This window comes from Ischnura elegans, chromosome 3, assembly GCF_921293095.1.
Source record: "Ischnura elegans chromosome 3, ioIscEleg1.1, whole genome shotgun sequence".
Taxonomy (NCBI): domain Eukaryota; kingdom Metazoa; phylum Arthropoda; class Insecta; order Odonata; family Coenagrionidae; genus Ischnura; species Ischnura elegans.
In genome coordinates, this window is record NC_060248.1 from 66,520,501 (window position 1) to 66,664,679 (window position 144,179).

Below are 144,179 nucleotides of genomic sequence, written 5' to 3' on the forward strand. Positions count from 1 at the left end.
CGTACTCTGCTGAGAGAAAAGCCTCCGTTGTGTACCGCGGATTTGCTCTTTGACGGGAGGTCGGCGGGAAAGGCGATGCCGGTTTGTGGGCGAGTGGTACTGCGTCGATGGGGGTGTGTCAGGTAGGCCTGGTCGATAAATAAATATATCACGATATTTAAATGTACTGGGAGTCCAATTTCGAGTTTTGAACATTGGCGATAAATGATTACCCAATAAAAATCGCACTATACATCGCCCGATAAACCATCACAATAAATTTACATGTAATAATATTTCCTGGGGTTTAGGTCAACGACCTAAACTCCAGGAAATATTATAACATGTATTAAACGAGGTCAAGATAAGAATAGAAAAAAAATAATCAATTTACTATAAAATATCGCGATACATCTCCCGATAATATATCGAATCGATAAAATATCATGAAATATCATCCGATTATTAACCAGTATCGTGATATGAAGTCGTGAGGCGATTTTTATAGGGTGGTTTATCACATTACGTTGTCGTGATATTTTTATTTGGTCTGATAAGATGATAATTATCGTCCTGTTATTATTTATCATTGTCTCCATATTGAAAAAAAAATCGTTTTCAAATTTATATTTTCAATAACTGCCTGGCTAAGTGTTTGGCTTTCAAAGGCTAGATACGACTCCCCGTGAGGCAGAAAGAAAGTCTTCTGTCTACGTTCAGAAAGGTTTTCGTTGGTGGATGTCGAAAGGAAGGTGGAGTGACGAGTCGCGAGTGAGAATCACTCAATTCCGCCTGCCTGTCTGTGTGGTTCCTTTGTACCCCTCGCTTCGACTCCTAACGGTGCCTCCTCCACGCGCGATGGAGATGAAGTTAAGTCCTTCAAGGGAAAGACATTTCGAGAAAGCTACTTTGAAAGACTTGGATTACGGAATGCCTTTTTGGATGGCGAAAACGTAGGGAGAACATTTTCTGAATGAAGGATGGTGGTGTGTGATTATGTCTATTTTCATGTCGTTCTTCCCGAAGATCTGTTTTCGTGTAAAGTGATCGATGACGATCAATGATCGACGCTCGCGCATGGTAGCAGAACACGCAGCCGTATTCATGATATTTTTAGTCATAGAAATATTTTGAGATTATTCGTTTTATATATATGACCTCCGATTTTTGTATGACTAGGACTAGTATTCAAAGAAGAAAACAAAAGTATAATTGTATTTGTGGTACAGTCCTCTGTCTATGTCACATTATCGATTGCGGAAGACTTGCATATTGGAAGAGTGGAAGTGGAGTTGAAGTGAAGAGCAAGAATGTGGTGTTTTACTGTTGCGATGAAATATATGAGTTCATTCATTTCATCCTACAATTTGTACCACTCTATGCATGCTTTATTTCTAATATGACGTGCAAAAGTTTCAATCGTTATGAAAAGTAGTGCCTTTTGGAGGACACCCAGCCATATATTTATTTATGCTTGGCTGAATTTCTTGGTAAAATTCGTTCGAATGATCATAGTAGGTACCTGTATATAATTAATATCGTCGTCATTGCAGAAGATGAGAATTTCCAGAATTTAATCGCTTGTATCAATTAGTTCAACATTTGAGTGCGAAAATAAGTCGGCACTAATGTCCCTTTCGCGTAAACCTGATGCGAAGTGGGATAATCGTATTTTCAAACTAAATTATTGTGTTAGAGAACGACTTTTTTCATCTTTATATTTCGTGGTGGCGTTTTTTTTAACCCTATGCATTGTGTAATGAAGCCATTTTTCGCTAAATTATCGTTACCTATGTAAATAGCCATCCCTCACCGCTTTTTCCAAATTAAAATATCGAAATCGCCACTAGCGTGTTTCCGCGTACCTAATTTATCATCCGCCGCTCTCACGGCTGCGAAGGAGCGGAAGGCATCGATCTTTTAATGCGATGGCATCTGAAATGTTTTTTTTTCTTTCAATGGAAGGGAGATGTGCCGAGTGGGCGATTTGAAGGCATCCCATCATGATGTGAGGTGCTTCACCCTCTCCTGATATCGTTCAGTGGCGGTTTTAGAGGGGGGGAGGTGACAGAGGTCATGAACTGCCAAATTTTATCAAAATTTTTATAAGTTAAATAGTTTTTTTTTTATTCGTATGAAGGAGTGAAGAGAGTGTGTATGTAAATGCATGACAACAAATCCCAAGCGAGAGACAAGTTTGAGTTGTATTCATTGGAGAGAACGCCGCCCTCCCCTAAGGAGTATTCTATACTCTCTGGACTCAGGTCTTGACCCCTCTCCCAAATTTTATGCTGATTCCGCCCCCTAGTATGGGTCCTTTTTGTTTATTATCAGAAATATGCTTTTCTCTACTACAACTTCTTCCTGTTTGCCATTTTCTTTCCCATTGCGACTCCTAAGGGCAGGGAAGGCCTGATGCGGGGGAGATTAACAAATAAATCTTACAGAGATCGAAGGAAATCCCCTTACCAAACCTCTACCCGGTGTCTCTAGTCCTTCGACGCATCGCCGTTTTCCCTCCAGTTCTCTTTATCTTTTCAGTATTAAAGTAAATCTTGAGGCAATTAATATATCAGATGCGTTGGTGTTTGCAGTAGCTAAGCCGTATCACTTTCCGTAATGGCGTTCTTATTAATATCAGCTTGACTTTCCACTCGGTCATGAGGCATTCTGACCGGTGCAATGTTGGCGTTAACGATTATTTATTTTCCCTGGACTATTCCCTGTATTTTTCGGTCAATGGTCAATGTACGATGCAATTACTAGTCTCAATCTTTTAATTTTATGATGGCAGGACAATTTAACTGCTTATGCTGGATGTGGATGAAAATAGAGGCGATGAACTGGATACGTCACTAAAAATACCATTTGCGGTGGAGTCATGCTTGCGTATACTATGTTGATAGCCAGAGGAGATCATAGTAGGGGTTAAAAGGCTGCTATTATTTTTAGGATATAACGGCAAAGAATAGATGCAGGAAATTTTAATTAGGACATATTATTGTGAGGCTGTTATATTTTTATATTTATGCTGTATTAATTATACGGTATTAGCTTAAGTAAGATAAGAGTGTAATGGCTGTTCATAATTCGAACGATTTTCAATTATGAAGATGAAGTATTGTTTGTGTTGTTTTTAGTTGGAAACGCTATTAAATTTTAACTTTTAATTTAGGCTTGAAACAGTTTTTCGAAACTTTGATGAAATATTGGCTAAAGATTGAAGCACATCTATAGTAGTTAATTGCTTTTTGGTAATCAAGCGGTCATAGAAAGTCAGTGAATCTACTGGAAGAAATGGGGTAATTTGAAAGTTTGATAAAGTCACCAACATGGGGGTATTTCATGCGTTCTGGAAAAGAATATGCGAAAGAGGAGAAATGTGCAAGGAAAGAGGAGAAGTTCGGTCTTCGATTGCGTGTAACCATCCCTTCCACCCGAGCGTCAACTACCCACGCCCCCATGCCCAGACCGCATTTCTCACCGGAGGCTTTCTTCTTCTGTTTCTTGAGTTGGAGGCGTTGGAGGGAAGTCGCTCCCGGGATAAGGGCCTTCGCTGGTAGAGGAGGGTTTGGGGTAGGTGGACTGAATGGTGCGAAATGAAGGAACAGGGGAAAATGAGGAGGAGGGTGTGGAGTGAGTCCGTTGGCCATTTTGGAAAGGTTCGAGTGTGGAAGCTGAAGTGGGCACCTCTTCTTTTTTTTATTTTCATCTTTCGGTGCAGGAGTTTGGGGTGGAAAAATGAGTTGAGGAAGGAGATTCTCTTCTCTTCGAAAGAGGAAGGTAAGGAGGATGAGGAGGAGATGGAATTGGATGGAAGGAGCGGAATGGAGCGAAGGTTGTGTATCGCCAAGCAGAGCGGATCCGTCGAGTACCTAGCTATCTACCGCTATGTTGGTACTGCTCTTCGAGGTGTCTTTTATAGTGTTACTAGGTCGTTCCTGCACGTAAAAGGCAACCTTTTGGAAAGTACGCATGAGGCCTCGTCTTCACATTGCGATTCTTATTCAGTAGAATGCCGGTATTATCCCCGTAAAAGAAAATTTCTGTCATGCATCAATGATATTAGTATTTATATTTATTTTTCTTTACGCTAATATTGCGTGTAATCGCGAGGTAAGAACTCTTTAGAATTACTTATGTATTTTGCTGAAATGAGTAACTATTGTGCTTGGAGTAACATTTACTTTCATATTTCTGTGTTATATAATCTTTTTGTCATAACGGCGAAGTATACACGTCACGAGAACCCATTTTGGGTATGCTTTTGAAGATTGGGTATCCTTTTAATTATTACTATTAAAAGAAAACAGAAGATATTTGCTTCTACCCTCAGAGCAGCCTATAAAGTGCACGTGAGCGGAAATTAATTTTAAACCCTCGCGAATTATGCCGTCAGTTTAATGTTCTTGGAAATTAGCTTTGAAAAACGATCTATTTAATAGCATTCTATCCTATCCCATCTTCTATTAAAAATTGTTCTTCGTTTTATCTGGCCTCAGTAATGACTTGAAGTTTGAGACGGGAAACTTTGCTATCCGAGATGTTACCCAGCCACAATCATTCTAAAGTATTTGTCGCATTTTTATGAAGAATCCGCATCTGATCTCGTTTTTTTTGCGAGTTTCGGAGTAAATTAATTAGCGTTTTATGTAAAACTATCTGCCCTATTAACCTTAAAAGAGGCCATTCTCTCGAGGAAAAAATATATCTCTTTTTGACTTGTTTGGCTCTTCGGAGAGAAAACACCCCCTCGGATATGTAACTCGAGCCAAATTTCCCTCCTCATCTGGAGATAAAAGGGAGGCGGTTTCGTGTCTTCCTCGGGTTATGGCTCTGGCCGCTCCGCCACCTATACGGAAAGGACAATCCGGCGAATATTATTCCCCCTCGTGGGGCGGGTGGGTGGCAGACAAGTATGAGGAGGGGTTGGGGGTGTGAGAGAGGGGGCGCTAGGGGGACTGCGTCTGAAGAGGACGTAGGGGGATTGGAAGGGGTGGATTTGCAGAGCTTTGTGGAGGCTAGACGACTGTTCCGCAGATTGGGGATGAGAACCTCCCTGGCGTATCCATCGGTGCTCTATCCCCTCACCGTCTGTCCCCCGGCCTCCATTCCCCTCCAAACTCCCGTCAACAACGCTTTGTCCAGAGTAAGTTTTGCTTGGGGATTTCCTCGCCTTAGTCGAAACGGCATTATTTTAGTGCACTTAGGTTAAAATGTGATTGGCTCACAAGCTTAACACCTCGAAAAATACATTTCTTGGCATTATAAAACTTGTCTTGATATTTGAAATTTGAGAGAAAAACAATCTCTCTGCCTTATTCCAGTACTAACGTTCCATCTTGAAAAATATTGGACTCGAAAGGTCATTATTCTTAATTTAAACATTTATTGGCTATTTCTCATTGATTTTTAAGAAAATAAATGTGCGAGTTTCTCATCTCTATTACCTTACCTTTGCCTCCTCTCTCACACCGCGTAAAACTCATCGTTTGAATGCAATTTCACGCAGTCATTTCATTGCGCAATATTTAGTGACATCTTGAACATATTTTTTAATTCAGAACAAATACTGTAGAGCATGTATCTGAGCATGAGAATTGAAAATGTTTGAACATGTTTTTTTCAAAGAGACTATGCAGAGTTAGCAGAATGAGGAACTTGCCAAACTCAAATGTACTACCAGAATAGAAAAAAAAAGAAAAATCCAAGAATTATGCTTTGAAAACAGGATGGATAAAATAGGAGGATACCTAAGCGGAAGCGCTTGTGAAGCCTACTTTTTTAACTGGTAGATATAAATGTGCTGAACGTTGAGGTGAATTAACGGGCTATAAATCGTTTATTAGCCCTGTCATGCAATCATCCTCCTCTTTACTCTTGGATTGCGAATCCGTCCCCGCGCTAGGGAACGCTGCGCTGAAAATCCCCGTCAAAAAAAAATAAAAAAAGGAATAGTGGCGTAGACTCGCGAGGGAGACGAAGGGTGGGGTTAAGTCATAAGTAGAGGGGGAAGTCTGTGCAAAGAGGGGGTGGAGTGGCGCTGAGACGGGGAGGGAGAGAGCCTCTCGCCGCCGAGAGGTGAGTCTCCGAGGGGATGGAGATTGGCTTAGCTGCCGGGCGTTGCGTGGCGTCTCCCAGCCCCCTCCATCCCGTCCCTTCCAATTTCTTCCTTCTCTCTTTTTCCCTAGGAGAATATATCGTCTCCTTCTCTCATCCTTTCTCCCTCTCCGAGACGTGTCTCCCACCCCCTCTACCCACCCTCTCTCTTCCTCCGTCAACTCCCTCTCCCTCAAGACCTCCCTGCTGCGTTATTCGCTTCATACCCCCCTCCCCCCCCCCCGTTAGCGACGCTGATGGGTCTCTGTCGAGGACGGATTTCGTAAAAATGACGTGCGTTATAACTTTTCCTTAGATCTTGCGTTGAGCGCACCTGTGTCAAAGTGCGAATTTATCACAGAGATTCGAATCGGTTTGCCTTCTATACTTCCAGGGATATTATTTTATCTTTATTGAAATAAATACTTGCAATTTTCCACGATTATTAAATTTATTACGACCTTGGGTTCAATATTTCTGCATCATCTTCAAGGGGAATTGAAAGTATTTATTTCAAAATGGAAAAAAATCCTCTCCATCACGCTTGAATCTTCGGATTTTATTTTATCTTTTTTACTTTGCTTCGGTAAATGCTTTTAAAGAGGAGAAACTAAAAAGAAGCGGTATTAGGAGTTTGTACGAAGCAGTGCATTGATTTGTGATGCACCTAGAATGCAAGCAAAAATAGGGTATTCCGTTGGAATTTACAGCTTTCTTTGTTTAAAATCAAGAGATACATTTTTTCCACTGATATGAGAAAATTTTTCCTGGAAATGCTTTACTGACTATTTATTCTTCTCATTCTTGCGTATCTGGTGGGGACATCCTTCATCTGATTGCTTGGAATAGCCTCGCCGCTGAGAAAACCAGTCGAGACTGATGGTTTTCATTTTTACAATATTTATTCTCCTTAATGATGTTTCTCGTCTTACATTGTCCGACATCATCTCTCGCCAACCAGTCCGAAGATTTTAGATGAAGCTTTGCTCGTTAATGATATCAAAATTTTGGTTAATGGTTCGCAGCTCCACTAACAAATCAGGGATCTTAAAACAGATAAAAAACAGAAAATTTTCTGCCATTTTTCATTTTTTTCCGTGTTGGGAAAAACTGTTTGATGCGCTGGTTGCCATGCCTTTTATGATTTCACTTACCGATTTGGAATTTACGTGTGTCATGAATCCATGATAGGCATTCCTGGCCGTTGTTTGAATCTCTTTGTCTCGCAAAAGGTTGTGGGCCTTTGTTTCCGTTTTTCATATCTCGAATCGTTGCGGTTTTATGCATTATTAGCCTTTAAGATTTGTGTCGGACCGTCGGATGCGAATGCTGAGCTTGAAGACGGGGTACACTTTGAGGGGAAGCCTTTTATGGCTTTATGGCTATCATTCTTGACGTCTGCGTAGTTAACAGTTCCTGCAGGTGGCCATTGTGAGGTTGTGTTTGGCTATAAGGTTGGGATATTATCCGTGAGAAATTAGTCTCCCCCCTCCTCTAGTCTTCGTTGAGGCATGGGTTTCACTTCGTGAAATGTGTCTCGAGATATTAGATTACCTTCTTGGCCTTCTTTAAGGGTCGTCAACATAATAATATGCTCTTTCAGTCGTAAACATTTAACGTATGTGATGTTTTTATTGACGCTTTGAATCAAGAAGTTCCGGAACGCGTAGCTCCGATTCGTTTCAGGGAACATTTGAATTTTTTAAAACTTGTTTTTACTCATTTATGAAGTTTCCCTCCGCCATGTTTTTGATTTCCTCATCTGTCTTCCTTCCTGTCTTCATAGTAATTATTCATTCCGGCATCCAGCCGTATTTTTTCCGACTGACTCCAAGGGTACGCATTTTTATAGTTGTGTGGTGTTTGCGAAAGATTAAAAACGAGTTTTTCTTTTAATGGGAGGAGTGAAGTTATTTAGATGAATAGGGAATGAGCCAGAAATTTTTTGGGGGTGTTTCGAATGGTATAACCCTTCAAAAGAAATGCGACCTCCATAAGGCCCTCGAATATGAAGGCCACAAGTCTTAGATTAGCGGCACCCAGGATGTTTACGTTACCCGCCTTCTGGAACTCTATGAGGATTAGGTGGTCCATTTTACATGCTGACGAAATTCATGATTTCTGTTTCAAACGTTGTTCGTGATTTAATACTAAGGGTGAGTTAGGCCGTGGGTGGAATAGATCAATCTATTCTCAATTCCACTTTATTGGTAAGTTATCTTCTTTGTGTTTTTGCTCATGAAGTGACCACCAATATCCTTTTTTGAATTTATACGCACATTCGTACATTCCTTCCTCCGCCACCCTCTCCATCTCCCTGGTCCTCATTCCGTGGGCTTCCCTGGCGACCGTAGTTATTGATTTTATGACTGAAAAAAAGGAATGGAAACCTCGGCGTCCTCCTCCCACGGCAACGGATCCCCCCCCCTCCTGTACACTCGCGCTATGTAGATATTTCAACCTCCCTCTGCTCGATATTCCTCTCTCATTGATATCTCCATATCGTTTCCACCTCTCTTTTTCCTCATCTGTAACTTTTAGGGCATATCTATATACGTATTGTATAATATTCCTCTTTAGTCGAAGCAATAAGTCAGTATACGTAAAATTAAGTTCGAGAGGTTTCACTACGATTACCAACTCATCAAATGGCGTTTTAGTAATAAAAAGGTGTCTAAGACCATTTAATGACCAAAAATATGGCTAATCTCTTTGTATAGCTTATGCATTTTGATTATGAAGTTTTCACATTTTTATTTTGAGCCTATATTTGTCTTTGTTTGAAAATATTTTATGATATGTTTTGGTCTTTATTCATAATGGCTGTACCTCTTTGAACGTACATAATTTCAAGCTTATGACCTAAGATCATTTTTTTATAACCTCTAATTATTTCTTACCTCTCTCATTGGCTCTCTTTCCGCACGCCGATTTCTTTACCTTTATTTCATGTAATGGATTCGGCGCCCTCTTATCGGTGAAATCGCTCTCCCTTCTTAGTAAATTTTGCTTGCCTTTTAACTTAATGAATGATTTTCAAGATGACACCGAGGATTCGTCCATTTTTTTAATTGATTTATGTTGTTAGGTTAACAGAGCTGTGTCATAATTTGATAAAATACCAGCCTTGCCCTTTCGCAGCTATTATTTTTAATGATTCCATTTTTATTTTTTCTGGGTACAATGCTGTGTTCTACCTCGGAGCTAGCGCGTGTCTACGCGTTTCGAATTCGTCAGTATGCGTTATGTTACGCGTGCGCTTTTCATAATTCATATTTATCCAGCTTCTCTAGCATGCGGATTCACCATGCACGTTGATAAATGTTGCCGGCCTCGGTGGCGGCGGGGTAAAGTCCTCACCTGCCAAATCGAAGGTCGCGGGTTCGAGTCCCTCCTGGGTAAGTTACCCTTATCCAGGGTATGGATGTTTGTGATTGTTAAATGTCATCAACCCCGATGTAAAGGCCGAGCAGTGCTGTTTTCGGTGGTGTGTGAAATAAATATGCAAATGGGAAAGTTATGTAGTAACCGCGAAACTTTCAAACTTTTGTCTCTTACCTGAATCCAATGATGGATAACCTATGGAGTATATCCAGTGAAAATATCAGCTTTTTTTTTAGCGACTGTTTCCAAATTTTCTTTTACTGTGTGTATGCTTCACCCTTCGGGGTTAAGGAGTTTCCGATTTATTTCACGACATTTTCCTTTCCAGCTTTCGCTTTCTCCAAAGTTTTTCCCCGCAGCCGTTGTACCCATTTCTCCTGGCTGCGTCCTGACGTCCCTAATTCAGCTGATGTCTTTATCCTTTACTATGTCCCTTGGCAGTAGCGCCACCCCTTCCTCAAGTCTTCCTGGCTCTTTGTTTTCGTTGTCCTCGTAGAGCAAAGATTCTCATCTTCTCTTCCATATATCACCTGAAGCCATTCTTTCTGTCCTTCCTTTCTCTTCTCATCGGTCGATATCAGCTCCTTTTCTCCGCCTTGCAATGCCTTTCTCCTTTATAGTATGGTATGTCTTCTCCCTCTTACTCCAGTGTTCTGTCTTGCCTTTCCCCTCTCGAGTACTCTCGGGCGCGGCTGATTTCTTTAGCCCTCAACAATTATTCGACTTCTTAAAAAAACCGAAGCCATCGTGATTGTCTGAATTTTGGTCGTTTCGTTTACTTTCTTCCGAGTTTTTTTCCGATGGTATTTCCCGCTCTCTTTTTGTTCGCGATTCTTAAAGCCTTAGGGAATCAAAGTGTTTCACCTCATATCTCATCTTGAGAGATGTAGCGGCAAGAGCTTTTCTCTTCTTCTCTCCATGCTCCTCGTCTTTCGATAATGGACTCCTTCCAAGATCGAAGAGGGCCTTACGGGAATTGTTTTCATCTTCCGTAATTAAAGAGTGAAGAGCAATGCTCTCTTATCATTTCGAGTGAATGCATAAAGTATCTGATTGAGGCCATCTTTAAAGAGAAGAGTAAGCTAATAATTTTGAATACTGGACATTGAAAGTTTTAAAGGTGTAGTAAATAATGAATCGAAGTATTTGACCTAGATAGAGATATAAATGGGTAGAAGTCAACTCCTGAATTTGAATAATGGCATATGATCCGAAGTACCTCTTGTGACCATTTTTCTCCACCTGTGGCTCTAAACTAATTGCGTATATATTTATCATTAGATTTCTTTTTTATGATTTGTGCTATTTTTTTGTTTCGTGGTATTTATTGTTCATAAATGCGTTTTTTTATGGAAGTGACTACTATGGAAGCCTTCCATATTAGAATTAAATGGAGTTTTAGTGGCAGTAAGCCAAATTCGTATCATACATTTCAATTTTTTCGTACTATTGTGGGCTCATCTATATTCACTCTCAGATCTGTAGTTTAATTCATATAATAGTCCTTGCGTAGTTTAATTTTATTGTTTTAAATTTTTACTGTTGTTAATACTTATACGGTCAAAATACTCTCACGATTGCAATGTAATGGTGGCGTTTTCCTGATAGCTCATTACCTAGCTTCGGTCGGTCTATTATCGACAAAATATGATCATTTACTCGCTGACGTTCGCGGCTATTACGATGAATGACTTAATAGCATTTTAAGAAATATAGTTGGCTCTCTTAGTTCCATCATCATTCGTATTGACATTAAAGACAATTTTCTTATTGTCATGTCGTTAATAATTATATCGGTAATGCCAAAACTTTTTATAGATATAGCGTTTCTCCTCCGTGTGGACCAGATTAAATCGTTGGGTTCGAATGAATGAAATGAGTATCAGTTGTAAGTACCGCTCCACCAAATATCGCCCGAGAATTTTTTCTCGACCCATGCATGTGTTTGGCCGTCTCCGGCGTGTATTGGCAATTAAGTGTAGCTGACTTTAATTAGTGGACTATCTCCGTTGGAAATTTCCATCTCCAAGTCCAGCATTGAATTCCGGCCCAGGGAATTATCTTGATGCACTGTTGTTTATTGTTTCTAAAAAAAGGTTTTCCAATATTATTCTTTATGTAAAACTAACCATCTCTTTGATATCAGCAACATGGTTGATTGGTACATGAATGAATTGGTAATTGGAGTTATGATGTCGTCATGGAATTTCTCCTTTTGCTTGGCTAGTAGTCACATCAATTTACTTTTTACCGTGAGCTAAGAGTGAGGTACCGTAAGCTTTGAGTCCTCTTTTTAGCGTTCTTTAAAGGTAATATTTTACTGAAAGTTTCGTTTCCTTCGCATTTTAAAAATGTTTTAATGCTTTCGATCGATGATATGTGTCACGGTAATTTTATAGTGCATATTTTTTCTCTGGATCGAGTGTTTGAATTGATAATTATGTTTCTTGTCATCTTATCACTGGGAAAAAGTCGGTTCTCAAAGTTGGCTGAGAGGAAGATTTTTATTTTCTGAAACCGTGCTGATAAAATGAAAAAATGCTTCTTGTTGAGTTTTCTTTACCAGAGCTTGTTGGGGGATGTGACGAGTAGTCAATTCCCTGAGTCACTTGATTCATGCGTCTTACCTTCATAATAAAAGTTGACAGATTGTATGATGATGAAGGAGCTTTTTTGATGGAGATGCTTTTATAATGAAGAGGCTGATTATGATGATGCCCTTTTCTCGCATGCGTAAATCATGGTTTTGCTGCTTCGTTTTGAATGTGAAAGAATCGTATCTCGTTTTTCCTTACTAAGCTTTCTTATCTGCTTTCTCAGCCAAGAGCCGAGTTGGCTTACGTGTTTGCCTAGGCTCGAGTAGGGTGTTAGTTTTGTTGGGAAAAAGGGACATGGTGTTTCCTCTCGTTCATAGCCTACCTGTTATTGCTCTCCTGTAACCGTGGACAGGTTTTTCCTTCTTAAACCAAAACCAACATTTATGTTACTCCTTTGAAACTTGTTTATTTTAAGTTCTAGGATGCACTTGAAAAAAATTACGTCGTACGATAGTCAAGTTCAGTCTAAATGTGAAATGTAGATGTTTCTCGTGATTTAGTAGACTACCCTGTGAAAATTAAAAGGTTTTCTACACATGTCGGAAGCTACTATTGCTCATGTTTCTTTCCGTTCGGTCTACGCAGTATCCATAGTAAAAATCTCGATGTTTTCTCTATCATTATTTTTCACCAATCTGTGAAATTCATTTGTCTAAGAATCGAGTTTTATCTGCATTTTTCCTCGTCGAAAATTCCTTATCGAAATTATATGATGATGTGTTATTTTGTGCGGAAAAAATAGTATACTTCTTTGTCACGAGCACACCACGAGTGTGGTTGGCGTTTCATATTTTTAGACCCAAGGTACAGCGAGCATAACTGATGCTGCGCCTGTGCAAAAAATAATCCCTTCGTCGTGCATCGTGGCCACACTTATCTGTTGTCCCTAACTAGGTCGTGTCATAATGAGGCAATGGGAACCGGACGCTGTGCTCGTAAAAGAATTTCTGGTCATTTCATGCATAGGTGTTTTAAAATTAATTTTCTCCGCTTTGTGTCGAGAATATTTGAGGAGCTTGTAGAGTATTTATGACGGATGGCGTGATGGTCTAGTGGATCGATATTACGGACCCAGAACCCTCTCTGGGAGCAAGTCGTGGAGAATTAAGCTATAGCAGTCTCTGCTGAATGCTGACTGATCGAGCTGTGGGCTATAGTTTTTTTAAGGATTTCCCCACAGATCCTATTTAGGTATGAATTTCACTCTCTCTTACGCTCAAAATGTGAATACATATTCCATTCCTCTCAGGATAAAACATACAATTTTTAAAAAGCTTTATTTATTTAAGAATGTACCAATTTGATTATTCGGCTTACGAGGAAATACAAATTAGACTTATTTCAATTAATAGTGATATAAACATATGTAAATCGTTTATTATTCCACCCCTGGCAGTTCATAAGTTTCTTTATTATAAAGTCGTGAGTTAAGTTTGCGATGATCTTGATGGTTAATCGGATAATAATTTTTCAGAGCCTCGGTATTGTGCGGTAGATACTCCGCTTTACGTAAAAATTATGCTTTTATCATAAGTAAATAGATTCTTTCGTGCTATTTAGGACATATTATCCGATTAGGTATCAGTTTACTGATAATTTGGTTTATCCATTGTTGGTAACTATCATAATATTATATTTTCCGCTTAGGAAGCCGAAGTTTTTACCTCTCGTTTCGAGGGTCATGGTTTAAATGGCGTTATTGGTGATTTTTTCGGAGGGATAAAGACCCTTAAGTGTTTACTGAGAAAGTAATCTTCGGATTGAACATGGAGCTACGGTGCCCTTGTCGCATAAGAGCTGGCTAACGCTGACTCAGATTTCTCTCTGCCATTCCCTGCCTTCCACAAGGACATAAACGGCCCTGTAATCCATCATCCCTAAATGTCATATCTTCCCAATCATTATGCTATGTTTTATATTAGTTGTGCCATGTACCGCACCATTCTTCCCTCTGTCTCTACCTCATTGAGATCGGTTGGGGGTCAACTTGATTGCACGGCATTCCAAAATACCTACGCGGTCTAAGTTATGGCAATGTCAGTATCTACTTAAATGTGAACCTTTCTATTATATAACATACGTGGAAACTTCTGAAATGGTGGATTTTTTGTAACATAATCCTGCTATCTTTCTTCAGCGGGAATGAATTAATCGTGCTCTTTTTTCGCTTATCGATTGAGTTTTGTTCTCTTGCGGTGCGGCGGTCCAAGGGAATCACAGAACCGGATCGAATGAGGATTTCTCTTTTTTTGCCAACGACATTTTCATTGGGGATTAGCGCCGCCTGGTTATACGCGTGATCTCCCTCCAAAGGGTCGTCTCCTCTCGTGAATGCTTTCGTTTCCATGGCAACAGTGCGCAGATTTCCCGAGGATCTGCGACGGCATCCCTCATATCGTCATCTACCCCTCTTCTCCTCTCTCTTTTCCTTCTCCCTTACCCCCTGGTCTCCTTTATAAGTATCTTCAAAAGCCTCAACTCCACCCCCGCGTGTACGTACCTCTTATCTCTCTCCCGCCGTGCGGACGGGGGTGTCTTCCACGGACCGAACTCCGCCAATCGCTCTTATCCCAACTTTCCTCGCTCTTACCCTGTGCTCCCTCGACTGGGACCACACTCTGCTTTTTTCTCTTTGCTTTCATCCCTCTTCCGATTGCCTGTCACAAATCGCGCCATATTTTTCAGCTTTCGCATCTGCCCTATCAATGTGTATGTAAGCCATACAACGGCCCCTCCCAAATCAACTAATTAATCGATGTGGTGGCTATGGAGGCCTATCTATATACATAGCGCCACCCTTAATTTTAAAAACATGCCTATTTATTTGTGTCCGCGGTCATTGAATTGCATCCATTCTTTCTCATTTTCTTATACTCAATGATCTGGTGGATGTGATCAATATGATTAGTCTCTCTATTTAATTAGAAGCTACCATGTGCAAAGGTTTACAGCGGAGTGCACTTTTTATTTCTAGTTATTCTTCTCTCTTCCCTCTTTTTGTGTGGATTTTACATTTCAGAGGTGCAAAATTTCGTCGAATGAGGATTTCATTTCGATTCCATTAAGTACGTACCTTTCGTTTTACAGCGAGCGTCGGCATATCTCCACAATTCATTTCTTGCTAAAATATGTAATTCGAATATTATGAGTGGCCGCAGTTATCACCCAGATTCTTTTGTTCAATCACTCTGATTTTCTCGCCCTTTACTTGTCTGCACGATGGGAATTAACCTTTATCTCCGGCTCACATTCGCTTTTCGAAGGATCGGAGGCCTCAATTATTTATTTATTTTTTTCGAGATCGTTGAAACGTCACCAATTCCGTGCCCCAATTATCTCTCTGGAGAATGTAGATACTTCTCTAGATAACCGGTTGGCAGGTGTCAATTTTATTTGACAGGCTGGCCCTGGCGGAATAGCTACAATTTTAATGGGCGCTTGAAGCGCGCACAAAAAATAAAACGGCTCTGGACGATTTATTTTATGTCTTAGCGCTCATTAGAATGCATTGTTTTCTCAATCACCTTTCTTTTTCAGACAATTATATTCTCTTCGTTCACTCATAGTATAGCATGCTTTTGCGTTACGAATATTGAATGAAATGCTTCTTCAAAAATTTAAAATTCTCCGAGAAAATGAATGACTTACAGGATGCCTGCTGGCTGTAAAAGAGGTATGGCATATTTTATTATTTGCATTTCATTCTAAAATAAACCTTTATTTCCGACTGTATACAATATCCGTATTATATGCCAGTATTGGTATCAATTCATTTGAAATTTAGCAGTTCAATCAAGTTATTTCTAAGTAAACTCTTCAAACGGTTTGGAAATGCATACTTCAATATTTACTTCATGTACGCTCAAATTTAGTCTGAAAAATTGGTTCAAAAATATTCACGAAGAATTGGACTCTTAAATTGGGAAGGATTTCATGAATATAAAGTGAATATTAATTATCCAATTATGTACTAATATACGCTCATTCGCAGTGTTTGTGCGTCAAAAAAATGAATTTGATATGTATAAAGCAGCCTCATCTCCCAATGTTCTTGCAAGGTCTTTTTTGTGCTGATCTCGTTTCCAGATGTCTTTCACTTGAATCACTAACGTGGCACATGACATGTCCCCATGCGCAGAGGGAGTTTTCTTGTGAACTTTGGCGTGATATAGGTGAGAGAATTAGGGTGGTGGTAATCGCGGGCACTTCGAAACCTGGAGTGCGCAAGGAGTTATTCTCGACTTCGACTGTGCTCTCGAAGTTTAGGCATTAATTGTCATTCGCTGAGGCGAGTGATTCTCTCCAGGGGATTGCTACAGGGAAGAAGATGAAATGCCCCTTCAGCGAAGGACAATTGGTCTTGTTAACGACTTGGAAGTTGTGACGGTGGAACGTTGAGTAGAAGTCAAGAGTTTTCCCGAGGAAGACTGAAAGTTGAAAGTTGCCCCTGCTCCCAAGTGATCATAATGACCCTTGTGGCTTCAGGAATCTTTCTTGTAATACTGTTACAGTGACTAGATGGGAAGGAATAGGACGTGTGCTTTTTCTTTGAAAGGTTTTTTTCGCTGCTTCTATTGATCGTGGGAGTTTTACAGCTCCTTTTCAATATCTTTCCTTCCATTTTCTCCAAGGATTCTATATTATTTTTCTTAAAAAGCAATTAAGTCCCATTTATATTAATTTAAATGTATGCATTAATTTCTGACGGTGGGATATAGTTGAATATTTATGCGCATTTACAAAACTTAATCGAAATTTGTGGGGTATCTCCAGAAACGATTTTAGACCATCTCGTTATTGGGCTATTGATTTATTTGGTTGTTGCATGTTGAGTCATGCAGCCGAAATTTGAGAGGTTTCCCTATTTTCAATGTTATTTTTATGTAGTTAGAGTTTCCATTATCACTTCTAATTATCGGGAAGAGTAGATATCCCGGAGTGGTCAGTGTAAACTGCTGTGATAATCGGAATTTTATTACCTACTGCGGCTCAATGGGTGGTACTCAAGAAGGATATATATCACTAGGGCGCTTTTTACCAACTACGTGGTTTATGATAATGGCTCCTGTTCAATTTTGTTCGAGGATAGGAAGTTTATAATTGCTCAAATCGAAATAAAAAAGACCTCGTACGTTACTAATGAGTCTCCCTGCTAAATGATGAATGATTCGGGAATTTGAACGACATAAAAAATTATTCCAGTTCTTTTATTTGAATTATCTTTTCTGATGCCATCCATTGAATTTAAAAACGCATCTCTATGCTTAATGAGGAAAAAGGAAAAGGAAGATTTTTTTAAAAATATTGTATTATTCCCTTCTATCAATCTTCATAGCAAATTGACGAAGTTCTTTATTTTCACGTCATTATTCCAATTTCTTTACTCATTCTCTATACTGTTGCCTTTTTTCACTTCTATTGGTATTTCATGGTTAAGAGAACGCATCACACCCGCTTATCCGGCATTTTTTATATTTTTGTGTCGAATTGCTTCTTTAAAACATAATTTATAAAGCTTTAATGTTCATAATATATAGAGAATAAATTGTTCAGTATTTTCTTACTCATCAATAATTTAAATTTTACGGCGAGAAAATATTGAGGTAAGCTTTCATATTGATATTATACAATGTTTGAGATAATATGAAATGTTGTCCTTAATCTGCTCTGAAAAGTTTATAATAGCTTAAGTTTTAATCGCCGTGTAAAAAAGGCGATCTAGCGAGAATGATGAGTCTTCTTAAGTGTTTTCTCGTCAATAGCCATCGCTCCGTCTTTTTGAGGTTTATCATGTTGCGTCGGTTGTATCATGGTGCGTCGGCCCTGCCACGCGCGGATAAAACGAGAATATTAACCCTTTCAATGCCAGCGGGCCCATATCTCGGGCATCTTACGATGAAAGAAAACTGCAACATTTTTACATTTTTGCTGTGGCAATAATTAAATATTTAATTTTCCTGCATAAAAATAATTTTCATGCCCGATAATTCAATTTCGTATATTTTGCAAAGTCATGAAAATAACCGTGACTGTCTTCGCTAATTTCATTCAACAAGGGCTGGTGTCTAAAGGATTAAACAACTAATTTAAAGGTTTTCCTGAGCATATGTTTCTTGTTTTTTATTTTCATATTTTATTAGAAGGAGAAGAGGTGCTAGCGAGGATTTAGAATTCGTGGTTTCTTATCCTACGCTACTTTTCACTCCAGTCTTTCATAATTAATTAACCCATAGCGCGTGCGTTGTGGTGTTCGGCATTTCACCCTTCCCCCAAGCCAATAGAGGGTAATACGCGGATGTGGACGTTACGTTGACCTCTTGTCTTGTCAACTTTGTTGGGAAATTTTTTTCGGGCAGTATCGTGAATGCAGATGGGTGGAGGTTAAACGGGTGGTTATGAGGGGGATGGGTATTAAGGGGAGAGAAGGGTAGAAGAGTGGTGCGTATCCGATTTGTCGTCACCTCCCATCCTCTTCCTCAACCACCCCCGGGCACTCCCCCCTCCCGTGGCGCATGTCGGCTTTTTATCAGCTCCCGTCTGCTCGCCCTCCCTTCGAAATCATTGTTCTCGCCTCATCAGACATTCCGCCATTTGCATCCCATAGCGAGCAACTCAAAAGCCTTGTATGCGATAGCGGATTCTATTCATCTCACTTTGCCCTCTCCTCCCACATCTGTTCTTTCCGTCTCACTCCTCGCTAAAGATCCCCTCCATCCTCTCCTTCCCAAGTAATTACGTATACATACATATTACATTTTCCATCTTTCTACCGCAGGGTCGTCTGGCTGTTTCGTCTCTCCCCATTGTCATCCTTTTCTTCTTACCCCTGGCTTCGGGTCATTCTTCTGGAAAAAATCTTTCCGAGTTTGCCCTCGGGTACATGGCTTATTCTTTTCTCATCACATTCGTTGTAACTTTAATAAATTTTTTTTCCGTAAGTGTAGCTTAAGATTTTTGTTTTGCCTCGGGTTTGGTTTTTGAAATAAAAAAATGAATATATTTATATTATGTTTTTCGTTCTTACTCTGTCCTACTATAATGATATAAAAAGCTCGATTTTACCTTGCAGTCTGATATATTTCCAGGATTCTTGTGAGTTATGATGCACTGTATTATTAATGAATATTTTCCCTCATTGTTGGTTCCCACATCTGAGGAGCAAATGCATTTTTAGCTAAAAAAAAGAATTTTAGGATTTCATTAATTCGTTATGTGCTGTGTATTTAGAGTTGGAGCTATAGATCTATCCGAGTGGATGACTGACTCCCCAAAGGGCGGCTTCTACGATGGCAACATGTCCATTACGGCGTCGCGGCGCGCCAGCATTAGCCAACTGAAAGAGGGAAATGGTTTTGCTGGTCGAAGCTTGTCTTCAGCTTCATTTCTCACCGATTTGAGTTCTCGGTTTCTTTTGATTGCTTTGTAATTGCAAGTTAGCCACGATCAATCCCAGCCACCGACCTTGGGATATCGAGCCCGGGCCCCCCCGCGTGGAAAGGCAGGACTGTAGACACAGCGTCGTCAATCAGGCCCTCCCTCAACCCCAGCCTCCTCCCCAAACAGAATTCTCTCTCGGCTAGGGCACTCTTTTCCCCCTCCCCTCGCTCTGTGGTCCTCCTGCCCCAATCATTCCATCCCGTGGACTGCCTGTAGATTCCCTTCTTCCGCCTCATCTTCTTCACACGCCCCTTCCTACCCGCCGCACTGGCAGACTGGCGGTGGTGGTTTGGGGGGAGGTTGTTTGTTTGGGAGGGAAGAGAGCTGCCAATGCTGCCAACTCTTGGGCGTTCGGTCCTTCTCTCCCTCCCCGGCTGGCCATCCATGAACTAATCCTGAGCCATGCGGAGGGGAGGAAAAAATAGAAAACCTCTCCACCCTCCCCTACACTAGAGAGAGGGATCCACATGCCCCTGGCAGACGACCGCCCTTTCTAGGGTTTTCTGGGGGGGTTGGTCTTTCGTTCTACCCCGCGGCGGCACCTTCCTCTCATGTCCTTCCACATATTCCTCCTGCTAAGGGTAACCCCTCCCCCTATTTCCCCACTCGAAGCCCTGGCCGTACAGGGCCCTCAGTCACCGTAGTGGGCCATAGCCTAAGTCCGCTGAGCCGCATGTTCTCCTCGACAGCTTTGTCGATTCCGGCTCCGGTGGTGAAAAGTTGTGCTCAGCGGAAGGCGTTGAAGTCGGTTTGTTATTGACTTCGAGCGAATCTACTTCGCAAGGGGCTTCGGTGCATGTTATCCGCGATTGCACTTCTTCGATCTAAACAGATATGCGTGCACTTTGTCATTGACTTGGTTATAACGTCTGCTTTTTTACGGCGAACAGTGGGCGTGCGATGTTCGTGGTCCAGAGCAAGCTCTTCATGATTCCTCTTAAATAATTTTTGAATTTGGGACCATTATTTTTCCCTAACAACGCCTCTACTGTGAGTATGATTGAAGGATTGCAATAATAGCATGTGTTGCGGCAGCCGCTAACATGAGATTGCAAAAAGAAAATGCTCAGATTGTCCCACTGCCTCTGTCATGATTTGACATAATTTTTACATTCAGGCATAGGTGTTTGCTTCTCAGACTCAAGCGGTTGCAATAAATATCTGTTTTTTTGTCGGCCTTAATTATAGTTTCCTATTGGAGGATCCCGAATTGGGATCTCGTTGGCGGTAAATTTATTTGTAGTCACCGGACAGATATGCTCTCGGTCGTGTTAACGTTCGTATTCTGCAAAAGAATTGCACCGGCTAGTGGACTTCCGAGAGACTTCTCACGTATGATGAAGCTCTGGACTGAATTTATATGCTAAAAATCAGCGCTTTTGCAACTGTAGTAGGCAGAGACAAGTCAAGTGCTTCGCTCTTATCGTAGAGTGGACGAGGTTGACGAAAGACAGACAGTCGCGACGGTTTGGAGAAGCGTCGCTCGACGTGTCGCCTACTTCTCCTCTTCAAGCGTCCTGAGAGGTTCGTGGAAGGAAATGAGTTGGGTTGAGGCGGGCATCATTATTGCCCGATGCAAGGCGGGAAGAGCCAATGGCTCTTTCCTGAGTGTGTAGCCGAGCGAGAAGAGCTGATTCCCACTCGTGCTTTCTCTCGTGAAATGACTCATCGGCAGGATGTGCTCTCCGATCATTCTTCACATTAATGCTAATATTTTTGTCATTTTTTTTTAGATTTCATTACCTATTTGCGGTCATATATTAGCATTCAGTATATATTATGGTTGTGACTAGTAGGTAATACATTTTAAGTCATCAAAGATGGGTAACGTCATATCCAACGAGAAAGGTGAAGGTGTTTCCCAGCCTAATGGGCAATGGGCTGATCCGGGACTCGGGCTGAGTGTGAGATTCCCTCGATAATTTTTGAAATTCACTGGGCAACTTATTCCTATATCCTGTTTCTGCGTCCACGGCGTGTCGCTGAATATATGCCCTGAATTACCATTTTTGCTCTACGTTTTCGTTGATTATTGGTGACGTTAGTTTAAATAATTTTAGCTACTGTTAATTACATTTAGATTTGCCTGCTGAAAGTCTCTTGTACACTACATCACGTGATTAAACAGGGGTTGGTAGCGATGTGGCTGGACCACGGAGTTAGGCTGGATGCATTGGGCTACTCAATCCGCAAGTTATCCAGGTAAACGATGGTTTGATTTCTGGTCGAATTACAATGCATTGGAGGCTGTTGACGATTTCTAAACCAGTGGTGAGGATACCTCTGTAAAACTTTTGACGGCTCGCCTAGTACTTCAGAAAACAAATCCGTAATATCTCCATTTCCTTTGATTTATTGAGTGTTTCCAAAGTATACCTTTATGCGACTGTGCATTCTTCATTTAATTGCTGCTATATACGTATGTATTCAATTACTTAAAATCTTCAAATTAGCGTTAAATTTCCAATTCATGAGGTATCTTTTTTCAACAAAACTTTTTCTTTGAAAAAGAATTCGCCTTTTTTTTGACTTAATATATATTTAGGTATTTATGTCTATCCCCTGCTTTGTTCCCTGTTGTTATTATCATTTTTCAGTTGTGTTCTATGTTTACTTATTCATCCATTGATGTTTCGTCCTCGTTGGGTGGCGACAAAACATATTTATTTTTGCACTCTCAGCAACAATACCTTCTTATGTGATGTTCTTTCATGAAATTTTAATAGATCTGAGTTGAAGTCTTATTATTAATTTACGCTATAATCAGTGCCTTTCAGCGGAAATATAAGTTCACGTTTAGAAACTGAAAGCTATGGACTTATTGTTTTATCTGCGATGGAAATGCGTTAGAATTTTATGAGAGACCGAAAACTGAGAAAGTTGAATGACAAAAAGCGAACAGAATCTTCTTGCGGACATCCCTTTCTCGGTGGAGAGGATGAATCAAAATCGCATTAGCATATTTGATGAAGTGCTTCAATCAATTTAATTTCGTACCCAATTTCATTCCATTTCTGTGGTTGAGTGAAACTTAGCTCGTTTGAGGATAATAACTCCATTTCCTTTCTCGCTATGATTAAAAAAACTTTATTCGTGTTGCCCAAACTTTGCCGTAATTGGAACGTTTCTGGTTTGTGCTCCTAAATGCAGTAAGTGCACAACATTACTCCTCAATTGCGTTTATTCTATATTATTATATATTTTTCACATTATAAATGAGTTATTTTTTGTTCATCAGCTGTTATGCGCTCTGAGACTGATGCTAGTTCTGAAAGTAACGATGCAAATGCATCGTTCATAGGCGCTTGATTCTTGATCCTAGACGCTTATGTTCCGCTTATCTGTAGTCCGCTTAGTCCAAGGTTCCGCTACAGCCGAAAAGATGTAATGCTTATTTCTTATCTCTCTTTCGTTACTAATTATACTCTCATTGGTCAATTTTTTCTCAACATTTTTGCGGGATACCTTGCCGTAAGTGTAAGGATTAAGCGCGTCAAGATAATTTTTTCCACCCGTTACCATTACGACGCCACTACCGTGTTGCAGCATGCGTTCTCGCCAGTCTGCAGCGTGCCCTATCGCGTGTAGTGTTGTAGCTGCTGCTTCGGTTGACAGTTTATCCGTCGCTTTTTTAGTTTCGTTGGATCTACTCTCCGTTCATTTTCGCGAGCACGCTATTTCCGGAATCACTTTCCATCCGTTCGTGAAAATTAGATTCTTATCAGGACGTTTTTCATGCATTCCGTGGCATGGCGTGAGCGACAGTGGGCGATTTTTAAAATTTGTCTTCTTCTCGAATAAGATTAAAGTAAGCTGGCTCAGTTAATTTTGTAATTTACGCCGGAATGTATTTTTGGAATATCAATTCTTTTTACTTCCAAAAGCACTGTTCATATATATGCTGTGTCTTGCTGTTTCTGTGCCTCCTTTGAAAAGTTTTAATTTGAATCTACATCCCAGGCTTTTATAATTAATATTAAGTAACTGGCCATATCTCGAGTGATTTTGCGTTTGAATTTGATTAGTTTACTGAAAAGTATTTTAATTAGCATATGAAGCATGTACCTAATTAGTTCAGTTGTGGTATTTATTCTCAGATTAACTTCGGTACGTCATTGCAAAAATAAATCATTGGTAAGCCTTAATGCATACATCCTATACTAACTCCTCCTATTTACACAGATTTGGATAAGTTAAGACTTTCTAATCTTTTTATTGAGCGTTGGTAGGAAATAATCGGTAACTTTTGCATTTGACATGGAATGAGCACGCTTATTTGTATCCGTGTTTAAAGAATCAAAATCCATGTATCATCCATCCTCTATGAATTTTTATGCTATTTCATTAGAGTAAAACCATTAGTATAGGTCATACCTTGGTCATGATTGACAGGAAATAAAATGTACTGCGTCATTTTTATGGCGAAATTGGGGTTATCTCTTTAATGGCTGGATTTCATTTCAATTTTTTTATTTCGAAATTAATCTCTTATATTAGTTTTGTGGTCACTACTCCGTTTTCATTCTCTATAAAAACGTGACGTTGCTAGTTACATGTGGAAGTCGACTCCAAAAGAATGGTTATGAGAAACAATAAAGAGAGTATTAAGAGAAGTAACCAAAGAAATTGTCCTCATGGCTATAGTTCGTCCTGTGTTAGAGTATGCAACTCCGGTAAGGGATCGTCATAGTGAAGTTGATATTTCAATGCTTTAAAAAGTTAAAAGAAAGGCAGCCAGTCATACTCTAGGGGAGTATAAAAAGGAGATAGTGTCACAGCTATGCAAGGGTGTTTGGTATGGGAAACCATTGAAATTAAGGATAACGATAAATAGGTTTCTTAAAATAAGAAATCTTTAAAAAGTTTATGAAATATCGGGATTGGAAGGAAATATGTCAAAATCTGGACTCCACTTTCTTCATCGGAAGGAAAGATAACAGGTACAAGTTATTTTCTTCATCGGAAGGAAATATCACAAATACAAGTTATTTGGTTCCATTTTCATTAGTTTAAAGTGTGGTATTCGCATTAGTGTATTTTTTGTATCTTATGAGGGTATTGTCTGTTCCTTTACTTTGCTGTTGAGTAAATAGCCTTTTCATTCATTTATTTTATTTTCATGTTACCACCAGGTGAAAGCCAACTTGCAGAAATATGTACCTAATGATTAATTAATCCGACGTAAAATTTTAATGAATAAAATATTTTATTTTTGAATTCAAGTGAAATTTTGTAATATTATCCCAATCATGCCTGGTATTTGTGTGCAGCGGTTATATTACCTAATACAATTATGGAAATAAAACGGTCCGTAGTACTGATACCATATTCGATGACGTTAATGTCTTTTTGAAAAGATTTTTTTACCTGTGGCACAGATGGACGAGCTATATCATGAGAAAAAACCCATTAATGGCAATTTTTAAACTGCCTGTCGTTCAGCAAATTAAAGTGTTTGTGACTGTGTACTTCCTCCATTTAATTGAAATCATGTCATGGTGAATATTTTACTCTGCGTTGAGTTTTTTTACTTGCGATTGCTGTCAAGTGCCATATTAAGTGACATGCTCGTCATTCTGCTTACATAAGTCTTAGCGAAGAATTAAATATAATTATATCGATAATGAGTAATTATTTATACGACTTTGCAAATACGCTTGCATGTAAACCTCTCTGATTTTATTTTGTTACCGCCTCAGGTTATTTTGAATATTTAAATAATGTGATGATTCATGCATCAATTTCTTGTGAAAACTGTAAAATTAAGGAATTAGATTAATGTTGTGTCTACAGATCGTATTCCTGTCCTTCAGGGGCGTGGGTAATTGTAGTCAAATAATGTTGATGATTCACTGCTCATTGGAGGAAATTCAAATGTTATTCCGGCTGTCCAGCGATGTTATGCATCCGTTTATCCTTTCCGATGCCTACAATACGAAAAAGGACCTTTCATCCATGGGATAGCGTCACGAGTGATCGATGACGGACACAATTTAAGAATAGCAGCGTCTGATATCCTTACATCCTCGAGAATCTTTATGGAAGTTGGAGATTGAGCTCCCTTAACTATTTTCACGACTGATTTTCAGTTTATAGTTTTTTCTTTCCTTGTTTGCTATTTTTTTCAAATACCTGTTAAGTCATGAAAAATTTACCTATAAAATTAAAAATGGCCAATTTATAAATCATTAATATAAGCCTACAGCATTATTATTTTTATAAATACCCACGAAGGTGACCTCAAACTTCCTGCATGGATTTGAATGGAATGACCCAATGATTTTTTTTCAGTTGCACATTGCTATTTAAAATTGTATAATATTTTAGATTTAATATATTTCTATTAGAGATTTGTAATATTATATCTACCAGTCATGGTATTTGTGTGCATCGTTTATATAACCGAATTTAATGGGGGCAATAAATCGGTCCTTAGTACTGATAATGTTCATATTCGGTGACATAAATGACTTTTTAAAAGAATTTTTTACCAGTGGCGCGGATAGATGACCTATATCATACTAAAAATGGCTATTAATGGCAATTTTTAAACTGCCTGTCAATCAGGAAATTTGCGAAAGCATTCGATCAACATTCAGAATAGGAAATGAAAGATTTAGCCGCACCTATTAGGCTGCGCAATCGACTCCGTCGCTATGCATGGCGACGAGGGGGTGTTTCCTCTTTTTCGTTGAGATGTGTCACCTCTTAGACGATCGTGACTACCCCTTCCCTCCCTCCCTTATATCAAGCCTACGTCTCCCCCCCATACCCCTCCCCACTCATCCCCTGCCAGACTTCGTGCTGTGCCTCGTTACGTATGGATGGTGGTCCGTCTTGTGTCTCGGCGCACGCTCCCCGCACGGAGACCACCCAAGTCAGCGGAGGGGACGCGCGTGCCGAATGAATTACGTGAGCGCGTGCCTGATGGATGTGATTATGCGTCCGTTTCGCCTCGTCCGTTTTGACACTTTTCCGTCTTTCGCCCGGTGGTGTCTTTTTTTTTTCATTTTTGGTCGACCGCGAGACTTGCTTCCGCGACGTACTTGCGGAAACCCTCGTCTCAGTCGACGCAGTAGGCTCTGTACGGTGTGCTCATTGAAATGCAACGGGAGGCGCCTTGTCTCCATCCGACATGTCGGTGATGCGTGGGTGATCCTCACTTGCACCTATGTTCTATCCGTGGTCGACCTCAGTTTAGGGGTGACGTGTTTCCTTCCCCATTTCAAGGGTCATAGGAAGTGAAGAAATTGAACTGTGAATGATTGATAATTTTTTTGGTGCGAATACAGTTTGAAATGACTTTTGTTTGGTTCTAATACCATGCCTTTCTGCTTTAATAACTTATATTGATTCAGGTGATACTTCGGGTGAGATTCGGGTGATTGAGTCAGGTGATACTTCGTAAAAAGTTGACGTCCTCGAAGCTAGTCAAATTATATTTTTTCGCGTAGTATATTTCAATTATAATTCTCTGTAGTTGAGAAACTTTCCTCTCATCATAAGAGTACCTACCGTGATAATGACAAAATGGTGTCAAAACTCGAAGGTTTTATTATTTAAGTTTTTCGCTCTCGTATGCTTGATTGTTCTCCATGATGTTTTCCGAGATCAAAACGAGGTCGTGATTCGTAAATCACGTTATGTTTTCTCCAAAAATGCAAATATTCATTACCTCTACTGAAATATTACACGATCTTACCAGTTGAATTTTCATTTTTTAACGTTGTGCGTGTATAATTTCAGTTTTTCCTATCTTCTTTCTTTACTATTCCGATTCACGTGCCATTGTAAGCGAAATTATATCTTTCCATTTCTCGATTGTTCTAGTAACAAGGATACCACTACTATGGATTTTGTGCTCCTGATGTAAGGCATGTAAATAAAGCCATCGCATCAGCTCCACCTTTCTTAATGGAGGGAGTCTAATAATTCTTTCCCATGTCCAGTATATTTTCTGTCCTGATTCTAATCCCTCTATCCTTTAGAATTTTTACAAAGCCATCATTCTTGTTGATATCCTTTGGTTTCCTATTTATGTTGCACTGCACAATGTTACAGTTTGGTTTCCCTAAGTTCCACCTGTTTTTTCTTATCTCTTCGTTTTTCTCGCCTGTGAAGTATAAATTTTGCTCTCTCATAGCCCACGCGGAAGAGGAGTATACGAATAAACCCTTTTGTTTCTCTCTCTTCAAAGACAACTTCCTCCTTCCCATTCATCAACATGCCATGTCAACACAATCGCCCTGGTACCCCGTTTTCCCGTCAGGGCGGCACTGCCATTGTCGCCCGCCGGTCGTCCATGCTTCCTACCTCGCCTGCATGTGCATTTGCAATGCCCACCCGCCAGCCTCCCGCTCACCCATACTTCACGCTTTCTCTGCGCGTGAAACAAATATCGGTAAGAATGTTTTTTTTTTAATTCTTTTTATTTCCCATCACGTCAGTTCTCGTTTCATTGTTTTCGTCATCCCCTATTCTTTCGCTCTCCACCGTAGCACGATCGGTGAACCTTTTGGAAAAGGGACCGCCACACTATCATGGTATTTCTTTGTATTACCATCCGCGTTCTCTTCGCGTGTTCGTTTGCGTCTCTCTCCTCACAGTTTCCAACCGAAGAGAATCCGTAAAACCCATCCGGTTGTCCTCAATCGGATGTGGTTCGTAATCACTTTCGTCCTGCCTCTTCCCCCCCCAGAGGCGAGTTATAACTCCACACAGTCTCTTGTCGCTGAAAATGTTCCGGTTCTCTTTATTTTTATGAAGCGAAAGGGAAGGATCCTTTTTAGTAATTTTAATTTTTTTTCGTTATTTTCGGCGGCTTGGAAGTGCGGGAAGTGTATCGGTTTTAGCGTCTAGGCATGTTTATTTTTTTTTTGAGTTGGGAACGTTGGGGAGTTAAAAAATAGCAGAATGGGGGTGAGATTGTAAGGAATGGGATGTCTTCATCGATTTAAGTGATCTTTTTTTTTAATCTGTGTGCTCTCAATTCAGGGGCGGAATTCTAATGTAGGGGAAATTTTTGCTGTTTTTTCTTTCAGCATTTTTTTTCACTCACTTCACTATAACCATCCCCGGTGGTAATGTGGGTATCGTGTGTACCTAATTTGCTAAAGGAATTAGCAGGAGCTATGTAATACACTGATGGAAACAGTTAAGGATTACATGAATATGCATGCGAATGTGGAAGAATCACGTTTTTATACCCGTGCGTGTGAATCAAGCTTCTAAAACTCAGAGCTCTCGAAAAAAAAGCCGTCTGCGGTCGTATTTATGCGTTTGGCGATCCGTTATTGATTTGCCTCACCACCGTCCCTTCGCTTAACAATCTGCGTCACACCTTATCTAGACAATTTTTTTTTCGTAGCTCGCATCGTTATTCATTTGCCTTGTCTGGTCAGCAACCATTGCCGCGAGGCATCTGAATCACTTTTTAGGACGCTAGATACCTTCTATAGTAATTATAGGCTTCTATTTCTTTCCATTGGGCAATAAAAATTCATTTCGGTGTTTCGAAGTGTTCGATTATTATAATTTATGCGTCGCCTTCGTAGAATGCTAGCGAGCCCTATCGTTCATCTGAAATGACCTTATCCAATCCTTCTTCCCCCCGAGACTCGCTCCTCCACCGTTCCCAGCGCTGCGAGAGGTGAAGATGGATCGTCATAAAACAGCTGGACTCCCGACAATTATAAATTTGGTTTTGACAGTACTCGTTGGCTACCCATTAAATGCTTGTTCCCTTCGATATTAACCCTAGTTAACCGATGGGCAGGACAAATGCGGGGGCCTTCAGGGAGCAATTTATTGGCATTAAAGAGGTGGGTCAATTGGTATTTTTTATTTTTTTTTCTCACTCGGCAGCTGAAAAAATTGGCGTTTGAAGTTTCAATGTTTTTATTCCCGCAGCCCTCTGAAAGACATGCTAAGAATGAGATAATCGTCTCGAATGTGTTTTTTTTAACCCATGAAATTGAATACCCTGTCGAGGCAAATCTTTTTCTTGTTTCATCTTGTTTTCACTGACTCATCCCTCTTTATCAGTTCTTGAAACAATTGGATAACTATATTGAATGTTAGGATCTGTTTAAACTGACCCATAATGAACATCTTTGATACCTATCAATTAGTTACAATACGAAAAAATCCCTATCTCGTATAATTCGTGGCTCGGTGTGGTGGATGTATCAATATTAGTGACGTAATAAATTGAAATGAATTCTGTGGAAACATTGTAATTTCACATTTAGTTACTAATTAGTTTATTAGTTTCCCCATTCATGTCTTCAACATTGTCAGCACCATATTATTTTCCTTAAATTTCGTATTTTCATTCTGTTCTTATTTTAAAATCCAATTTTGTCTCACATTCATTTGCTGAATTGTTTTTCTTCCCGATTTTTAATTTTACCCATTAATCGTCAATAACAATTCAGATGAAAAAGGTTATCATCCGGCCCCTTACTCCCTACTTCCTTTCCATTATCTTTCCAGCGATCCAGGAAGTAAATGTCGTTCATTGGCCTATTTTCGTGTCATTGTCGAACACCCGCTAGCCCAAGACTTCTATGAGCTTCCGCTTCTATGGTAACTGCCTTCCACATGAATGTACCTTCACAAAAGGTTTCGCAACCTCGCTATTTCGGAGTGACATTATTGAGCGCGCCTAAACGTCCTATGATAGAAACCTTTAATCGAATTAATATAATTAATAGTAGCGGGCGTAACTTGGTGGAAATCCATAATCGCAGGAATAGAAGGATCAACAACTTTGCTATTTCCACATAGTAATTTATTGACACCGACCATGGTTTCGTTACAGAGTAACGTTATCACGAAACCATGGTCGGTGTCAATAAATTACTATGTGGAAATAGCAAAGTTGTTGATCCTTCTATTCCTGCCTTTAATCGAACATCGATGAATAAATAATCGAGATATATCGAACTTAGGCTGAATAATTCCATCCCAAGGTTTTCCTGGCAGGGACAACTGCTGTCATCAAAAAACCTCTTCTTACTATAATTGCTGGATTAGAATAACAAAGAAAGCACTGAGTTGTGTGATTCATACGTAGGTTATGTAGTGAAATTCAATTTAGATAATGTATCTTCGAAAAGGCTTATAAAAACTATAATTTTCGGTAATATAATGCGCTATTTAATAACGACTATCTTTTAGAAAGATAAAATTTTAGTGAGGCGAAAAGTTTTAATACGCATTCTTTAAGTAATAAACTGAGAAATGGCAGTAATTTGGCTGATTATTAATGATAAATTTCTGCTGTTTGTTTCAGACATTGTAATTTATCTCTGAATCTTTTGTTTTAAAAATTCATTAATGTCGATTTGCAGCAATTACAATCGCCTCCCTTGAGAGAAATTGATTTGAAGTCTTATTGTTTTTGTTTGATTTGTGATGTTGAAGTTGCTCTTAAATACTAACATACAATTTTTCCGCTAAAGGCGATCAGTGTCGGCAGTAATTCTTGCGCCTTGAGCTTGAGTTACATCCTACGATGTACAAGTTATGGAATTCCTTAGTGATTTGTTTTACGGAACAAAATGTATCATTTTCTAACAAGATAAGCTCTTTCATGAACGCCTTCTATTTTTTGTTCAATATAAGCTAGCCACTTGGTGCCAGCTGTCACTAGTCTCCTCTTTTCCATGAATGGATTAGGAGTGATGTGAAGGGACAGCATGTGGAAGAGGATTAAGAAAACAAGCGTCAAGTATTTTTGCCTCGATGTGGTTGGCTTTCCGATCAGTTGGAGTAAGAATTCAATGGCAATTTTCATATTCCTACCACGCTTGAATTTTAGCTAACGACTGGACCTCACTTTGACGCCGTTGCTTTCGAATATTCTTTCGTTTAAATTATAAAGATGTTTATTTATTTTCTCGCATACGGAATTAATGCTATTTTACAGTGAAACAGTAAACAATTGAAAAATATGAAAAAAGTTTACATAACTAGAATGCACAGTAAATACATCATAACACTCAAGTAATATGTACAAAGATGGGGAATAACAAGTGAAACTCTGATGAAAATGAAGATGTTCTTAATTGTTGACCTTGCTGCTATAAAATGGCAGTATTGCTACATGCGTTATAAAGGTTCAGAGATAGAGAATCCATTACCTTTCCCGTTCCTTTTCATGATTAGGTGTAGAGCGTCGATGTTTCGTCGCCGGTTACTCAAAAATGGAAACACTTGGTCTATAAATTTTTTCCAAATCTATCTGCATGGGCAATAAAAATTTAGGCCAACGATTCCATGGCTGCTTGCAAATTCATAGGAATTCATTCGGACGATCGCTTTTCTTATTTTGACCTCATCAATCCCTGACCCTATATGTCCTGCATTCGTCGTGGTAGAATAATGCTAAGAAACCGAATGTGTGCCGATGTTTGTGTGAGAGAAGAATTTAACGGTGAAACTTGAAAGAAAATAAAATAGAACCGACGACAGCCTAAATCAGGAATGAGAAAACAGGACGCCTCATTAGTGGGGTATAAAAGTGTGGGAGGATGGGTGGTTGTCCCCTCCGGACGAGAGCGGGGACGCAGCCATCTCATTTCCATTGTTGCCACCGAGGCAACGTCGACGAGCTTAACAATGGACCGTTTCTGACCGTGGATCTTGTCCCTCGTTTGCAAAATCATTTCGCGACCGTCCCGCGCTCACTGGACCCTCGCCCAAATTCGGCTCCGGCTTTGGGGGGGCTGGTTAAAATCGGGGGGTGAGGGGGGGGGGGAGGGAAGAGAGGCGGAGGATTGAGAAATCCGGTGGAGAGTGGGGAGAAATAAATATTTTTAAGCATTGGGAGTATGAGGATTGGTTTCCTCGGGCGCTTCTTGCCACGGGATCCATTTCGTGTCCTAATTACCGTCCTTTCATTTTTTTTCTGAATTTCCAGCTTTGACGGCTGAGACTTCTCGGAAGGTCAGCTTGTTCGCATTGTCCGAGAAGAAACGTGTTTCCCTCCATCCATTCCATTCCTCTTACACTCGGAATTCTTGCCTTCGTTCCGACCCTGCCCGCTACGGCTCATTGGTTTTGGAACGCAATTTATCTATATTTCGCTTTTAATCGCCCGCGAATAAAGAGGTCCTTCTTCTTGGGTACGGTCGCCGCATGCCAATTATGTGTGTCGAACTGTAATGGGGTTGGACGTTATTGGGTCGTTCCGTGGGCGCAGGAACGAGACTTGCGGCGCGGCGACTAATTAATGAAGACGTTTCGGCAGCTGGTATTTTATGGACTCGGTTTGCCGTGTTTGGGAGCGCTCGGAAATGGTTGTTCGCGATAATTTATTTTCGGCCGGATTACTGCTTTTTTCATTTCTCGGCTGGGGAAGATATCTTTTATGCTGGAGGATTTTTTATGCTGATGATACTATAGTTGTGGGCAAGGAGACTGCATAGAGGAGGACCCTGACCGTCTCATAGGAGCTTCATTTTTGTTGCCTCTTGTTGCGCATGGTAATGTTACCTAAAATGTCCGCAGCGCGGAGTTGAGTGCATAGTGATTTTTTTTATTTGAGCGTATACATAAGCGTGGGTAATACGTTTAACCCTTTATAACCCAATGTTGCTTCTAAGCAACATCAAAAATGTTTAAACGTTAAGCTCTACTTTGGAGTTATCTAAACTACCTATTATTTTGTAGTGCAAATTTTAGTGACGAAATATTTAGCTGCCGGGATAATAATCATTGGGTGTAAAATTTGCAATTTTTCAAAATGAAAAATCTTGAAATTTGATTTCTTCCAGAATCAGCTCTGGGATGGAAAGGATTAAATTCATGAATTTGTTAGACCACATCTTCAAAATTATAAATTTCGATTTACAATCCTAATTGTACATAATGTTTGCGTGAAATTTGGAGCGCTTTGCCTGCTACCAATGCGAGTGGCGACTTTAGCAAAGCCATTTACGCGGTTGGGGAGGCCGACTGGAGAATTCTATATTATATGTGTGGTTGTCGATTCGTTATTTTGGTTCTAACGGACAAGGAATTAAAAATAATTCTTTTAAACTTTTTTTCGTATTCAAGCCGGTAAGAGTGATCATCAATAAAAGATCACTTTTCGTTCACGCTGCATTCATAAGATTTAAGCTTTCTGAAGCCCGTTCCGTGCCTGCGTGTACGAGTAATTTCTCTCCATATCTTATACACCATACAATAATATTCGCTCCTCTCGTAACCTTCAAGTAGATATGTAACGCCTTTGTCATTTTTATTGTCTTATAACTTTTATAAACCCTTTCCGATGCGTTACAAAAATTATTACCATGACAGTGTAGTCGATACCTCTTCCTGGGAGCTTTACGTGGGTGGTTCAATTTTTCGGTAAGTTTCCGTCGGTGGCGATGTTACCGTGGTAGTTAAAGAAGCCATAGAGGGATCCCCGACGGTCATACATCAAGTCTCCAGAAACCTTGGGTCTAGAGATCAAGTTCACCATGTCCGAGCACCCATAAGGGTGCATGTGCCAGCCAATATTTTTTTATTCTTTCTCTTCAGACCTCTTACCCCTATCGCGTGACTTCTCTTCCTGTTCCACTCCAAAAAAATCATACCCCTCCTTCTCCTCCTAATGGTAAATGCACAAATTGAAGACCGGAAGGGGCTTAATCGGTTGGGAAGTTCATATCGTGTTCGAAAGGGTTCGATTCTCCCTGCGCTTTCCTACCAGAGGGCGTTGAGTTCGAGGCCCACCACCAACGGTGCAGGGTGAATGTGTTTTTTTGCCACCCTCTCGAGAGCCTCTTTTCAAGTGGGGTTAAGGCATTGAAAGAGGTTCTTGGGCCCTCAAAATGCACTCCCCTTTCTTCATCTCTCAATCACATACTTCAAACGAGAAGCCACTCCTGTTTGTCTGGGCATCCCGACCGCTTTTAGCGGTCTTTCAGTCGTGCAGTATGACGTTAAGTGTCCCGGAATCCGTACAACACACCGAATCCCTTTGTGCTTCCCGTGTACTCGTAAACCTTCGCCTATTTCCCTTCTTACGTCCACCCAATTCCCAACTCTTCACTCTGACGTTTTCTAAAAGCCTCTCCCGAAAATTTCGTTTCTATGGTTCTGAACCCATGGTGCCTCCTGTAGTTTGAAAGCTCCTTGATTGAATTGCGTCTGAAATGGGTCGGTACTTAACGAGCATCCTATGTTTATATGCCGTTATTTTTACTTTCTGCCATCAAAAAACGGCGGTTGATTGTGTTTGCGGTTGAAGGAAAAAGATTGTTTTCATTGCATAATTAAGTTAGATATAACTTCACGACTACGGCTTCATGCAGTTGTGGTGTAAAAGTTAAAATAGAACTTAAGTAAGTCTTTTTTATACGTTTAGAAGTTGGTATGTATTTCGTGTCTGTGCCATGCTGCATCATGTATAGAATCATGTTTTGTGGAATACAATTTGGTATCAGGAATGGTGTAAGGAACCGTGAGCGCTGATGTCGAAGGAATGTTTGATTTTCTATTCAATTAGAGAGTTAAGCGCAATTTTAAGTGTAGAGTCGATCATTCAAAAGTAGACCAGATTATTGTTGATGAGTTCACTTTGTGGAAATTCATTGTAATAAGATAGAAACAGTTGCTGGAATTTTCCGCACTATTTTAGGCTGTTTGTATCTTCTTCAGAAGTAAGCTTGTATCAATTCACCCCTAAGCAACGAGCAGGGAATTACGGCAATTAAGTACTGCAAGTCAAAAGTAAATGGAGTGGACTTGGGAGAGTATGATTTGCAATTCAATAAGAACACTTGGCTTCATGAAATGGGTAGGATCGGGAAGTCAAAGAAAGACTCACATTTTCCACCTATCATGCTCTGTATTTTCAAGATTTAAGGAAAAAAAAACTTTCCAGTCCTCACGAAAATATTCCAATTCCTCCAAATTTTCCACTTCGAACCTTCCCTCTCGAGAATTTCTACGAGGGATGTGAATGAAGACGCTTGGAGCCGGGAGGCGCGCCATCGGTAGCCCGATTCTTCTTCGCTCCCGTCTTGAGGTTTTCGCTCGTAAAATTTGCGTGCCGACGAGACGCACCGCTCGCACGTGATCCCCGTCTCCAGCGCAGGCTCGCTCTTTCATCATCCTCTCTCTCTCCCCACGAATTCCACTTTCCCCCCTTCTCATCCTTCACTTCCCTTAATCATCTGCTTTTCTTCCCCCTCTCCCTTTGCGCCTGCCTCCTGCCCGTCTTTCCAGCCGATAGTCTCCCCTCACATGAGCTATAGTGTGGGCCCGAAGAATGCTTCTCCTCGCTCACTCCCATCTCCTCTTGTGTCGTGTGTACGAAAAAGGTTGACCCAGTCCTCATCTTCCACCTCGTCGCATTCTTCCTATTATGTCTATCCCACAGGCTTTTTATTCCTCGCCCCTTTCATCATCAACTCTTCACCCTTTCCAAGTATTTTCATTGCAATGATAAAAAAAATTCCTTTTCGTGTTTGCTTATTTTCCTTCCTTCCCCTCGTTCTTCCTCGCCTATTTGTATGCATGCGTCATCCTTAGGCATTTCCCTTCACTAGCCAGTAATTGTCATCTCGTTCACCGATTTTTTATTGAAACTCTGATGGATTTAAGAGAATGAACCTCCTGTTTTTTTCGTTCTTAGCCTATTTTTCCTTTTTAAGGTTGCGGAAAATCGAAATTATTTGAAGTTCCTTGGATTGTGGGCGGTTATTAATTGATTTTCCACGCTGTTGTAGCCCAATCTCCCCTACGCTGTACAGCATTCATGCTTCTGCAATGCTTGCATTTACTATTCCTTTCGGGGATGAATTTGGAGATGATATTTTCGACTGACGTACGTCGTTCCACTGGATCGAATAATAACCTAAGAAGTAATTATGTAATACTCTCTTGGCCGAGCATTTTTTGGTTTTTGATAGCACTTATCGCGGTTCCTCTATTTCTTTTCCCTGAACAGAGTTTACAGATGCAGATCAAAAATCAGTTTTTATAGGAGGTTTTAGCAACATAGCGCCATTAAGAATCATTTTTACAATAATTCAGCAGCCTCTAGTCTCTGAAGCGGCTTAAGGAATATTGCAAAGTCACGGGGGGTATCTTTTGGAAAACAGCTTTATGCGGAGAATGGTTTCCTGCTGAAATTGAGTTCTCAGAATCCAGTTACTTGCGAATTTCACACTCTCCGCCTTAGATTGTTTTCTAATCCTCCATCCAGGGTTGCATTTTCTTCATTTTTATTCGAGTACGAATGCATAATGCAATTTTCATCGCTCCGTTTTGTTAGGTCGCTTTTTCCCCCACTGCACCTTGCCTTCCATCCTAATCGCCTGCTCATATAGAGCTCTCCCAGCTCATGTCCTCCTCCCTTCCTTTTCCATTTCGACCGCCACTCACTTCACCTCGTTGATTTAACTTCCAACTCCCATTGCTTTAATCCTCGTCCAAAAGTTGCCGTCCCCCGCAGCATTTGCATTTCAAGGGCTGGCTCGAATGGAGTGGGACTTGGTATATTTTTTGTCGCGGGTGGAGTCATGGGAGGGTGGCCGGCAACCGGGGGGACAAGAACCCACGGCCCAATTGAGCGAGTGGGAAGAGGCTGAAGGAATTCCCACCTCCGTAATAGCGGCGGCGTGCATTAAAATTCACCGTGTGTCCGTCTGCCGCAGTGGCGAGGACCCTCCAGGGGACCTGCTGAGAATTGCGTGAAGATTTCCTGCGGGGAGTCGTCGCGTGTTTGGTAACACTCCCTCGATAACCACCCATGTTGTTTCTTTTTTTTTCTTCTTTTGCAACTGTTTGGCTGTTTAAGGCATTAAAGCGTCTCTCTTCGACCGTGACATTGGGTACGAATACGAGTCACTTACTCTACTCTCTTCTCAGCCGTAAGATTTCCGTTCATTTGGTATGATATGGCTTCTTGGCTTCTTTAGCGTTTCAGAATAATATTAGGTCTATTCAGTCACATAATTGTGCGCGATGGTATCTTTTCTTTTTCTAGCGTGTAAGAATTTATGAATCTTTGAAAGTAAAATGAAATGAAATTTTCCCGCTATGTTCGTATCAGATTGCATTTTTGCAGCGTCATTGGGAATTTTATTATTTTTACATGTAAGGATGAACCTTTCAGAAATAGTTGTAAAGTTTGCGCGAAATTTCATCTTAATATCATAAATATGTTAATTAAGTGAACAAAATCAAATACTGAAGGAATATTAAAGTACAAAACGGAATTTCCATGCTCTATAGCTGGAGAAAGATTTTAAAAGCGGATAAAATGGATAATTTACCGAGGGATTGAATAATGGTTTTGTATGTTCACTAAGGATTTGTGATATATTGAAAATGCGGGCAAAGGAAATATTTATTATAACAGAAAACCTTCTAAAATATATTCTATAGATGTATTTTATCCCTGTCTAATTACGACAGAAAAATGTCTAACGTTTCGAACCAGAAATCAAAATTCTTCTGAGATATCATCTCTTTTGGATAGAGATACTAGTCAAGATCTCATTAAAAGCCGTGGGGAAGGTAAATTGGCTGGAAAAATGATCGTATACCGTATTTAAGTGCGTATCATTTTACCCTTTGCTGGAGGAAGACTGGATTCTTTGACTCGGTCCATTCATCCCCCTCAGTGGCGAATTTCTTTTTTTACCAACCTTGAAGGACATTGTTATCGGAATGTGGAGCACGGGAATAGCTGAGTTCCATCCATTCCCTTTCAAAGAGAAGCTCTCGATTATTCCGTTTCTAACGATCCCTTTTTGCGGTCTCGAATGCGCCGAATCTTGAATCGAACGTGATGAGAATCTATGGACCTTGATGAGCCCGCTCCCGTATACGGGAAAAATATTCGAGAAATTCTCATTTCGATTTTTTTCGCGTAGGGTTGCTTCCACGAATCAAGGCACAGTAAGAGTTAAAAATAAATAAAATAAATAAGTGATTCGATGGCAGTTTGGGATCCAATGGTCCTACGGGAAGTCTAGCAGCGCTCAAGTTTGTATATAGCGCTGTTCTTACACACCGCCTTTTCGTCCAAGGTTACTTGATTGCAAAGAATTTATCTAGCTAAACATCATATTATTTGCTAATATCTTTATTTTTTAGTGTTTAGGAGGACATTCGAAATAAAGATATTCTTAAAGATTGCTAATAATATGACAGCAGTCGTTTCAATGGGAATTTTGTTTACAACATGTCATAATTTTTCTCAAAATACAAATTTATTCATATAACCGGAGTAAAGAAAGAGGACTTGAACGTAGTAGATTTCTTATTTCGTATTATTTTTTCAATTTTTTGATTTATTTATTTCACCATCGAAAGGGCACAAAGGCTTTATTTGGCGTTTGAAATAAATGAAGAACAGCTTAAAGATAACACGATAAATAAAAAGCAAACGCTGAAGCGGAGAGTTATTACGTAAGGATCGAGGAGTAATATGAAAACGGAAAAGAGGAAGAATTTCGTTGGTTTGGAGAGAACCTCTGAAGATTCTAATTAAGTATTTACTTCATTGAGTATTGTAGTATTATAGCCTTGCGCTGTAAACCCATGCCATGGCATGATTTCCATGATCATCGACGTTTGCATTGCCATTACGGTTCACACTTACGTGGGTATATCATTCCAATTCTTATGGTTATAATGATTATTTTTTAGTGTTTTTATTGCCCATATCTCCTTATTACTTATGAATTGAAGAGGGAAGTCAAGGAAGGGAGGGGGGACTGCCTGAATGCTTCGATAGAAATCGGTAGAAAAGTTAAATAATAATTGTATCATTCAATAGCTTGCTGGAATGCGGAGGCAGTCTTGTCTTGCAGTAAATGACGAAGTACCCCAAACAATCCAAAGTTAAGGCTTCATTCTCGAAGTTTCACCGCGGTGAAGAGGAAGACGCGAAGCCTTGCGATTACCGTGTTCGTGCGAATGCGCCTTTAAGACATGTTTACGAAGTTGGAGGAAGGTTACTGGATTAAAATTGAGGCGGTACGAAGCCGTAATAGCTATTGAAGTCGCCTGTGCATGTTAACGTGAATTGAGCGACTCGCAATTAGTGACTAAGAGATGTTGGAACAATTGATTTTAAACCACCAAAATGTCTTATAGCATACCCTAGACGCGCGTGTATTTTCTTCACAGTTGATTCGATTTGTGCTCGAAGTTTACGTTGAACTCTGATAATATTAAAATCAAGCGCTTGGGTGCCGTTTTTTATTTAATTTTTCCGAGACGATACAATGTTATACCGTTTTCCGAAATGAATTTGCCTCTCATAAAACCCTGTTATGAACTAGGCTGACAGTATTTTTTATATTTATACTTGAACTATGGGTATCATGGAAATATTGGCGAAACATATTTGAACTTCTCTTTGAATATCTAAACGTGCCTTCACAGCGTTTTAGTAATTGTTGTGGGGGTAGCCTTTTTAGCATGAATATTTTAAAAGTTACCAGGGACGAGCTAGTAATAGGAGAATGGTTCTTAAAAGGGAATCACACAAAGTATTTGATAATGTCTGTGGAAATATTATCGTGGTCTTTTCTCTCAATTATTCTTCTAATTTTGCAACACTTTGAGAAACACCTTTAAGGAATTTAATAGCGATGAAATCAAAGATTATGTTTGTATCATTAAAGATTCAAATGGCAAAAAATTCGGACACCAAATGACAGTAGTTAATACAAATGATTCTCTTGACTGTTCTTGTTCGCCAATATCGTATTATTAAAGGCCTAATTCCAATTTTTTTTCATTTATATCAACTTAATTCAATTGGTGAATATAGAAACGTCATCATAAACGTCAGCGTCATATGTTTCTATTTCGTAATATTTTAATAGGAGGTTAATATTTTAATGTAGTTTAGTCTAAAAATTGTCCTTATTAAATATGAATCTAATTTTCGATTGCGTTGTATATATTTCTTTCCCTACTCCACGTACTTTCTTATGAAAGGAAGAAATATGAATTTATGCTATATTTGGAATGAACCTTTATTTATCTTTGGTGAAAACATTCTTTCAACGCTGATACTTGCTTTCTACACCCTTATGTGCGTTAATTCTCTGTTTTGCTTTTTTCTTTCTTAAAAAATCCACGTTTTGTGATGAAATGTGAATTTCCTTAGCGGCACGAGGAGAAAGTTTTCTTTTCTTTTAAAAAGAACCTTCACAACGTTACTTCTCGGAGTGTATGTCGCGTAATGCAATCTTGCTTCTCTTACGGACCCAAATTTTGATAAAACGAGGCGTCTGTGGGTTCCCATATGGAGCGTGCACTCTCTTCCTTTTTCCGCGTAAACATGCTTCCTACTACTTGTTACGTAGTTAGCCTTCCTCATGAAAGGAGAAAGGAATCGAGCGAGTGGAAAAGAAGAGAGATAAAAGAAAACCGACTTTTAGATTTCCACACGCCGCCACCGAGCCTCCTCGCGACTCTCGCGTCGCCGTTTTCCTTCAAGAATCCCTATCCACGATGGGAACCTTCCTCATTCCTCCCGTTTCCTTCCCCCTCGAGTGAAAAAAATGTGAGGGACTTGGAGTCAGCAGCGAGAGGAGGAGAATTTTTTTGGCAATCGTCCAAGATCCGAAGTAGTAGAAGAAGACCTGGTTTTTGTCCCCCAAAGTTTTCTTCTTTTACCCCGCCAAGAAAGTTGAGGAGGAAAGACTTCTCGGGCACTTCTGAAGTGTTGAACATCTTAATGGCATTACTTCATTTCATATTCCTTTGTTGTGTGGGCTCTCTTCTGTTTTATTTTCTCGTTATGGAGTTCTTTGAAATGGATGCCGGTGTGTTGTTACCTTGTATTCGGCCCTCCTCTCATAAAAAATTGATTCGATTCCCCCTCGATTGAATGATTTGGTGTACAAACTATGGAATGAGGTCTGGGTATTATTATTTCCGTATGAATATTTTCCATTTTATTTTCTCCCTAAAAATTAGCTGTCTATTTCCAGCCTCTTGTGTGATGGTCCCGTAATCATGGGCGTTGGCTACAAATTAATATTTAATACCTAGAGATCTATGAAAGTGTTGATTGCATTGCGTTTTATGTCAAATGATGCCATTACTTGATGCATGAAGGGAATATACTATCATGTCAAATCATGAGGTTCATTTTTTTTGTTACTATGAAGCCACCAGTGGATTTGTATACATGGTTTGCATTTCAAGGAAACTGTTATTTATTTTCCTTTGTTATTTAATTTATGTATCACATTTTCTAATTAATATTATGCATTTATTTGTTTCTCTATGAAAATATCATAGGAAAACTCTCTGCCCTATCGTAATAATAATAGCTTGTATTTGTTAGTGATTGATTCATTAGGCATTGGACATTTGAATTTATACCTAATTTTCGTGACAGTTTTTCATCGGGTATGTTTATTTCAAGTTTATTTTTCATGTATGAATATAATGCATACACTGCTATTTTCGGTTGTGTGAACGCATGCTTCTGCATCCTTATTATGGAAAATAGAGCACCATGGTGTTCGAAATTGAATTCCTCAGTTTTTTTCGTAGTCTGTCGGTTCCGATTACGGATGAGCCTATACCTACTAGTCTACTCTAGTGACCTACGTTTCAATGGAAGTCGGAAACGTTTTTTCCACCGACTCTCCGAATGAAGACCTCCTCTCCATTCCCTCTATGCGTGCTCTATTATATTTTTACCGTTCGGAATGCACGCCAATACCTATCTGCCTCACTCGAGGACCCTGGAAATGTGATTCTCTGGCATCGCGTTCTGTGGGAAAAAATAACGACCTTGGAGCAGAACGGTAATGGACCCTGTTTCGCTCCGTGTGGAGATTTGAAATAAAAAAGGGGGAAAGACAGAATGGTCATGAATCAGCTCTCGTCATCCGAATGGGAGCTACTCCTTCCTTTTGCAAGTGGGTGCTCCAGTTTTCAATCAAGAACATCGCGGTCCACTCCAACCGCTCCGCCGGTACTCATCATTTCGGTCACTTTTCGCCCGCATGGGATAGCCCTGCGATCTTTTTTTTCAATTCATCCTCTTGCCTATCGCCGTGCAATATGACTGTATAGTTCGATTGAAAGGGGATATTTTTCATAACGACTCCCCCAGAGTGGATGCTTCGGATGCTATAAGGGCATGAGCGGAAAATCGATAATTATGATGGGCGATAGGGAGACATGAGCGAAATAACGATAACGCAGTTCGGTCATCACCGAGATATGGCGTAATGAATGATATTCGATAGCGATTGAGATTGACGCTGGATTATGGACTCGATTGTCGATAGTTTTGGCATCGTCAGTGTGTTGTAGATACAACTTTTTAATCAGCGATTGGCACTGCACAAACATGAACGCCAAGAGCAATAAATTTTCTCGGAAATGGATGTTACCGCGGAAACAGGCCAAATTTTGACTTTTTTCATGGTGTTAATTTTGAATGCGCTATGGTTTTGATAGCTGCCGCTGTCCGAAGTTTAATTACGATATTTTCAACTGCAATGCTTTTCATGAGAAAGAAGGGAATACGTTGATAACGGCTGGGAATATAATTACTTTGTGACATCCAACTGTGGTTATGGCTGTAATTTATTATAAACACTGTAATTTCTGATGAAGTGATTATACTCAATTGGTCAATTCGTTTTGACCCATTCAATTTTTTTGTAACGCGAATGGCCAGCATCGCAAATTTAACAATCCCATTCCATAAAGATTTCCATCTAGTCTTTCTATCCATTATATCCATTTCACATTATCCCCGTCGACGATCAATTCGAACGCGAAGTATATCTCATTTCCCCTTAGCGTCCATTCCTTGTCGCACTTCAGTGGAGACAGCCAATCGCTCTGATATTTCGAGATTGGTAGAGTGAAAAAAAATGAATTCACGGGCGGAAAGTCGAAATTGGGACCCGGGTCGTCTGTAAATACGCAGATTCACGACAGTGCTCGCGCGCGGGCATGCCGTCGGTTGGAAATTGCTAGCGTAATTCCGGATATGTACCCGCAATTCTAACCACTGCCCACTAGCCTATAATTCGCAGCGTATATCTTTTATTCGCCATACCATCTCGTCAAATAAATCTCACGATCGGCGATTCTCATTTTGGAGTGGACTTCAGTCGATTTGGTCAGAGAAGGAGGGATAGTGAGTGAGAGACATCCTGGAATATAAAAACTGAAGAGAATGTTTTCGGAGGAATCCAGATCGAAAAAAATATGGAAGGAAACGTATTCGGGTCTGTGCTCCTTGAGGGAAAAAAAGGCTTGATGACACTTGTAAATGTCAAATATATGAATCTAGCACGTGCCATTTTCATGTGGCGTCCTTACTAGATTACGGTAAATGGATTTTATTTGCTTGGAGAGTACCTATCGACATCGAAGTGCCCTGAATATAGCGTTGGCTGAAAAGCACGGCCGCAGAAATCTGTGGTACCATGAATTTTCCTCTGAAGTTTGGTTCATAGTTCAGTACGCTTAGCTGACTGGCGCTATGGAGGTAGTGCGCAATTGGGGAATCCCAAGGCATAATTTGGCAAATGAATAATAATTGACTGCCAAAAGTAACTTTCATTTACATGTGCCATGTTTGATATTAGTTATTCAATTTATTTTGAATGCATAAGTTCTTTTATTGCCGTGCCTTGAATTTAGAATTTAGCTGTATCGATGGAGATTGTATTCATGGAGAAATTGGATGGATGGATTGTATTCATGAAAATTTGAAATAAATGAAATTTTACGCTATAGGAATTTTTTTTGAACGCTTGTGTAATCGTCTGGCACACTGTGAGTAACTTAATAGTAAACGGTAAAGTAAAGCTTACTCTTTTACCGAGAACATCGTCATTTTCCCTCTAATTCCTCATTTTTCTTATTTTTTTTGCTGAACTGGGCTTTTTTACTCGCTGGAGTAGGTCGCTGGCAATTATTTCTCTCCCGAGTCTTCTTTTTTTGTTCAACCTGTCGATTGCTTTTAAGCAACTCGCCATCCTTCACGTTATGCTGCCTCAATCTTGATTTATTCATAGGTTCAGTATACTTCTTTCTTCACTATCCATCTCAGATATATCAGAGGGAGCCTTATTCCCCTCGTCATCAGATTTTCTTTTTGCTACGAATTTCTGGAGTCCTTCGTGCCTTTCAGCACGTGAGTGTCCTTCAACTTCTTGTCCTTAGACCAGGGTTTTCTCAATGGGCGAAATAGATATTATAATTAAGGTATTCTACCGATCTGTGGAGCATTCATGAATCACTCTGACTGTCCCTCCTCCCTTCAAGGACTTCCATATTCTATTAATGATAACACCTACTTCCTTTCGATCTATCTAAAAATCCTGTTCTCTTCCTTTCTCCCCCTCGATTATGCAACATTCCTCCCTCTAACAATGTTTAACATCCTCTCCCTGCTCAATACTAGCTCCATCCATACCTTCTGTATCCTCCTTATATCATCTATAAGCTGCCTCTCTTGACCCACTATGTCCAACACATCGTCGTTCGAAATAGATATAGAATGGCTGAAATATTTATCTCCTCTTTTATCTACCCGATGCTCTAATCCTCGGATATTTCATTTTCCGCGTTTTGTTTTTCTCTCCGATTAACTTGCGCAACACTTTTCTGAAAGTGAGTTGCTAGTGAAAAATTCGGAGGAATGCCTTACGTTGCCGGACCGATTCCGGCCGGCCGGGAGAATGAATTCCACGAATGTTTTTCTCCGGACCTCCCTTGCGCGAGAGCACTCTGGTCCATTCTTGATTCTCGCCTCTTCGCCGTGCTTTTAACTTGCGCGATGCTCACTTCCTTTCCTCCCTCCCTCCTCCTACGCTGCCCCTCCTCCTACTCCCGTTCAAATATAGTATCGCTGGTTCCCCCCACTCGCTCTCCCAAACCAAACATATACTACTACTCACGCCTCTCACCCCTGCTTTAATCTCTCCCCTGGCACGACCTCCCATTTCTTCCTCACGTCGAGTTTAGTGACCGTGGCGGAAATGCTGCTGCTGCTCTTTTACCCTCAGCACCCAAGCGACGGCGGCCGCGGACTGCTGGCCTAGTAGAGGTTTCCCCCTTTCACTTCCGTGCCCTTTTGGTACGAGTGCACTAGAGTGGTGTGGTAGTAATGTGTCGTATACTCGTTGGCATCATCTTCCCTTACGTATTCAAAACTATTATATGTCTTCAATTACGAGGTGTGTTCAGAAAATAACGGGAATTTTTCAATTTTGCGGGTTTCGAGAGTCTGACTGTCAACATTTTTTAATGTCGCATGCCCCTGGAGTATATTATAAATATTTCAGTGGTATTTATTGTTTGCTTTGTCGGTAGCAGCAGGTAAGATTAGACGTGTTAAACTACGAGCTCGGCAATTTTTGTTTGCCAAAAGAAATGAATAAAAGAATAATTGCAAACCAAAGAATGATCAGGAAATAGAGTGTGTGAAATTTAATAAAAGGCCTATGGTGAGTCTGCCATGAGTAAATTATTTTCACACTCCTCGTATTGCTGTCGGTAATAAATCGGGTAAGTGGGCGCAGTTCCCCCACCCATTCGACTGGCCTTGAATCTCGATTCCTTTTCTTGATGGCTGGATGGGTAGGTCTACATGGATGATGATACGTCCATTTTAATATTCGCCTGATCTTGCACCACGCTTACTGCTTTTGCGAGTAATCTACTGGTTTTCATGGTAAATTACTCTCCAATTTTGCATTGCATTTGTTTATGTCCGAAATTTGTGTTTTTCTCTTCGTTCTATCCACGAACCATGTTCTCCTCCGTTCATCACGTCTTCTCTTTCTCTTTCATCACTTCCCCAGCATCCTTCCGCCATGGTTTACAGAATCCCTTCGCTGCTCTGAGCATGCTGCTTCCTCGTCTTCTAGCGTATTCTGCTTGATTTTTCGTGGAATTTGGTTCACTCAGTGGATCTTTTGACTGCGCTATTTACTTTTTATGTCAGATGTATTCTTTCTCCTTTAAAAATATATTGGGCTGGTAGTGTGATTGTCCTGTGTATAATATAATTTGGAGGATTTCTTAGATTTGAGGGTGGGTGGATGTAAAACTTTTGTCGCTGTAATCGTTCAGGTTCTTCGGTTATTTTTATCTATGAAGCGGATGGTGGTTGAAGCCTTTCCGGTTTATGAACGCCGCAGAGTCATGGAGCTAATTTTTCGTAATGTTTTATTTAATATTTCGTTAATCTTTAAAACATTGTTTTTCATGCAACATTATGCACAGTATTGCGATTTTATTTCTGAAGGTGATCCCACCAGCAGGCAATAGAATTTGGGGTCACCTATAGCTCCAAAATTTGTTTTGTATCGATGATATTAAAATTTTAAATTGCTTAAGGAGCAATAAATATGTATTATATTATATGTTTTATTTAAATTTTCGTTAACTTTCTGCTCTACTCTTTCGGTCACCACGCTCTTATAGTGAAACGGTTAGTTGGGAATAATTGGGATTATCTCAAGCTATGGAGGGATAACGAGGGCGAGGAGAAATTGGAGACTGAAGTAAACACACATCGGTGTCTTTGACGGCTGCCTATGAAACCATCATTCATCTCATTTCTGATTTATATTCCCTTTTTCAATCGTTTGGCATATCTTCAGCAGTTTGTCCAACTCGCCAGTCCATCCCCCGCTACTTCTTGGAACGCGTCCGAGGAAATGGCGTCTCTTTTCCCCCTCCTCGTGATACCTCCTTTTGCCACCCCCTCCCTCGACTAGTAGCGTGGCTTCTTCCTCCTCCCATTCTCATTCCTCCCCTTCCAATTCCAGCCCTTCTTAACCCCTTTCAACCCCTGTCCGAATACTCCTTCCCCCTCGCAGCGCCCGATTCCGCTCCATGGTCATGACTTCGGCATCCGGTCGTGTCCGGAAAAAGTCTTATGGGGGACGCTACCTCGGCGGAAGGCGCCGCTGCAGAATATCACGGTTTTCCCTTTTCGTAGGCTAACGATGGGCCTGAAACATTCTTTGTTTGCTATGTTTTTTTTAGGAAAAGTGGGTCTGTTAATTCTTTACGAGATGTCGTTCATTTGTGCTGATGCGACTTCCAACTAACCCTTTTTTTCATCATAATTTTCGACGTTCTCGCATGCAGTATGTGACACAAAAAAGGTGGATATCAAGCAATTCCAGCCAATATTGTATTTTATTTTCGCATAAAAACAGTATGAAAACTGGTATTCATCGTGAACATTTGTAGATAAATATTCAATATGGGAATGCTTGTTTCGAGTTCAAAGATTCATTTGCCATCAGAGTTTAGGTAAAGAATTGAAACATCTTCCTCAGTATTCTAGAAATTTGAATCAAAAACATACTTGAGTTTTGATTTATATGTGGAATTTATTGGATTCGACAATTATCTCCCGTTACCCTAAAAAATTATGCCTCGTATGTCAGTTCGAATTCCGTCTCTTGCTGGAGCGTTTTGATGCATGTAACCTTGTTTTCTGGCTTTACCACAATCGTTAACATGGAGCGATATTAAGATATCTAATGTATCAGTACTTGTGATCGTGATCTATGCACACAATTGGGGCTCTTGATTTTCCCTGTGTTGACTATGGAGCAGAATAAAAATACCATATAAATGGTCTCTTTTTTATGCTGAAAATTTCTGAAAACTCCCGGAATCCACTCAAAATACCTCTTTCCACTTGTCAGGTTTAATTTACTTCTTTCAATTTTATATTCATGCCGAATTCTTTTGTTTAGCGAATAAAGATGAACTGAATGTGTGACATTTGTGGAAATTTGGTGAGAATGATTCACTGAACCTTTTCTTCCTAACATTCTATTCGCATCCTTATTTATCCCTGATCCGGAAGTATTTTTGATTCTCACAATACGCTTCTGGGGATTGAATTTTTTGTGGGCTGTTCGTGGTCGGACATTTTCGAGTCCAAAATGGATTAACGACGAAACCCAATTTTCCGCACGCAAGCTTCCCGTCGATTGTCACTCTTATTTCCAGCACGTGATGAATTTGCCATTTTGTCCGAGAAAAATCACGACGTCAATGTTCCTTCTCTCCGTAAAAAAATCTTCGCTGGTGCATACGAGGTGCATTCAAGTTCTGAGGCCTCCGTTTTTTTTATTGGCTACTTATCCGAAAACTATGAAACTAGTGTTACTTCTCGACGTATTCTCGATGCAGACGTTCACATTTATCAGTGTCGACGCCTCGGCCGCGGTGAAGGCTTTAGGAGTCTGTTTTGACCACTGGAAAATCGCCTAAATAGTTTAGGTTTGTTGTCACTCGACTTTCTGCCTTCAATAAACTGTCGCACCCATGGGCGCACTCTAGACACAAACATAACTCCATCACCACATGTCTACTTCAACTGCTGATGAATTTCAAATGGTTTCACACCATGAAAATGCCAAAAACGAATGATTGCACTCTGCACGTGTAAAGAAAACGTCGTCATTTCAAGTATCCAAAACAGTTCTAATTCTAGACGCTGCCGAAAGAGTTCTATCTGTCCTACAGTTTAGCCATCTCTGTCACGTATCGATATAGAGTGCGCGCTCATATTGAAACGATACACGTATTTCTATTTGTTTCCTGTATGGAGAAAAGCAATGGAGGCCTTAGAACTTGAATGCACCTTGTATTGTGGCCGTAGCGAATCCCGAACGTATGACCCTCTTCCTTCCTGCCTGGGGAGACCATCTCTTTACTTTTCATCCCTCCCTCGCTTTTTCCTTTTTTGATCTTAAGATATTGGTGACTCCACTCATCTTCAAGCTGCTTTAAATTCCGTGCGCAGCCATGGTCTAAATTCTGTCCACTGGCATGCATATGAGCGCGAAGCCTAGGGCGTAACAACGTGAGCAGCATGATCTCCGTGATAAGCACAAATTCCTCGAGTATTACGTGGAACTGGGTAGAATCCCATGCAGACTTTTGAAGTATTTTCGAATTATAAGTTTATAGAACGTGTAATTCCTCGGGTAATGTTTTTTTGCGATTAAAGTCGCCACACAAGAAATGAAATACTCTGGCGGCTGGTTTCTCCTTATGGATGACGGTTGTTGCGGATCTTACTTGTTTTGCTATAATTTACCATGTTTAGAAGTCACTAAATTTGATGGTAGATAAGCATTTTGGGTATGTTTTTGGAAGGTTTGGATAATATATGTAAAAGGAAAGAGTTAAAAGTTTTTTATGTGAAGAAGTAGGGATAAATAACAGCTGTGGAAACGAATTTCTTAGGAATTTGACGTCTGTGAGTGCTTTTTATTGTTGGAAATTTGGCATTTGTTTTCTTGCTTACAATAAGTGCTTTTTTCACCTCACCATTCGTGTGTTTATTGTTACTTGTGCTGATTATGACAAAATTGACACCAGATAATATCTTTCCTTCGATAAATGCATGTATCAGTTTTAAAACTTTACTTCAGCTGCGATATCATGAGCATCCTTCACGTTTGTTAAAAGAGACGCAAAAGTAATCATGGTTGGGGGATATAATAACTATATGCACAACCAGATATAGGTAATTAAATTCACGGTTAATATATTTTAGTCTTCTATTTTTCTCTGATAAATAAATTTTTATACTTCTTTATTCTGTAATTTGTGTAAAATGCATTAAAAACATGAATCTTCATTCGCAGAATAGAAGTCAAACTTGAAATATGTGTTTCATCTTCCCTCACTTCTGCATGATTCCCTTGAATTGAAGGACTTCCTTTCGAAATATTACGGTTGGAAACTGCATTATTTTAAGCTCAACGTTCTTACCGACTCTTCTCTTAATGTTCGTAGTCATCAGTCTTCTATCATAACCTTTCCATTCTTCTACGTTCTCTTGTTTCCTTGGCGACAGCGCACGAGTTGATCGCCTCTGACGGCAGCAGAGCTTTATTTCGTGTACCAAAAAAATCTCATTTTCACCTGCTCACTTTTGTGGCAACTAATGACATTGACTGACGAGGCGAAATTTGAGCGATGTATTTTCAAATATGAGATTCTCTTTCCTTCGTGTAACCTTTCCATCACTCTCACTCGCCCTCCTTCCGCCGCTTGCGGAGTATATATCCACATTAGGCCATTTTTTTATCCGAGATATTTCGTCTTCCTTCCATTCTGGCATCAATTACACCATTATACCTCTTTTTTCTTTTACACGGAATTTTTTTTGCATTGTAACAATTTTCTGAAAAATGCTAGTGAATGGTAGGGCTTGAAAAAAGATTTTAGGCAGCTTTGATTATAAAGAAAAATACGATTTACTGCTTCACGAAGTCACGAGGTTTATGGTTTTAGCACAAAGGATATGGTATACTTCTCCGTAAGCCACGAGTCTTGTTACTTTATTATGTATATAGATCAGAACTTACAACAAGTTTTGGCTTAACTATTCCAACTTGTGTACATACTCTCTTTTTTAATTTCATAATTGATTCGACTCGATTGTTTCATTATTGTTCATAATTGACTGTTTTGGATTTAAGAAATGTGTTTTTGAAGTTAGCATTTCTTGGTAACTGGTAAACTATGTTTAGTTTCTTTATTATTTTACAGCGGAAGATGGTACGATAGAGAGAATAGGCAAGCCTGTATCGATGCCTAGATTGAAATACTGTTGGTATGGATGAGCCTGTTGACTAGGTTTCAGGCACAGAAATTGGTTGTGACGTCCACAATTTAGTTTTTGCTGTGCTGTGAGGACTATAACTTCATTCACCTTCCGAAATTCTAGGAGAAACGTTCATCTCAAAAATGTTGTCATCATAAAATGGCATTTTAGGTGGGCCCATTACCTGTCTGTTTTGCATTCTATATCTGAGGAAATTCTGGTTATGGTAGTTTCTGGGAATAAGTCTATCGGTTCGGAGTGACGTCTCGCCTAATGTAGAAATGTTGTGTATCCCACGTCGAAAAATATTATTTAAATGCTAATAAGGGAGTGAATGTCTCTGTTTTCCCGTAATAGAGTCCTTAATATTCTGTCGGCATCTATTTAATGCCGCTTTTCCCTTCTCATTTTTCTTTCCTATTTCCCGGTGTCAAGGGAAGAGCTAGGGGTGGCCCATGGTAACTCCAGGGACGAAGAGAGTAGGTACAAAGAGCCGCTGTCGGTCAGGTCAAGAAGCTTTCGAAATTCCTCCCGTGGAACTTGTGGAATTTTTGGCCGATTTTATCATTAAGATTCATCAAACGTAAATACTTGATATGTCCAGCTGAAAAGGGCAGCATTTTTCCGTTCTTCTAGTTCCTGTTTAAGTTTTTATCTTATTGCTTCAAACTGTCTTCGCTTCTTACAATTTATACTACTATTTTTGATAATTTTCAATTTTTGTGGTATGATATTTGTTGAGCCGAACGTAATTATTTATTTTGGAAAGTTCTTCTACTAAAAACTCTCCCTTGGGTCGGATAATCACGTGGGATTTCTGGCAGTCTGATAAATTTTCTTTTGCCTTTCCATTGCCTCGCACCTAGTCCTGAATTCATGTTGCCGATTATTACCTCATGTTTGGATATTACACTTTAGATATTAGTGTAATAGGCAATATTTTTGGTCACCCTTTTGCATCACTCTTTGGTGACATAAGCAAACAGTCATCTAATCAGTCAAACTCCTTTCTGTAACTTCTCATCTAAAATTTATCCGCAATCCAAAAGCCAATTTTTGTTATAGTGCTCCATAGCAATATTTCTTTATGAGCCCAATTGCTTGTGTGTCATATTAGTATGAAATTTGAGCGGGTATGGTCCAATTGTAGCTTCCGGGATAGCTCAGTTCGTCATTCGTTCGTCTTACATAATTAGCGCTCTTAGTAATTCACGTCTCACAAAATAATATTCCTACCTAACCACAATCTCGGTGCTTTAAAAGGTCTACCCGATGTCCTTCCATAAGGTTTGTAGTTCTTTCCTCACTATTTTTTACCCTTTTCCTCTCATCGTTTGTGATGTCGTCATTGGCTGTCGATATATTCCATCATTCCCTTCAACAGGGAAGGATTTTGGATTATAATGTGAAATAGAGGTTCTATTTCGCACTAGTCAGTTAACAAATTGAATACACAGCAAACACATGAGATCCAGTGCAGAAAGGCTTAAACTGTGAACTTAATGAAATTCAAAGAAAAGCTTTGCCATTAGTCAAAAAGTGATACGAAAAAACAGAAAGCGTTGTATAGCTTTTAAATGAATAAAGATATCCTTCATTGACTCGCAGGTTAGGTACGTTCAGGGCTAAGGTTACTTGAGAATTTGAGAATATATATCTCTCAGAGAGACACGTAAAATATCATTTTAGAACCTCATTATATTTCTTAGTCCGATGGAAAGGATAAATTAAGAGAGATATTTTGCCAGATGGACAGGTTATAGGAAACCTTGTATATCTGACACTTGCTTGAGAAATTGAACCATTTCAATTTATTGGTATATTTGTATAATTCATCGTTGATGAATGCTTTTATGTTTGATACCCTTCATGGATAAGCTGATTTCTTTTGAAAGGCTGTTTGATGTTTTCCTATCGATTACTTGCATAAATTTTGCGTAGGAGAATATTTCTAATAACTCGAAATCCTTGAATGTTTGTGCAATGCGTAATTACCTCAATTCGTTGTCTCCTGATTCCCACAGATACCGTAACGATTGGTATGGAGTTTTTCGCAAAATCGGTGGTTTGCTCGGCGCAAGTGTTGATCATCGCGTTTTGTTCATCGACGCTGAGACGAAACACACCGGTGCCTATCACGTTTGATTTAGTTCACTTCACACCGCTCTTACCGGTGTGCAATAGCTTGCATGCATTCGTAATAAAATATAACGATAAAAGATTGTGATAAATGCTAGGTTGAACTCTATACGTGAATTTAATTTTCTTTTGTTGTTAACGCCTGGTGTCCTAACACTCCCGCCACCACCTAATGAGGACTTGACTTTTATTTTATTTTACCTGGCTCGGGTGAGGCCACAATCCGGCCCCCTCTTCCCCGAGCCATGGCTCTTTTACATAGGTATTTTAGTTCATTCTTACAGTACCGAATATGATATCGGCCTATATTATTTTCTTCTTTTATTACATTTGGTTCAGCTTCGTGGAAATTCAAGGGTCATTGGATGTCGGGCTGGTCAAGTCTTTTCTTTGCTTCATTCGAGTTCATCTCAGGAAATCCAGCGTATATCATATGTATATAAAAAAATAAAATAATTAATTGAAGCAATATAAAAAACAAATACCTTGAATATACATAAAAGTATAGGCTGCATTCTCACCAATCAGTGAAGGACATGAACAGAAATCAGATGCTTAAAAGTTGGAATAAACGTTCAAACATTATAACATTCTGGTTATCAGAATGAAAATTTAAAAGAAGTAAAAAAAGGACATTTGAAAATAAATTGATTCTAACATTATCAAGTTTTGTTATAAAAATAACATAATTAAAGATATGTTGTCATAACAAGGAGGAGGCTTGCGGGGTAGTAGTTGATGTAGATAGAGATGAACTTCCGATTTTGTTCGTTCTCGTCTGGTTCCACAGTCCACCTCCGCATTGTGACCGTCGCTTCCCTTTTCTCTCCTGGTCGCAATGAGTCGTTCTGTTTTCAGCTCCTCTTCCAGATTCTGTGAGCTCTTCATCCCGGCCATTTGTACTCCCTGCGAAGGGGAGATGTAGGCAGACTCTGTTGGCGGGACGTTATACACGGTGACCGGGAAGTGAGCCAGACGCGTAGAGTTAATAAAAACTCCTCTCATTTTGCGGTTTCTTCGACGGGCCTAGGGTCCCAGAGTGTGTGGGAGGGCGTCGCTTGGCAGGACGAGTCGGGACGCGGCTCATTCTCTTCTAGTAGTATAATATGGAGCACTGCATGGATCGATCTGCTTATTTGAAGGATATTGGGTGTGGTGAAGAGGCATGCTGACATGCTAGGGTGGATTGAGCTGGCGCCGTTGATCTAGCGAAAGCTACCCGTTGGAACTCTGCAGTGAGTGAAAGAGATACATGAAATTACTTCAATTCTTTTCATTCCTCCGGACTCAAAATGTTCCTTTTTCTAATCAATTTGAATCAAATTAAGAATATGATAGTCCATTTTATTTTACCGTTACACGTAGTGAAAAACATAAAGCCATGCATTCAATTGATATTCAGGAAATGATTTAAGTGGTTAATACCTCCAATATGCTGAAGTTGTTATCAACAGAATAAACAAACGCCTCTATTTGAAAATGTGCATTTATTTCATACACCTACCCATGCCTGCGATACACATTCAAGGCATATATATACATGGGATGAACTCTTGGGAATTATCGCAAAAGCCATTCAACATATTAGAAGCTATTTGCTATTTTACATTAATAAGCTCAAACCGCTAGCCTAGAATGTTTGAATCAATTATCCTTGGAAACTTTTTAATCCCGGAAAATGTTTTTATTAAGTCTTCTTTCAGTATTATGTGTGTAGTTTTATATCGTTGGAGGGACTAGCCTCATATTTTTTTCACTCGGAGTATCCTGAGCATTAGTTGCTCAGTAGCTCTTAAAAATAAAACAAAACTTTTAATCCTCCTCAGTGGGATGGTTCTCGATATGATAACTTGAATAATTTAGTAAAATCGTACCACAAGGAATGCATTTTCATCACAATGCTTAACTTTGTTGATTAAGCAATGGTGGTAGTCCTATTGGCTATTGTGTTTTGGGTTATTCGGAGAGATTAAAATGTAATATTCAGGCAGATGAATATCGGCAAAACTGCGTCAACTGCTAATCCTGGTCTATAATTCAGTTTTCAGGCTTCATTGCCGCTAAAGCGTTTCGAATGCGATCATTGTTTGCAACTATCATTTTTTAAATCCAAGCGTATATTATTTTTCCTTCTTTGATAAAAAAATCCTAATTACTTGCTACCTGTACGGATAAATTTTATTTGTATTTACCCTCCATCGCAGTAGTATTTCGTGTTAATCCAATTACTTCCTGATGGCTTATTCTTCGCTTGTTTTATATTAGTTTCATTTCCTTTAACTTATTCGAGTATTTTTTCCGGGACGTTCAGCATTTTGTGGCGAGTTAAAATGGAATAGGAAATCCGATCATTCTTTGTAATGATGAAGTTAATTTTCTCAATTAGCATGAAGTAATAAACCCATTCCAATCATATTTCTCGCTCAAGTAAATATTGAAGGCAGTGAGTTACGATTGAGAAGTATTGCTCGTAGTAAACATTATTCTTAAAAATCTTTGAATAATGATGACGATGTTTCCACTTATTAATTTGATTTTTATAGATACGTCTTGGCGTGAATTTTAATAAAATTATATCAATCAACCATTTATCCTCTAATTATGCTGAGAGACGTAATTAGGCGCCATTTTAGCGATCTGTAGGCAGAGCGACAATGGGAAAAAATGTTTAATCTCTTACGCCTTTTATCCCTGTTACAGAGGCTTTAATGTGCATTAATTTCCTTCATAGCTTTATAACTGTTAGCGCTGATGCACATCATTATCGCTGTGGCATCAATTAATTTGTTCATTAGCATCAACGATCAACAATTTAAATGCGATTATTAATTCAACACCTCTTTACCTTGAATTGAATGATTGCGGAATATAATGAACCTTATGCCTCTTGTGTACTCCTCATAAGCCAATTCCCTAATTCTCATCCACATAATATTACGGGTAAAATAACGGCATGGCGATGAACTGGGTGGGGTTTCTTTCAGTTTTAGATGCTACTTTTCCTTTCTTAAATTTGCTGTTCCCCGCAAAATACCCCGGTAATGGCTTAATGAATTTACAATGACCACACGCCCAGTTACGTGCACCGTCTGCTTCACCTATGAGCCTAAATGCGGTTTCGTTTCAGTTACCGGTTTCCCGGTAGCGCCGTCATCTTTTTACCGCTAGCTTGACCAGCCCCCGTACCTATTTCCTCCCCTGTAAGTCATTCACACCTTTTACCTACCGACAGAGAGGTCCCTCATCGACCGCAAACGATGGTCCTGGGGATACCCTGGGGAAAGAGGATTTGCGCCACAAACTGTTTGCACCACGGTTTCGGTCTACGGCATTTTTGCCATAAGTGCCGTCCGTGGTCCAAGCCGTTTGTCAAGGGCTGCTGCTCTGCTACCGCTCCTCCTCCTCTCACCGCGCTATCCCCTCCACTCCCTCATTCACTTCCCCTCTCGTGCTGGAATGCCAAGGGTGCGCGGCGCGTGCGCACTGTTTCACTATGTGGGTGGCGTTGCTCGGGGTCACCTCACTCACCCCATTCACGGCTCATCCTCCCCCCCCTTCACTAGCGTAGATTCGTCTCCAATTCATCGGATTGAAAATTTGCCAGTATATACTGTCTCGGTGTCACCATTCCCTCTGTTATCTTTGAGTTTCAGGGATTTTCCTTGTGTCTTGAGAGCTAGGGATTTTTAGTCGTTCGTAAATTAATCCTTAGCGGCTGGCTTCATAATTAAAATATATAATTGGAGTTGGAACCCTTAAAATCATCGACTTTGCCTCTTAATTTTAAAATTATTTTACAATTGATTGTTTTTTGCCAGAGAACTGGGATTTAAAAAAATACCTTGCATATTGAGTGCCATGGATTTTATAATGCTCGTAGAAAAATCCTGTGTGACTGGCTTCATAATTACATAATTATGATTGGAGTGGGGAACCTCTAAACCCGCCGATTTTGCCTCTTAATTTTAAAATCATTTCACAAATGAATATTTTTTTGCCAGAGAAATTGAAAAACGCATCAGCTGTGCAGCCTCTGAATTGAAGTGAAAGATGAATGCTTTTACGCCGTAATAATTTGTGGATGGGGAGATGATTCATTTCTTTCCCCTTCCCAAATTATTGCTGCCATAGGAGCTTTTATCGGTCACTGCATTTCTGGAAAAATAAACTTTGGTGTGAAAGTCAAACTGCCATCTTTCCTCATTCTCATTTGCATGGGTATATCTGCCGCATTAAATAATAGCACAGTAAAGCCGTTTCGATTCCTCAATTGGAACGCGCTATGAATGAGTTTATATGAAGCTAGATCGATCTCAAGTTTCCGTCAAAATCAAATTTGCGTTAATTCCTTCTGATATGTGCTTGATATCAAAATTGACGGACATTTTTTCATTTTAATACCGTTCAGATGATGCTCCATAGCTTTTCATCTTTATTTGCAATAGTTATTTTATTCTGGTATTAATATTCAGTACGAGTCAATAATATTTTCCAGAGCTGTAAGTACAACAGTTTTCCATATAGTTCATATTATGAACCACCATGAAAACATTTCAAAGTAATATCTTAGAACTAGGAAATTTAAATATGATATTTATGTCGCCACTCTGATTCACCAATACCAGCAACAGTGCTGGAAAGTTGGGAATGCACAATGAAGGAAATGAAATCCGGTATGATTTTGATAAAAAAAAATTGAACTTTCCTTTGCGCGATTGACATTATCTATTCAGAGGAGGGGACAAAGTGTGAGGTATTTCTTGTTATAGATGCAGCAGAACTGCTAAGAAAAGAAATTACGGTGGAAAAGGATTCGATCAAACCGCTATGGAGTTTGCTAAATATAATAACGATTCGCCTGTTGGGGTCAGTGGTTCAGCATCCCACTCGGCATAATAGTTTGATGTAAGTTTTGTGCTGTCAGTTGCAAAATATGGCTCGAAGATCTATGTTGAATTCTTTATCACATCAATATCAAACAATATGTGGAAGGTTTGAACACGCTCAAGTAAAAAAATACCCAAATTCATGGAATTATGTGGTAGTGATGGCTCAAGAAATGTTTGGTTGCATAAATTTCCTGGATATAGACAGTTACTTATACCACTTATTTTTTTAAAACGCGACCCGGGTTTCAATGAGTAATCATCATCATCAGGCGCTAATTATAATTTGTTTATGCTTTTACGCCGTAATAATTTGTGGATGGGGAGATGATTCATTTCTTTCCCCTTCCCAAATTATTGCTGCCATAGGAGCTTTTATCGGTCACTGCATTTCTGGAAAAATAAACTTTGGTGTGAAAGTCAAATTGCCATCTTTCCTCATTCTCATTTGCATGTGTATATCTGCCGCATTAAATAATAGCACAGTAAAGCCGTTTCGATTCCTCAATTGGATAAACAAATTATAATTAGCACCTGATGATGATGATTACTCATTGAAACCCGGGTCGCGTTTAAAAAAAATAAGTGGTATAAGTAACTGTCTATATCCAGGAAATAATGGAATACCACAAAGTTAACCAAGAATTAGTGAATTTTGGTTGCATAAATTCTTTCATGTAGGCTTATAAATATTCGAATTTCAAGCATTGGACGCTTATGGGTTATTTTTGGGATTGCTAAGATTAGAAATGAAAATGTGAATTTTTTAAATGTGAGTGTGAAATTTTATAATAGATGTATATTTCTTTGTGATTTTTCCCTAATGTTTTATAAGAATTATGTAGGTGAGAAAATATTAGATTATAGGAGAACATACAATAAATGGAGATCTGCGTCAAATCAATCTTACTATTGAAGGTGATGATGCCCTTAAGTTTTCAATATATATCCTACAAATAATCAACTAATTTGCTGTGGAGGATTTATTTTTAACCTTAAGTAGAGGTATCCATTAGTAAACATATTATCTCAAATACATATCGACTTATTCCACCTATCTGGGATGATTGCAATTCCACTGTTGTAGGCTTTTAACTTTAGTGTATCAGCCAATACTAAAGTCTTTTGCTCCCCAGTATTGGCATCAATATCGGGCCACGCTACTGGTAGCCCGTTACTCCCAAATACCCAGCCCCCAATTCGCACCCTCTTTCTTTCCCATCCCACGACAGTTATCTCTTAGTACGAGCCCATCCCCCTCGACGCTGCACACTTTTCTCACCCCAACCCCTGCAGCCTGCCGGCAGCCGTAGCGCGGACAGGGGATGAGGAACTCGGTTGCGCACCTCCCCGCAACCCTGCTTTTGTCCCACCCCTTCTCCCCTCCCACTCCAACTTCTCCCCATCCCTCGTCCCATCCGCCACACCTGCCCGCCTTTGCGTTGCGTCCCCCTGGGGCCGACAGTCGCCAAACCACTCCTTCCCCTCCCTCTCTCTCCCCTAGCCGTAGCTCCCGGACCGCCCCCAAAGGTCTTTCTTTACCCGCCCATCCCCCAAGCCACTCTTTGTGACTTCCCAGAATGTTGTAAAAAAAAATTTACGGGAAAAAAGTCCCTTCGCCGACGGCCCTCGAGATTCCGCGTGAAATGTGTCGGCGGTGAATTTTTGGGAGGTGTTTAGGAAAATAAAGTGAGGGCTTCTCCCTCGATTTTGACGGTATTTTTAACGCGTTCGTTGTCACAAGAGGACCTGACGAGTCTTCCCTATCGTTTATGGCCGTCTGAAGTGTCTTTATTGAGGATTAAACGTTTTGATTGAAAAGAGCGCTCCGATTTCATGTGCGAATATTCAGTGCCATTATCATTTTAGAACAATAGCATCTGTTGAATACACCCCGTGTATTGTTGTATTTATGCAGAAGCATCTTTGCTTCAAATATTCGTTTTGAAATCTTGAATGCATTTTGAATTGTATGAATGATCTAATATAGTGTACACATTTTTATTATTATTTTCAATGCATAAAATTACTATGAAGTGGCTGCTTTTTAGTACAAGACTTGTATTTTTTCAATCGATGAAGTCAAAATATTCAGGATAATGCATTTTATATTCTGCTGTTTAGGAACTCTTATTTCCGGCGTGTAATCAGTGGTTGTTGCATACGTGAAACTAACTTTAATTTGGAAATTCATAATTAAATTTAATTAATCAATTATAAGTTACATTTTAAGTGGCGTAATCAGTATTTAAAATAGTCTAACCTGAAATGATATCGTGAATTATTGGCTCTTTCAAATTTTGATGCTTTAAATCAAGCATAAAGTCTGTTTTATTGACGGATCATGTAGCATGATTTGGCTGTCCAAATCTCATCCTGACTGTACAAGGGGAGTAAGGAATACTTGGCTTATAAGAATATTGGATTTAATGTAGTTTTTCTCTCAAAATATTTCGTCTGTTACCAGAGTGAAACGAAAAACGAAAGTTTTAAAGTGCAAAGTTTACACTAGGGCATTACCATGGTATACTTCTCTTACCAAAATATCTTCCTGCGTCTTTTTAATTTATTGTTTTCGCTCATTTCGCAATTTTTCTTTCTCGGATATCGTGCAATGGTACCGGATGTACGTGTCAACAAATTTTATTTAAAAAATAAAGCGCGTTGAATCAGTATTGATCACAAAAATTTGTACATAATCTACAAGAAAACTCGCTTTCGAGGTTCTACTTTTGCTTATTTACCACGTTTCGCTTACCGTCTATTTTCGTCGTTCATTTCGCAATGTTTGGAGCTTCAGCTGTGGTGTGGCGTGGCGTCGGAAATAAGTATTGTTGATGCCCCTAACCCTCCGTCCGTGTTGTCGTTTGATGCCAGCATCGATTCTGCCGGCGCGCACGGTTCGGACGTACTACTCCCCGTACACCCCCTCTCCTGCTATATCCCCATCTGCCCCTCCCCTCTACCTCTCGCTCCCCCCTCCTATTCCCTTCACGACCCTCATCAATCTAACTCTCTCGTAAGTTCCTTCCCACCCCTCGCCGACCCTCAACCCCCTCGTGAATTCACGCGCGGTTTCGTCCCCATCCCTTCCTCCTCCTCTCCCGTCCCTTCCCAGCTCCTCCTTCACTTCCCCTCCATCTTCCTCTTCCTTCCTTCCTCACTCTCCCTCGGGATTTCCCTTCTTCTCCCGGATTTTCCATCTTCCTGTCCGACCGTTTTCTTCCCCTGCCTCAAAACATTTTCCTTAGCCCCTTCCACGGTCTTGATTTCTCCCTAAGTCCTGACAATGGTATTTCCATTTTAGAATAATAAGTAATTTAAAAAAAACAATTATTTCACGTGTCGTATGCATCGAATAATGGTGGAAAAGTGCAACCTCCTTATATTTCAATGAGTCAAACTTTCACTATACCGCACCTGAATCGACCGAACTATTTCCGTTACTTGCCCTTTGATTTCCTATTTCGAGGCATGTTCTGGACACTTCATGGCTCTTATGTTTATTTTGCTCTTTAGTATGTAATTTTGAGCGACATATTAGAGCCTGATATGAAGGTTGGCATTTGCTATAGTATCCCCAGGAGCAAATATAAATCTTGCAATTAGCGTTTTATTAATAGTCCATTCAGGACATGCCTTAAAAACTATGGAGCCGCATGATGGGGAATAGCATGCCTCAAAAACATTTCCTTAGTCCCTTCCACGGTCATATTTTCTCCCCTTAAGTCCTGATCATGCTATTGCCATTGCTTATCATAAGATTTCCTATTTCGAGATACTTTCTGGACTCTTCGAGATGTTGTTCACGGCCCTTTTGTCAATTTTGCTTTTTCGTACATAATTTTGAGCGACATATTTGAGCCTGCTATGGCATTTTAAACAGTTTCCCCGGGAGAAAATTTTGATTCTGCAATAAGCGTTTCATTTATAATTCATTCATAAAATGCCTTATGAATTATGGAGCTTAATGATTGGCAAGTCACAGAATATATTATTTATTTTAATTACTGTACTCCCTCTTGAACAGGTCAGGGACTCACATTGTTGAACTATTTGAGGGACAATATACATTAGCAGGCCAGCATAGAGCTATATAATCAGATAAATCAAAAATAATCGATTTTTGAAAGTAAGGAACAACACATCCAATATTATGAAAATGTTCCATTTCTTTGAGAGAGACCAGAGACTGCCGTTCATAACAGTTTTTTTAGTGTGATTATGAGTGAGAAGTGCGTGTTGTCTTACTTCCCGCGCTTGGTGAAGTGTATTGAGGAAAAATGGGTAAAACGGGTGCTAGGCGAAAGAGTGAATACATATTCAGAGAAAGGAGTAGTAAGGGGAGTATGATAAAGCGAAGGAGAAGGATAAACAAAGGAAGCAGCAGAAAAGACCAATGGTAAATTCCACACATCGACAAAAGGAGAATAGTAAGCGCACCCGCGAAATGGCCGGAAATGGTAATGTCATTGTATGCCGAAACCTGGGTCGTAAGAAATTAATAAGTTTGTAAAGTGCTTTCTTTATGTTAAATATCTCGTAATGCTTAGCTTAATGTCTGTCAGATGGTTTTATTTGACCTGCACAAGTCTTCCTCCGTCTTTAAGCATCTTTTGTCACCAGTCCGGTCAATATATTTTGGGCTTTATTTATTCATGGAAAGGTAATAGATGAATTTATGCCATTGTTTTGTGTGAGGGATGATTTGTACCTTGGTAAATGCGTCAGTCATGATAAACCCTTTGTATTAAAGAGCCCTATGAATGGGAAATCGCGTTTTAATTACTTGAATTTTGTATAGTGAAGTTTAATTTGTAATTTGTATTTTGCGTTTACTTTCCTAACTAAAGCGGAGGAATTGGGATAAAAATAGCTAATTTTAATGATGTGCCAAGCTTAAAGAAAGTGTATAAGTTCTGTATGTCATAATTGGCATGTTGCAGCAAAATGTCAGGTGTTCTTGGTTTCAGTTACTTTTATATCACCGCTTCTCAATGGATTTCATTACTGCCATAATTGAATCTGACTTTCTCAGTTACATTGTCTTGTTGTGCACGTGTTTATGCATCCAAGATTTGTTCTATACGCAGCCTTCGTCATTATTATGTAAATCACTTTGTAGAGCCAGGATGGGAGTACGTTTGGTCAAAAGTAAAATGAAACTCCGGCTAGGGTTCGCTTCAGGTGACCGAGTTCCAACTCTGCTGTTTGCGCTGCGAATACGTTTGCTTATTCTTCTTTTAAGAAAGGAACGGGAGCATTGTTACGTGCTAAAAATATAATATTCACTGTGTCGTTTTTACATTATTTCTGAAATACGGTTTCTATTCTGTAATTAAGTTCGCCTCTGCATAAAGCATTTGTTGGTTAAGGTCCTTCTTGGCATGAAAGTCATTTTGGCTAATATAAACGAATTTTGTGACCTACTTTAATTTATAGTGACATTTAGTGACATTTGGTAGTATCTTTTTTGTGCTAAGTTCTATGTTTTGCTTCAGATTTACTAAGCAGACAGCTATTTTAACAATTGTATCTTCATAGTTTTCATTTTGCTGTCAGAAAATATTATGGCTCTTTGTCTAGACGTAGATCTTCCTCAGTGTTTTTTTTGTAATTCTATGAGTTTTTTCAGCATTGTTTTTAGTGTTTACGTATTCATTTAATATATCACTCATATTCTTTTAATTACAACTTTGATCCATTATTAGGAAACAATGTTTATCGGCTACTTACTTGAGAAAATTAACCATTGTAATGTAGAGGTATACATGTATCATTAATTGTTAACGAATGCTTATCTTTTTGATACATCTAATAATGAAACGGAATTCTGTTGAAGCGTTGTTTGGTGTTCTCCTATCGATTACTTACATAAATTTTGCTTGGGAGCATATTTCTGATAACTCGAAATCCCTGAATGTCTTTGCATAGCAAAACTGCCTCAATTCGTAGTATTCTGATAATCACAGATGTTGTATCGATTAGTATGGAGTTTTTCGTAAAAGCGGTGGTATGCTCGGTGCAAGTGTTGATCATCGCGTTCTGATCGTCGATGCTGAGACGAAATAACTGGTGCCTATCACATTTGATTTAGTTCACTTCGCACCGCTCTTATCGGTATGCAATAGCATACATGCATTCGTAATTTGGGAGTTTGATTGAATAAAGGCATTGTTTGGAGAGGTATTGAATAAAGGTTCTCTCCCTTGTTCCTTTATAGCGGAAGACTTAATCAAATACAGGAAAACAAAGGAAGGAACAAGAGTGAATTACCAATTGATTTAATCGGAAGCCTCCATCGACAGCTTTTTTTAAAGTTGGCTCGGCAGTTTTTTTGGGAGTTTAAAAAAATTTGGCTTTTTTCCGTCATGCCTCCTGGAAATTTCTACGCCGGTCACGTATTCAATTGTTCTTGTTTGCGTGCGCATTGGTATATTGCTCCAGTTGTAGTTGAAAAAAGGCTGTGTCAAAAGGTAGTCGAGCGATCTTGTTTACTTTCCTTTTTGTATCGCTCAGGGACAATACCTTCATTTGTAATATTTTTTCTCTCTGAATCACCAGTGGTACAGATTTTTTTGGCGGCCAGTTCTGTGCGTCTGTGGGCTTCTCAGCTAAATGTAATTTACTGTCTAAATTTTAATGGAGCGGTACTGCGCACAGATTCATATTACCCTGAATGCTTTCCCGAGGGAATGCGGCGGGCATTGTTGTCTGTGTTTCCACGGTATCAGAAAAAATGGGAAAATTGTGATGGGTTTTTATCTTGAAACATCTTTTCATTGATGGCTTTCGGGAGGAGAAATTTCTATCGCTTCCCATTTGACTCTATGTTTCTTTTTTAAAGATTTTTTCATTACCAGGTCTGCATGGGAAACAAGTTTGAAATCCGATATTGTTATCAAGTCATGGAAGTTGAAAATCGTAAAATGCCGGTGTACTAAATATTTGTGCTCACTCTTTAAATGTTTGTTGTTATGACTATACATGATTTATTGGTGTGAATTATGCATTCAAAAACAAAAGAGGGAAATTTTTATTCAGCGTAAAATACATCGATCTTTAGTCGTGCGAATGAATCATTTTAAAACGCTCGGCCATCAACCGTACTTCTCTCTCAAGAGTGGGATTTAGATAGGATAGGTTATAGCCAAATTAATAATGGATAGTATTTTAGATGTTTTGTGATTTTTCATAGATATTCTGAGATTTGGCTTTTGATGAGTTGTATTTTATAATTTAGCTAAGAATGGAAAATATCAATGTGATCTTTCAGCACTGCGCCAGGAACAATTGAAATATATCGATACGTTCTGAAATTTATATTGGTTTATTTTACTTCATAGTTACGACTTGAGTCCCAACCGTTGGACTCAAGTATTGGCAGTATTTCCTCAAGAAAAATGTAATTTTGTCATTTAGTTAATAGCTTTCCAGCTGTAAGGCTAGCTGATTTTCATCATCATTAACTTCTTGTCAATGTGCCACTTATTATTTTGTTCGTGATACCACTATTATACTAGAATAAAACAGCTAATCGTGCCTGTTATTAATTAGAAATTAATGTGATTTTTTAAGTAATTTTAATGAGGTTTAAGACACACGGCGATATGGGTTGCTATGAGCCATTGTTTTTTAGCGCAATTACTTCATGGCATCCATTAACCATTGAAATATGATTTAATGCTTTCCCGGCGAATAATGTGGGTAAACTTTTCTCGGGATTCCCACCGGGTTAATGTTTTAATATCGGCCAACGTTTCAAGTACCGTCTCGGCACTCATCTTCAGGGCTGAATATTGACTTGATCAAGAATTCATTGATTCCTCCAAACTTGAAACGTTGGCCGATATTAAAACATTAACCCGGTGGGAATCCCGAGAAAAGTTTACCCACATCCATTAACCGTTATTTTAAAAATGATCCTTTCTCTACGTTTTCCTCCTGTTCGTCGAAATAAAAATTAATAATACCGAAATCGTGAAGTAATGTTACTTCTTTTATTATCTCAGTTCACTCTGCCTGCACAAAAATAGCAAAGGCATAAAGAGTAAAAAATAATCATTTTTCTCTTGACTAAATGGTGGCTTTTGCCCTACTTTTTCTGCCAAAGAGAGTTCAGATAATGACAAACATTCTTAAAATAATACGACCCTTGAAGAAGCGATTTATATAGCCATCCGTGGGATCGGGAAGAACATTAAAACTTTTTTGACAAGCACGAGTCTTCCCCATTATAATTTTACGGCTTTTTCCGGTTAATCGCTTCTGTCACTGCCAGGCTCAGATGAAAACGTTAAAAAAAATCACGCCTTCAAGCGTAACTTGATCAAGAATTCATTGATTCCTCCAAACTTGAGAATTTTTTTCTCGACTTAATATCAAACGACTGAGTTGAGTAGGATATAATGCTCATTGAGCCGTGGATGATTCATAAAATTTATTTGAGACAATGTGTACTTCATTTGGAATGATCGCACACCCCCTTATTTTTAGTTGATATCAACGGTTCGAATGGCTGCGGGTAATTTCAATCATCATACAGCTTCATATTGGGGTAGCGTCGCCGAACTCGTGTTGCTAGGTTCGTGACCTCAATTGTGGCCATATTTCATTTAGCTGGGCGTTTTACTTTTTGGGCGGTTACCGGGTTTTGAAAGTCACTACATTTTTTACCACCCGGATCGTGGTTCATGTTGGCTTCTCGGAGGCACATATCCAATAGCGATTTTTTAATACTACTACGCATGGAAGCAAATGGCAAAATCCGAGATCAAGTGATGTGTCTGATTGGATGACGACGACGATAGATTTTGTTTTACGCTGTTTATTATTAGATATTGGCAGTTTTAATTCCATTAAATTTAATTCTTACAAATAAGGTGTATCAGATTTTTCATTTTACCTGTTTGTTATGTTTTTTTCATTTGATAACTATTTCAATTTCCCTTAATAATACTTATGTTGGTGTTTCAATGTTGCACTCAGTTTTGTTTCACCGCACGGCCACGTCGAGCGTTCTTGTAAATATTTGCTCCGAGTTTGGCTTCCGTGACTGCAAGTGCTTTTTTATAAAGTTATTTTATCGGTCATGGTAGGTATAAATTATCAATCAAATATCTATCGAATGAGGTAGGACTGGAATATTTTGCGAATCTCCCACGCCAGTTTTCCTTCCCAAATTTGACTTACCATTTTCAATTTAAAATATTTGGCGTATTCCCTTTCAATCCATCTATTGATGCCATTTCCCTCGTCTCCCTTTCCTGCTTACCTAACATACTTCCCCCTAATACGGTTTTTAGTATCCCCTTAACTCTAGTGGGGGTGAGGAATCGTCATCTCGTATATTCAATCTCTATGATCAGGACCCAAGGGAATACATAGTGGCTCTTATCCGTTCCGTAAAAGCTATATTCATATTGCCTTTTAGGGGTCATTTTAATCGCTCAAAAATTTCTGCAGCGGGGCGGGTTGAGTCCATAGCGATCTATTTATTCTCAATGCTGCAATAGATTTTTGCGCGGGCGAAATATAGCCTTGGAAAATTATGAATTTGATATGTCATGTATTCATCGTCATCATTAGTCAACAATCCTAGGATTGGTTTGACGCAGTTCTCATATCCGCTATCCTTTTCTTTGCGACGTATTTCTTCCCTTTTACATCCTTCATAACATAACATATGTAACTTATTCGGGATCGTCCCTTGCTCCTCTTCCCTTTCACTTGTCCTTCTGCGATTGTTTTCATCAGGTCTAATAAAGAATCTTAATTTCTGTTTGCAGCCCTAATTACAGCTTGTTTCTCCGTGAAATTCAGATCTCTCTGCCGCCAGCGACGTTAGTTGGTGACATTTATTAACCTATTTTAATGCACGGTGGGTGGCAATATATTTATTAACGGACTGCATGACCCCTATTGTAATATTTATGATCAGGACAGTCTTACCTGGTCGCCTGGTTTAATTTCGCCATCATTCATACACGGTCGCGACTCGTTGGGGTTGGTCCCACCTCTTCCTCGTCTGATGAGGGGCCGGAATAATCCTCCCTCATGTCTGCGTCCTTCCTCCTCTCTAACCCCGCTCCCCTTCCTACAACCCCCTCCGCCTTCCGCCACCACGCTCCTCCCCTCCCTTTGTTTTAACGGCTGCCGCTGTCGACGTCACGCTCTTCCAAGTATCTCACATTACCCGACATCCCACGGAGCACGGGGCCATTTCCTGCCCTCTTCCCACAGCCTTGACTCCGGAGAGGAAAGGAGTCATCCAACCTTTTTCCCTCCTTCTTCTGCTATTTCCCGCGCCAAGCCACGTAACATCGGTTCACGTTGAACTCAAAAGATGTTACTTACGTTTTTGACGTATCTTAATCTCAGGCTGCCGTCGTTAAGGGTTGTTTTATACCTGTAGCTGTTTTTTTTGCGGCTAAGATTGAAAATCACCGAAGCCAACCCATTTTCGAATCTACTTCGTGAAGTGAACGATTTTCTTCTGGGGCTGCATTGATTTATTTGTAACTAAATGATGTAATGACCACAATTTTCCGTGGAGATCGGACTTCAGCATTGGATTGCTATATCAACAACGCCTCTAGTTTTTACCATTATCGCGTCCGCTGTCTATAATATTTTTGGACTGGTATTCCATGGCTCAAATACCCAAACGTCATGTTGCCATGCGCGAAAATTCGTTTTCGGATGGTGAGATGTCATTTATTACTATGGCGCTTGTCTTGTGTTCTTTCGAATTTTCTCCTAGCCTGCGTTACAAATTTCGACCCACCATTTGAAGCATAAACCCACCACCACCCAGAGTCGTTTTTCAGCTCAGCAAGTCTATAATTTTTTCTTTCGTTTCCCTTGCTGCTGGTTTTGAAACTGGAATTGAGTACAAAAAATTGTTACAGCTGCGGTCGCGAACACCTGTGATTGTGATAATGCGAATCCCTTTCCCTATCTGCGTTAGCCGCCTAATTCGAACCCATCTTGGCCTCATCATTTCCCCCATAATTTTCTCTCATTAGTCCAACCTCATCCTTTTCTCTCAATCCTTCTAGAGTCATTTTCGTTTCTCCGTTAATTTTCGGTCTGGTTGAGGGAATTTTGTCTTCAGAAGGTCTTCTTCCTGAGAGCATCCTTTTGCGCTCTCGCGCTGAAAAAGTCCAATCACGGAAGAAAATGAATGTTAAGGTAAACCTTGGGCGCATTTAAAGAAACAATCTAGGAAGTCTCTCTCTCTCCCTAGCTATGTATTCTTTATGAGTCCTTGGCGGTTCGCTTTCAAGTCTCCTACACTTGTTTCAATTCTCCCTGAGAGTTTTACTTCTTGCATTATGTTCAGAAGCATCTAAAGCCATTTAGGAAGCCTAGGGTAGACGAATGGGATGAAATCCACTTTGATGAATAAGCTTTCCTGGGAAGAGGAGGTACAGAAGCCGAGAGAAGAAAATAGATGATGTTGTTAAACTTAAAATTGCATTGGCCATCGACTATAATGTTGTAAATTTTCCTTCATTTTACTGGTTTTGGGAATCATATTAATGCGTAATATATGCACGTATAGTGGTGAAGTCCGCGACGCGTCGTCAGTATATTGAACAAGGGGTCTATCACTGTTGGTCGCAATAGATTTGATCCTCGAGCAACGATTAAAATTATTTTACGCCGATGTGTATTGTGTTGTCAAAACTTTTCACAAAGCCATGGTCATCTAGGGAACTGATTTAAGATGAAAGAACTGATTTACAGCTGAATTCATCTTCTTTGGTGACAAGCCAATAAGTTGGCTACGGAAGGGTAATAGAGGAATTTTGAAAGGTGGAATAGAAGCATGCCATCGACGAGATGAGCTTAGGGATATGCTCACCACAATAGGACACAAGAGGTCGAAGAAAGAATCGTGTTCCACAGTCCGTCATTTGCATTCACCCCATCACTAACGGACCAAATCATGTTCGAATGCGTTCGAATTCACGATGCAGTCCGCTCATGCATATCCCACTGCAAATCGTGCGGATTTTATATTTGTTTTTCCGCATCCTGGATCCCACTGGCACGTCCCTTGTCGGCATTGGTATGGTAAAATGCTGTTTGCTTCATTACGGTCGAATCGAAATCATCGGTAATTTTCGCTCTTGCAGTTGATGAGCTCGCTGAGTCCGTTGTAAAGAACTCATCTCATTTTCGGTTTCGCTTCCGATGATTTATCTCGCTGTTCAGCGGTCGTGACGTGAGAGAAGGTGGGAATCAGATGTATTAATAAAACTGTTTTTCATTCTGTGGAGGCACTATAAGTTGCAATAATAGACGCTGGGCATGTATAGCACATAGCATGTTACTTCAACTGCTACCTCTAAAGAATTATAGTGACCATTATGTTGGAAAAAGTCGGAATTTTTAATCCAAAACATTATTTCGGGGAAAAATTAAGTGCCCGTCTTTTGTGACCAATGTTTTAACTGGAATGGAACTCACAGTTTCTTTCACTTTTCCAAAGCATCGTTTTGCTCGTGGTTAATTTTTTTTCTAGCCATAAATAATCTCGTTCGCTTTGCATAACCTCGTCGTTCTCTCCTCCATAAGTTATTCTCCGCCATTTCACCGGCAGGTTTTATTGCGGCCATAATTCTCGCGGCCTGAATTAGCAATTGATGGTTTATTATTCTCTATCCATTGCCCTACAAAGATATACTTCTCCTCATTCGCGAAATTAGTGTTTCTTTTTGCTCTGCAGGCGGAAACACTGTGCTTCCGTTGTTTTATTGCTTTTGGAAAACAAATGCCTTCCCGCATTAATTATACGTAGTATAGCTGTACGACTTAATTTTTCAGTGTCCATATTTTAACTCGTGTATTTATCTTTTCTTTTCAGGTAAGTCAGGTGGATGTTCGTATCTGGCCCTGCCTGATGCCCGTTTGGCGTCACTATGGGGGTATTTGCCATGGTAATTAGCTATGCATATAATCGATTGAAATGTACTGTTTCATTAGAATAAGTATTTCATTAGAGTAAGAATAATAGAGCAATTAATTATCCGAGGATTGGCCTCATTGCTCATTTTTCTGCTTAAACTCTGGTTTTGTCAAATTAGAAACCTTATCAATATGGAAACTAAGAATTTGAATTTCAATTCACCGGACCAGAAATTTTAATAAACGGTTCATTACGACCTCTTTACCTCAAATAGTTTCAGTTCTTGTCTTGAAATCATCCATGAAAAAAATAGAGTAATTCACTGGCTGGTTGAGAGAATCACTGTCATCCTGTTATTTTAAGATTATCTTTAGCTTAAGTTTAAGCATTTGAGGTGGTCTTTTCTGTTTCTTCCACTGTCTCTCGAAATATATTTATGTTTGACGTGGTAGTAATTATATTAACTACAACGAAATAAGCATATATTTTCTTTATCTTTATCCTACGATAGCTTTTTATTGCTTATAACATTATTTTTCATGTTAAAAATAATGTTGGGGTGTAACTGAAAGTGTGAGGTAACGCTAATGAAATGCGTCTCCTATTACCTTGTACCAAGGTCTCTACACCTACATAATACCCTGTAAACTACCTCTAGAGCGTTTGGCAGGGGGTGATCAATCACCAGCGTGCAGCATACAATAGGATTTCCACATACTACTATAAGCCAATAATTTATAATATTTTACTTCCAAATTAATGCAAAGGCAAAACCTGCCAGCTACTCGGGAAGGAAATCTACCAATAAAGCTAGAACACACAGAACATGCTGTTAGAAATACCAATAAAATTAATAAATAAAACTAATAAAAAAGTACTATGAAAGTAAGGTCGTTATGAGAGCGGGGAAGGAGTGAAGAGTTTCGCACTCCCCTCGGAATGTTCAGAAGAGATGGTCTCCAAATGAGCATCCCCAAATTAGCACCACAAATGAACACCTCAAAAATGTACGGCCTTCCCCGTCACTAGAGGATTTTTTTTCTAGCTACGGCCTGCCCATTACTCTGCTTATGGACTTGCCAAGTGCTATACAATCGTAGGAAAACTATATCGTGACAAACGGTGTGTATGTATCTGCTTGAGACCAAATTTCCTTGCATTTCCTTGGCATTTATGGCATGTTTCATTTTTTTGATTTATTTGTCGTACCAATTTAATAAGAATTCATGCGGTATTAGTACGATAGAAGTCACCGAGGAACCTGGTTATCTATGATCCAAATTATGCGAGTTTCTATGTAGCTGTTGAAATTTTCTATGAGAAGAAGTTGACATCATATTATGCTCTTTTATTCAAAATTCATTTACGTCCATTTTTAATGCGTGGTTAGGGGCTGAATAGGATTGGCTGCCTTGCATATCATGTTGCTCGGAGGAAGTGGATATGCTAAGATATGATTTAGTCAAAAATGTTGAGCGGTTCTCCGGTAGCATTCAGAAAGAGGCACTGCATCGGTAAAAGGTAGCGGTATCCCACCTCCTCGTATACCCTTCCGCGAGTTTTCACTCGAACGAGATGCGTATCTTTTGAAAACGTTTCCGGGTCGCGCCCGAGATGTTAGCGCATAAACCATGGGGAGGAAGTTTTATAATGACTGGAAAAATATTGGAAAGATCTCATTCAACCGTAAAATATTATGAAAATGTAAGATAGGCTTTCAAAATTTACTATTTATAGTTATTTTTCATCCATGTCGAATGATTTGGTTGTTGTAATGTTGTACATACTTCCACTAACAAGCCCTATGATGATATTCGCGAACTTGCATAGGTCGTATCTCTTATTTTTTTTACCCATATTCAATGCTAATAGAAATCGGTTCTTGTAACGAGTGACTTAATTCATTGCGTAAAGTATCAAATAATAATATAGCCAGGTGTAGGATTTGAGCGATGGATGAAATTTATCTGTTTCACGTTGTCGTGTCTTCTCTTCGGACTCGACGCGCCCGGCTCTTTTTTCGACAAAAAAATTGATGGTGGGTGTCGACAGAGGAATATTTCCGTTTTTCCCTAATCTGTGACGCATGAAATTGTAGCACTTTTTTCGTGTCGTCTTTTTTATGATCTGCTGAAACCAGGTACGGCAATCTCGCTACGCGCTCTCTGTTGTGTATTAACTTTATCGGCCTCGATTTATGCCTGAAAATAAACGTTGCTGGCGCTGTTATCAAGGGTATTCGTGTATGCTTATTCGGAATGCGAAGTGAATATGATTTTTCGAAATTCGTTGCCGACAGGCATCGTTGTGAGGTCTATTGAAAATACATTTAGCCTGTTCTTCACTTTTGGATTCTTTCCATTACTTCGATATCATACATTTTGCTTGATAAACTAGCTTACATTCCGATGATAATCCACCTTAGCAGTCATGATGATAAAACAGATCCCCTTAATTAATAGATTGCGGCTTAAGCCCCGTCTGAAGCGTATAAGTTTTTCCGCGAATTTAAGCATGTAGCTCGCTATAGAGCGAAAGTTCCCCAGCGGTTGGGATGCTTCAAAAAACCGAGTATACCGCCATCTAATCAATTATCTTTCTTCTGACTTTTCGTGAGGTAGAAAAACAAGCAGAAAGCCCAGGAGGTGCCTAGCGGAATAGGAATCGTGAGATGGTGAGATACCTCGTTTCTTCCCTCTGTGCTCTTAAGGGCGAGTAATTAGACCGGTGTTGGGATGTCCGTGCCGCAGTCGAGGCATGCGTTCTAGCTGAACCAGTTTCATTCCTAATCTGCTGCACGCTTCGCCCTTCGTTGCGATATAGATCTAGAGGTATGCTAATGCCATCTAAAGAGAGCGCAGTCGCCTCATCTCATCTCCGAGAAAAAAATCCATTGTTGCATCGCCATTTTTTTTATTGGTCCTCCAGCATCATTCCACCTTCCCCCTCCAACCCGGAATCTCGCCCGCTTTCATGAATAATTCTCCGTGCTCACGATCCGAACGCCGACCCTTGACCTCCTTTGTTCCACCACCGGCCCGTGCACTTCTCCATCCATTTCGCCTCGTTTCCTTAATTTCATCCCAGCCTTCTTGCTCCGCGATCATCCGGTAGATTGCACCTACACCCAATTTCTCATTCAGAGCGGCCTGGCTAAAGCGTTGAAAGGGTAGATTTGATATAGATCGAAGGTAATTCAGTTCCTGTACATTTTTAAGTGTAAGGGTTAGGATACATCAATATTTTAATTTTGAATATACCATAATATCTTCCCATTGAGTTTCGGTGAGACTATTTTTTTGAGAGAGAGAGAGTTTTACTCGATGAAGTGGGGTCAATTATACAGAAATGCTGCAAGCATATAGTTTCGTTAAATTGTATGAATAACTTTGTCTTGAATTGAATTTTCGTTTGTTATAATATTTCACATTTTTTGTGAATTATAATTAAATTTTCATTGAAACTTCAATGAGACCCCCTGAAGTTTTTCAATATGTTATTCTATTTTAGTAAAATGATTTTGATATCTTCTTTCTATCAACATCGCGTGAGTTGTTCATCTTACACTGAGAATATAACGATTCTTTAATCTTATCCCAGCTTGGAAAATGAAAACCTTTGTGGATTTTAAAAGTAATTCTTCCACGTAGCATCTTTTAACCCATCCTCCTGTATCAACCTGTGGGCAGTTACATTCTTTTTTCATTGTAACATTATACATTTCTCTGTTGGCGTTCAGATGCATCAAACGTCGAATATTATCTCGGCTACCTTCTCACGCTTGTCCTCAAAGATGAGTCCTCGGCAGGTTCCATTATGTCAAGCTGTGTACATACTTACATTCCCTTTTATATTAGTCGTCTTTAACATCCACGAACGCCGCCTCCTCGGGTCCTTTAGTTCGTCGAGGGCGCCATAGGCCATCTCAGCGGACCCTATGAATCGTCATTACGATTAAAAAGGCGCGCCCGAGGAGACGCGAAAGGAATGAGATTGCCGTTGAGCCGGAGGCACTTCTTTCGTTTTTCATTCGGGTCCCTCGGAGCGAGAGTTGGGTATGCGATGCGAGGAGAGGCGGAGAGGTCCGGGCAAAGATCTTTCTCTTCCATTGCGCTCCGCTCCGACTCGCGGCCTTTCTTCCTCCTCGGAAGTACTCTTTCCCCCCTTCCACTCTCATCTTCCTTTTCCCTCGCCTCTCCATTCCGTCTTTTGATCGTGTTTTTCGCGGACTTCTCCTCGCATGAGTCAGGCTCTATTTTCTATTTATCTCGCTTTACGTCGCTTGAGAATCTCCGGTAAACAATGGCATCGTCGTTGTCTAAGGCTTTTATTTTTCGTCACCTCTGGGCTTTGCGTCACACTTTTTAGAGCGCATTCTGTTTGAAAGCGGCAAAACATTTAGCTCCCCAAAGGAAAAGTCGCGCTTCCTTATGATAAAAATTTTGATAAAACTTTTCTGTGTTGACATCGTGTCTTGAGTATGTTTAGCCATTACTGGGCACCAGAGTATATTGTGGGGGTCGGAATAGTGTATTGACTGGAGTACTTTCATGACTCGGGCTCCAATCCGATTTGGTGAAAGTATTTTTTTTCCATATACTACCGGTCTCGGGGAGATGATTAAGGATAGCGCTAGAGTTCCATTCATAAAGCCGTCAATGAAATGGAACATTAAACAGACGGCAAGGGTACTTCTCCATATCTTTATGTCGGAAATATCTAGTTAATATCATGGGGTAGCATCAATCGCTATCCCGGCCTTCCGCATATCCTTATACCTCTTCTCCCGCTGTATGGCGCCGATACATGTAGGGGTGACTTGGAAACGCATTTTCAGATTAATTCATGAAAATATGAGATAGTTCCATTAATGGATTGCCTAGTCTGAGAGGTAATTTTAAGAGTTTTTCGGTTAGATTTAGAAGTTTACCTACGTTGAGAAAGAAAGCTTCATTATGGTGCAGTGGAAAAGATGGAGAAAATATCGGATGCCCACATTAACCTATTTTGAATGGAAGCTACCTCCATGTCTACTGGTCCTCGTGCCATTTAAAACTGTGGTCGTAGCACTTCCTGACCTCTCTCGTTAATGAATCATCATATAACCGAGACTTATTTTGGTTTAGTTTTCTTCGTTTAGTTTACACTTAGTTTTATTTTCCAAAAATCGCCAAAATCGTCCCAAGTAATTAATGGAGGCCCCCTAATTTTTCTACTAGTCTTCTATCTTGCCGTAACTCTCAAGTTTCGATGTTAATTCACGAGCGTCCAATGCGGCTCGCGCTCTCTTCTGAATGTTATTTTCTTTCTCCCAATTTCTTTTTCCCTCTTTCTCTCTTTTCTCCAACCTCTCGACTTCCTTCTCGTGTCATCGATTTGCCGTCATACTCTCCCGCCACTTCATCCCGTTCCCACGTCATCTCCGCTCTCAACAGCTTTGACGTCATCGTTGATATATGTTTCCTTCCTCCCCTTTTCTCCTCAATCTCTCTCTCCTTTCGTGAGCGGCGTGTCGAACTCCTTTTCGACCATTTTTCAGGGAGTAATGGCTTGTCAAAAATAGGCAGTCAGGTGTCAGTAATCAAACCGATCGATCTGTTTTGCCTAAGCCAATGAAGTGATTGATTCTTTTGGTGATTTTAATTTCTAATGGAATGATAGGGTAATCCTAGACAGGGTTGTGAAAGCTGCTCGTAGTGTCTTGAAGTCATAAAATTATTGATTGAAAACTTCCTATGACGCCTAAGTTGTGGGCTGCTCCTTTCTCTAATCGCTGATACATCCTGCAATCATGATATAAATTATCCTTTGCGGTGACAAGTTTCAATTTTTTGTGTTCAACCTATTGCGCGTAAAAAGCTTGAACATTTTTATTTTTATTCCGCCGCGACCCGGGCAATAAGTTTTGTTGACAAAAGGAGAGGAATACGCGTTCATTAATAGATATTTTATAAATATTATAAATCTAATAGTATTAAGAGGGTCCTTAATATGTTATTTAAAATTCACCGTACATTTTCAAGATGTCTAGAGTCGTAATGTATCCTCTTATCTGGAATGTTTCATTTTTCATAACTCGAGATAACTGTTAGGAGTGTTAGGTTTCGGAGAATTAATCCCAGGAAGAAAGCAAACCGGACGAGACACAGTCACGATCCATCCATTGGGAAGTGTCGAAATGCTAATTAAGATGACCTCACGGGGTCCCCATCTCTATTCCATGTCGCACGCGAGAGCATTCCCTAGCACCAGCTCTCCTCCTCCCCCTCCACGACATCTTCCCCGCAGGAAGTTTTCAATCACGTTACCTGGGCCTTGAAATCTCAAGGGGGAACCCTCTTTCCCGAAATTTCTATCGGCATCCATCCCTCAGAACTTTCTCCTTCCCGTCACGGTTTCCGCCTTTTACTTAGCTAACTGCTTCCTCTATAAGGTGAACGTGCAGGTGGGCTCATTGGTTAAATAATAATTTTGGTTTTCATCATAGGTGAACCGTAAACTCTCACCATGTAAACTATTACTATTCCTCCATCTGTGCAAATGGGCGGTGTTGTTAATATTACCTATTCATCTAACTAATCATCTTCTAAATACGAAAAAAAAACGAAATAATATTTCGTATTTGTGACTGCGAATATCGAATTTAACTATTTATATTTATTATGAGGTGGTATACGCTCGTATGAACGATTATATAATTAAGTTTCCATTGCTAGTTCATCTTGTTTCTTTATATTAACCTTACATGTAATAAAGTGGATAATATACTAGATTTGTAAGTGGTATCTGTTTGATATTTCAAATTGGAATTTACATCTCATTTTAATAGAAATCATTTTACTGAGACTGCAGAAGTGGTTGAATTATTCACTTAGAGATAAAACGGTCGTGTATGTATTCATACCATGTTTCACCTTGGATCCATTTTTGAAAGTTGCAATTTTCGAGGAAAGTTGTTCTTAAATGGTTCGTACGTATCGAAGAATTATTTAAGTCATTGGAAGCTCTCCTGAGACTGTGACGCTAACATACTAAGAGAATTCAATGCATACCAGCGCGGTATCTTTTGCACAGAATGACAATATAGAGTCCCTATGTATGCGCGGCTGTGCCAGTGACGGGCACGAGAAAAGCGGGGTCTCCTCCAAATTATATCTCAACTGCATTCGGCCACGATCTCATTTTGAAGTCCAACATACTTTCGCCGATTGATCTCGTAATTTCATGTGCGAATTTGGGGAACGTGGGAAGCTGCGTGTTGGCACGTAAGACCACTGAATCCACGAATATTACAGCCTTTAGCTAGAATGCAAGGGCTTATTTGTATTTTCCCCACGCTGGCGCGACCACAAAAGAATCTCTCATTCCTTTTTACGACCCGTCGTGATCGCGCGATAATCTGTTTGCTCGAGCTTTTCAGAGTTTTCCCTCCGGCCCGACGGCGGCGTCGTTGCTCGCTGAAGGAGATTCGTCCCCCGACACGAGAGGCGATTTCTTTCAAAATTATATTTATTTAGGCACGCAATATTCTCATGCCTTCTTGTCGTCTTCTTTGGCTCACAAGGTCAGCTTGAACAAACTTCTCCGAGTTCCGTTTCTCTAGACCCTCTTTAGCCGTGCTACGGTATTCTCCTGCGGCTAGACCGCTAACAATCGAAGCAGGGAATGGTCTTTATTCCGGTAGGCATAGAGGATATCTTTTACGGCGTGATTGCAAGTGCCGTCAGCTTTTCATCACGTTCGTAATCGCCTGTTCTCCTTGCTCAGTTTTTCACCACACTTAACTTTTTATTATGTCTGGCCATGTATATATTTATGCTAAAAATTATGTTCGCCAATTTTTTTCCGTCGAATCTTACCGAATACGAATTTTGAAGATTCAAGGCCCATTTATGGAAGTGTATTCGGCGATGCATATTTTTTGAAGCTCTGGGATAGGTAGTATTATTACCGGTACAGCTTATGTAGCCTATTTGTTTCTCCGACCTAAGATTTGGTACACCTAGATTTTTGGCTATTGTACTGATAACAGTTTCGATAATCAAGGTTATAAAATTGACACTATGTTCGAAAACTTTGCCAGAAAAATAACGTGTGAAATTCGACGGTCTAATTTCTCAGTGATAATGTTTCCAAATTCCAGGACTCGTTTTCATCATTCTCCATTCCTTTCGCCTTGGATTCAGTTGAACTTTGAGGCTAATATTTCAATTATTGAACCTTAGTCTCAGTAGTTATATTTTCGTTGTCTCCATTTTGAAATCATTCGACCACCTGCATTAAGCACCCGAATATTCCGCTCAAATTCGTACAACAGATAGCCAATACGTGAAAAAGCCGGTAGCATAGTGTGCATACTCGCACACAAAAACGTTTCAGCCATTATTAGGGTATTTTAAATTTAATATAATTTATTACCCAAGTATCTTAGAGTATTTTGCTCTGAACATGATCGTTTTATTTTTCAAAATACTAGACAGGAAAACGTGTTTTTGCTTTAATGATTGGAGAGAATTGGCGGTCTCATAGATCAAAGACTGAACTAACAACTATGAAAGGGTCATACGGCCTTCGTGCCTGTGCGTTCACCTTTACCCCTCTCAGCTAACTCATCAACTTATCCGCCTCTTTGTTTTCGTGCGTCGGTAGCCCTTTTTCGCAGTTTCGGAGGATGAGGTGAGTGGTTGTGGAAATTGTATGGGCAAAATAGCTGTCCGGGGAAGTCTTATTGGGATTCTTTTATTTATTTTTTTTCTAACTCTCCCGTTTTCTTGTCGGCGCGGTTATATTTTCCCATTCGATCGAGGAAGCACTTCGGGGAGGCTATCTAGCGGCCGGTCGGCCACTAGTATCCGCACGTCAGCGGGTAAGCTTTTCTTTTTTTACGGGGCTGCGAGAACAGCGAGAACGGGGAAAGGTCAAGATGAACAAATTGACCGATTTGCATGGAGAGCTTCTTAATACAAGGTTCGCGTTTCGGACGGTCGGTTGGAGTTCATGGTTTTAAATCAGTCTTGTTTTCTCGTCCCAAACCGGAAAGTGGGCCACATTTGTTTTCTTTTCGTCAGAGAAGCAGTTTGGCCGCGAAGTTTTCCAGAAATCTTTTCGGCAGGAAACTTACGATTTCCTTCCTTCCTGCCGATTATTGGGTGATACGAGCATTTATAGCCAAACCCGTTATTTGAAATCGGGAGATTTATGCCGAAAGTCTTGACTGAGTTCGGTTGTGTTCCGGTAGACCATCTTTTGAAAAACTTTTCGCAGTTGGGCCCTCAATTTCTATCGCCGATCGATTTAAATGGACGGAGAGTCGTGTGCATATGTGGAAAATTAATTCAGGTAGCGACTTCTTTGGTTTTCGGGCATGATCTAAATATTTTCCCGGGTACTTGATCGCAAATATTTTCGTAAATTTGCGCGGTGTATATGGTATGAATAATTTGAAATTGATGATGGTACTTTATTAGTTGATAAAACGACTTTTGTCCGCTTGCCAAATTACGACGTTATCAACGAATTTCTGAGTCACGGCCTTTTATTTTGCTCTTTAATTAAGTCATGACCCATTTTCGGGCATTGAGGCTTAATTACATGTCTAGTTGAACCAGATTATAGCGCCAAAATTTGTGTGATGCATAATTACCGTATCACTCTGTGGTGTATTGGGAAGCAAATAGTCAAAAACGTATTAGGTTTGATTATAATCGTGTTTGAAAGTTGAACTATCTACCGGTATTAAAATAGAAAGCGTCTATTACAATGTTCTAGTTTAGTATGATAATACTGAGTTTGAACTGATCGGATATTTTTATCGCTAAATCCCCCTTTATTATAGCGGATTTTTGTTGGCTTAATTTTGAGAACTAATGATCCATTATGCTCATTTCGTTTCGTGCGGCATTTGCATGCGGTATACATTTCCACATTCTGGTAATGCATTTTAGAATGTACTATATAGCATTCATATTCTCCTTTAGTTAAAAATAAATCGAACTATTTCGTTGTCTGAAAAATTTTATTTTCTCACCGGTCCTTATAAAGCGTAAAGGCTTCTCTCTATATGTTTTACGTAGATGGACTAAGTTGTCCGAAGATGTCACTGTGGGAATTCTTTGCTATTCTGGAATTACAACGAAATGGAAATAGAAAAATCGAGCGAATGCCTCCTCCTCCCATGAGTTATGGTCGCAAAAATTGTACAACATCGGTATTTTGAATTCCCTTCCTGCCCTGTGCGTGCACCTACGGTGTGTATGTCCATACCTTTTAAGTATTGGCATCGATATTGTTCTGTCTCAGTATGGCATTTTTTGTCATGTGTCCTATGTTATTCATTACTCACGCATGTAAAATAGAGGGATAAAAATGGTCTCTTATTGCATAATTTTGCTCAAGTTAGATTTCATCAAGTCTCTTTGTATACCAGCTTGTTCTTAATATTACCAAACACTTATTTTTCATTGCCAAAATTCAAGCAATATTTCTACCTTAGTAGTTTCCTGAGATTGGACTTTTTTTCAAGCGACGCCAATTTCAAATGGAAGGTTCGTATTTCATCGCACGTGATATAATTTGCTTTTTCTCGAGTCTATTAGCGAAGAAGGGGCCACGGAGCGGTTAACCGTGCATGTGTCGAGGTCACATCCTGATTTTTAGTGGCGCCTTCCTCGCCGTACACGGGCTCGTTATGTGGTATAATGATTGCCCGTCGCAAATTGTTGATAGTTGAAGCTTCGTGAAGATTTCGAAGATTCCCTCTGATAGTCGGTAATAAGCCTCCATGATAATACGAAGCCATGGTATTTTTATTGCACCCAGTGAATCTGTCCTCGGATCAACTGGGCATGATTCGATGCAATAAATAAGCCATCGGGTGAACTCATAAGTGAATAACTGGAAAGGTTTATCGTGGATTGAAGTGCTATGAAGAGTGTAAATATATAACTTGAGCCAGTCTGTGAGCATGTATGTATGAGTTAATTTAAGAGGCCTATCGTAGATAGCCGTTCAACCTTAAGTTTCATTCTTAATGAAATTGCATTTTTTTGCGCTGTATTGAGTTTGTCGTAAGATTATTTCTGTATTAAGTAATGCAGCATAACTCTTTTAATTAATTTTATGCCCTTATATTAAAATTGATCCCATTTTAGGTTTTATATTTTACAGCACTGAATCCCATTTTTATCACTTTCCAAAACTTAAACATTCCGTAAAATACATATGATGATTGAAAAATTGTGGAAGCAGTCGGAAAATTTCAGGTAATTCCTGCTTGATGAGGGAGTGGCCACCGTCTTCTCGTTAGTATATTTGCGATCAACACTTGGTGACCTCCTGACCTTCATCGGGATTGTCTATTCTCGTATCTCTGCCTTTATCCTTCTCCCTCAGTACTTAGGCATGCTTCCCGTGGGATCTCCCGCTCGAATAGCGGGGAAAGAGTGATTCACCCGTTACGTGGAAACGCTGGTTTGCTCCCTGAATGCACGTGGGGAGGGAGGTACGAAGTGAATGGCACGGGAGAGGCGGAACCCGTGAAGTGTCATTCCGCCCCTGAACGCTCCTCCCCGCGGGAGATTCCCTCTGCGACCCCGGCAATGATCCGTGAGGAAGACTTCCTCACGGTGCCTTGGGAGAATAATTTTGGGCAGGCACGGAGGCAGCGTGAGACCCTCCCGGTAATTATAACGGAGTCAGGGAATTAGATGAAGACAATGATTCCCGCGGGCGCGTCAGTGCAAGCGGAATGAATCTTCGGAATGGGGTAGAGGGTTGGGAGCAAACTTGAGGGGCTGTTACACACATCACCATCATCATCCACTGCTCTACAGCCCCGTGTATGCCTTGCCTTGGTCTACAATGTGCCTCCATTCAGTAATCGCTTTCTGCCTCCATCTTCTTCCTCTGCATTTTGTAGCCATCTTTTTCGCGCTCTACCTCTCTTCCCGAATCTTCCGGGCAAAAGTTGATGTAGCAGTGTTGAAACATTGGTCGTAACAATTTTTATAATTGTGGAAAAATGCAAGTATTTAATGCAATAATTAAGAATTAATTTTGATATTCTTTTGATTCCAATTCTTTCTGCATGATCAAACCGCGGTGCGCAAACTAGCTACCACTATCGGTCTCTTGTAGAATGTTATTTATCTCCATATTCATTCTATTCCTTTACCTCTTCCCTTCTTTGATTGCACCATATTTCCTTATCTATTTTGTTATTATTATTTTATATTACTATTATTTTATCTTAATTTCCAATTACCAAAGGTTTGTTCGTCGTATTTTGATGAAGTCGGCTGTTACTCACGGTTTAGGTACATATTCACCTTTTCCGAGGTAGTCAAATGTTTGCCATTTATAGGATTTCCATGCGAAAGAGGGTCTCGGGCTTTCATAATTAAGTCTGATATCGTTATTATTCATCCTCCAGGTCAAAACTAAATCCTGAACAACAGAATTAATTACTTGAGTATTGTGATGTTTTAAGTAAACTGTGTACTAATGCCGGAAAGTACGACGAATGGTGCAAATGGTTGAAATTTATAGTCCTTTTCATACAGAAAATTAGTTTTTAAGTTTCCATTCATTTATGAGTTTAGCGTAGGCATAATCATGCTTTTTCTTTATCAGTGAATGTGGGAGAATACAAAATTGTTTTTGCAATAAAAGCGCATGCAGTTTGTGATGAGTGGAAACAGCATATACATTCATATTAGCCCCTACTTAATATCGTTGATTTCAGTGATAAGTTCTTTCTTTTGGAACCGATGTTTTCGAAGACTGAAGGAAGGTGTGAAAAATCGCTCCCCACTGAGCAACCACTCGGGTGAGGCCCCTCTTTGAAGGGTTAGATGTGCTTGATAGACGGTGTTTAAAAACTTTTAAAGTGGTGCTTAGGGTTGAGAAAGAGGAGGGAGGATGTCCTAAGTGTGGATATGCATCTGATAGGGTGGTGTTTGGAAATAGGAAAGACTTAAGAATGTGGGAATTGGTAATACTGACTGTCGTGCTGGGTAGAGCGGGTGGAATGGTCGGAAAGATGCATAACTTCTCTGCGTGCGCGCACGCTTCTTTCATTCCTTTTACTCAAAGCTTTAAAAACTCTCATCACGCTCACCCGCCTCTGCCGAAAAAGGTTTACCATGTGCCCCCTCTTAATAACATCCATAATTCTTTCGGCACCCCGACCCTCGCCTCTTTCTCAGAAAAACACCGACCTCACCCCTTTCATTTCATCCCCATGTGTGAGTTCAGTTCCTTCCCGCCTTCTCTCCGCCGTCAGAACGAGTCGGCATTCTCGCCGGAAGATTCTTCCGGTAAATCCCTCCAACGATTCGAAGCTTCACTCTGGTTCTTCTTCTCCCCGTTTCGTGAGCGTCTCGAGCCAGCAGCTCCAGGCGTTCCGGCGCAGTTCCTCCTCCTCCCTCCTCAGGCGGCACACTCCACCTGTCGTGTTTGTTAAGCCCGTGTTCCAAAATCTGGTTATTTTTGCGTCCCCTCCTCTCACCATCGGCGGCCAGCTTTACAAGCTGGCTCCTCATTTTCTCCCATTTGAATTTTTAGCCCTTTATATTTTTGTCGTTTCGATTTCTGGGCTGGATACCGCAATTATGGGCCGAGGGCAGGAAATTTTATAGATGTAAAAAAAACGACGTTTTCTAATAAATTTCCCTCTCTTGGGTTTCACATTATGCTAATTAAATCAGCCATTTGGCCCTCTTTCGGCTTAATTTAGCGCCGTTTAGTTAATTTGTTCGCCGTTTCGATTTTTAGGTCGAATTTCATGAGGTCGGGAAGCTTATGGCGCATAAAATATTTTGAACGCGCTATCGCTGTTTTAATATTCAGTTGATGACACATCTCATTGGATTTCTGTCGACTCTATTCTCATCAGAGAAGTAGTTCTTGCTGCGCTAGCATAATTTACCGTGAATTGACAAGAGCGGTTATATTACGGCAAGCACAGCTTATTTGCTATGGCCACTAAGCAAATTTTTTTTTCGAACATCCGTGATATTTATCTCTATCTCTTAAACGTAGGGATGCTGGTTTCTTTTTTGTTCCCGATATTACGTATTATTTTCCCCTTCTATTTTATTTTTGTGCCTCTAATGCTTTGAATCAGTCGATTGTACGATTGCCAGTTTTTTTCTTAGCACAACTCTGAACCCAACTTGCATTTTTGCCTATCCACAAATTCTGTCTTATATTTTGCTAACCATGCGTCATACACAGACAATTATATTTAACAGAACTAAATAGCTTATAATTTGAGATAATGGTTATTTTTTGCTGATTATAAATTAGTCATGAATCCGGAATTGCTCATTCATATCATTATCCTTCAATAATCTCTAAGTTTGCTCGTCCTGAGCCTTTAAAATTCGGTGTGAACGGAGATATTTTTGTATTTTACCGAAGCTACTGACGCGGCGTTTACGTACTGCGCCCTCGAGCGCATGGTTTTTAGATTATACCTCAATCTCGACGTGCATTACAGTGAAGGGAGTTTTAAAACTCACTCGTTCTTAACCACCTCTTCTTTACAGTCTCGCATCTGGACGTTAATTTCAGCTTCTTCCTTTCATTTTTATCTCTTTTCTGCTGGAGGCTGCGAGAGATCCCTTCCCGTCAAGGCACTGAACCCTGCGCTACAAATTCCATTTCCTACTACGACGTGAAGCGTCAGTGATGAACCCAGGCGTTATGTTGTTGATTCCAACCTTCCCAAAATAGGCTGCGGTAACGTACGAATGATCATTTAGCCCAGGGAATTTTATAGGAAGCATTTTTTCAATTATTACTTTGAATTTTTCATATTACCTTTTCCAATATTTTGGTAATATCACGAATGAATAGTCCTTGGTGCTACAAGGAAGGTATTTTAAAGTTAAAGTCTACAACAATATGCTGTCGGTTTTACGTGTGTGTTTTCACATAAATTCAAGCTTAGTCTGAAGTTCTTTTACTCAATATGTCATGAAGTGACATATTGAGTAAAAGAACATAGACTTAAAAATAAGCACAGTCAAAATGCTGCTACAATACTCGGATTTTGCTTCTGCAAATTGAACAAAATAATTTTCCTCTGTTATTTGTCATTGGTCAAACCATAGCGATATTGTTTAAATTTACCAGGAGTTACAAGCAGTTAAGGAAGAAGAATTCGAGAAAATTTTAAAAGTTGTATTAGCGAAAACTCATCATATTACCATCACATTGTTTACCTTTACTACTCTGTGTAAGCAGGAACTTCCTCGATGGGGAAGTCGGATCCCTTCGCCACACACATTCCATGCGTTGGCGTTCCCATTGTAGTTGGGTATTTATATTTCTGTGGGTGAGGGGGCGTCGGTATGCCCTGGTGTGTTCGTGCCTGCACATGTGTCTGCATGGCGTGTTGCTGAGCACGGGGTGCTTGAGCGACTCCTCTGATTCGTGACTGAGCTGTGGTCCTCGCTCTCCCCACTGCCAAAGTCACCTGCTGTGCGTTTCCGCCGCCTTCACTGCAGCCAGCCAAAGCATCTCAACCTCCCCCCCACCTCTCGTCTCTCACCCTTACCTCATACATCCCTCCCCTCTTTCTTTCTCCTTTCTCGCCACATTTACACTTACTCTCTTTCTCTCATCTCATTCCACCAGCACTCAAACAAAATTTTCTACATCTTTGAAGCACCGTGCAAGCCACCTCCAGGGTGTGAGGCACAGGGTGATTCCATACCAGTCATGCAGCAGTCATCCTAGCCTCAATATAAAACGCGCTCGCTTTCCGAACACAGGCCAAAAACATAAGACTACGACCCACGATCAAACCAGAAACTAGGAGTGTGCTATGGACAAGGACATGCTGCGATGCAAATAAAACCACTAGTTAGTGATGGACAAATGAAAAGTTAGTGCTATTTTCAGGGAAGAGGGAACGACTCACACTCACAAAAATATTTATTTAGCCTAGCAAAAATTGGCCGCAAAATTCTCTAAAAAATAGATATCCCTACATATTTTAGCTTTAGCCCCTAGCAGTGATTCGCAAAGTAGTCTGCAGGGGTAAGTGTTACCTTAGAAATGTCAAAAATCCCACTGCCTCTGCTTTGCTTTTCTCCCCAAATTCCATGTTTCATTATCCTTTCCATCGCTTTTCATCGCAGTAACCTCTTCTCTTACTTTTCACGCCCTTGATGACTTGCTATCCGTATTCATTCTCTCTTGTTTCACCTGTTATTTTCTTTAGTAATTCCTCTAATGGACTTAATTTTTCTTTCTCATTTTTCACGGAGTTTTTCACTTTCAATTCTCTCTTATCTCATTACTAATCAATGCTTGCACCAGTATTGAAGCGGGTAATATCTGCGACCTAATGTAACGTTGAAGGTCATGTAATATAATTCATTCTTTTTTGGTGAATTTTAGGCTTTTTTGGTGCAGAATTTTAATGTATTCTTTTCGATACCGTCAATTTAGATGCGTTGGGTGCGCTCTCAAAAAGCTATTACTATTTACGCCTGGACACATCAGCATACTAATGCCGGATTGAGTGAGTAGCCCTTTCAGACTTGGAGCCGTTTTATGAGCTGGACTAATCCAATGGAACTCATCCAAATCACCATCTCGTACCATCCACGAATCTTTTTTATTTCCCCAGCCCTTATTAGTGGTGATGTTCTTGCTTCCAATGCTATATGCCCTAATAACAAGGTGTTTGTGAGAGGTAGCTGCGACTACTATAGCTGTGCTGAATCATATAGCTTTTTTATATTGTTAGGTGATAGCTGAGTAAGACAAAGGAATCCGACAGACGAACTTAGTATTTTAATGTTTATGTATTACTCGTACTCATTCAAAGGTAATGGTGTACAAAATATAAATGTTTTTTGGTGACCGATGGAAGATTTCTCCATTGCTATTTTATGCATTTCTTCATCTAGGTATGATTATGAGTTACAAAGTGTTAGCGTAAATTTTTTATCGATCAAGGGTTGTTCTGTTATTATTTCAAGTATTTCAGTTAAATTTACTTTAACTATTTTGTTATCATGTAAGTAAGTGCTAATGTGTTTGAATACATAAAATTATACTTTTAGAGGTAGATAAACTAGGCTATGAAATCTTATTGCTTCGATATTGAACAGTTCATTCACTTTCTTCGCGCATGTACCTTTATTTTCTGCGTGGTTTACTAATGATTCCGTCTCACCTCTCTCCTCCTCGCGTCGGGTTACTCCTTTTTCTGCGATACCTTCTCCGAGTGCATCCTATCGGAAGAGAATGGGTCCTTGTACTCCTCCCACGACCATTCGAATGCTTATTCTTCTCGTTACGTCTGTCGGTGTGTTCTGCCTTCCTTATGACGCCTCCTGCTCCCTCCTCCCGTGACTCTACCCTCCCGCCCCCATCCAGGTTTATCCGTCTAGACTGATTGCGGCATTCCATAACCGTTTGCCAACGCTGGATGCCGTCGGGATTGCGTACGTGAGGACTCAGGGATTAAGCTGGAGGGAGGGACAGTCGGGAGGAAGCCCCGAGGAAAGTTGTTCAGATGCCTCTCTCCCCACCCGCCTTTTCCGCTGCAGGTATCATTTCGTTCCCGACCGTCTGGGATTACAGCGGGCGGGAAATCTCTAATTGTTCCGATGACTGTCTGTTGCCATATCCTCCAACTCCTCCGAAAAAAGTGTCGCGTGAGATTTATTTTATAGGATTTCTGCTCGTTATCATCATCAATCGTCAGCGATCTTCGGATTGGTTTGTTTGCAGCTCTCCATTCTGCTCCATCATTAGCTAACCTTTTATATTTTTACCCATGTCTACTCCTTTACATCCTTCATCGTTTGTTCAGTGTAAGTAATTCGTGACCTTCCTTTGCCATACTTCGTTTCTACTTGTCCTGTGACGATTGTTTTCATCTGACCATCATGTCAATAAATTTGGGTGATTAGCTTGTCAGAATTATTCATTAGCCATGTTTTACATTCTAAATGACAAAATGTTCCTGGTATTCATGCTTTAAGACCTCCGTAAGCATTTGATGTTTGAAAGATTTAACCTTATGGGGGGGAACATAAAAAAATCATATAGATATTACTTCTTACGTAGCCCAAGTAAAGTATCTCTATTTTTTTATTATGCAGTCGGGTAAAATGAATACTTCTCTAAATTGTTTCAATATAAATTCTATTTTTATTAAAGCTTTCAATTCATACTGAAGGTAGTAACTAAAAGCTTTTTTTGAAGTTAATGAAACTTTGATCCAAATCCTAGAGTTAATGAAAATAACTCCTTGTGAAGGTCATGAAATAGAGAGATGTTAAATAGTATAAACATACTATTCAGTTTCCATTTCTCGTTTGAGTGCAATTGAATCTAAGCAAATACTATTGATAGATCTCTAATCGAACTTGCATGGATACGTGTGGTGGTAAGTTGGAGTTGAAGAATTTTCCCGCCATGCTTTTCACGTCAGAGGAATGTCATTCTCATTGCTCAGGGTGGAAAACCTTAAAATCGTATTTCTTATAATCGGCGTGAGGACTAGATGGCATCGTCACAGCAGATACGTCCATTTATGCTCAGAAAAGCTATTTAAACGTAATGCATCGTGAGTGAAGGCTAGTCTTTTCATTAGCTGCTGACGGCTGCCTCGTCAGTCGCTTTCACTTTGCTCTTGGATGATTGCGTTTTATCATTCACGCAAGTCTACTGGCCGAGAAATCTTACCACCAACTTTGGGATGATTGTGTAAAGATCTTTCTGCGTTGCTTCAGTTTCTGGTTTGATTTTATAAGGATTTCATCTCTCTTTCACATGTTAAATTATGGTGATGACTAAACTCTGAATGATTTCTATAGAACGTTTTCGCCTCAGAAATTTTCAGTGCCACTCCCTTTGTATAGTTGAAGTTTGCTTTAATATAACTACATGGGATAATATGACTACATGGGACTACGGGGTAATATGACTACATGGGATACTCGCCCCATTAGAATTAATGGCCCACTGAACCCATGAAGTTCAGTCTAAGTGCTACATATTTATCGGGTGACTTCAAACCTCACTTATTTTGACCGAACCACGGGTAAATAACCACAAACCGATTATTTCTTAAATACCATCCTATGACCTAGCGAGCCATCCAGTTTTTCTTACGTCTTGGCTCATGGATTTCTTTGAAGGGTACCAGCTTTCCCTATTCTATTTTCGGAGAGTATTCCTTGTCATCTTTGTTTCAAGGACTTGTGGAGTCAAGCGATGATTTTGATGCTGGATTTAATAATTTTTTCGGGTAAATTCGAGATTCATATCCTTTCTGTGAAAATTCGTGTAATATGATTGTAGTCATGTCAAAGCGGTTACATAGGATCCCTATCGTTGAAGATGGTCAAAGGAAGAGGGTAAGAATAGGTTTTCTATTCTTTGATACGATCCATGTTTTTATTCCGTTGGAGTAAAAAAAGGTTACCAGCTCCACATGTTCGAGACAGTTCCAAGCGCGGGTTAAGCGGTCACTGTGGTTCCGCGCCGTATCATCTTGACGTTCCACCTACGATTCCCATGCTCGCAACCATCACGTGGGAAAGTTGTGGTGAGCTAGAAAAGAAGTGCCGTAGATAAATATATTCGGTTGGCGGGCTCTAGGTTGTGTGCTGCAGCATTATATTTTTTTGACGAACGCGTAGGGTAATTTATATAAATGATTATTCCGGGCGGACATGTCGTCCTGATTTGGGCCTCGATGCCAGCCGCTCTCTATCCTACTTCCTCTTTCCTCATCGTTCGTTCGTTAAGAGTTTTCTTTCCTGACGCTTGAGGCGCGCATTGGACCACCTTATTTATTTATTTTTTGTCCTCCTCTCCTCCCTCATAACTCCCCCCGCTCTCGCCATCAACGCACCGATAAATCATCTTCACCCGCGGAGCCGGAAAATAAAAGAAACGCGAATAAGAACAAACATAAGAGATTCCAGCTAGCATGGCGGAGTGGATCTGCCGGGGCGTCGCATTTTTCGCTTCGTTCTCGTTTCACGGCCACGCTTTTTACTCAGTGCGCTGTTCCGGGGGATTCCATGGAGGAAGTGAAGGACTGGAATGCTGGGAGAGTATGGCACTCCTTCGTGAGACCAATCTCTTGTACAACACGCAGGTAGCGTTCCGAGGAGAAGAGAAACAGTTTCTACCGCCACGGAGACGGGGAATCGCTATCTGATTGCCGGTGGTGTATCTACATACACAAGGCTCTTCAAGGTTGACCGAGACTTTCAGTTTGTACCTTAGTAGAAACCGAGCAGAATGCACTTGAACTGCTGGAGATCGTGCCATAAAATTGTGACGCTTTTTCGGAGGAGTAAGTGATGCCTGCAGTGGTTTTGGTTGAGGATTTGGAGTAATTTGGCGGGCAGAACACTTTGTCCTGAAAATGTTTCATTTAATTTGAATTCACAATGTGATCGTCTACCACGGTTAGTTTTCCCGACGCGTTTTGCCGAATTGCGGTGTCACCTGGCATTTACGTGACATGTTTAAAGATTAATACGTACTTAATAAAATTCTATGAACTGAAACGTGAAACTTTTACATAGTTATATTTAACATTTTTAGTTTTTAATAAATCGACTGACATGGTATAAAGAACTAAGTAGTTATCATTATACAGTTTAAAAGTGAGTGTCGATTATGTAAATTTTATATTCCTTCTGACTCCTATCATGAATCGCCAATTTATGTAACGGCAGCGTTGTTTGAGAGCTATGAGGCAGATGAAATTTAATTAATTTGAGCCGCTTAAGTATTAAACTTTTTTCGAGGGTTTGTGATTAATTACATTTGTCTAGAGGTCATGTTATATAAAAAGGGATGAATGGATGAATAATGTGCTTAAGGATTTTTAATATGATTGTAGGTTTTGAAATTCTGGGAAATTTCTCCCGCTAGCCAAGTTTGAAGTCGAGGCTCTGTCGACTCCACTATTTATCCCGCTCTCGAAGGCTATTATTCATTCACATGCTTACTCATTCCATGGTGTCACGAAATCTTCAACCATTCAACGAACCTGTTCTTATCTTGAATGAATTCAATTTTTTTTCCTACCATACTTTTCGGGAAATTATGAATTAATATTTTGCCAATTACATATTCTAATATTAAATTATGATTTTATCACGCTGTAGGTATTTTACGATAAGTTTTTTTAAAATACCCTCCATGAAATGTAGTCGGAAATAAAAATCGGATAAATCTGCCTGCCATTACGAGCAAACCATGCGCTGCTCTAAAAATGCACCAAGAGACTTCCGGTTATCGAGCTGAATATTTCAAAGTCGGAGAGGGACGGAGAATTTCCGTAACGGAATGACCGTATCTGTAGAATATTGATTGAGTTGAGACTCTCAAATCATGAGCCGCGAGCATTTGGGCCGACTCTTCCGTCTCCTTGCTTCAGAGTGTAGAGAATTTTACGGCGAGTGATATACGCGCAGGTGCATCAAATATTCATGCGAGGGAAATAACTGTGCCATACTCGTCCATCGCTGCCCTCGACACGGCCAATCTTTCGTCGCATCCCCGCGCCACTGCCACGAAAAAACGTAAAATGGCTTCCTTCCACTCCTCTCCACCCTCTCTCCCCTATTCTCCTTGCAATCTCGGCCAGTGCACCCACCCCGCGTATGAATATGCATGGCTTCTCTCTTTTGAAGTCGGTTTACGTCTCAATGGGCCCGGGGAGAGCCGTCTTGCGTGCGGCGCCCGTATCCACTCAAATGGTCCCGGCCTCCCGAGCGTCCTTACTGCAATTGCTCATTTTTTTCTGCTTCGTGAAGTCTCAGTCGACGAAGGTTACCGGGAGCACTTTGCCGTCATCATCAAAAGAGTCTCATAAAATCGAGAGGTAGGCCCCCTCACTGCTGCTGCTCCACTTCTGAAAAAAATCTGTCGGTATTTTATTTTTTGCATTTCGTGACAGCTAGTCTGACAGCAAGTGACTTCTGGAAATTGAGGGGTATTCCATTACTTCGCACTCACGACGAATGAGGCTATATTTTCCATTTTATGGACAGTTTTATAGTTAATTGAGAAGTGATAGATGTAGATCAGAGATAGAGATATTTTGCGTCCCTTTATTCTGAACGGAGGAGCTATTAGGGACTACAAGTATACGTTTCATTGTATGGACGTGGTTTCTAAGAAAATTCTTCATTTATCGCGATTTTGTTTTATACCAGTGAATAATCTCTATAGTTAGGATGAGCCAAACGCTATTTGTATGGATAGGAATCCTTTTTTCGTGGCACAGCAATACAATTCCTATCTTGGGTAACTTATTGCGATATAATTAATTCCCTGGTCGAATTCCGAAGGTTTAAGAATTGATTCGATATCTTTTTAGCTTTCAATGGACAGGGTTTTATTATGAATCCCAACGTTACCTGGTTTCATACCTATGGTATTTCTAATTTTTATCAAGATTTTACATGAATTACCTTGAGAAAAAAACATATCGAACGGCATTGATCAATAATCTTTGGTTGTGTTAATATCCCGGTGAAAATTTTCTCATAAAGAGCGTTTTTGTTTCCAACTTCCTTTTCAGTGACAGAATCAAATTAAAACATCAAGTAGGCTCGGCAGCGTATCTTATTTGCATTCGGCCATACTTTAGGTAGGCCACTGCTGGGGAGCCAGATATCCCTAAGATCTTCTCTCGATGACGAGGTGCGTGCTGTGGGTTTTTACCGAGTCACGAATCGCAAAATATTCGGTTTAATTCCCATGCTTCGTGAGAGTGATTTAAGAGCAGATCCCCCCACACCCCCAACTGTATGTGAAAGGGGTATCCCAGTTGATACGCGTTGGGTTTAATGGTCTTGCGGGAAGTGTTGGGCCTCTGCGATCCGACACCCGAGCGGCCACTACCGGCGCGGCGAAGGGCGTGTGGGCGGGTCGCGAACACGCGATTCCGAGGCACGCAAAACTCAATCGTCATGCCATCTGCTCACCTGCTACTACTATACCACTCGCCCGCCTCACCTTCGTGCATAAACGTATTCGTAGTGAACTAAGCAGCTTCACATGCATGATAAATGATTCATGAGAGGAGATGGGGACTAATTACCCGTTTTTGTCCACATCATCGATTTGTCCAGCTAATGGGTACATTTTATTGCACAGAAAATTGTGTTGGTCTTAGTCGTTAAGTCCCGCACTACCGCAGAAACAAAGGATACTTTATGCAAAAATGCAATTTTTGTGCAAGGGAATCAATCTATACTATGTGCATCCCGGGTCACCTTTAAGTATATACGTATGCGTGGTGAACTAAACAGCTCCACATGCATGATTAATGGTTCATAAGAGGAGTAGGACTAATTACACGTCTTTATCATCGATTTTTCCAGCAAACGGGTATATTTTATTGCACAGAAAATGTGGTTCTTAATCGTAAAGTACCGCACCACCACACAAGCAAAGATTAATTTACACAACGGTGCAAGTTTTGTGTAAATGAATGAATCACTATACTATTAAAACCCACTTCCAACCACCGAGTGATTCTTATAAATATTTGGGGTATTCGCGACCAAATACGACAACGATAGGAGAAATTGTCGAAACTCTAAATGTTTCAATTTTTATCTATTTCAGTTTTTTCATTTGGGGGTCAAAAATTCGACGGTAATGAGGAATTTGAGCATCGCGGAGAAGCTTGTTAATGACACCTGAGTCATTGCGGCAGCCATTAGTCCACAACTTGTAACAGTCAGATAGCCTAAAAGCTAAGAACTGTTTGGTATCCGTAGGATTCAATTTAAGTAGGCTAAATATCACCGAAATAAAAAACGATCCTAGAGGAACAAACGGAAGGCAAACATTATTTACACAGGTACCACTTTCCTCATGCATGCGTTTACGCAATAAATTTTGCAAACATATTGTCGAGAAATTCCGAAATCCTCGAGACAAAGTTCCTGTTTAATTACTGGCCAGAACAATACTTACGTCCCGTATTCTCCGCCATAATCACGGCCTTAGTTTATGTAAGCGTAAGTTTTATGTCCATCATGTAACAAATTCAATTCAATGGAGTGTAAAGCAAAGCTAAATGAACATATATTTCTTCTTGAGAACGATCAAAACTCGAATATGAATATTAGACCTTGAAATTCTCTGAAATTAATGAAGCATCATAATTATTAGGGATGGTCGGATCAGGTATCTCGGATCCAAAAATCCGCGGATATTGCCCTTCATCGGATTCATCGGATCCAAAGTCGCGGAAGACATCGGATTTGGATCCGAAATTTTAAATTATAGCTTCAGTAAGGGTGGAAAGAGTTCCGATTCTATCTTCGAATGCGCCGTCGCATGCGATTCTTGTCCTACTCATGAACCGTTTCGTTTAATAGCTCTCGCAGAGGTTACGTAGGAGAATTTCAGGCGTGGAAAATAAAAAAGGCAAAATACGACTGGCGCATAGTGTGACTCTTCCCAAGAGATTGAACAATCATCGGGGGAATCTCAGCGTTAGGAATTTGAAAATGCATTTGGATCCGAAAATATCCGATCCGAAAGATCCGGCTCCAAAAATCAAGGATCCGATCCGAATCCAGATCCGAATAATATCCTGGATCCGTCCATCCCTAATAATTGTATAATTACATTATGCGAGAGAAATACGTTTTATGTGGCTCCTGAATTGGAAAATACCTAAAATAAGGCATTATTCTAATTATAATGCCCTCCTTTTTTCAGAGAGATCGTATTCTGGGATTTATTACTTGTTAGCAAGCCACAACACCGATAGTCGCATTGTTGAAACTCGCCCGGCGCTAGTTTTTTCCTGTCGTATAATTTAATTTACAGCATTTCATTTAAGTGCTCGCACGTGACCCAACTATTAAGAAAAACCAACAACTTGGGCGTTGGGAGATTAATCCTCCTCCTTTTATCTAGGTAAGGTTTTGGTCGGTGGCGCGGGTGCTATTCCCTCCTCCCGTAAACGGGCGCTAATTATGTGCGTGGAATGTTTCCGGTTCGGAAGTGTGCGGGAGAAGAATTTGTAATGGGCCGCCGAAGTGGTAGTGTCTGCGGGAAAGAAGGTGTTCGATGGGATGAGGCAGTGGCGGCGCGAAGTGCTTGATCCTCGCTTATTTTGTCACCTCCCCTCTCCTCCCCCTGACGCGCAGCCTTCCCTTGTCACCCCTCCCCCCCTAAAACGTGGACTGGTTTTTAAAATAGCCCCCCACCCCCTGTTCGATTTTTTTTCCTTTTCTCCAGAATAGAACGTCCTCGCGCGCGTGCTGTCGGATTCATGGCCACTTGCGCGGACGTGAAAAGTGTGGAATCGACAGTTGAGAGAGAGACAGAGACTTGCTTAGGTCGTGGGTTCATGGCTGAAATCCCAGCACGATATCTGATGGATTCGTGAATCTTTTCCTGATCGATCGCTACCTATCGCTTTCATCGTTATGCTCGGTTTTATTTTATTTTAGTGTCCATACCACCTTATTTATAATATCATGACTAACCTTCCTGAACTAAGTGGTTGTTGTATGGAAGACAATGATGATGATTCTCTTCCCAGTTTAACTTGTAGGTCGATAATGGTTAAAATGAGCTAAGCTTATGTTTCTATTTCAAGCATTTCCTTAAATGATACTTAATAACATTTTCATGGTTTCAATTAGCGGGGTATAAATACTGATAAAAATATTTAACTTTATTTTCCGAGTTAGACTTTTGCTTACATTTCATTCAATAATTGTTCAATCAGAATTTCTGATGAATGCTTATATCGAATAATTGGGTTTGTTAACACATTCCTCTTTTATATTCGTATCTCATTTCATTGATGACCAAGTAAACTTAGCTCATTTGTTGTGATTTTTCTTAGCTATCCTTCTGCTTTTTCCCTTTTGTGGAAAAATCTCAAAGTCATTATCATTTTATTCACGCCTCCTTGGTTCTCAGACACCTTGTGGAATTCATTCTCTCAAGGGTTTTTTTTCATTCAGTTTTTTTCCACCAAATCGCTAGTTCCTAATGTACTTCCTGCAACATTTAATTACGACTCTCTTGAGCTACCGGTCCATTAATTCAACGGACATAATTTAAATCTTTATTTCGTTTTTTTTTTAATTTACGACCATTTACGATGTAAGATGAATTAAACGGGGAAACCTTTGTAGCTTCCTCCGTGTCTTAGAATTGTGTTGTCCTTTGAAATGTGTTTGCCTTCAACATCTTGTACAGTAAAACCAATCCTGAAGTTTGCTCTGAGTAGATGGCTTGGTAGTGTAATACCCGGCTAAGCCAAATATTTTTTCATGGTGAACTTCATCTTTGATTTATATAGGTAATAGCTTTTTGCGAATTAATTCTTAACTCATCTTATAAATATCATATATGTAAGTCATGAGTTATTGATTGGTCATTTTTGTGTCAATAAGTCGATTTTTTATGCCATGAACTCTATAGAACAACATTTATAGACACCAAAACCCATCCCGACTTAATGAATGATCGATCAGCGTTTTTTGCTCCTTTTCAGATTTTACGACCTTGAATAAAAAAAGTCTCGAGCATTTAGTACTGCACGGGGCCTAGTTGGAAAAGTGTCCAATTGAATTCGCCTCGCGTGATTTTCTATCGCTCGCGTGCTTAAATGGCGGCAAACGCAGTCTTTCTCACGTTCCGTTTTCCCTTCTTTTTGTTTTCTTTTTCATTAGTTATGGCCACTCCCTCCGATAGCAACGAAATGCTTGTGACTGCGCGCGTGACTTTTTTTTAATCCGTATGGTCTGACAAGGCGTCATCCAACTTCTTTACTCCGCCCACTTCTGCCCTCCGCTATCATTGAGCCCACGAGCATTCTGCATTCCCACGCTGTATAGATTTTTTTGTTTTAATCCACTCTTTCACTCGCCTGGATGCCTATCATTTAATTAATTACAGTCAGATTACCCTCAGAGACCGTTGGGAGAATATCTATGTCGCCTGCTTTGTTTTTCCAATCTTTCTTGTCCTTTATTTTAGGTGCCTCTCAATCGCTTATTATTTGTTCTGATCCTATCAAATGAGTCATTTTTTCTAGTAGTATAGAGGCAGTCGATTCGATGAAGATAATGAATTAAATTCAGTATTTCCACTTATTAGAGAGAGTCATACTGTGGTGTATATTGCAAAATTTGCTATTGATGGGATCTTCTTGCCATAATCTTATATTTTCGTTATCAATAGCAATTATGAGCTTTCTTTCATGTCTTCACGAAGCTTGACAAATGCTGACGGACGCTGAAAATTGTTTTGGTGCCTGCATAATTGTATGTGTAATAGATATTGCTGTCGTATATTTCTTTGATTTATTAGAGTTAATGATGTGTGAAATTCTATGCTTAACATTTAATTTCTCTTCCTTATTGTCCCGCGAGGTTAATTGCATCCATTGGATGTGATGGAAGGCTTTGTTTACGCTCTTCTGCGGTCTTATCCCATGATCTACGCGAGAACTTTCGGACTAGGATCAGTAATTTCGTTTTTCTTCCCTCTTTTACTTCAAAACTTCCGCTGCCAACTCCCTGCACGAGTTTACGAGTATTATATTGCAAAGTTTTTGTGCCTGGTCGTAGCCAATAGGTTATATGCATATGTATTTGTGTGATCTAGTGCTGCCCTTCGTGGTAAAATCTGAACGGCATGCCGCGGCAGCACTTTTTCCTCGTTCATTCTTATAGGTTGGTTACCGCAGAGGTTTTTTTTCCGAGTCTTCGACGCGTGCAATTGGTTTGCCTATCACCATGAATCGTCCCCTGAGTCGACAGAAAATATTCGATGGCGGTGGCGCGGCGTCTTTGTATTATTTGCGGAGTGTGCCGCGATGTATCGTCCACGCCGATATTCTCGTCGGCGCGGATCAATCACTAAAGGTTAAAAATCGAGTCCCAAGAATTAATAAGCGCAATACTGGGATTAAATATTGTGCGTGAAACCTGGTACTGACAATAAGAGTTTGCCTATTTGGAGCTTAACGACATTAGTTTCGGAAGACTCAGCGTCGACGCTGCGGCGTGGAGTAGTTTTCGGTGTGGGTGGCGCTCAGGTTTATCAGTCAGCATTTATGATAAATGCATGTATAGGATAATTAGGTTTGTTAATACATCCCCTCTTTAATTTTCTTATCTCATTTCATCGATGCCTTCTTATCCTTTCATTTGAATGGTGATCATCCCCTTATAGTGAGTCTTAGGTGCAACAGGAAAGGCCTGGTTTATCTGCCGGGGGGCATTTATTACCCCTCTATGCGTAAATTGTGTACTCCATCCTTCCTGGAACTCGTACTTCGGTTTTCTCGTTAAGGCTGGAAACTCTATCCGTATTAGTGCCTCCATTCACGCGCCAACCTCCGCAGATCCCCCGCGGTCATGAAGGATGAAGGCCAGAAGACGAGACGATAGAAGTGATAGGGGGGAGGCGGTGGAAGAGGAGGAGGATAGGTTTGTGCGAATGTTTATTGGCGGAGTTAGAGAGGCTGGAGGGATGAGGGGTGCGGCGCTTAGGAGGGAGGAGGAGGAACGAGGGGTTGGGAAGGTGTGGGAGGTTAGGTGTGGGCGTGGCGGATGCTAGAGACGCCTCTGCTGGAAGTCGGCCCAGATTTTTGTTTATTTTACCGAGCGTTGCATAGCGATAGCGCTGTCAGCTTGCTTTTGCTAGGAGTGGTGTGTTCTAGCGGGGCCGCCGCATTCAGTGTGCACGCGCTGAGGAGTGGTGAGAGCGGCATGGGGCATGTGTGTGTTGCTCTAGGAAGGATCGCTACTGCTGGTTCATTAAAAGTTTTAGCTTTCCGAACAACATCCGATTCTTGTTTATCGTTGTTCACCTTAACGTTTTAGCTATCGTGTTACGCGGAAATCCTAAGGTCGCGGTTTTTGTATCCGAGTCGTGTTTTGACGTAGAATCCTCCCGAAATGATGGTTTGCCTATCTTTGAATTGACCATGCAATTTGGGGGGTACATAATAAAATCAAGCCTTTTAATATTTTCATGATAACTTATGTTGAATTCCGCGTATTTTTATCTCTGGGGTTCGCTTTAAAATCAGTTATAAATAAAAACATTGTGATGGCACTTTTCTTTACTTTCGTTGAGATTACAATGTATTGTTGGAAAGTTTTAATTTTTTAGCCATCGCACTCGTTTTTCTTGTGTTATACAGTACAATGTTTTATAGTTATTAATGAATTGGTTATAATTAATAATAAACACCAGTATATTTATAATATAATTTCAGTTCCCATTAAGTATCTTACAAACTGCGATTCTCTGCATTGGTTGTAAAAATATACGAAAGGAAAATTGAGAATTTTGTGGAAGCTATGAATATGTCCGCCGCTTTTTTTGCTATTCTGAAGTACGCGATTGAATCCTAACTCAGGGAACTTTTCTCACCCAATACAAAAGACACGCGTTGATCTTGTTCGTGGCGAGGAAATAAACTTGAGTGTGCAATTCTTAGATCGGTGGGCGGAGTACTTTGTGCGGAACTTATGTTTACGCCTCGTCGGAGGGCAAAATCATTGTTGGACGGATTTGAGGGATGATTGCTCTCATTCTTAGTGGGTGTACAAAGACTGTGAATGGGAGCGCGCGTAATAGTTTTGTGATGGGTCGGAGAGGAGGAAAACGCTCCTTAAGGGAAACAATGGTCAAATTAAGTCTCTGCGTAATAGTTATGTCAGCTATCTCGCCTGTGTGGGAGCTACCGAAATAGTCCATTTTGAGTTTCGCATCGCATACGCTAGGAGGCAATTAGAGTAATGAAACGGTTTTATTTGATGCACCTAGTCTTTAAGCCATTTGAATTTTAAATCAATTTCCACTGTAGGAAATTTTCTAATTGCCTAAAAAAAGTTTGACAATATGCGGTGGCACGATTAAATTTGGGCGTATTTATTTGAGATAGCATCATTAAAAAGTAATATTAACTTGTAAAAAACTATAAAAGAGGCTTAATTCCGCCTTCAGGTGATTAACATTTTTGCCTTTCTTGAAATTGGAAGCAGTTGGCGATTTAAAAATGATGCCTTTGTATGTTTTAATTCTCGGATCATTATAGTATTAGTGAATTCATTGTGGTCCACTTTTTAGGGTATCTATGAATAAAATGTAGTGAATATTATAATTTTGTTCATATCTATGTTGAATATCGCGTTTATTGCGGTGGTGCTTCGATTTAAACGAAATTTAGTTGAATTTTTCTACTCAAGTGTAGGCAATTATGATAATAAAATTGTGTGGTTGTCGTTTTAACTTTCCGTAGAGGGATGAAAAGCTATATTTACTTTGGGATTCTTGGTCAACCGACCAGCCAATGAAAAAAGGCAATTCTTCGTAGCTGTCTCCTAGTACAGCTAAATATTACGTAATTTTGTGGGAGTGGCGGACCAATATACCAAATTACCAATACTCAAATATTTACCTTTCTTCCGTGCTCTTTCTCTTGATGCATTTTAGTGATTGATTTCACGTTTTAATCGCCTTACGGTACTGACTCTTATCTATGACTGCGTATCTCATCTTTTTGCTGCAACTTTTGATGATTAAATATGTGAATTAATTCAGTGCTAATATTTTTTTCGGAAGACGTACTAGCACTGACTTTAATTCAACTAAGCTGTGAAGTATGAACTCTTTGTTCTTTTTTTCCATTATACCCTATCTTATTCAACGTCTGTCTTACGCTATTTTCCTGTGCGTCTTCTGGATATCAGTGTATTCTGGATATTAGTAAACATGTATACCTACGACTAACAATCTACGGCTTAATCTTCTACCCTTTACTCCCACAGTGTTACATCCAATTTATTTCTCTCATCATATGACTGTAAACCAGACTCTCTGTATGGCCAATTCAGCTAAGTGCACTATGGACACGCACGTGCATTACTGGAGCATGTCGTTTGATATTCTTTCATGACCCACTTATTTTATGCTTCGCTCGTTGTAAAATAATTGGAAACTTCCTAGGTAACCCAGTTCCTCTGCTTTTAGGCTGCGTTCATTTGCCGTGCAGTACCGAAATTTGTTAAAAAAATTACAAGTCTTTTGTTTTTTTCTGTGGACGTTTTTCAGCAATAGTCTCAAGGTTATATCGTACCCAAGTTTCGCAGCAAATTCAGTGGGACGGCGCACAATCACGTACACATTACTACCTTTGCGTCCTCAGATTACAAGAAACTAATAACATATGTACGATTTCTTTTTCGTGGTTGACTGGAAATATCAATATTTACTTTCCGTAATCGTAACCGGAATCCTATTCAGATGCATTAGCGGCTAGTTAATTATTGAAAACGGTAGCTGTTAAAATTTATTTCACTCGATACCCTTAGTTATTTGCGGAAAAGTTGAATTGCAATGTATCAGTACTGAATGAATTCAGATCAGCTGGCATCATGCTGACAATTTAATACTAGTTCTCCCAAATAAAGCATTCATTGTGCGGTTATCTCCCCAATTTCACCTTCCGTTCTAATCCAACCGAGGATTGGATGTTGATATTGAATTAGGATGAGAAGCGAGGAGGATACGAGTGTCGGAGTGTGCAAGGAGGAGAAGAATGGAGGAGGAAGTCGGCGGAAAGGAAGCAAGCGGGGGAGAGAGAAAGAGAGTGAGATTGCTTCACGGTTCCCCAGACAGTATACTCACGCGTGCGGAACCGACTTTCACGGTGTCGGGAACCCTCTAAACCTCTCCTCATCCCCTGACCTCGCTCCTATAAGGCGAATCCTAACAATGGCAGTGTGAGAGGAGAGGAAGGGGGAATAAAAAGGCCACCAGCGTGTGAGACATGGGCGACGTTGGTTTTCCCGGCGTGGATGATGGGTGTGCGGGAGGCTGTTTAACGGTATGGGAGGAGAGACAAGGCAAGAAGAGATCATCGGGTGTGGGTGTCGCCTCCAAACCCCCCCTCTCTCTCTCCCTTCTACGGGTGGTGACCTCCCCCCCGTTTCAGATAGAGGGGGCCTGGGGGGAAGAGATGGGAATGCGTTTAAAGCCATGAATATTCACCGCTGGAGGCAGCGCGTGCAGCGAGCGTGTTTTGTTTCGTCGTGGGTCGTGGCCTTTTCTCCTATCTCCCCTCCCCTTTCTTCCCTCCCACGCGCCATCAGAAATTATACCCGTGATCGCTTGTGATTTATCTTTTGATTGATTCGCGGAGTCGCAAAAAAATGTTGGTTTCGGGTCCCGCGGTTGCACCGAGGAGGGGTGTCGTGTCTGTGTAAGCTGTACGTGGAGCCGTCGCATGGATGGATTCTTTTGTTGATATGATTTATTTAACTGATTTCAAGAGAATCAATACTATGTAAGTACGTTGGATTGAAAATAATTGCGAATGAAATATGATCAGTACTGCTTTGGCAACCGTGGACAGTATTGCTTTATACCAATACCAACGTAACATCCCAATTCGCTTCATCTCATACCGCAACAAAATCGTACCTTACATAGTATTTATTCGATTGAAATCAGTGGAATAAATCATTGCTAACAGAAAATATTTGCAACTTCGCGTGAATCGTGGCTAGAAGCAATATCATACGAATTGGATCTCGTTGGAGAATACACCAAGGGATGAGGGGTCTTTGATAGAATGCGTTGACCCTATATCCGTATCCGTCCACTGTGAGTGAATATGGATTTATCTGTGACGAATAGTTACGTCAAGAAAGAAATGAATTCCACAAGGCCACACCTTACTGGGCGAAAAAGGGTAACAGGAAGGGGAAGGATAAGTGGGTTTTGGAAGTTAGAAAGGATGCCAATGGGGTGAAATACAACTTAGCTTTACACAATCTCGCTTGATATTGATTTCTTTAATAGTCATATTTCCTTATCTTTTCCCTTCCTGTTCTCTCAGTTTTTCGTCCAGGGAAGAGTACGGCCTTGGGGAATTTCTTTCTTTGTACTGTTAAACGGCCGTAGTTCATTTCTTTAGAGTTACGTCATGTTTTGTTCAACATAATGGCGAATTTCTGGCATTTGGCATGCTTTTTATAATTCGACGACAATTTTTTCGCATAGTTATAAAATTTTAATGAACTAAATCTAATGTAATATTAAATTTTATTATTTTTCCGCCTTAATCGTGATGCGATTTCATTGCAGTTTGAGATGAAGCGGATGGGGATGATCCGTTATTATTGGTGCAATGCAATGCTGTAACAAGATAGTACTAATCATATTTCATTCGGAATTATTTTAAATACAACGTAGGTACCTTACATATCATTTATTCACTTTCAATCAGTTGAGTAAATTATAGCTACCAGAATATTTTTGGATTTTTGGAGTTGTCTCATACTAATTGGAGTTCATATGCATTTTAATCATCCATATATTCCGTGTCATCACTTAATTGTGTTTCCCTCTGTTATTATATGGAACTTTAGAAATTAATAGGAAAAAGTTTTAGAAATCTGTATATTATTTTACATTTCTTCTCTCTGTTAGGTCAACTATCGTATACATCAAACGAAAAATGGATTCAAAAGTAGAAATACGAATTTTAATATGATTACATTGAAAATGATATACTATACATAAAATATTAGTGCATTTGGTTAAGTATTACCCGCGGTGAATGAAAGGTTAACGCGCTCACTTTGGCTCACCCCCTCATTCCCCCCGTTAGCTCCGGCGCGGCGTTATTCATTGTCCGAGTTTTGCACTTGTTCATCGTCGAAAAATGGAACTATGGAATTTTGAGAGGTGATTTTTTTCCATTGTATTTTTCGCATACTTTCTGCTTGGCGTTGGTTTTTTTGTCAAGGTCGTGGTAGGAGGAGAGGAGTAGTTAGTAATGGTTCGAGCAAGAGAGAGAATTAACTTTCCTGGAAAAAAACATGCAGGGTAGACGTGAGTACGCGGTTGTGCCCTCTTTTGTCATATGCTCTGACTCGTAAACTTTTTTATCCAGCGCTCTTGAAAATTATTACGAATGCGTTTGTGTACATTTGTACACTTCATTCTTCCAGGGTTATTTGCCATCCATTCTTTAAGAAACTTGAATTTTTTTGATGACGAATGCTGTTACAGAATCCATTTTTTTATCAAAACTCTATAATTAAAACTACATTTTTATGATTTTCTCTTGTTTCCTACATTAAAGTTTGGGTCAGAGGGTTGAGAATACTATGAACGCTTTTTGAAAATTTAAGAGAATTTTTTTTTTCATATTACGGGTCACGGGGGGATATTTTCGCAGAGCTTATAACGCTACACGAATTTGGGTTAAAAGAGATGAATGAAGCCAATGCCTTTTCCGTCTTGTTGATGTAATTTGAGACACATATATTATTGCTTTGCACATAGTGGACCCTACAAATTTAGCTTGTGTACTTTATTTAGTTTTAAGTGTGATATACTTTCAAAAAACCTTTAGAGGTATAATTATTATGTTCACTACCATTTTGGGTGTAATTCTGTAGACAATATACTTGGCATGAGTCAACCTGCAAGTTGTGGGAGGGGCAGTGATACACGGAATCCTGTGGCATTTTATCTGAGGTTATCTTACCCCCCAAAGGAATTAAGGTCGTCGAACTATGAGGTGGCCCTGGAAATAAACTGGTACCCTTTATGAGTTAAATACTAGTGGGTTGGTATGTGGCGAGCTCTAACCTTAACTTCCCCAACCAACCTTAGGGTTGAGTCCCTGAGAGAATAAGTTTTTTATACAAGAATACAAATAGCTTGAAATATTTGGGGGTACGTATTATGTCGTCTCGTAGATCTACTTCCATTTCAATTCGGATACGTCGCAGTGGAGGCAGGCACTCTTACTTCGTCCCCAATCGCCAAATCTCTGCAAGTTATCGACAGTTTCTGAATTTTATGTCCTTGATGTAAGGCTGGCGAGTGCATTTCCTCAGATACGTATAATGGTGTGCCGCAATTCCATTTAGGAGAGAGCGTATGCGCTATTGTCGAGTGGGAGGAACTTTATAGAACGTATGTCGAACCAGGAGCGAAATCCGAATTCTGTAACGTTTTGGCAGTGGAACGGGAGTCACGTGACTCCTAGGCAGTCCCCAGGGAATGTACTTACGTTATCGCTTTTGGGGAGGAGGAACTGTCGTGAGTGTCTCAGTGAATCATATCTCGGTCCTACTTTATTTTTTTTCCCAAACTCGCGGCGTTGGTAATCCTGGAATGACGAATACTGCTTGAAATGTAATGCTTAATATGGTGTTACCCTGAAGACATTTGCGCACAAATCACTAGTCAACCTGCACATTCCAAGTGTTACGATTCCTTAACCGATTAAATTCGTGTCACCTTATTTACTTACATTGTATGGCACGGTTTTTTGCATTGTGATTTCTCAATTACTCGTGGCAATGGCGAATATGTATTGGTGCATAGAGTTAACATGTATTTTGTAAGGAGGGTGGCATAGAAAAGATCTTTATTAATTACTATATAATGTCTCCCCGGGTTTTAGATATCACTACTGCAAACCATCAGTTGAAAAGTATTTAAAAAATATGATTTTTAGAAGTTATTGATTTAAATAAAAATTAAAAATCAAAGTTTAAATATTTTCTCAATATTGTTCGAAGTTTTATGCTTACCCATGGGTATGAGAAGTCAACGGTAATAATTTTATTTTTTATAAATATTATTGTTGAGATATCTTGCATTTTTAGGCAAAATCGCTTTTTAAAAGAAATCGTTAATATTCGTTGTGGCTTTCACAAATTCTTTTTCTTTATTGAATTTTCTTCTTGAAACTATACAAAATTTCTTTTAAAGATGACAATTTTAATTTTTCCCTCTAAAATTTGAAATATCTTTATGTTTGTTGGGTTTGTTCGTTTTTCGCATCTACCGCTTGGTAGCACGGCTTACCTATTTGCCTAGATATATCTAATGGACATGCTCACTAAGTCATGTGCTGTTAATAAAAAAATATTTTCTTTATCCAAAGGGGGAGTCAAATTGAATGTAAATATTTATGACGCCAAAGTCTGATCTCGCCATAAATGACGTCTCAATCGGGGAAACTGGTTTTTGTACAATTAATGCCTATCTTTCTGAGGAGAAAACATTTCCCAGACGCCTTTTACACGTATTTGAATCCTTCATTCCACTTAAGAAAACCTCCAACATATGTCAATTGTGAAGCGAACAAGTTAATTTGGTTTCACTTCTTCCGTGTGCTCCAAGAATTGTGATGGCGGCTGTGTTGTTACATTCATATCTTTCACGTAATTGCCTTCAGAACTACGGATGTCAAATAATTCCTTGCCTTCGAGATGCTTGGCTGTCGACAGTTTTATTTTTATCTTTCCCAAGCCTAATTTTCTCGGAAAGAAGTAGTTTCATCGCTGTTTCTATGACGACGTTATTAATCGCTTGGGAGCTTTTGGATATTAGGACGAAGCGAATCCTTCATTACCACGTTACACACAGATCATCATGTCGCGTGGAGGAAAAGCCTTTTCTTACCTTTATGATGATGCGGGACTACTTTACGGCTCGGAAAGAATTTTTGGATGTCCCCGGAGGCTTAGTGAAGGGCCACGCCCCGTGGATATATCACCTCTTCACGCATAAAAGTGAACTGGGACTTACTACCGTGAATTAGTACTCACCTCGCGTCCTACTAGAATATTGGTTTAAGACTACGGAGACCGTGGAAGATTACCAACCATTCACGTTAGTTCCACGAGAGGAGGGAGAAGATATGGAAGGACGTTATAAATTTTAATTATTTTTTTTCGGTAGGTGCCATAAAATGGGTTTTTATGTGGAGTCTGGAGGAATTTTTTTTCTCTCCAGGGTTTTTCTTTAGAGCCATCATCTTTTTTTTACTTTAACGGGCGACACATAGCAGCCGTTGAGCAGGAGGAGGATGTGATGGAGATATTCTGTGTGCGGAGACGACGGGTGAAACGGTGAACGTTACGGGGATGCCTATTAGGGGTGAGGTTGAAAAAATAAAGATTGGGAAAGAAGCAGCATCAGCGTGCAGAGGGCGGCAAGGCGGTTCACATCCCCCGACTCAAAAGAGGTGGCTGGCTTGCCTTAAAGTCTTCGGAGGAGGAGAGGGGTCTGCCGCGGATATATATTGGCGGAGATTTCGGCGAGAATGAGGAACATCCCTCGGGGGGAGGCAGAGGGGATGGTATTTTTTTTGGGAGTACAAACTTCTCCAACGTGGCGCGATAAAAATGATAAATGATCAGGCCTCGCGGATTTTCATGGAAAAATATATACCCCAAAGCCATTTGAGAAATACTCGGCGATGATAGTTTTGGAAATGAGTTTTTCATATAACGAATCGGATTATTTATGGTCGCGTAACGTTATGCGGTTTTATTTTTTCGCTAGTGGGTAAACTTTGGTGATAATTTTGAAGGGGTCGTCTTCAGTGTCACTGCCGGAGGGCATCCCTTCTTAGGAAGTTAGGTAGTGTATTTTTGGTGAGACTGTGAGCCCGTTGCCAGACAGAAATTTAAACGTAGCTGACGGCTGTAAAGATTTTTTTCTTGCTCGTGCATAAATGCTGATCATCTTTAGCACACACACAATCCAAACATATTTGAAGCTTAGAATTTGCATTTCTGGGACTTCTTTTTTTCATGGAAGAATATATGGTATTTACTTATTCATATATCTTATTAACTGTCCGAGTCGTTATTTTGCCTTCGCGCGTCCCGGAACGAAGTTTCGAAGGTTTTTGGCTAATGTTTTAGTTTGAGAGAGATACCATGTGTACAGAGAAAATAGATGATAAATTTTAGATTTTCTTCAAATATATGCACACATTTTAGTCGTCACGAGTCATTGCCTGTAAGTATATTTAATAGTTAGGTTTTCTAAGCTTATCGTATCTATCACGCACCTTGTAATGTCTAATTTGATATTTATGAGGTGCATTTTAATGCTTCTCAAAAATTAATAGCGTAGTTCCCTTTTATGTCCTGTAATGACTTTCTTTAAAATTAGGCCTTTGATGGTCAGATTAGCCACATATTCAGAGTTAAATGGTCTTTCTGGTGAACAGTATGCACAATGATTTTTATTGTACAACAATCAGTAAATTCTGGATTTGTTTTTCAACATCTTCAGTTATATAATTTTGAAGTAGTTTTCCATCCTGCTACTCAATGTAGGTTCCCGTCACTTTCCGGTTGAAGGCTTCCATTTCAAATCCCTTAGAATTCTAACTATTGATTCCCCTTGCTGAGTAAACCGGTAGATGCGAAGGAATGAAAGTTGTACGAATGTTTCATGTCCTTATTCTGGTAACACACATGTGGTGTCATTTCCTATGCTTTCTTGAGCTTGATTTTTTGACCTTTCACGGGTGTTAAAGGAACGGGTGTTGTTGATTGCTTCCAAGCATTTAGTTAGTTTCATTGGACGATTGGAACATATTACTTGTGAGTGGTCCTGCGTTTCTAGATATGTGGATGTAAACATTGTAAGGAGTGGTCGATGGAGGCTACAACAGATGGAAAGGAAATGGACCATGCAAGAGATGGAGAGAGTATAAGGGCGAACTGGTGGGATGGGGACTAGGGTGGTTCTGGGTAGCGCTAAAGGAGGGAATGGTCCAGAGGCTCGCTTGAATACGGAAATATTTTTGGGTATACGTGCGCTTGCATATATGTGCATATTGACTGTTTATATAGGTTTTCGAAGATGTGGGGGAATTTATAAGGGACTTGAGTCGAATAGGGTATATGTGGGTGAGAGTAGGGAAGATTCGTCGAGAATAAACGGCGACTTTGCAAAGGAGTGGAAAAAAACGAAAAGATGAAGTTTCAACAGCCTTTAGATAAAGTAGATCCCAATTAACCCATTGCTCCCCGGATTGTATGCAGGGCTTTTAACTTCGGTTGTTTCGCATTTTCCTATTTATTTTGGCCTAAATAAGATGCATTTTTGGAATAACAATGTTTACATCATATTATATGATTTTCATAATGCTGCGTATACGCAACGCTGGGAAAACTCCGGTAAATAAATACAAAAAAGTAATTTCTAAAACATATGTTGCATCTTTAATTTTTAATCTTGATTTGCACACTCGACATCTTCGCCGGGAGTTATCAGTATTCCTTCGGAGGAAATTCCCCATTCTGCCTTTTAACGGACATGCTGGGTCATGTCATTTTTCCTAGGGTGTCTCGTATGTGCGCATCGATGTTTATGCCAAACGCTTTCAGTCATAAACATACAAATACATAAATGAAAATGTTGGTGGAAATGACAAAAATTAGAACTAGAAATATTTTAAAAAGTCAGTAAATCGAATAAAAATGATTCTGAGGTAGACACTTGTTCTGAGAATTAGGATTCAATAATGTTGCGTTAACGCAACGCTGGGGATTAATGGGTTAATGTTCTTTCTCTTTATTTTTTATTTACTCTTTTTTAAAGCAATAAAGTCAATTTTTGTTTTGCGTAAAAAGTGAAAGAAACGACTCGACCCTGTATGTAGGACGTTTACGGACGTACGGTTTATTAAGTGCTTCGAAAGCCTTAAAACTTCCTTGATGACATCCATTTCCGGCGAATTCTAAAACTGAACTATTTCCGGATGTTTTCAATCGATTTATTCGTGTGCAGAGTAATGCCTCAGTAGTTGTAGTGTAAGAAATTCATCTCCAGTTGCAGTGAAAGTCATAGTAAATAATCATTGAGATAGAGTTTAACTTAGGATAGTATTTGCAGCGTTTTTTTCTCCCTTGAGACAAAATGTTGGTTACTGAAATCCATTTGTACTGTAGGACTTACCTCTCTACGTTCTGAAATTTAATATTCATTTCCTTGCATTAATGCTTATGAAAAAACTTCATGTTTGAACTAATGCTGAACAACGGAAGGGTGATGCTTCTAGACCTTATGTTGTAGTGTTATGATTCTAGCAGAAGTGCTCAAAGATTCCAGGAGAATGAATGCCAAAGCTCTGAATTTACCGTAGACCGCACAGAATTGTTTGAATCTCTGGAGAAGTAAGTTAAAATAGCCTCTCTATTCATTTTTAGTCAGTGCTCTCAGGAAAAACCCATTATTATAAAAATTGTCAGCTCGTAAGGTGGTAATCATTTCGTTCAAATTCTGAAAACCGCTCGGTAATTGAGCTGGAGGAATTGGAAATGGTTGTGATTAGGAGAATTTCATTCACCTTTCATACGCGATGAACGAATGAACGCGAAAAGAGCTGCGGAGTCCAACTGGGTATCTGTCCAGAATCCCGAGCGCTAGACGTCGGGGCTGGATAACGAACGCTGGAGTGGAATCAAGTCGCTTCAGTTGCGAGATGAAATATGGTGCTGTTGGAAGTCTTCAGGAATTAAGGGGTTGAAAGAGGCTGGGAGGGGAAGGGCGGAGAGCCGTGCACTTAGCTGGAGTTGGGAGGAAGGGGGTTCGAGGTAAGACGGGAATACGAAAGTGGGCGAAGGGGGAAAAATGTAAGGATCAAGTCCTTTGGGGTCGGAGGGAAGACGCTGCCCAGGGTATCAGGGTATGGGATTGAGCGGGGAAGCACGTGGGTGGGCGAACAGGGAGAGGAATGGAGGAGGGTGGTCGGGGATCATCATCCAGCCATCACTCACACCCTCTGAGTTCTTTTTTTAGTGCGCGTTTTTTTGTTTTTAATTTTTTTTTGAGAGGGTGTATTTTACACAGAGGGATGGGCAGCTGCTCTCATAGTGCAGGCACGCTACCTGGCGGAAAGCGTGTATCTTGAAGAGTAATGGCGGCCATTGGTTCTCTGCATGAAAACCCTATTGCGATACTATATTTATTATTTATGCCCTCACAGTAATTTATATACCATTGAGTATTACCATACGTGTGGTTTTTTACTACCTCCGCAGATTGTGGAAACGGTTGTTGGAAAACTTGTAGCTTGCATTCGAATATACCAGAATGCAGGTTTAGTACATTAAATTAAGTAATATATACTGTTTTAATAGGAAGGCCAAGGACCAATATTTGATGCTATTGTGCGGTATTTTTCTTAATGAAGAAAAAATCTAATCGAATGCCTGATGAAAAAAAAGTAAATAATTGTTAGTTTTAAGCCTGTTTTCCCTCAACATCAACTCTGAAATGAATTATGTCTCATAGTGACTACGAAGATACATTCTTTAAAAAAAATATTATGTCGAAAAATTTAATCACACCAGCACTAAAGTCGAGCTAAGAAAAAGGGAACAGCATTGGTTTGTGGTGACGTTTCCACCGAGGTAGTGAGCACCTCTGGAGGGATGAGCTCCTCGTTCTACGGAGTCGAAGGGAAGAAAAAAATGTTTGGGATTGTGATTTGGAGGGGGTTGCAGCGCGAACTCTTCATGCGTCCTCATTGGTATGTGACGTGCAGCTCCGAGAGGGGGAGGAGTGTAGTCCTTACGTCCCGGGGGGGGGGGGGGGAGGGTAAAGTGGGAGGGTGTACGAGGAGGATGGATCGGGGTGTCAGTCGAGGATACGGGAAAGTAAATACGATACAGTTCTGTCATAACGAGCACCGAGGGGGATGGAAACCCCCAAGGGGATGGTCCCACCTCCCTCCCTTCGCGCAATCGAAGAAATGTGTACTGGGCTGTACTTGAATCCTCAAGAGGTCCTACGTTCTACAAGGAATGATAATTCTTAAACGAACTTTCCAGTAGTGCTGCAGTTACTCGCTCGGGTGTGGATACTTTGAAGTACGCATGTTTTCTCGTCGTTATGTTAAATGTTAACTTGGGAAGTGAATTGTTGTCGTTAGCATTTCTCACCGCACAATTATGTTAGCCATTAGGAGTCCGTGAATTTACGAATAGGTATGGAGTTTAATTTGATGGTATTGTGATTACTATTCTCCCTTTTAGGCCTATCTTTTCATTTGCATTCCGTAAATCAAGCAATATACTTGTGTGCATACTGTAGAATTACATAATTACGTTTTATATAATTTGACTCATTAAATTCTATCCGCGAATTGATTACTTAACTATGGATTTCTTTAGTTGGCTAACTTTCATGCGAACGAATGAAGGGAAAAATAAAGTTTCTTTCAGTTCAGTTACACGAATTTATCTGCGCTCAAACCTGTACTTTTACAGTAATAATTCAAACAACTGAAGTAGCTTTGTATTTTCATGTACATATTATAATTTCGATGACTTTTAAAAGTGATTTCGTATGATCCATTTTTTCCGTCGCCTTTTTATATTAACTGAGGACTGAATTGTGATAACATTTATGCAATAAGTGTGTGGCCAATGCATATTTTGATTACCTCTTGCTTTGTTCTTATATGCATTAGATAGCAACTTAAAGTATCTTATGGTCGTCTTCAAATAAGGTGTCTTCGAAATCTTCAAGTGTCATCAGGGAAACGTTCAATGAAGTCGTAGAATCAGTAACAAAAAAAGCTATTGGGATTTCTTTCATAAGCAGCGGTTTACGGAAGAGATTATATCCTAATTACGTGTACAAAATTCCAGCATTTGATCAATTTTGGACACATAGACTGAAATGTAGGTGGCTGTCATTTTTATTTATTCAAAAGTTCTGATTCTCAATAGAATTGTTATCGATCTGCCGGAGTGGCAAATGTCTCGTTTGAATCCTGCGTGCTTGCAGTTGCAAGTTTTCCCCATTCGTCCTCGCTAAGGATGAAGGGTGTATGACTTTACGCTACGGAACGGGAAATCCATGGCGATGCATAGTTGAACGACCTGCGCTGTTTCAAATCACGAAACGAAACCGAACAAAAGGGAAGACGTATATGTTTGTTAAGGCTTCATTCACGCTTTGGGTACCCCTAGGGGAGTTATACGGGAAACAATAGGAGACTCGTGACAATAAAAATTATGGAGCGTTACCCTGTATTCCGCATTCTTGCAATTTCGCCACCACTAACGCGTGTGTCGTCACTCATCTTTCTGGTGTTGTCTTCGACGTTCCGTGGCAAGGCGTCTGCCTGTTTACGTATAAATTACTTGTTTTTCTCAGGCTCTGACGTGGTTTCACTCCTTATTTCAATGTGAATATTAAGATTCAGTTCTTGTTACGGTACCATTATGGCTCTAATTGTTATCTCGTTCGTATCTTAGGTGCCTGTGTAACCAGAGTATAAACCTTTTATGGGCAAGAAAATATACTGATCTTACAATATTTATTTATTCGAGCGATTAAGTGGGATATCTCTTAAGTTGCTCGTACCTTTTTTCGTACGGAGAAGTTTTTAATCTACCGTGGACACTTATAAATAAATTAATAGTTTTGTGCATAATGCATTCGTAATTATTAATAGCTTTTCTCCTCATACCTTTATGGAGCTCGTTTCAATTTGTCTGCATGTCATGTTAGTAAAATTTCAGGCATTTTCTTGTATGGAATATCATGCAAATTTTGGGCCATTAGCCTTGTCAGGTGCGAGGGAACAACGGGGAACGGTTTACTCATCTACAAATCGATAATTCATTCTCGCTCGTGATTGTATTGAGGAATTATATCCTTCTCTGGTCACATTTTTGTTAACTTTGCTTGCCTGCTGGAGACAAATTTATGTCGCTAAATAGATAATGCCAATAAAATATCCTTTTAAATGGAAGGTTCCCGTTTTTAGCCTTATTCGGCTGAATTGTTGTCGACATTTTTTTTCAAATCGAAGCCGTCTCCAAGGCATTCGAGAGGCGTTTGGGACGAGGGTATTTTTACGACCAGAATCGGGCGTGACAGAACGATAGAAAACAAAATAATGATAAGAATCTTCCCGAGGAGGAATCGTGCGCTAGGGAAATGAGGAAAAGGCAGGAGGAGAAGGAAAGGACAAAAGAGAAATGGATGGACAAGGGGAAAGGGAGGCGAGAAGATGAAGATAAGACAAATATATGTACCTGAGGAAGGACGGCGAACTGAGAGTAAGAAGGGGAAAGTGACGGGAAAGGTGAGAAAAAGAATGTCTGACAAGAGGGGGATTGGAATAAAGTGACGTGGGGGAGGAGTTTCTGAGCTCCCAATTTTGTTTTAATTCCTTTGAATTTTACGCCTCGGACGTTGGAGGAATTTGAATTTAGTAGACAGCATGTAGGCGTGGTGGAAAACTCGGGGACCATCATAAGGACGCCAGGCCCCGGCAGGAGAGGCTGCGGGAATAAAATTCAATTCAATGTTTAACACGCAACGACTCGAGTTTTTGGACTCTCTTGAGCATGTCGTTGATTTTAATTTCTTTGTATTCCCAATTTATTCACTGCCGTGTTTTTTTTATCAGCCCGTGCTTGCGTCTGTGTGGCCATCCGGCTGGGGCTTTACTAAACGTTCGATCTTACTTCAATTCGGGAAACCTTGGTATGATAATGTTATGCAATGGAGTGAGTGTGGTGTAGTAGGCCTTGTAAATGTAAAAGCCTGTATGTTTTACTCATGATCAGGAATGAAATGTGTGTCTTTAAATAATATGCGAGTTTAAGTATAAGTTGCACGAAGTGAAGACTGAATCCATTATCTGCGAGTGGAAGTGTATTTAAAAATAACTGAGGAAGAGGGCATGAAAATGTTTTTCCGTCTGCACTTTGTTCTTCCATTCAATTGCGACGGAGGGTTCATTGTACAGATGAGGAGAGTAAAACAGATATGTATCTTCTCTCATTCGACGGCAATGCATAGGATAGAGTTTTTGTCCGAGAGAACCAAGTGTAAATTTTCCATTGTGGCTCTTCGATGTCTGTACTACCGTTTCAATATTCATTTCTTGTGTGCGATATTCTTTCGTCATTTCGTATTTCCTGACTAAGAGGTGTCAAAACTCAAAATTTCCATGTGTCGATTTACTTTTCTGTCTCCTATCTATGTTTCGCGTTACATCTACATTTTGTGTACTAATGGGGGTTTTTCCCACCTCGTGAAATATCCATGGAATTGTGAAATTCAGCATTAAAAACGAGACGTGAGTTTTTTCTCAGTCCCACTGCCCCCATCCATATCGCATATCCCATCCCTATCGATCCGAGGAAGTCATCGATTTCTCCAGCACGCGCTGCCCTTTACCAAACGTCATACCCTTATCCCGGCCGAATGAGAGGCATAACTATTGCCACGGAACCTAACTGAATCCCTGGTTATTAATAGAATGAAGAAAAATTGTTTTACGGATCTGTATTACTCCGTGGTATTACTTAGGGAAGGAGTATACTGGAGTATTTACGTAATACCGTAAGTGCGACAGTGTAAGTAATTATATTATCCAGTGATATCTTTGTACTACGTTGCATTAATTCTTTTCATCCGGCGTGGTACACGATCTCTGCATTTTCTTCGAGTTTTCACCGCGTCCCTTGGCTTTTGGTGACAACAGTTTCGCTGACACTGCAGTCAGCGTCTTCAGGTCGAAAGTCGATACTGTTGTCGCCAAAAGCCAACGGACGCGGTGAAAACTCGAAGAGAATTCAGAGAAAATCTTCGAACCTATATCAGGCGTAATATACCATTGGAAAGTTTCAGCAAGATTCCTTTTGGTACTCGGGGCAGGCACTATAATTAAGATGTATGATTTTATTTGCTTTGAGAACGGGTGACGAGTCGGAACCCGAAACGTCAATCGATTTGAAATCGCCAGCCGCATGGAGAGCCCAAGATTCATTCATATCAGTAGGAAAAGAAATTTCATCTAAATTAAATAGATTATGTATTACATTCAGAATCACATTCCAATGAGCTTTGATCTCAGCTATTCAGTGTATGCATGTGGCTCGCAAAGAAATATCGAAACTCTTTTTTCGTAAATCCTTCGTGTGAGTGTATGCTTCGCGCCCTGGCCTCTCCTGCATGCGGGACGGATGACCGTGGAATTGTCAAGTGTGGGAAGCTCATATGAGCACCGTGGTATGAGCGAGTGGTCAGTGTGCGTCGGGAGGCAGCTTATAGGAGGAGCGGACGGTCGGCAGATCTAAGGAGTGGAGAGAGGTGGGGTAATTGTTGCGGCGACCGTGAGGAGTTGAGTCGAAAGTGTGTGGCATGTAGAGGGAGAGAATATCAAGGGTGGGGGAAGTTTGGAGAAACGGCTGGCCGATGGAGTGAGGGACATGGGATCGCGGTCGAGGCGTGGGCTATGGGTGTGACGGGACTCGGAGGAGAAGTGGAGGGAATGATAAATGTGGCACTTCTTGGCGGAATGAGATGTAGGGTGCCCTGGCAGTCTTGGCGGGAGGTCCTTCCTCCTCCTCACTTCCCTTTCATCCAGAGAGGAAGAGCACAAAAGGTTTGGAGGAGAGTGAGCGACTGGATTGGATTCGCAAGGTGGTCGGCAATTACGGTTGGTTTGCGAACGGTCAAGAGCGAAAGATATTGGGGAATACTGTTCGAATCCTGGCGTAGAGTAAATGTGCCTTTTATCTCACTTTTTAACGCCGGCTCCCATTCAGTAGTTTGCTGAAGTGTAGCCTCTTATCAATTTAAAGATATTGCTTTTATGCAGTCAGGTCTTTACAATAATTCATGTATAACAAATATAACCTATTATTTTATTCTAATTTTACTTTTAACTTTGCTATCCATGATAATGCATTAAATGTGATCAGTACAAATTATTTTCAGGAATAAAAATTCAAATTCAATGTCAACTCTTTTGATCATATCACCTTATTACTTTCTTAATCGGTCAATTATTATTTACGTCATTATGAAGACCTTATTCGCTAAATGTAGTGTAATTGCAAATTGGACGAATTCTTGGCTGTTAATTTAGTCTCCACGTGGCAGCCTATGCATCGAAGTAGTAAATCAATGCATATTGGCTCTGTGTCACCTTCGTCTTTCACCCGCTCTTCCGTACAGCTCACTATTTCCAACATCCCTCATCTTTTTGTCCAGTTCTTTGGTGAAAACTGCTCCAGGCGTAGGAAATAATAATGCACATTTGTCAACAAGTCGTGTGTTATCGTGTAGTAGCGCAGGATTTTTTTGGGCAGCGGCATCGGTTTTTGTTCTGTTTTGCAATTTGCTAATACCGCTCCAGCTCGAGTCGCAGATTCATGCGGGAATGATTCGAAACACATGCAAATTGAAGAGGGAATGATGGAATGGAGATGGTCTGCATGTTATCCACATGAGGCATAGATGATGGTTCTTGCCGCACAGTAGCGCTGGGATATCACTGTACCTTGTGTGCAAAGGCGTTTAATTACAAAGCGGCCTTGATGCGCCGGAGGATACGGCAGTTCGCGGAAAAAGGTCGAGCGATGCAGTGATGGTCGCATTTAGAGCTGATTGCGCTACCGCGTGCGGCCATCATTTGACGTTCCAATTTAGCAAATTGATTCGGAGAAGGGGACGACGGATTTAAAAGAAACTCGCGTAAGTCAAAAAAGAAATAGCAAAGTTTCTACCGCGTAATTTTAATTGGAGAGCTAAATATAGTAAGCGAATGTAGTGGAGGTTCAGTGAATTAATTTTCGGATGAATGATCGCGTGGTAACGTCGATAACTGTGGTGAGAATTGTTTTTGTAAGCGTGGATAACTGTTTTTGAATGAAAGACTGCATAATTTTGATCATTATGTATTTCATTTCGTTATTGAATTTTGAAATTCTGCAGTATTCCAGAATTTTGGGTTTGTTTATGTGTCTATGTCACTGACAATTATTTCTCTGCGTGTATGTTCGTTTTAAGTGGTGTATTGAATTATCTTTTCACGTTGACCGTTATAACGCGTTTTTTATCAAGCAAGTAAAAAATATTTATTAGAAAATGAAAAATATATTATAGGAGCGGGAAATATCGAAGGAAACGGATTGGTGCGGCTTTAGTGCTTAAACCTTTTGGTGTGAATTCCAGAAGCTGGTAAATTCCGGATCTCAAAGTATCAAAGATCAAAGTAAGAAGTGGTAATATTGCAACTATGTTACATTGAAAGGTTGATTTTGTAGTGAGGTGAAGACGATTTATGAGTAAACCTAAATCACGTTCATTGTGATAACGGGCAATGAAAAGTTGTTATTGTGGCCATAATAGGAGAAAAGATTATTATGATTAAGATGAAAATTATTTTCCTCTTTTAAAATAATTTGTAAATATTTTAAATTGTTATGTATGCCATATTATTTTTTATTAAATTTCAAGGTCCAACTTCTTTCAATAAGTTAAAAAACAGGGATTGATTTCGTTAAAAAAATGTTATGGGAACATTATCAACCTTTCCCTCGACCTTTAACCTTTGGATTATCCTTTGTCATCGTAGAAGGCCATAAGGGACTAGGTAGGGATCGTTTTAATGTTTATTCTGCTTACATTTCCATTTGCTACTCTACCGGTCATATCTCGATTACCTCTGGACTTAATTAGAGCAGCGTTCTGTGGGTTCGTATGAGGTTACTGAACTCCCTTGAAGCCACATGGTGGAGTTGTGTTATCGCTTCTGGATGCGGGAAATAAGGATTTTCAGGGGTTAACTAATGGCTGCCTCCTAGCGTAAGTATTATTAGTCGCAGTTATTACTCTTGTGGAGTTGGATTCGCTTATAAATAACATGGATGATGCTCGAGGAAATTATCAGGTCCTCTTTTCGGAGTCGAGAAATGAATTCCTTTCATCTAGATGCCTTAATATTTTTTATTATCTGAATCACTTGAATGAAAGGTATTGTTGAAAAATTCGCTGACATGGTGTGTTAAATAGTTGTGCATGCTTAAATCTGATTAATGTCTTCGAGTTTCTTTTTTAATCAGATATTCATAAGTACCAACTATCGTACTTAGTACGGTTTGTGTTTAGCCGTTTTTTTATTGGTGCTAACAAACGTGTGAAGAATCGTCCTTACTACGCCACGATTTAATTTTAAAGTAAACGAGTAGTTACATTTGACGTATTTCACCTCATGAATATCTTTTGTACATCAAAAAGCATCGCTGCACTATCAGATGTATGATTGCTCTCATAAGTGTAAATATGCTAAATTGAAGGTCAGAGGCATTGAAGGTGGCACATCTGTGAAAATGAGGACTTCTTTATGTTCCCTTTTTTGTGAAACTTGACATTTAATTATTCCCTGATCCTGAAAAAAACTATGGTCGTGTTTATTATTATTAAAACGAGAAAAAAATCGATTTGACGCTTCGCAATGTATTCGTTTTTACTTAATTAGCGTCATTAAAATGCCTGTTGTCTATTGAAAATCATCGCTATATAATCAGAGTTATGAATTGTTGTCATTTGTGTTTAATTTCTGAAATGAAATTCGTAACTGAAAAGAGCATGTTCTTTCTTCATATTTATACTTGCCTAGTTTGTCGCTGTGAGTGAAATTTTTAATCTGCTTCAAATGTCGGTAACTTCTATCTCTTTGGGTTGCAATAATATGTTAAACAGTACCGAGTAAATTCATTCGGATTTTTGCTTTACTGGTAGCTCTCATACTACACCTGTGTTTCTCACTGTTCGTCTCCGTGAATATGATCTGCTATTTCTTGTTGCGCAAATGTATCGTTGCGAAATATATCCTGCCAAGGCTGTGGCTTGTCCTCCTATTGCGAGAATGGCCTTTATGATGCGTGGGGGATTAGCATCAGGATCGGAACATTTTTGCGATCACAAAGGCTCTTTTTTATGAGAGCATCTTATGGGTTATTTGTTTATGTGCTGATATTCTAATGTCAGTAAGTATGATAATGGCATTTTTATGCTGCACGATTTTTGTATATTTAAAGTTGCAATATTACATTTTCCTCTCATTTCTTGTAATTTTACATCATTAGTCTTAGTTCCTGCCGTTTTCAAAAAGTACATCAGCTGCGAAACATAGCCGAGAATATAATATTTTGCATCGGTTTATAATATTTTCCATTAGTGCGTGTTAGTTGCACGATCGAGAAGAGAAGGGTAGGAGCGTAGCCTATCTGGAATGCGAGGAATGTCTCATAACATGCGAATGGGAAAACAGATGAGATATTCCGAGAGGAGATTCTGGTATAGAAGGTTCATAAACAGTCCCGTCTGAGTTTCTTCTCGTTTATTTATATTTTTTCGGCAATGATCGCGGTGTAATAGCGTTCTTAGTGACAAAAAACACGGGTGATTTCTTAAAAAGCAAATGAAATTCTCTTCGTCTGAATATCCTTAATGATTTGAAGGTAGATATTAAAATACGCCTGATTCCTCGTTTAATTGACTGGTGGTTGTGAATGACACCTTTTTTCAAGAAATATGTAGTTAATCAAGCAGCGTGTAGATGAATATAATATGTGTTCGTTTCATGGTACAATGGAACCGAATGAAATTTCTCCGTTAATGTTGGTTCTAAAAATTGTGGGGAGTTGACAACTTAAGCATGATGAGTGCCTCTCGAGTGTAGGTGATTGTGTATTTATGCATTTGGTATTTTTTTTCGTCTTCTTTTCAATCATAGACGACCTCTGTGTCGCATCCTTATACCTGCCTCGTCTTCTTTTACCACCACATTTACATTGCATACACCTTCCGCCCTCCGCTTCGATTCCGCCCTATGACCTTTCAGTTATACCCCCTGTTATGCGGGACCTTGTATAGGGCTGCACACCGAAAGGTCGCCAGTCTTCATGTTGATTTTAACTGCGCTCTTTGGGTAAACGCGGCGCCTTTCAGGAGACGAGGCATTAAAATGGTAGAAGCCGTCAGGATGGCGATTCACGCCGTACTACACGTCTGGTACATCTTTTTATTTTCCCGTGTTAATCGTTTGAAAGGAACAGAATGAATAATTAGACGTCGTGCGGAGTTTCTTTCTTGCTTATTTCTCTCTCAAAGTAGCATTATTTGTATTTTGCATCCCTATCTTCGTCTTCATTCGAGGATATTAATTTTTATTTTTGAAATACCGTTCATTTTGTTTTTATATTTAACCTGTTCGGAACATAATGTAGATCTTCTGCCCAAAAAATTATCCTGATGCCTATGTTACTTGCGTATACTATTTAATTGTGAAATTCTTCTTCTATAACCGTGGCGATCTTTTGAAATTCATAATGCTACAAGTGATGTAGTGGTACCGAAGTTTTATTACGTGTAAGATTAAATTTTCCTGTTCTTCGTGTACTTTTATATCTTTAGTCTTAGTTTCTGCCGTTTTCAATAATTACATGAACCAGAAAAAGTTGCCAAGAATATAATATTTTGCCAAAGATATTCATATTTTCCATTAGCGCATGATAGTTGCTGTAATATAATGTTGAAGTAACCAAAGGGCCTTCCATACTAATTTCTCACGTTTTGTGTGGATACGATTGGATAATATATTTGAGGTACTGAACCTTGAAAACGTTACCGTGGAATGGCTAGGTTGCTAGCCATTCATCAGCCTGTAATGGTCCTAGAAACGATATTCGTTTCTGGATCTCACTTCATATTTTTCGCTATCGTATGCATGAGAGCTAAACCTTTCCGTGGCATTTAAATCGTTTTTATCATAGCCTCGTGTTTATTTTGGTCAGCACTTACTTTTCACTCGAATTTTGATTTCCTTTCCCGGAATCTCTCCTGGGCGTGACCAATGATAAGTTTTATGGGCTATAAATCTTCTTATCTCTTTCGAGCATCCGAGTTTTCGCCGTTTATTTCTAGGAAATGAATAAAAAGGAGTGTTGATTGCTTCTTTGTTCTGCAGACTGGAATTCTCTGATTTTATGAAGTAAAATCCTTCTGTAAACTGTTTTCCCGTTTTACAAGTAAGATTGGTATGTAAATCTCTACTGCTACGTGGATATTTGATTCAGAGTAACTATCATGCGCAAATGGAAATTAAAATCGCAAGTATCGTGGAGGCCATTCTCGAAATAGGTGGGTAAGCCTTGCACTGTTTTCTCTTCGTATAATTTGGTGTTAAGTGGTATTTTGGATTTAATCAGAATATTTTGTTACGTACATAATTTTGCTCGCCATTAGGTTTAACGTGTGAAACTCATTTGATGTACGTCAAGACACCTTTTCTTGTAATGTGGGGCAAATTGATGGGCTTCTCCTCACTCCTTCGCTTGGCTCAGTAAATTTAATACCATTTATGTCACCATCCATTTTGTCTTCGCGATTGCGAATTAAATTGCCTTGTCATCAGCACCCGTCCGTTAGTCATCGATTTCACCTAACGTGACTAAATCCGTCGTTCGCAATGGAAAGAATCCAATCGGAGAGAGAAGTTGTTTTAAAGCCTTGTTTTATAACCTCGGGATTCAAGGATTGATCATCACTGAAAGCATCATCGTAATTTATCTTCCGCAGCCCAAAGATTCTTTGAAACCCGTATTTTGTGGAATATTATCATTTTTTCATAATGCAGAACGCTAGCAGGAGCTTAAATTTGTGTGTTTTGCTTCGGAAATCCGTTTTTTATTAATGTCCAATTTTCTGCCAATGCCTTGCTCGTAAATTAGGATGGGCGGAACTGGAACTCAATTTATATCGTTTCTCTTATCGGTGCCTCTTTGATTTACTTACGCCCACCGAGGTCCCTTCCTTTCATTTGTTTTCGCGTTTTTCAAATTTTTATCAGTAAAGTCCTCCTTTATCGCTATCCGTTACAGTTTTAGTGTGTGGCTTAAACTCTGTACTTTGACGTAGACTTTTAGCATGTTAAAGATTTGAATGGGTTTGAAGGAAAGTAGGCATTATTTTTCACTAAGTATTAACTTTCGCATGAAATAGTTTCAGGCTGGAAATGTGATATAGCCATGATGAAATATTGAACTACAAATGTTAATTTCCACAGCTTAATATTTAACTCTACTACCGACCTTGGTTTCGAATGGAATGGTTTGGAATGTCGAAACTAGTACTAGTACTAGAGTTTTATATTAAATTGTGGAAATTAGCATTTGAAGTTTATATTTCATCATGGATATTACCAAGTCATCAATTACGACTCGAAAATTGAACAATTTCGGCCCACGCATGGGTGTCTATTCATGGAAATTCGGTGTGCGGCGTCCTTATTTAGATACCCACTCCTGTTACTGCAGCCGGCACTGGATTTCTCTCGTAATTGAATCGGTTTCCGACCAGCTACCTTACTTGCTTCATTAACCTTAATTGCCAAGTGCATTACCAATTGTCCCAATGGCGGAGTGTGCTGTATAGTGCACTCTCTTCAGGGTTACTGCATTTTTCTATTTCCACGCACGTGCGCATCCAGTAAAAGACGTCTTGTGATTTAATTCTCTGTTATCTTATTCTCATTTATCGGTCTGCGTTTGGTCGTATCTTTCTTTTTATGCGTTTAGTGGTTATTTATGCCTTAATTTTCTCCGTGAATGTTGTCCGTAGAGTTCTTCGAAGCTTGTGTTTCTCTTCGCCTTGGAATAAATTCTTATTCATGCAGTCATTGAAACAAAGAGATGACCTGTAATTTAAAATGTTAGCGATATTAGAAATCACTGTAATTTATTTTTTGAAATAGGAGGGTCTCCAGAATTTATTCAGTGGCCCACTTTCAGGTTGTGAGATGATTGCCTTCCTAATTAATTAACTTTATTTTGGCCATTCACTTTTTCCTGCTTATGGAAAAATTAGCTAAAAATTGAAAGCTGAAAAAATTCGGAAACTAGTGTATTTCTGTTCAATAGTCCTGTAGCAAAATTTTGAGGAAGCCGAATTTCGCTGCGTATTCGTGTGAAATTGCACCAAAATTATTGATATTTTAGGGGAGAAAGACGGAATTTTGTGCAATCGGTATGCATACGAGGCTGAAGCTGTAGGTGTTTTTTAGGGATCGCGCTGGTGTGGTAGCTTAAGTAATAGCTTTCCACCCCGTGAGCCCGGGTTCAAAATACCGAAGGTGACTAAGATTTTCCGAAAATTTCAGATTCCAGCTTGAATGCTTTCTGGATATCACTTCAAGTACTCAGATCTTCTGATCGTACGTTAGGCTGTGGTCACCTTGGTGCCTTTCGTTTAGAGAAGGCAAGTGGGGAAGCTGGGTTTCACTCCACCCTTCTTTTCCTTTCCTTTCCAACGGCGCAAATTTCTGTCGGTCGTTTCCTTAAAACGCTTGCCTACTAACCAGTGTGTCTTCTTGCAAGGTTATCGGGTTGGCGTGGTGGCTAGAATGTTGGCTTCGTATCCGCGGGCTCAGGTTCAAATCCCGGCAGTGGCGGAGATTTTTCGGAGACTGCTCGATCAGTGCTTGAATGATATGTGGAGGATATTCCCAGCGCAACACTCCGTCCGTCTGATGGCCGTGATCTCCTTGGCGCCTTTCTTTAAGAGCAGCCTTATGCCGACGCCGGGTATCACTCCACCCATACTCTTCTCTCATGGTGGCGGAAATGACCCTAGCTGTCAGTCGACTCCTCCGAATACCATACCATCCCGTCATCTTGTGTGTGTTTCATGAATGCATTGCGTTCTTGTCTCGTTGGTGGATTCCTCGGTGGTGCGAATGCCACTTCCTATTCACTCTCCCATTCCTTTCTCTTCGTAATCTGCCCGTCCTCTCCGGACGCTTGAACACGGACGCTTCGCGATGGACGTGGGAAATGTTGTGGGCCGGTCGAAGGTTGGAGCAGTTGCGAGGGTTTCTTCTTGGCAGAACACCGCTCTCGCCCATCTCCCACGCATTCATTACCCGAGGCGGACGGACGTGTCGGAAGAAAACATTCGTCCTTCGCGGAGTGAGGCGATCATTTAAGGGAACGATCTCTTTTTCACGCACGCATTTTCTTCTCGTTTTCCTTCCCTTTTTGTGGCATGTATCCCGTTCTGTTTGTTCTTTTATCTTCTTCCCCTTTCCTTCATCGTTCATGCATTTTTTTTGCTGCTTCCTTCAAAATATGTTGGGATTCATCTCTCCCGCCCACTCAGCGCTGACCAAGGCTATACACGTTCCTTTTCCTGTCCTTGTTTTTGTAGCTACTGACCTCAGTTTTATATTTTCGTAGAGCGCATATATAGTAGTATTTTCGCATGTGCTGCACCACTTCTAACTTTCTCTCCGTAGAAATAATTTTCATTTAATTCATTTTGAACAAACCCCGGTTTAAAAGATATAGTATCCGCCCCAACCCGGTGGAAATATTTGACATTTAAGATAATAAAAGTACTCGTCTATTTCCGAATTTCTTAATTTCTACTGACTCAGGTTTCGGTACTTGATGCCATTTTCATGGGTAGAAATAAGGAAGGGTGAAAATAGACAACTACTTTCATTATGTTAAACCCTAGTGTACTGTTCAACGAAAATTATTAATAGGTGTCGTTATATTATGGTTATTATGCGTTAAAGCATCAGTAAGGGAAAGCTGAAGAATATTTTTACGAGTATTTTTGTAATTACTTTTACAGAAAGTCTTATAATAGAGATAAAAATTCCGAAACGATGCTCTCGTTTTCTTTTTCCTTTATAAAGAGAAAAATAGCCCGTCGGTATTATCTAATGAGTGCCCTAGAAATTTTACATCCAAAAAAACATTCGGAACTATGTACAATCTAAATCACAGCATTCATTTTTAAAATCATGAACGGCCTAGAGTTTGTGCTCCATATCATTAGTGCTTTTCCTCAATGCATTTATATATTTTTTTGCTAACGTTGACGCCACTGCAAGCCGTCTCTCGTTGTAGTCGCCAGGAATAGTCGCCAGTCTTATAGCTATTAAAGCGGACGAAAATAGTTTTTAACAGTTGCGCAACACTTTTCATTCTTTTTTTGTTCGTCAATGCGAGGTCTTCCGGTCGCCAAAGTGGCGAGCAAGCGGACCACCTCCTCACTCCCACTCGAAACTCAAAACTAGGAACCGTTTCATTCACGCCCCCGGCGATATTTTTTCCCCTCATTCTCTCGCGCAAGCTTTCATGTGTTCGCTCCTTGCTCCGCTCAAGCCTCGGCGTAATTGGACCAGTCAGTTTGCCGCATTTTTGCCTCGCTCTCCAGCGAGTAGTGGCGGGAGCGTGGAACCGGAGAATATTTTGACCCACCCACCCATCGCCGCTCGCCCACTACAATTTTTTCTCGTTCCCCATATGAGTGGACGCGGTTTAGATGACAACGGGGCGGGGGGAGGGGAGGTAGGGGAAGAGGTGCGAGTGGAGTGGAAGGGATGGCCACCATCCGGGTGCGCCCGTTGGAGGGGAAAAAAGGGAATATCCCTTTTGATGCCCCCCGAACTATTCTCTCCACCTCATTTCCTTCTCATGCTTCCTCTCCCCTCCCACCCTTCCTCTTACGTTCCCATCATTTCATCTCCCACCCCTGCCCTCCATCCATATCTTTGAAAATAGAAAAAAAAACGTGTGTGCGTCCAAAAAATAAGCTCTCGAGTTGTCTGCTGCCTCTTCTTCCTCCCGGAATATCCCCCTCTTTAGTTCTTAGCGTCCGCTTATCCGTCCTTTCTATTTTCCCCGCGCTCTTCTCTTGTTCTCCATCTTTTCAACCGCATGTCATATTCACGTCAAATATTCCTTTCAGATATCTCTTTCTCGTAGGTAGGAGTCCGTCCTATTTCATCATCTGCGTTGGTACTGCTCGACGATGCAGCATGCCGGAGTGGGTTCAGCTTGCTTTTGAAAAACCAGGGCCTGTCGTTAATTTTTTGGTAATCAGCATGGAATTGAGTCCGGCATAGCAGGAAGAAATTATTGTAACGGAGACCACCAGTGAAAAATCTTTATAGTGATTTTTTTCTTCTGTAAATGTTTTTAATTTTCGAGTTCTCTAACAGGTTTTCTCATTTTTCAAGCCCGTCTCGTGAGTGCATATAATTTGATGCCATTTACTAAATTTTTGGTCATACAATGGAATTCGAAGATCTGAAGAGGGTGATGCAGTTGCTCTTCGCATTACAGTATCGCCACTGATACAAACATGATGATGGTTGTTGAAGAAATGCTTTACAAATATGTATTAGGATATGTTAAATTTGAATTTTATTGAGCTATTCAATGTAATTGGTTTCTACGTAAAGCCGTTCTTCCGGGATAGTCTTAGGACACTTCAAAGGTAATTTATGGATAACCTTCAGCATAAATTGATATGTATCGTATCATTTTGAAACCTCAAATACTTTCTTGATAAATATTTTCCTCTTTTATCAATCGATTTAATTTAGCTTTCCACTCCCGCTTACTCCCTGTAGTTAACCTTCATCTTTTGTTTGCCCATGCTTTTTGTTTAGCTTCATTACTTGGAGATATTGCTCCTTTGATGTGAGAAATCCTCTATTAAACCTTTGCGGTATTTGATCAAATGCTCATTTTCTGCCGAATCATGTCATAGAAACTGATGGTTAAAAAAATCCATTTCTAAGTAAGCGCGCTGTTTATGGCTATTGATTGAATCTCTCCAACAGTTTCCTACTTATAAACTAGGGAGAAAACGAGCATCTAATTTGAGCAACAATTTATTTTCCGAGTTATCGTTTCTTTATGATTGTTTCTTCTCTCTATCTGTTCTTTTTTTCGCAATCTACTTACGAATCTTATCTCTTTCTTCTTCTCTTTGCATTCATCTCTCCTGTCCTCTTAGCGTTTTTCAGCTTGTTTGTATCTCTAATTTATCTTTCTCACAGTCCCCTCTCCACTCATCCATGGGAAAACAAGCTAGATGGAGGATCGGTTTCCTCTTCCCCAGTTTTTCTCCTCTCTCCGTCCATCTCCGCCTTTTCCGAACACTTGATACTCCAGTTTTTTTTACAACACATATCTTTCTTTTCTCCTTTGTTTTTTCTCTTCCCGCTCCATTTACTTCTCTGTCTATTCCTGCTCCCTCCTGAGTCTCTAAAACAGCCATCGTCTCATTTTGGCATCCTTTATTTCTCCCGCTTATAGTTTTACCATTCATTACACGCGTCTGTGGAGAAAGTCGTAGAAAGTCCTCGAAGAAAGTCGAAATATGTATACCTTATGTTTAGAGTACATATTGGGCTTACCTACATGAATTTGGGGTTGTGTTGGTACGTAAGTGGTTTTTTTACGATGACGTTGGGAGAGCGTGGTGGCTTTGTGGGCTGTACGCTATGCTACTGATCGAAGGGTCCCTGGTTCTCGCCTCGGCTGAAGCCTTGGATACCCCGAACAAAATCCTTGAAATGTGAGATGACTCCACGAAAGGAACCGCTCCTCTAATCTCAATTGATATTAACTCGCCTGTGGTCTAGTTTGAGGTGATTTCTATCCTCACCCATCTAACCAACCTTCGGGTTTGCGCACTACGAGATTGAGTGGCTAAAAACTATGCAATGAAAATACCATTTTAATGGCGTTTTGTCGTATGGGAACAGTTATATGCGGCTTGCGTTGTAGATGTAAAATATGGCAAAAAATTGACGTTAGTCTTCGTAATATCAAATTAAAATTGTAAAATCTCGTCAATAGCATGCGGAGCAGCGTTATTAAGCCTATTGCATAGGTATCCTAAATCCATCAAAATCCCGTTCTGAAATGCGTCAAGCACAAATGATGATGAATGTGGGATCAACGTTTTCCATCACTAGACTACCATAAATGTTTTGGGTAGTGGGATCATGGTAAAAAGTTGTTGGCCGTCGAGATTCTGTTCGAAAATGGTTCCATCAAGTTGCAAACCTCCTTAGTCTTCCGCGATCGCAGTCCTCTGTCACTGTTTACCACGTTAACTCGGTATGGAGGGTAGACAGCCTGACGGTCTCTATGATTTACGACATCCTTTATTGAGCACCTCACCTCAGTGAAGAAGTCCCAGCGTCTTACCGCGTCGGTCCCACAGCCTTGTTCTTCCCACATGCCTAACGTTCTTTCTCGCCCTATTTCTCTCTATTTTTATAACCTGCCCTCACTGTTAGAGAGATGCAAATGCGAAATAGTAGTCTAAAGTTTTCTATTGAGTCACGTTAAATGCATGAAAACTAAGGCTTTAAGATCAACATTATTGGAAGAAATCACGGGCATCATATGGCTTGGAATCATTTTTAATTGGTATCATCTAATTTGTTTTCCTGAGATAATGGTATAAAGGAACTTGAACCTTGGTTCTGGTGTGTATGGTAGTGGAATGCAATTCTCTCGGAGATGACTTTCATGTCGAAATAAATGGAAACTATCAGCCCTTTTATTTTTCTTGTACTGAATGGTTTAAGCTACTGTAATAGTTTACTTTTAGCCATCGAAAAAGAAATATGCACTCTGAAGCGGTGTTTTATGCTGAAAGTCTGGTCAAGTTCGATGTTTTTCACCTTGTCAGGATATATCTCGCCTTGGAATATATATAGAATAAAATCGAAGTTTTGCTCGGCGTGGCGGCCAGGTAGTTATTCCCATCCTAATATTTTCCGAAGATGAAATCGATTTTAATGTGAGTGACCCTTGCAGAATGTCTTCTCTCTGTTGAAAATTTTTCTTCTCGTTTTACTCTAGGTGGTTTGATGAAGTCAAAGTGCCTCACACTCTTTCTCCCTCTCTCGAGCTTATTGACCTAGGCATTCGAATTGCACGGTGCATGCATGCGATGTGCACTCCCGCCCCCTTTCTTGACGGGGGTCTCGAAAGGAAAAGTGCAGCGAAGAGAAATGAGGCTGGCTTGGACGTCTTTGACTACGCTGATGGTGTGGGGGGGGGGGGTGGGGGGTAGAAAGAATGCGTGTTGGGGGATGCTCTCATTGTAGAGCACTTTAAAAGAGCGTGGGAGGGGATGAAGGGGGTGGATGCAGTCGGTGGGGGATGGGGGATGAGTAAACCTCCTCCCTTGCCGTGAGAGACGCGTCGGAGACGACGGAGCATGTGGCGAACCACATCTCACACTGCACCGCACACTCACAGACACACACCATCTCAAAACACGTGAGACCGAACGGACTGGTTCTCTCCCCTTAGCAGCTGTTGCGTTATTACGCAATCGGAATACGGGGATAAAAGTCACCTCCGCGAGAGAGAAAGGATAGAAGCGTATAAGGAGAGTTAAAGAACTCTTTATACCTTCCTTTTCTCTCTTCTCATTCCCAACCTTTCCCCGCGGACCGTCAAGATTACGAGGAGAATTCATTCGCGAGTCGCAATGAAGGGACGTTGACATCGCGGGCGAGTAATGGTGAGAAAGCGACGTTTCCAAGACCACGACATTGCTCGCTTGAAGCACGTGAGGGTGGAGGAGAAAGAAGTGCATTCTCCTTTCATTCCGGTTTTATTATTTTTTTAATGCGACCCGTTCTCGTCGCTGTGCATCGCAGCTTCCGCCGTGACGAAAGTGAAAGGGATTAGCAATGTGTCTTTGCTCCTCCGTGGTTCATCAAGGTCATCCGGTCGTGCTTGTTTGTGATGCACGTCTCGTAGCGTGCTTTCACGGCCTTAATAAAACTTTTTTATTTCGCGTTCATTTCCTCGAATTCCGGATATTCAATCACGAGTATTCTGTGCTTGACATCAAATGATACTATTTTTTAAATCACATACTTGCTCGTATAAATTTGGATTCGTATTGTTGGAAAATGATGACTGCGTACTTCCCGTCTGCAAATTATGTATTTTTCTATGTTACCTATGTTATAGTGTTATCATTGGCTTTTTTACTTTAGTTTGCACTTATATTTTGTCCCTGGCGCTGGGTGATCGGGTCCGCTGATGAATCTTATTTGACGACGGTAATAAACATCATGCTTTCAATTATATATTTTAAGAGCATAAAGTTATTATTATGAAAATGCTTATATGGAACTTCTGCATCGATGTCTGACGACAATTGTAACGTTCTAATCTGGGTGGCAATGCCAGCAAAGAACTATGAAACCGCATGGTAGATGACTTTGAGACACTGAGAATATAATTTTACTGTTGAATTTAGATAGACTATTACATAAAAAAAGGTCTTTGCATTATCCACTTGCATGATAGCATTAACATATTCATGAACTTCATCCATATTCGTAAATTGTGCGTCATTTGCTTTTAATATGTTGCGGAACCGATTGTTTTCGTTACACAGCTGACATTAAAAACATTAAAACGTGTTGTTGTTAGAACAGAGGTTTTCATCAATAATGTAAACTATGGATTATTTTAGATTTGAAAATCTATTTGTAGCTACCCATCCCACTCTGCCTCAACTGAAGGGGCTCGTGTACCAGCGCTTCTCATTGGTCGTAGGCTTAAATGCCGTGGTAGTTCAATCAAACAAAGCTTATTATTATTGATTAACTTACCTCTTTTCATAATTTATTTTGGGTGCTGTGGAGGGAGACGCTCCCTACGGTATTTCACGGTTCAGTGTTCTGCGTGTGATAATAAATGCGCGGTCGTCCTTGATTACGCATGCGTGACTATTACAGCTGAAGTATAATGTAATTATGTTTTTTGCATCCATTAATTTTAAGTTATATTCGTGCCGTACTTCGTAGTGTACATTTTGTACCTCTCCGTTGAAAAAAGTATTTTCTTAACGTATACAGGGTAATGCAAGAGGATTTACTCTTGAATTCAACGAATTTATTCGTAGTTACTTTAAACGAACGCGCAGGGTCTTCTTAATGATGGCCGATATGAAAAAGTTGCCAGTGTTTGAATAGTGGGTGTATCGAATAGATCTATACGTTTCATGGAGCGATGTCCGCGATCTCTTTTTGCGATGCGTTGTCGAATAATGTGGGAATGATTTTTTTTTGCTATTTTATAAACTACAGGAAACCATCCTTTTTCTCTACTTGGTATATTGTGAATTCATCGCAAAGGAAGTGTCTCATTCTCACGTGGAATCAATTTTCTGAGGAACATCTAAGAATGTCATCTTAGTAAAAGCTACTTAGCTGTCACTGACTGTCACTCACAAACACTATGTATCCAAGTAATGTTGAGGCAATGACCGCAGTCGTCGACGTTTCCAAAACAGCTAATATTATTTCTACAACCTAGTAATGTTTGGTTCACGAAGCTAATATAAAATTGTAATTAATTATATTTAATAATACGTGTAACTTTTATTTTTGTATTCGAGTTTTTGTTTCAGTAACTAACATTATTGGTTTTATGGATTCTGCTTATTTTGCTATACTCGTACCATATATTTGATTAAACAAAATATTCTTTAGTGTCCAATTTGGAGTTTATGTTCGAATTATGCATTATCGATGGTATAGGTTTATTTCTCATAGTAAATATTGATCTACCATATCGCTATTCGTTGTAATATCCTCTCAACACAGTAATATTATTCCACTAAAGCTTTAACTAAATATATAGAAACATATTACTAAGTATAAATGAACGAAAACTATTCCAAAATGGTGTTGAAATTTAACTGGTAAGAATAGAATTAGAATATGAACAATTTTCTAATGATTTATTCCTCTCCTTTTCTCTTCAGGTTCATAGAAATCTCCCCAGGACACCTTCCACCCCCACCCACGCCATGTGGTCCCGCGCCTTGCTGGTGATCGCCGCAGCGGCGCTGGCCACCCTGGCAGCGGCCCATGGAGGCACGAAAAGCATTGTTATACCCAGTGACATAAGACCGGGCTACAGCGTTGCCCGGGTCGTCGAATCCAGTGATGATGCATCATCCGGCCACCAGTTTCGCCTCCTGGACACAACCTTTTCAGATTACTTCGCCGTCCTGTCCGATGGTTTGGTCATGAGCACCGCGGACTTGCACCCTCTTTCGGAGAGGGCGATCAGACTAGTCGTCCTGGACGAGCAACCCGGCAATCGCACCGAGAGGCATTCCATCAGCCTGTTCGTCACCGATCCGCAGAGGTTGCTAAGGTTCCCCGCCGACAAGTGCGATTCTGCCGTGGTGACGGAAAATGCGGTGTCCGGCACGCCGATCAAATGCCTTCCGGGCGGGTCCCACGCCCTCGCCGCCCTTGGAGGCAGGCCGGGTGCCGCTCTCCGCTACGCCCTTGGAGGCGCGGCCGACGGAGCATTTAGGCTGGCCGCGGCCGAAGACGGCGACGGCGGCGTCTCCGTCGTGACCGCAAGGGCACTGGACAGGGAAGCCAGGGCTCGCTACGTACTCACCCTGGAGGCTTCGGACGGAAGAGCTACGGCTACCGCAACCCTTAGCGTGACCGTGGAGGACGTTAACGACAACGCACCGACTTTTGACAACGGCGGAGAATTTCATTTCAAAGTGATCCTGTGGGAGAACGGTGAGAGACCCACTCCTAAGGTCGGAGAAGTCCTGGGCAAAGTCTCCGCAAGGGATGCGGACGGCGACAAGGTGAACTTCCGTCTTGCAGCCCCTAGTGGCATCGCTGTTGTCGTCCCTCAGACTGGCGACGTCCTCTTGGCCACGCCGAACCCTCCCCCGGGCGCCCACGCCGTCCGAGTCCTGGCCCACGATGTGCGAGAACCCACACTCTTCTCCGAGAGACCTGCCACAGTCTGGATACACGTACTGAGGCACCCCAACGATCCTGAGGGCGTGTCTGGAATCGGCGGCAGCGGCACCGGCAGCGAGGCCGCTGTGATCGAAGGCCCTCCCATGATGCACCACGGCAGTGAGGGACACGACGGAATCTCCGAGAACACCCTAGACAACAACCATCCGTCCAGGCAGAACAATCGAGATCACATGTACGAGGGTGAGATGTCCAATCACGTCGATGTCGGTGGAGGATCGAGGTGGGGACACAACGGGAAGGTCGTGGACGAAAATGGCGAGCAGAGACATTACTCGTACCGCAAGGGAAAGCACTCCGGTAGGGGTCACCACGGGTACCACCTCGGAGAGGACGTAATGGAGCAGGAGGCCAGCGAGAGGAGAAGCGTCCTTCTGGACGCCGCCGGCCACCACCGAATGTGGAGGAGGGAAGGAGACGAGACGGGAGAATCCGCTCCTCCTTCGGCATCTTCAATGTCCTCTTCCCCGTCCTCTTCTTCCTCCTCGTCATCCTCTTCCACGGCATCTCGCCACCGTATTGTCAAGCGCCGGGTGACCAGGGCGGTCAGGCCGACCAAAAGGATAGAATTCAGCGAGGCGGACGGAGGAGCCGAAGGCCGGGTTGTGTTCCAGTTGGAGAAGGAGACGGAGCGGGAGACGTTCAAGATCAGGGACGAGTCTCCTTGGGTCACGGTGGAGCCCAACGGCGCCGTGCGCGTGAAGCGGAGGTGGGACTACGAGGAACTGGGACCCGAGAAAACGGTCGACTTCTGGGTGACGATCACCAATGCAGGAGTTGGCGGTGAGTACTTACACGATTTCGTCATGCACACCTATAGATGGAAAGTCTTTCATTCACTCATTGGTAGAATTTGTAAGGAAGAACCTCCAAAAAGGCCTGTATATTTATCTCCAAGAGCACAGGTAGACCCTCAGCTTATGACTATTCCCGCGAAAGGGCTGAGTAATTGATCCTATGTTAGATCTCCTAAAAAGTAGTTCAGAACAAACTTTTGGAGTAAACTGTCTTGTACTTACGACTTATAGGCCATTCGAATTCTACTTTACCTTTCTGTTGACAATAAAAGTAACTTTTCTGTGGCATTTATTGGATTGAACTCTTAAATTATTATCAATCGAATATTAGTTTGGCAATATTATGGCGCCCGAATTTTAAAGTGTTTTATCATTTAAAATTTGCTCTGAGGATGCTGAAAATGATTTCAATTTACCGGTGAAAAAGGAGTCATTGGATAAGGGCTGATCGGAAAAAATGCGTAATAGTGCGATAATTTCTTGAATGAATATACTTTCAATGCATAAATTTGAAAATTGGCCGATGGAAATGCAAATATTGCAAACTTCAGTTCTACTTTGGCAGTGTAATAATGTTTTAATAGGGTTATAATAAACTAACTGGTTAGCCTAATGATACCGTATGATAAAAGAAATGATTTAATGTTGCCTTGCTAAAGAGCATGCTTCAAATTTTATGAATAGCAGTGAAATTGTATATCCAATGACATAACCTTAACGTATCCCAGGGCGATTCGTGTGTGTTCTTTTCTGAAACAACATGTTGGAAAAAAAATTCCGCTTGTCCTTCGTTGTCCTTCACGGGTAATGACATTTTGTGGCTTTTGACGTCGCCCGCGTTTGATTTGAGTCCAGGTTTATGTTTTCTCGATGTTTCATGCGAGTAATTTCCGAGAAGTTAAAAAAATAAATGGTTTAATAGCTAAATCAAGCAAGAGTGTAGTAGGCACTCAAAATATTTGAAATGAGTATTGTTTTCATGCTATTCGAATATTGAATTCTCCTACTAGAAGTTACATCGGTACGAGCAAAAAAATCCAACTCACAACCGGACGAATTGAATTCTTTACGTTCCCGTAGGCTGTATATTTTCCCCGTTTATGCGAATAGAAATTTCGTGTTTAAGTTACGGAATTGCTTCTTTCCGTTTTCATACGAATTTCCCCTCCCGATCTGTTTTCTTGCATCCGATTGTCGTCTCTTATACAAGCTTTGCGATGCATGGGAACGGAAGTCTCTTTCGTATAGCCGCGCCTTGTAGCTGCCTTGTTGCTCGACCGTAGCGGAACACGTCTCAAGGGATTACAATTTTAAGGAACCTTGCCTTGGGATGCCTCTCAGAGACTGTCCCTTACGAAGAGTTGCAATTTAAAATATCCTTAGGTATTCATCAGTGAAAAATTAAACCTATTAGCACCTAAAAGTTAATGAAGACATCACATCAACACGGTTAACCATGCCGTTCAATCCTTGAAATTTTATGTGGAAAGATGTACCCGTTGAGGGAGATAATATTGCTTTGTCATGATTTTCGAAATGATTAGTGCATGATTTGATACATGCATACTTCGATGTACGCTATCATGATATCAGTGTGTGAAGCCACATTTATTGGAACTAAAAAAACTATTTTGCATGAAGCTAATCGGCAAAGTTTGTGCTCTGGCGTAGAGAATTTTTTTAAATTATTTAAAATGCTGGAATATTTTGGAATGATAAATAGGTCCTATTTTTCTTAACCTAGTAAATGAACATTTTGAAAATTTTGAAGCAAGTTTTGCAAAAAATTTCAACAAATTTTTTCGCTACTCAGCGATTTTGGGAAGGAGACTGCCATTAGTATTTAAACGCCTTTCCCCGCGTTCACGAAAATTACAAAAGAGTATCCTCATGTTCCTTTAAATGTGTTGTCACCCACCGCGCATTTCAATGGGGTTACAAAAGTCGCCACTCGTGTCGCTGACGGACAAGTTGATCCGAGTTTCACGTGGAAATAAGGTATAATTTGGGGTATTAAACGAAATTTATTCATATGACGATGTGACGTATCAAATGCATAACTTTTCAATGCTATTCCTTGAAATTACAAACATAAATTGCAAAATATTGGAAAAAGTAGATCGAATTGCACGCATCACGCGGTGATGAGTGCAGCGAGTGACATTGAATACCGTTTAAAATGCGGCCGAAGTGGCAACAGAAATAGGCCTTACGCAGGATGGAATTGGGCCTCCTCTATGCAGTATCCTTGCCCGCGTTTTAGCTCCTACTGCCATCTTTTCGTCGCCTCATACCCTTGCCTTGGTAGTTATTTGAACGCCGCGAGCGCGCTTGTTTTTAACTTGTTTGATCCAATTAAGCCCCTGAATCAACTTCACCCCGCCCCTAAACGTTTCGGAAATATGATGGGAAGCAGCTTCATAGTTTGTCCTCTCCCTTCCCTGAAGAACTCGCCTAGCATTTTAAGCACTTGCTCACTGCTAACCTCGTTTCGCGTCTCTCTCAGCCAAACTTTTCGGCGGGTGATCCATGTTCTAGCCGGGGAGCGAAAGGGTCATGTAGTGTAGGGTGGGTGGCGAGGGAGGAAGTCGACGTAATTAACGCGGCCGTCGCTTTAATTTGCCCAGTCTTCAGGAGGGTGGTTGGGGGAGGACGGTTCACGGGGGTTGATGCGGGCGGGCCCTATGGGAGGTTTGCCGGGTTGGAGTGTGCCCGTCGGCCGCGGCGCGGAGGATTGAAACCGAAAGGAGAATTAAGCACAGCGGAAATGCTCATTCTCTCCTTCCCCTCTCTGTCCGTCTCCGAATTTGGAGCAGGTGGTCGAGGACGTCTAGGGTTGGCACTTTTTTTGCCTCCTTCCTCAGAAAAACTTAACACCCCGGTAACTATTAGATGCTGATCTCACTCTTTGTGTTTTTGTTTTCGCTCAGGACTGTGATCTGTGCTGTCCATATCGCGTTATACAGGGTGGAGAAAATTGTGTAGTTATAATGAAAACCATACTTACTGATGAATTTTTGGTCGGAAATACACCATTTTTAGACAAAAAAAACTTAGAGTCAAGCACTCCGATTGGACGCGAGTTTGCCCTGTTGCCAAATGGTCTGGATAACTCATCACATCGAATGATTTGCCTGCCGGAGATCGCGATGCATCCAGGGCATCCGTCAACAGAGCAAACTCGCGGCCAATCAATGCGCTTAGCTTAAAGTTTCTGCAGTTTAAAAATGCTGAGTTTTCAACCGAAATATCATTTGTCATTTTGATTTCTACTGGTATCAACTATTCAGGGTTACAATTTCGTGACAATTTTTATCCACACTATTTCGCGTTTATGAAATGCGTTGATTCTTGTGGTTATATTTGAATAGTATCGTTGGTTGACTTAGACCGAAACTCGTGTTATTATTGAACTAATTTTCTAAGCGAGATGCATGCATGATAAAGGAAAATGAACAAGACCGATACATCTTACAAATCAAGATGGCGTATGACGGTGGTGGGTGGAATGATTGGAAAGAGGGAATGAATCGCAGAAAATGGTCGTTAACACGAAGTTGTGGGGATTGATTCAATGGCAGAAACTTCTAACTTAAACGTCAATGTTCTTAGTTGCGTATTTCCCACTTGAACAGAGCGATTTTTGGCGACTATGTGATTCCATATCCACTCTTTGTAGTGTTCTCAAAGCTCCAGGTACTAAAGTAATTGCTCGAATTCCGCTGTGTGCACGGGTGACATTATTTCGCCATTCTCACTGTATGAAAATAGATTGCTATGTGAGATCTTAATCGCCAATACGTGACTATCTCGAAGGATAATTTAAAAAAATTAGATTTCATATTCATCAATTAAAACAACCGAAAACTTGGAATTTATAAATCAATGGCTCTGTCGAGGAATTGGCATTTTTTAAGTGGCAAACGGCAGGATTTTAGCGTAAGATCATTATGCTGAATATTGCAAAACCGATAATACTAAATGGAAAGACACGAGGAATACTGATTTTAGACGATGGTAATTGTGATTTTATAGTGTAATATCCGTTTTGATGAAATTCAATTGGTGCAGCTACAGAATCTATCAAGCTACCTAGTACCGATTCTTGTGCTCGATTCCGGCGAGTTGCGTGTGAAGCCATTGCCCCTGAGTCCATTATTTCCTATCCTTAGCAATCTACGAGGTAAACAACCGTGTGCGCTATTTTATCGTTGTAATGGAAACTCGTATTTCTCATTGTATTGCACCTAGTTTTCTATGTCGAATTCCTTCACCCAATTCCGGACTCGATTAAGTGCGTGTATATGGGACCCATATCAATCACACTAATTAATTCAAATCTAGTTCCGCATCGGCGAGAGCAGCAAGGGCCCTTCACAGGTTTACACATCCTGCCCGTGCTCTAGTAAATATTTGTCCATGCTCTGCTTTTTTATTTTGCTTCGATCTCACCCACCCGAAAGCCGCGATTACTTTTTTCGACGCAGCGTACCCTTAGATCGTTCCTCTCACGTGACCTCTTTCCTTTTCTCTCTCTTCCTCCTTTGCAGCGAATTTACTTTTCATCCGACGCTGCTTCTCCCCTTCTGTATAATCCCCCTCCGCTTTATTCACGTCCAAAATCCGTGTATTCGCAAGCAGTTCGATTTCACATTTCGAATTCCATGCATTGGAGAGAAGGAATTTCGAGCTGTAGAATTTGCTGCCATTTCGTGAAGTTTTCACTTCTATCAGTGGAGACTTGTAAAGATTCTTTTAACGAGACTGCTTTTGTGGAACTATATGTATAAAAATGTTCTCTGTTTATATTAAATTCTCAAAAAAATCTTTACAATAATCATTTATAATTTGACAGAAAATCTTACGAAGAAGTAAGAATTATGATAGCAATTCCTGTCCTGACAGTAATTTTTTAAAGTGCATGTCGTGAAAAAATATAAATGCTAAACTTACGCTGACTTTAGTCAATGCTAATGAGTAACTTTCGATTTACCAAGGGTATGTCTATGGTCATCAGATATTTCAATACATTGAAAAGCTTTATTCAATCTTAATTGGTTGCTTTTGGAGCACATGGGCTATCGTCTGCTCTCTCTTCCAAGGCGTGCTATGTCAAACGCTTGGAAATCACTTTGATGCACTCTCATCATCCGTTTATTTCGAGTCTTGCAGAGCACCGACGCGACATGTTGTATGCCTAGCAAAGGCCGTAGCGAGCGCTTCAATCTCTCCCAAACGAAGCTCGTGGGAGCTGATGTGGGACGCTATTCTGCAAAATGAGTAGAAAACAACGCAGCATAGGTGATTGTTATCGGCATGAAAAAATATAATGACTCGGCCCTTTGTTGTTTTTTCAATACGTCATTTTGGAAACTGAGGAATTGTTATCTTCCCCTTTGGCCTCAGTTTTATCTTAATTAGAAATTACATTTCACAGGTTGTATTCATTATGTTTCTCATATTTGAATAAGATTCTATCACAAGTCAAATGAAACGAGCCACACTGATTATTTCCAACATGCAATAACCGGTCATAACTGCCTTATGAATTCCGGTGTTTCCTCCTCCAAAAGGCTTCCATCAGATTCAGTTACCGATTTTGAATTTAAAGAATTCGTTTCAACATTTTTTCACCTCATGAAATTTGGATAAATAATTTGATTACTCTCCGAACTAGAAAAAAGCGAGAAATTTAATACCTCATGATTAAAATTGAAAAGTTTTATTCTAAATGTTTTTGTTTTTTGTGAATTCATCACTAGACTCTGACCCTCTTGTTTACAAAACTAAGCCATTCCTGCTTTAGGACGCGAATTAGAAAAAGGCACTGCTCTCGGTGTATATGAAGTGGTTTGTGAGACGCAAACTCTATTTCTCTGCCTTCTGCACTATTTGCTTTGACTACCGTATTTACCTCTCTTCTCCCTTGGGCTGTTCTTGTTTTGATGTTCTCCCGAAGCGTTTCTCGTTGAATGGAACAGGATGGGATCAATGGCATGGAATCGCAACACGCTAGATTAGAGTGGATGGGAACTAGTGGGAGAAAGGAACTGTTCGTTCCGACGATACTTGTGTCGGGGATTTTGGCCACGTTTAGTGAGTGGGTTGTTTGGGCGGTGTTTTGGCCCGTTCGGCGAATAGCTAGTGAAAATGGAGCGTAAAGAGAGGGCCAATAAAGATTAGACGAAGGTTTGGGAGGATCTCTGTGTCGAATGAATTGAAAGGAACAAAACCTGGACCACAACTGCGTACTCGAGGTTGGCGTGAGTTGCAGTGGCGGGCTTTGGAAGAGTACGTAATTTTGCAACTCGTCAAAGCGGCGGAAGTCGCTCATCTTCCGCGTTCGTATTTTTCTAATTCACTTCCTAGTGAATGGAGAGGGTGATACCTGAACTTAACGGTCTGCTGAGCTATCGCAGTAAAAAATGCCAATTAGATATTGATTCAATAAATTACTTCCAGATCCAGATAACTTTCCGTGATGTGGAAGCTGAAATAATGATACGTTGTAAACCATCGTATTTCGCTGCAAAAACTAATCTATTTTCGCGTGAGGGACTTCCACATTCCCGAATGCCCATTATTTGCTAGTATTTCGGATTTTTCAACCGAGTTGTATCCATGGAATTCATTCGCCAATGGCTTAAATTAAATCGGACGCCAGTGTTTCTATTATTACCTTAAAATAAGAATTTTTTTCCGATTTTTCTTACTTGTTATGACAATTAATGCCTTAAGCTTAAAAAAATAAGACATTACTCTTATCGTGCATAAAGTTCGTTGCGTGCAAATTTTGAAGCAAAGTATAACCTCAGAGCTGGGATTTGTGATTATGGATTGAAAAACCCAGAGCCTTGTTTCGGTGGATTATGCCAGGAAATAATTTTCTTCTCCTTCGGTTTCGCGTGCGGCTTAGTCCATTCATCTTACCTTTCTCGCCCATTCATTTCCATCCGGAGATTTCGCTCTGATTTTCCTTCAAAAGATTCGCGTTGACTTGGCGATTGGGCCAGTCTTTCGGATTCCAACCCTTCGGTCGAAAGGCCGTATGAGGTGTGTCAATCATCTGCTAATGGCCATGGTGCTTGGGATTTAGTGGGTAGCCGAAGTGGCTTGCAGAATAAAACATTGTTTGCGCGAATAGACGGCTGTGAACAGGGTTCTCGTTGGTGATGGAGTAGAGGAAGGTTCGCTATTCCGGAAGTGGAAGGGGTGGAAGTGGAGGGAAAGGATTACTAGCTTGGCCGCTATTGGAATATGTGTGCGTGAGCTGGACAAGGGCAATTATGCATGCACTTACTATGGTAGTGGTACTTCAGAAAGTAGGACAAGAATTCAAGGATTTATAGGTATTTACCTGGGTAATCCATTCTGTTCTGTGATTTAATATGCTGGAATTTTATTTCCAGATTGAGTAATTGCAGTAATGAGTGCCAACTGCTGGTAATTGTTATCTCCGTTTCTCCTATTTTAGTTTTCAGGTTATCATATTCTTGCTCTGCCCTACTTAAGCTTTCACAATCCAGGCGTTTTCAATCACGTGTGCGAAAATGATAATAGTTTAGGGTATGCACCACCACAATTAAATTAAAGGGTTCCATACCTAAACTTTAATTCTGTCCTAATTTTCTATTATGCATTTATCATACGACCAGACATTGAATTTTAAAATTTAAAACAGTGAAATCGCGGTGCTTTCTTCATCGGTTCAAGTGGAACCCACGAATAATACGGTTTTTGATGTGAGCAAGTATACCATTAGCTTATGGTGATTAGTTACTGTACCTTATGGTGCTGAGCTTAAATCTTTTGGTGCACGAGATTAAGTTACTATCATTTTTCTCATTTTGCGTTTTTCCATCAATCCATTTCATTCTATTTTGTTTTGCTATCTATAAGGTGTTCAGATTCTATAGCCCCTTTTTCTGGTATTTAAATTTTATAATACCTGTTAAATTGCGTAAGCAATGAAAATTATCGGAATGAAATTCCATCATTTCATGGAAATATTTGAAAAGCAATGAAAAAAAATTGCAAAGAGGAAATATGTGTGGGTAAATGTTACAGCTGTTCTAATTCGGTATATTTCAGAAAATCAATCATTATAATACATCAGATTTCAGTTAAGCTTGAAATTATAATAAAATTGAATGGATCGCTTGGATTTAAGGCTCAATTGGGTCAAATTTTCAAATGTAGCGAGTGAATTATTCCATTTAAGGTTCAATATAATCCTTGAAGATAGCTATTCTCCTCTTGTGGTGGTATTGGTATCCTAAGTGGAACGGAAATGATAATCCCCAATGCGCTGTTGATGTCAGGGGATTATCAAGGGTTAATAAGTTTTGTGAAGCATATATTCAAAACGTTATTTATAACTTTTATTTATGCCAACAAAATATTGTTCTTGGATCTGGAAAGTTTGTCTATCTTGCTGTTCTCTCGCATAAAATCTACTATATCTCTTAAGATCTTATTTTTGGTCGGCGAAAGTATTTAATTGGTATTTTAAATATCGATTGAGTGATGTATAAGTTTTTCTACACTCATTTTCTTTTCACTAGTTACCACGTGGTTATTCGTTTTCGCAGCCTCTTTGTCTATGCAAATTTATAAATGTACCTATATTCTAAATCATAATTCCTATGACGGAAAATGTTATACATTCGGAATATATGCGCAACGTATGAGATGCGTTATTTTGAAGGATAATGTAGTTATTACAGCAAATGACAGTTTTGTAGCCAGTAAATTATTAATATTGTGGAAGTTATAACTCGAATTATAACGCAAACCTTATCGATATCACAGCAGAGGCAAAAAGAGAGAGTTTTAGCACATATTTCACGGCGTTTTCCCCCGATGGTGCTCCTCCATTCATTCTTAGATCATTAATCCTGCCTCGCTAATTGACGCAATGACATAGGATCTCACGCCTAAGCAATTTCTCTTTCATCCGTATCTGCATCGCTCCCAAAAATCCACTCTCGCGCTTCACCTGCCACGCAAGCGAGCACGTT